This window comes from Elephas maximus, chromosome 2 (genome assembly GCF_024166365.1).
Source record: "Elephas maximus indicus isolate mEleMax1 chromosome 2, mEleMax1 primary haplotype, whole genome shotgun sequence".
Lineage (NCBI taxonomy): Eukaryota > Metazoa > Chordata > Mammalia > Proboscidea > Elephantidae > Elephas > Elephas maximus.
Window position 1 is genome coordinate 8,791,553 of NC_064820.1, and position 144,179 is coordinate 8,935,731.

Genomic DNA, 144,179 nt, shown 5'->3' on the forward strand with positions numbered 1-144,179 from the left:
AACTAAGAGATGCTAGCTTTCTTTTTACTATCAGCAATGGCTACTTTTTGTTTAAAGTTGGGTAGTCTCTGGGTGGTGTCACCTAGAGATGCCTCAGAAGAAGAGCCTGGCAATCTACTTTCAAAAATTCAGCCACTGAAAACCCTATGGGGCACAGCTCTACTCTGACACACACGGGATCTCCAGGATTCAGTGCCGACCCAATAGCGATTGGTTTTGGTTTAGAATTCTCAAAAAGGGCACAGCAGGAATCAACAGAGAATTGAGATCTAGAGGGCATCAGGTCACCAGGCACCGTTCTCCTCAAACCATAGAAAGGAAAGCTGGGAGCTCAGGCAGATCCTACACAGCAGACTCCATACTCAGCAGGCCTCAAGTTCTCAGTAGGATCCTCAGAGGGGCTTCAAATGCAGACAGTGCAAGGACTACCCAGGTGGGCACTGGACTTGGGCCTGTGGTGGGTGGAGTGGAGCTCTGATAAGCAGCCAGCCCACTGTTAGGGCCTGACCCAGGTGAGGTCCCTCCTTCAGCCTTCCTCCTTGTTTTTGCCTCCTGTCAAAAGCACTTCCACTTCTTATGAGAAGGCGTTGCACTTAGTGAGTTGACTAGCTTCTCAGGAAGTGTGAGAGGCTACCTACCCAAGAGTGAGGAAAACCCTTTTTCACCCACATATGACTCCACACACAATAAGTTCTACAAAAACTCAGACCTTCACGCTGAAACCAGCGACACTCATTAGCTCTGAAGTAAATAGTTCATTAAACGTGAAATAAACTGTATAACTGAGCAATAAATGCTCTATTTGGTGTTTGCCACTTTCCCATTTTACACAGGTGTCTAGTCAACTTTGAACAATATCATTCCCAGAAGGAAGCAATAAGTAATCAGAAGCTAATGTGTTTTCTGCAGAAATATCCGGATGTGTAACGAAGGTTAGTATCACGGGAATTATAAAGGTGCTATAATGATTTCCAAACAGGGAATGTGTTCTGCAGACTCTAGGGGACCTAGACTTATGCAAATTATCTGAATGATTATTACCATTTATTAATTGTAGCAAATGTAATAATTATATCATTAGTTATAGCAGTAATAACACTACTATCAATAAAATAGGTATAATGTGTAATAAACGTAAATATAAACACATTACCATTTATTATAAGCAAGCTGAGAGTGCAAATCACTCCAAGCCTGCTTGGTAAATACTGACAATGGTGCTAATTGATCTATTTATTTAGTAATTTTTGTTTGGGGGGGACACTTACAGTTTTTTTTTTTTTTTCAGGAACACTTCACTGCCATTTCTTCCATCAGGTAAGCTTGATTTGTGTCTTAGATCATAGGCAGCAAAAACCATTTTCCTGACCTTCACATTTGACTTTGATGCGGCATCAGCCATTTAAATAGGAAAATAGTAAGCCCAGCGCCAGTCAGATAAAGTGAATACGGGACAGATTTGTAAAATGGGAAAGAGAGGACGCTGGTGTTTGCCACGGGCATGTGGAAGAGATAAAAGTGAGATAAAGGCCGTTTTAAAACAGAAAATACTGAATATGAAGGGAAAAGGAGAAAAAAAAGAGGATTTTTTCTTTTTTTTTTAAGTACAAAGAAAAAGTTTCTTAAAGAGAAAAACATTTTCTTTTTTTTTTTTTTTTTTAATTTGTCTTCTTGCCAGAGACGCAGCTGTCTGGTCTGGTGCCTTGAGATTAATACAGTGTTTAAGTCGAGGGGCCCTTGACATTGCGAAGGGAGTTGGGGCTGAAGTGGTTTACCTCTGACATCAAGTGCTACAGTGGTGAATTTTATATTTAATGGGATGCAGGGTCATTTCCCATGAGCTATTTAGTGGACCTTTATATCTTCAAAATGCAATTCTTGCCTCAGAAGTGCCTAAAGCTGATTATTAACCATGATTCATAAATTCTTCAGAAGGTGATCAAGTTAAGTTTATACATTCAGACTGTGACAAAAAGCCACCTTCTCTCGGACTGTAAATACCCAAGACAACTACTACGGGGTGTTTTTTTTTTTTTTTTCTTGTTCACTTTCTTTTATTTGTACAATGTCCTTCTTGAAAAAATACAGAATCTATTCACACACGTTGAAGGACAGGAAGGTGAAGGGGAAACCAGAGATAAGAAGGGACACTGTGACAATTAGCAACCTACCCTTTGGCTCCGAGTTACATAGTTCAGCAATCCCAGGAATCACCCATGATGAATCGAAGCAAATTTGAAGAGTCGCAGGCACAGAAAACAATAACAAATGGGCCTCATTGATAATACACCTTAAGCACTGAATACATTTCAGCTTCCTAGTTTAATTTATAAACTTGAAGTATAGCATATGTGTTTGGAGGGAAGCAGAATGCCTCTGCCACATTCTGCCACCAACGTTTCTTCACTGTCAGCTACTCGCCACAACCACACGTTGCCTGAGGCCAGGAGCTGTTTTTACTTCACAGAAGAGCAATCTTTCGTTCCCAGACCAAAACAAATGAAAGAAGACCCAGGCCGAACATATTCACATTAGAATATTGATGTTATTTTTGTTTGTCACTTGGTAACAATTATGAAAAATGAATCTGGAGTTACATTTACTCTTCCACCGGATTTGACGGGTGGAACAAAAATGGCAGCTCTTAGAGTCAGTGACTGTGGTCCAGGCTGGGGGCTTCTAATAGGTCCTGACACATCTTGCCCTGGAAAGACATGTTCCTTTATTTTATCAAAAAATGTTACACTCTTAACACATGCAGCCTGATCATTGACCAAGATGCCAGAAAATTCACAGCTCCAAATTTAAATTTGGCCAGGTGCTCTTTTGGGGAGTAGAAGTTCCCCTTTGCTGCCTGGGTAGAAAAAAAGATTATAGCTGTGTTTCATTTTAAGAAAGCCTGAGATGAAAATCCTGAAAACCTCATGATGAAATTGTTAGTTTAGTGGAGAAGGACCATGGGAGATCTTTTAAGATGTTCATCTTCTGCAACTGCTCTTTGTATGATTCATAAAATAGATACTATTAGAAGTTATAGATTTGGGTATACAGGTTTTCAGGGGCACATTTATTGTTGTTTTGTTATTTGCCATTAAGTCAGCTCCTACTCATGGAGATTGCCTGTACGATAGAACAAAATGTTGTCCAGCCCTGCATCATTCTCATGAAAATTGGTATGCTCAAGTCTATTGTTGTAGCCACTGTGTATCTTTAGCGTCTTCCACCCTAGAGGACTCATCTTCCAGCATGATATGGGTCTATACATTTTGTTGTGATCCGTAAGGTTTTCACTGGTGAATTTTCAGAAGTAGATCACCAGGCCTTTCTTCCTGGTCTGTCTTAGCCTGGAAGCTCACCTCAAACTTGTCCACCATGTGTGAGCCTGCTGGTATTGGAAATATTAGTGTCAGAACTTGCAGCATTGCAGCAACATGAAAACCAACACAGTATGACAGATTGACAGATGAGTGATGGACCCATTTACCACCTAATTCAAGAGATATTTTAACTACAAACATTGAATTGCAAAATATTAGTAAACTTAATACTTGTAGAGTTCTTTCATTTTGAGACCACCTTACCTTCCAGTATTCAATTTGATCTGAGTTCCATGAGAGAAGCTAAGATCACAACTGAAACCCTGGAAGGAAGATTCAGAATTATTACTATTTTTTTGGGGGGGGAAGTAAAAAAGATGACATATTTTAAAATATGATTATAGCTATTGTTTTCTTCCCCTCTATATTGGATGTTCTAAATACAAAAAAAAAAAAAAGACGAACAAGTTTCTTTAGCATTTTCTGTTCTGATCCTTAGACAAACCCCTGGAGAAGGACAGCATAGTTGGTAAAGTAGAAGGTCATCAGAAAAGAGAAAGACCCTCAAGGAGATGGATTGACACAGTGGCTGCAACAATGGGCTCAAGCATAACAACGATTGTGAGGATGGCACAGGACCGGGAGGTGTTTCGTTCTCTTGTACATGGGGTCGCTATGAGTCAGAACCAACTCGACAGCACGTAACAACAACAATGTTAAATGAATTATACACAGGGAAACACCAAACTGACAGAGCAAGGATGTTTCATTCCTCCGTGCCTGGCAAGCGGTGTTTAGTAGAAATAAAACTGTCAGCATCAGGATTATCCACGAACATAATTCAGTGGTTGCCCTTGAGAGATGAGAACCTTAGTGTCTACTCCTGAAGGAAGGTGACTTTTACAGACTTAAAAAACTAAAGCCAAACCAATTGTAGTTGAGTCGAATCTGACTCATGGAGAAGCCATAGATTTCTATGTCCCTTGAGGTTTTCAAGGCTGTGAGTTTTCAGCAGCAGATTGCCTTTGGGTCGATTCAAACTGTCAAACTTTTCAGTTAGTAGCCCAGTGTTTAATTGTATAAATTCAGGTAACTACACTTTCGGTTACCTATACTTTACCTGGGAGTCCCTGTGTGGTGCAAATGGTTAACACACTCAGCTGCTTACGGAAAGACCGGAGGTTTGAGTCCACCCAGAAACACCCTGGAAGAAAGGCCTGGAGATCTAGTTACAAAAAATCAGCCACTGAAAACCCTACGGAGCACAGGTCTACTCTGACCCACATGGGGTCGCCATGAGTCCAAGTCCAACTCAACAGCAACTGGCACTGGTTGTATTTTACCTTCCCCAAATAATAATAATAACAACAACCACCTCAAATCAAGAATCCATTATATCAACACTCTTCCCTTCTCAACCTTGGGTTCCCCATTTCTATTTTCCAGGGGTTGGCAACCAATGTTACAAAACGATATGCATATTGTTTGATGAGAAACTAATTTACTCTGTAAGCCTTCACCTAAAGCACAATAAAAAAAAAAAAAAAAAGAAAAGAAAAAAATAACTAATTAACAACTGGAGAATGAAAACAAAAAATAATGAAGTCATGAGAACACTAAAAAAATAATAATAATAATAAATCCATTGCAGTAGTCGCTTGTCTTCTGAAGTACTTGTCTTTGAGATTATAAACCCTGAGGCAAATGTGGAGGATGAGCAGCCGACCTAAGAAGGCTCAAACACCACGCTTTTATGAAAGGGGTGGGCGGCGTTGCAGAAGAGTGAGAATGCAGGTACATCAGGCCAGGCCATGTGCTACACGAGGCCACTAGACTGAGTTCTACGAGTAGTTTTATAAGGCAGTTCCCAAGTCTAAAACTGAATATTGAATGCAGAGGGCAAAAACAAATATTACAAAATTAATCTACTTTTAACACAACGATGAATCATATTACATTTCCAGCCATTACATGTTCATGCTTAAGAAACAGATGTTTATATTTGTCTATGAAATTACTTCCACCAGATGTTTAGCAACCACCCCGGCTCTTCCAAAACATGGAATCAGCTTCTAGGCTGCACTCTGTGTTTCCACAAATGAGGCTTCGTACGGAATGGTTTTGTGTTCAAATGGGTCCACATTTTGAAGAGCCACTCTGATCCAAATTAAAAACACCGATGTCAAGTAGTCTATTTATTTTACACATAGTTACTGCAGCAGTGGGTCCTTGGATGGTGCAAATGTTTAAGCGTTCGAGCACCAGCCTCGAGGTGGCAGTTGGAAAGCAACTCCAGGCCCTTCAGAAACAGGCACGGTGATCTGCACTTCTGAGAGGTCACAATCTTGAAAACCCTATGGAGTAATTCTACCCTGACACACACAGGGCCACCACAAGTCGGAATCAACTTGGCAGCAGCTGACAACAATAACAACACTGTAGCTGTTATGGAGTCCCTGGGTGGTGGGATCTGTTAAGGTGCTAGGCTATTAACCTAAAGGATGGAGGTTTGAGTCCACTCAGAGGTGCCGTTGAAGAAAGGCCTGGCAATCCGCTTTCAAACAAATCAGTCATTGGAAACCCTATGGAGCACAGTTCTACTCTGACACACATGGGGCCACTGTCACTGGGGATCAATTTGATGGTAACTGGTTTGGTCGGGTTGGGTTGGGTTGGGTTTGCCGTAAGAGTTGTGCTTCCCTCTGTTGGTCCAGTGGGGATGAGGATATGCACAAGGCAACCATGCTGTCATGTACAATCTACTCAAGCCACTAGGTCCCCACTCAGCGGTAATGGACACCAAGAATGCAGGTACGCTGGTGTGAGTGGGGATCAGGCCCAGAATGCCAGTTTCAACAGCAGCAGGCTCTGCCCACTGATATAACACACCACAGGCACGTGAAGCACTGTTCTTTGACCGTCACGATGTTGAAGTGGTTGGAGCTTTGTATTCTTCCCTCCTCTCTAAGGCAAGTATTCATGATAAGGATATTTTCTTAGAATTTTAAACTAAATGTGTGGAGAGAACGTGAGGCCTGGAAAGCAATCTCAGGCATAATATCCTGAGTTTGATGCTCATTTTTCAGAGCTTAATGGAGGATATTCAGGATATATAATTAGAGCAACCTACCAATTATAAAAATTAGAGTAATCTACACATTTTTTACACATGGCCCACCAACTATCTGTCAGTTTGTTGTACTGTGGTGGTTGGCTTGCATGTTGCCGTGATGCTGGGAGCTATGCTACTGTTATTTCAAATACCAGCAGGGTCATCTGTGATGGACAGGTTTCAGCAGAGCTTCTGAGTTCTCTTAAGAGACTAGGAAGAAAGGCCTGGTGATCTACTTCTGAAAGTTAGCCCATGAAAGCATTAGGGATCACAACACAACAGTGTCCAACTCACTGGCTTTGACCACATCATCAGGAGGGATCACTCACTGGAGAAGGACATCATGTTTGGTGAAGCAGAGGGCCAGCAAGTATGAGGGAGACCCTCGATGAGATGGATTGGCAAAACAGCCACAACAATAGACTCACACATGTCGGTGGTCTTGAGGATGACACAGGACCAGGTAATGTTTTGCTCAGTTGTACATAAGGTTGTCACGATTTGAAGTCAATCCAATGGCAGCTGTCTATCCATCTACTTCCCTACCTACCTGTCTGTCTATCTAGCTGTCTCTCTATCTACCTATCTATCCATCAGTCCATTCATCCACCTAACTACCAATAGCATTCCCCTAGCAATAATAAGAAAAGGCTATGAAAAAGAACAAGGAAACCATCATGTCTATGTGACGTGGTGACACACTTGCTCATTCATACTCACATACAAACACATACATCTCATAGACGCACAGTCTCACACACTCATGCAGACCCATGCACACTCTCAAACTTAGACACATTCTTATGCACATAGTCACACAATCCCATGCACATACAGATGCACTCATACCCACTCACACCCACTTACATTCATACACTTTCAAACACATGCATTTACACACACATTAGCTCATTCACACATACTAACTCGCAGTAGGTCGCTCACACTCAGACACACACACACGCACACACTCACACACATGTTCTCACATACTCTCCATACACTCACACATTTGCCCTCACTCACATACCAACTCACAGTTTCTCACTCACACTCTGAGAGCAGAAGGCCCCTGTGGTCACCACTGGTCAGTATTGAGGGGACTTTTCTGACTTAGAGCAGGCCTATAGGACAGAGTAGAACTGCCTTATAGGGCTTCCAAGGTTGTAATCTTTACAGCAGACTGCCACATCTTTCTCCCAAGGAGTGGCCGGTGAGTTTGGACTGCCAACTTTTCTATTAGTAGCCGAGCACTTAACCACTGTGCCACCAGGGCCTCCTTAGTTACTCAAAAGTTGTGTACAAAGCTCAAGTGCTGATCTCAGTGTTGCCTAACTTGCTGCCCGTTCAGTGCTGGTGCTGGTGGCTCTGTGGGTCTTCTCCATCCACATGGCTGCATCTGAGGGACATTTACCTTTTCCTTGTAGGGTCCACACTCAAGCTCTGGCTCTGTGTTGGACCCTTCTCACCATGACACCGTACTGCCAGCTCTCTGTCTGACTCCTGCTCTCCACTGTGCATTCCTCTGCCTTCTTGATCTCGTCCCTTTCTCTGTCTACCATATTCCACCTACCACCTTGCTATGGATTGCATTGCATACCAAAAAATTATGTGTTGTAAATCCTAACCCTATACCTGTGGAAGTAATCCCAACTGGGAACAGGATTTTCTTTGTTCTGTTAATAAGGCGATAGCACTGTAGGGTATGTTTTAAATTGATTACTTCTGAGATATAAGGAGCACCTTAGGCACAGAAATAAGTAAGCCCAGGTAGGGAAAGGCAGATTGCAGGCCGTATGAAGATTACCAAGGAACCAAGAACAGAAGTGGAAAAGAGACAAGGACATTCCCCCAGAGCTGACAAAGACAAGAAGACTTCCCCTAGAGCCGGCACCCAGAATTCGGATTTCTAGCCTCCTCTACTGTGAAAAAAAGGAGACCTGGTGGAGCAGTGATTCAGCACTAGGTTCCTAACCAAAAGGTCAGTCGTTCAAACTCACTAGCTGCTCAGCAGGAGAAAGATGTGGCAGCCTGCTTCTGTAAAGACTACAGTCTTGGAAACCCTAGGGGGCAGTTCTATTCTGTCTATAGGGTGGCTATGAGTCAGAGTCAGCTCGATGGTAATAGATTTTCTGGTTTAAACAGTGAGAAAATAAATTTCTGTTTGTTAAAGCCACTCACTTGTGTTATTTCTGTTATAGCAGCACTAAAAACCTAAGACACACCTCGATCTCTTTTAGCCCTGTAATCATAATCCACATTCTCTTCAGCTTCCTAAACACGGCTATAAAACAACCCCTCTCTGGAGCTCCCCCTACGTGTTACAATATCTGAGACTGCTTCACTGTCTCCAGCCCAATCCTTTCTGCCTCCTCATTCCATTACTCTTCTCTCTCATTCTCTGCCAGGCTCAAATTGGGGGCCAGGCTGCCTCCAGAAGGCCACGCCGGTAGAAACCCTAACAGGATTATTGATTACACCATTAATTGACAAAACAATGAACAAATTTGTCTTGGAACAAGTACAACCAGAATGTTCCTGAGAAGTGAGAAAGTTCTCATGCACTTCGAGTATGTTATCAGGAGGGACCATTCCCTGGAGAAGGACATCATGCTTAGTAAAGTAGAGGAAGACCCTCACAAGAAGCATTGACACAGTGACCTCAACAATGGGCTCAAACATTGCAAGAATTGTGAGGAGGCGCAGGACCAGGCGGTCATTTGTTCCATTGTACATAGGGTCAGTATGAGTTAGAATCAACTTGACAGCACGTAATAACAACAATCAACTCGTTTAATGTTCCCCAGAACCTTGTCAGGTAAGTACTGTCAGTCTCATTTTACAGGTATGCAAAGTGAAATTTCAAAATGTTAAGGCTGTTGGGGTAGGAGGGGAAAGGAAAGAATGAAGCAGTGGGGAGTGGAAGGGTAGGGAGGAGAGTAGAGAGGAGAAGAGAGATGAGAAAAGGAGGGGTAAGGAGAGAGGGAAAAGAGACAAAAGTAGGGAAAGGAAGGGTGGCAAGGTCAAGGTAGTAATAAACAAGGTGCAGAGCAGTGGCAGAAGAGCACTAACCCAGACTGCCATCTGTTCCACCCTCACACCTACCCACCAAGCAGCTGGCCCCTGAAGCTGCTGGGAGAGAGCAGCCTGCAGCTTCAAGAAAGCACCCTGCTGAAAGTCAGCTATGGGCTTTAGAGCTCATCAGGACATAAGGTGGGACTGAGAAAAAGAGATGTATAAGCTACGTATATTGAGGAAACAAGAGCAAGTATGCAGAGGAAGAGGTTGAAGCAGGAATGCAGAGAAACAAAGGAAGGAGGAGATTTGGGGATCTGAATAAGGGAAAGAGAGGGGTAGAAAAAAGCAGGAGAAAGAAGGAGACAGAGAGACAAGTGAAGAGATAGAAGAGAGTTCTAGACAAAGCCAGCATCTCAGTTCCTGCAGTCCCAGACCCAACATCCAGCTGCCCATCCATAGCCAGTCTTAGATGTCTCCCCCTGTGAACTTTCAAAAAGTCTCAGTTCTAATTTGTTGTATTTGTTAGTTGCCATTGTGTCAACTCCAACTCATGATGACCTTATATGCAACAGAAGGAAATGCTGCCCAGTCCTGTACCATTTTAATGATCATTGGCAATTTTCATGGTTTGTTTTAAGAGTATAAAGGTGTTATAAGATCAAAAGCTGTGAGAACCACTGGGCTCTCAAAATTATGTAGTGACTTTGTGTTCTTTACAACTAAGACACTTGAATAAGACATTGTTAAAGTGAAGAAAGAAGAGGAGGAAAGAAAGAAAATGGAGAGGAACAGGCAGGGAGAAAAAGGAAAAGAGGAGAAGTTGTGGGAGAAAGAAAGGGAAGGGAGAAAGAGAGGGAGATGCTGAAAGAAAAACAGAAGAAAATCTGTGTCTCCCTCACTGAGTTCTGGCATCAAATTTAGTTCCTCGATAGAGTGAATGACCAAGAAGGGGGAGCTGGGCCCTAGAGCAAGGTCTCCACGGTCAAATATTTCCATATCCATTTTTCTTTAGACTGCATGTAATTTTGCACCAGTTGTGTTTTACAAATGTTTTCCTAACAATAGTAGTTCTCTCTTAAAAACACTCCATGGGAGCCCACTATTGTTCGACAGCTTCCCCACCCCCACCCCAGTGCCATCGAGTCGATTCCGACTCACAGCTTATGCTGTATTTAATAGACAAGACTATTCATTACCCACCGTGTTCTCAACTGTCCAGATTGTGTTGTGGCTTGAAGACTCACCCATGCTTCTGCCAATGAGCCATCCTGCCATCTGCATGTGGCTGCAGCAGCTTCATGGGACTGTGAAGAATACATCCCTCACCACATTGCCAAGTATGGGGAACTGTCTTTAATGTGTGACGTGCACTGAAGTTCTTGTAGGCTGTCCAGGAGGTTTGCTGAGAGACGTGGGTATCTTAGCATTCTCTAGAGAAAAAGAACCAGTGAGACATGTATATCTATAAAGACAGAGGAAGAGAGAGAGAAAGGTAGAGAGAGAGATTTACTTCAAGGGATTGGCTCACAAAATTGTGGGGTCTGACAGTCCCAAATCCGTAGGTCAGGTAGTAGGCCAGAGACTTCTGCAGGCTTACGGCCCAAGGTCTATAGGTCAGGCTATGGGAAGAGTGCAGAGTCGAGTGAGAACGCGAGTTCTGCCAAAATATCTATTTATAGTCTGAGGACAGACCACAATCTAAGGGATTCCACCTTCACCTGCTTGACCATATCACGTTGCATTATGAAAAGTGATTACAATACATTACATCATATTAAGGGACAATAACTAGTCTAGTGTTTGGCAAATCACTGGCAACCATAGCTTAGCCAAGTTGAATATAAAACTAACCATCTCAACATGCTTTACTGGAAATTCCATGCCCAGGTGATATACATAGAGCCTTCAGTGGGAATGATTTTTAGAAGCAGATAAGGGAGACGGGACTGTCCTCTTAGGGTCTTTAGATCCAAGCACATGAGGTACAGCTGAACATATAGGAGATGCTGTGGTCTCCCGCTGTAATACCAGAAGGCTGAGAAATGACACCAGCCACACTTGCTAGGATAGAAGGCCCTTGGGATGAGGAAAGGGAAGGAGAGGAGGAGAGTAAGAGAACAGGACAGTGATGAGGAAGGAAGGGGGCAATGGAGAGGGAAGAAAACCCTGAGAAAGAAAGGCAGCCCTCCTGGCAACTTGAACTTGTAATTGATGATATCTTGAACTGACCTTCCCTGAGCTGACTGGGCAGTGACAATGCTAACTTCTCCATGGTTGAACAGAAATGTGGGCCAGGAAAGGCAAGCTCAGCTTGACAGTCAAACTCATTGGTCCCCTGATTGAAGGGGCAGCCCCCCATCCCTTGAAACCCATCCTGCTGAGAAATTGGGTAGGTTTCTCCAGCCCAGCTGCAGAAGCAGCGGCCCTATTGGTCTGGTTCAAAGCCCCAAAGTTGCCTGGAGTCTCCTCTTTATGTTCTGGGCCTAGAGAAGAGCCCAGTGAGGGGAAGACGTTGAAGGCCTGGGGGTGGATGTAGAAGTTCTGGAGATGCCGCTTTAATTTTCTCCTTCAAACTTGGCCCACACTCTCCTCACTTACCCTTCCTGCCCTCCCTGCTCTGAGTCTGTGGTCAGCACCAGAAGCAGGAGGTTTCATAGTGAGGGTTGGTGCTGAAAAGGGCCTACTGGCTGCCTTCTACCCTCCTCCTTTGTCCAGGGCCCCTTGGTGTCCTCAATTTTCTCTCCCCCACAGGGCCCCTGGTGGGTGGTAAGCATTTGTAGCACTTCATGGCCATGGTGAGCCATGAAATCACCCAGAGCACCTGAGTCCAGACCATTACCCGCAGCACCAAGCCCCGTCAGACTCACCTGCAGGGTCTCTCCTTAGCAATTTTTTTTTTTTTTTTGCCTGTATCAAATGAAAATTTATTCACTCACAGCTTAGGAGGCTAGATGTCTGAATTCAGGTACCAGCTCCAGGTGAAGGCTTTTTTCTCTGTAGGCTCTGGGGAAAGGTCCTTGTCATCAATCTTCCTGTGGTCTAGAAGCTCCTGGCTCTGCTTTCTTGGTGTTAGGAGGCCCCTCTCCTCTCTGTCCACTTGTGTTTTTATGTCTCAAAAGAGACTCAAGATACAACCTAATCCTGTAGATTGATGCCTGCCTTATTAACATAACTGCCTCTAATTCTGCCTCACTAACGTCGTTTAAAAAAAAAAAAAAACATTGTCATCAAGTCAATTCTGATTCATAGCAATGCTGTAGAGCAGAGTAGAAGTTCCCCACAGGGTTTCCAAGGAGCTGCTGGTGGATTTGAACTACCAACTTTTGGTTAGCAGCCAAGCTCTTAACCACTGCGCCACCAGGGCTTCCACTAACATCATAGAAGTTAGAACTTACAACACATAGGGTAATCACATCAGATGACAAAATGATAGACATTCATACAACACTGTGAATCATGGCCTAGCCAAGTTGACACACATTTTTGTGGAAGATAAAATCCAATCCATAACATTCCACACTTTGGCCCCCTAAAATTCATGTTCTTGCCACATGCCATCCTACCGGATTGGTAACTCTGCTCTCTAGCATTTAGGTGGCCCCAATCTCCTAGTCCGTCTAAATGGCAACTCTACCTCTTTGCCCCTTAGGTGTGGCAGCACCGCCTTTCAGCTTTGGGCAGCAGATCTGGCCCCATGTCAATGGCACTTGTGAATGGCAGCCACCACTCTGGAACTGAGTTGTTGAAGATCTGGTTTTCAAAGCCTAAGAGGCTGTGGCCCCACCCTTTGAGACTGAAGCAGAGCTGCCTCAGTCAGCAAGCCTAGCTCCACCAATAAGTATCTGGAGACACCTTCCTCCACCTGGAAGCCTCCTGTCAAAGGCACTCAGGTTGATGGCTCCTCGAGTCGTCAGCTCACGTGCCATCTAGCACCGGTCTCCTGGTTCTACTGCTGCCGTTTCTCTGCTGCTGCTTTCTCTGTGCTCTCTCTGGTGTTACAGTAAGGTATGTAGTATTACTTATTTCATTTGCTTCGTAACTAAAAAACAAATTTGGTTAGGTTAATAATAAAATGGTATGTATTCACTGGGCCAGTTGTCCTCATAATTTTTGATCTCAGGACCCCTTTATACTCTTAATTATTTAGGATCCCAAATAAATTCATTTATGTGGGCTTTACCTATCAAAATTTACCATATTAGACATTAAAATTGAGAAAAGTATTAAACACATGTTCATTAATTTAAAATAAAAACCCACTGCAGCTTAGTATATGACAATTTTATGACAATAACAGTTCCGCCCCCCCAGCCAAAAAAAAAAGTGAGAAGTGTGACAGAGCTTTATATTTTTGTAAATCTTTTTAACCCTTTCATGGATTTTTTTTTTTTTTTTTTGGCTATGCCATGTTTTTTCACTAATGGAACGGATGCTGAACCATGGTTTTGTTGGCAGTCTTTTTTTTTTTTAATTAATTGATTAAATGGGGTGCCAATTGCCAGCAGGACATATCACATGAAGCACTTCACATATGTGGGACATATTGGTCCCATGGCACATCACATTTCTTGGTTACACTTGAGCCATAAAATATCTTACTCAACTTTCCAAAAACACACATGAGGCACTAAATAAACATTGCACTTGCTACAAATAATTGTTTTTACTTTGATTTACAGTGGGGCAATATCCATACCATGTTCTATGAAGCTTACCACAGAATGAGACATAATCAGTCCCATGGCCCAGGAGGTGCACCACAAACTGCTTTCACCCCAAAAATAACTCATTTACTTGAATATTTCTGAATTCCAATAAATGTACCTTTCCCATAACAGAACGGAAATGGTGAATACACTTGTAAGCCTTATCTTTCTGTATAGAAGTCAGAAGTCACCAAAGTTTTACACAATTACTCCCATGGGAAACATCCCTTCATATGAATGGTTCTCAACACTTAAATGTGGTACAGACCAACTTCTTTGTTTTTTAGGTAGCTGTATCAGTATCCTCCATGACACCAGAATGTGCTAAAGTGGTTCAAATGACTGCCATTAAGCCTCTGGAGCAGAAAATGTAACACTGGTCCATGGTCCATGAAATGGTTAAATGTTTATCTTCGTAGAAGACAGCTTGAGTCTCACATGTGCTTCTGTATTCAGTCGGTCGGGATAGCTCATGTCCAGAAGCTTCTAGAAAAGTTTCCTGGGCATTTGTGAGAAAATAAATGAGAGTATACAGGCAAGTAATGTTTCAGTATTATTGTAAAAATTATTGTGAAAATGAGTGTGTACCGATGTGCAAAATGTAAAGTGTCAGAAATCAGGAAACTATTAGAAAAGCAAGCTCCTAAAGATATTGCAGAAATTGTTTTAAGAGAGTGCTCTCGGTTTTTAAACAGGAAGACTGATATCTGTGCAGGTTTATGTAATAATCAAGTTCACATAATGAGCTGGAGAACAGAGCTGGAAGACAAGTCTTTGGACAGCCAATCCACCCTTCCACATGCCTGATCATTCTGCTTTTCAAATTAGAAGAGGAGAGTGATTATGTCTGTTTTTCACAAAATATTAATTGTTGATGTTGTTGTTAGAGGCCATCGAGTTGACCCCTGATTGATAGCAACGTCATGTACAACAGGATTGGACAGTTATGACCCATAGAGTTTTAAGTGGCTGATTTTCAGAAGTAGATCACCAGGCCTTTCTTTCTAGTCCATCTAAGTCTAGAAGTTCTGCTGAAACCTGATCAGCCTCATAGCAACAGGAAAGCCATGTCAGATGCCCATGAGGTGCATTGGCTGGAAATAAAACCCGGGTTTCCCACACAGAAGGTGAGATTTCTACCACTGGACCACTAATATTAATTAGTAATTAATCCCCCATGCGTCTGTCCGATTGTTGTAATGCGCAGGCTATTATGTTGCTGTGATACTGGAGCCTGTGCCACTGGTATTCAGATACCAGCAGGGTCACCCATGATGGACAGGTTTCAGCTGAGCGGTCTGCTTCTGAAAAGAATTAGCCTGTGAAAACCTTATGCATAGCAGCAGAACATCGTCTGATATAGTGCCTGAAGATAAGCCCCTCAGTTTGGAAGGCAATCAAAATACAATTGGGGAACAGCTGCCACCTCAAAGTAGAGTCGACCATAATGATGTGAATGGAGTCATGCTTTTGGGACCTTCATTTGCTGATGTGGCAGGACTCAGAATGAAAAGAAAGAGCTGCAAACATTCATTGATAATCAGAACCTGGAATGTAGAAAGTATGAATCTAGGAAAATTGGAAATCATCAAAAATGAAATGGAACTCATAAAGACCGATATCCTAGCATTAGTGAGCTGAAATGGACTGGTATCGGTAATTTTGAATCTGACAATCATATGGTCTACTATACCAGGAAAGACAACTTGCAGAGGAACAGTGTTGCATTCCTCATCAAAAAGAACATTTCAAGATCTATCCTGAGGTACAGCACTGTCAGTGATAGGGTAATATCCATAAGCCTACAAGGAAGGCCAGTTAATACAACTATTATTCAAATTTATGCAGTCAAAAATTGACTGAACATGCAATCAGGATGCACTGATAATTACTGGTGATTGGAATGTGATTGAAAAGTTGGAAAATATGGACTTGGTGATAGAAACAATGCTGGAGATTGCATGATAGAGTTTTGCAAGACCAAGGACTTCTTCACTGCAAATACCTTTTTTCACCAACATAAATGGCAGCTATACACATGGACCTTGCCAGATGAAATACACAAGAGTCAAATCAAATACATCTGTGGAAAGACATGACGGTAAAGCTCAATATCATCAGTCAGGGGCTGCCTGTGGATCAGACCATCAATTACTCATACGCAAGTTCAAGTTGCAACAGAAGAAAATCAGAACAAGTCTACGAGAGCCAAAGAACAAACTTGGGTATATCCCAACTGAATTTAGAGATCATCTCAAGAATAGATTTGACCCATTGAACACTAATGAATGAAGACCAGACGAGTTGTGGAATGACATCAAGGGATAGTACATGAAGAAAACAAGAGGTCATTAAAAAGACAGGAGAGAAAAAAAAGACCTAACTGGTTGTTAGAAGAGACTCTGCAACTTGCTCTTGAATGTTGAGTAGCTAAAGCAAAAGGAAAAAATGATGAAGAGTTGAACAGACGATTTCAAAAGACAGCTAGGGAAGACAAAGTATCATGATGATATGTGCAAAGACCTGGAAATAGAAAACCAAAAGGGAAAAACATGCTCAAGCATTTCTCAAGCTGAAAGAACTGAAGAAAAAATTGAAGCCTCAAGTTGAAACACCAAAGGATTCTATGGGGAAAATATTAAACGATGCAGGAAGCATCAAAAGAAGATGGAAAGAATACAGAGTCACTATACCAAAAAGAATTGGTCAACATTCAACCATTTCCAGAGGTAACACATGATCGGGAACCAATGGTACTGAAGGAAGAAGTCCAAGCTGCACTGAAGGCACCGGAAAAAACAAGCCTCCAGGAATTGACACGTTACCAACTAAGGTGTTTCCACAAACAAACGCAGCACCAGAAGTGCTCACTCATCTATACCAAGAAATTTGGAAGGCCGAAGAAGAATTGATGCCTTTTAATTGTGGTGCTGGCAAAGAATATTGAATATACCCTGGACTTCCAAAAGAATGAAAAATCTGTGTTTCTCAAGCTGAAAGGCAATGGCAAAAAAAACAGGCCTCCAGGAATTGAGAGAATACCAGTTGAGATGTTTCAACAAACAGATGCAGCCCTGGAAGTACTCACTCATCTATGCCAAGAAATTTGGAAGACAGCTACCTGGCCAACGAACTTGAAGACACACATATTTATGCCTATTCTAGAGAAAAGCAATCCAACTGAATGCAAAAAATATCAAATACACACAGAAGTAAAATTCTGCTGAAGATCATTCAAAAGCAGCTGCAGCAGTATATCGACAGGGACCTGCCAGAAACTCGGGCCGGCTTCAGAAGAGGACGTGGAACCAGGGCTATCATTGCTGATGTCAGATGGATCCTGGCTGAAAGCAGAGAATACCAGAAGGATGTTTCCCTGTGTTTTATTGACTGCACAAAGGCATTGAACTGTGTGGATCATAACAAATTATGGATAACATTGCAAAGAATGGGAATTCCAGAACACTTAATTGTGCCCATGAGGAACCTGTACATAGATCAAGAGACAGTCATTTGAATAGAACAAAGAGATACTGCTTGTTTCAAAGTCAGAAGAGGTGTGTGTCAGGCTTGTATCCTTTCATCATATCTTTTAAATCTATATGCTGAGCAAATAATCCAAGAAGCTGGACTATATGAAGAAGAACAGGGCATCAGGATTGAAGGAAGACTCATTAACAACCTGTGTTATGCAGATGACAAAACTTTGTTTGCTGAAAGTGAAGAGGACCTGAAGCACTTACTGATGAAGATCAAAGACCACAGCCTTCAGTGTGGATTACACCTCAATAGAAAGAAGACAAAAATCCTCACAACTGGACCAATGAGCAACATCATGATAAATGAAGAAAAGACTGAGTTGTCAAGGATTTCATTTTACTTGCATCCACATTCAACACCGTGGAAGCAGCAGTCAAGAAATCAATCTATGCATCACATCGGGTAAACCTGTTGCAAAAGCCCTCTTTATAGTGTTGAAAAGCAAAGATGCCACCTTGAAGACTACGGTGCACCTGACCCAAGCCATGGTGTTTTCAATCACCTCATATGCATGCAAAGGCTGCACGATGAGTAAGGAAGACCGAGTTGTTGCCTCTGAATTGTGGTGCTAGTGAAGAATATTGAATATGCCATGGACTGCCAAAAGAACAAACAAATCTGTCTTGGAAGAAGTACAACCAGAGTGCTCCTTAGAAGCAAGGATGCCAAGGACATCATACTTGGTAAAGTAGGGGGTCAACAAAAAAGGGGAAGACCCTCAATGAGAAGGATTGACACAGTGGCTGCAACAATCGGTCCAAGCATCACAATCTATCGTACATAGGGTCATTATGAGTCAGAAGTGGCTCAGTGGCACCTAACAGCAACAACAGCAGTGTCCTAGGAACACAGAGTCTTGCTTAGAGGTTAATTGAATTGACACATGATCACAGGAAAAGATCATAAACTGTAAGGCTTTGCCAATATTTGATAGTGAGGTTTCCTGTTGACCTTCGTAATCCGTATAGTTGTCAATTGCCTGTCATACTTATCAATAGTTCCTATTTCAGAAATATCAAGCTATCCGATTCTTCAGCAGAGCCAAGCTGCCAGCTTGTGTGCACGCTGACTCTGGCACAGAAGGTGTATGGATGATTAAGATCTATGGAGTGGTTGGTCCCCAGTGACTGATCCCGTGTGGCGGAGACACTCCACAGCCTCCCGTGAACCGTCTGGCTTCATCTCTTACCCCATGACCCCAACATGATAAGATAAAAATCTGTGAAAAATGCTCTCCTAGGCTTAGGATTTTCTGTCCACATCTGCTGATAATCAGAAAAAAAATAAAAGACCAAGAACTTTGGCAGGCAGAAAGGCAGAATTTATACAAAGGACAATGACTAGGTTGGTACATGTACTCAGATCAAAAAGAATTCTTAAAAAAAAAAAAAGAAAGAAAGAAAGTATTATGATAAAATTTGTCCTTGAGCACTATTAAGAAATATTCATTTCTGAGACCTTGAAAGGCCTTGACGTATCCACCTGGTAAGCTTTTATTTTAGGGATGAATGTGTGGATTTCTACACATAAAAATCTTTTTTCCCTCCCTCACTGATTTCAATTGTCTTCCCGGAGTCCTCTGTTTAAGGATTTTAAGTCTCATAATTTAATAAGTGGAAATGGAATGAGCTGTCTGCACATAGGTTCTGATATTAACAAACTCTGATCCAAAGCTACAATTCTAAAGGAATGTCATGCTACCTCCTTTGTGCCCCGTTGGTACCGAATGTAAATTGACCCACAGTACGTTCCGAGATCAAGCTCAGAGCTCAATTTAGATTTGTGCACAGTCGAAGTTCTTAAAGACCCAAGCACTATTCAAATGCGAGATTTTCAATGCACACCCAGCTCTAACGAAAAGTCAAGCTGTATAGAATGGTTTCAATTTAATCCAAATCTCTGTGAGTTGCATGAATCTGCCTACTCAAGCTTCACATGAGTGGGCTCATGAATGCTCTTCCTGCTTTTATGCGTGATGGAGAATGGGCTGCCACAGCTCCTGGGCTCCACCACAAATTCCACCAAACACGGCTTCCTCTGCCTCTGTGCAATTTTTTTTTTAATTGCAAAATAAAACTGCACTGATTGATAATAGCAAATAAAGTATGACTTCTCCTTGGAGGGGTTTCATGGGCTTGGGGCATTGGCAAGAAGGGTTAAGAAAGTGATGATCCGAAAAACACAGTATTTGTACAAGGATGAAGAATTCGCCAAACATCTAGTGTGTGTGTGTGTGTGTGTGTGTGTGTGTAGGCAGGTGTCATGGGATAGTGGCAGCAGCAGAGAGGGCTTCAAGAAGGAGGAAATAAGACCTTTATCAAATTAATAACTTAGGGTACTATTTCACGGTGAAGTAGAATGGTTTGTCTCAAGCGAGTGGCAAGTATTAAAATGTACCTGGTTTTAGAATTAAAATATATATAATAGGCAACATATGGCAGCTCAAAATTTTAATATTAAGTTAAACTTACCTCTACAGTTCCTTCTAAGGAGCTTTTGTGGTGAAACAGTCAGGTGCTGCGCTGCTAAATGAAAAGTCAGCAGTTCAAATCCACCTGCAGCCCCTCAGGAGAAAGACCTGGCAAACTGTTACCATAAAGACTAAAAGCCTAAAAAACCTTATGAAGCAGCTCCACTCTGCCCACTGGGTGGCTCTGAATGGAGATCGACTTGACAGCACTTAGTAACAACAACAACAGCCCCTTCTAGTGCTTACTATCTTTTATAAAACGTCTCAACATAAGTGAAGAGACACTTGTCAAAGAGTTGAAACAGAAACTTGAACTAAAAGTCTGTTAACCCTTATGTAGGAACATAGCTTTCAGTATTTAAAATGCACGCAGAGAAAATGAATTTTCAGAAGCAGATCAGCCCATGAACAGAAGCACACACAAAGACTACAGAAGAACCGAAATGGTAAGGGATAGCTTTCGATTTGAGCAAAAAGAAGCTGTTTCCATGTTACACAGAAGTCTTCTGCAGGCCCCCAGCAGTGCTCTGATGGAGAAAAGTTGCATTTGGTTGGCAATTCAAATAGAGCGCATAGCTGGTTTGCTGGCCCAATGCACGTACAAGCAGCTCCTGCACACAAGCCCTCACTGAGATCCCTTGTTTCAAGGACAGCTTGTTGGAAGTTCACTTCTAAGGGGCAGCGATGCTTTCTCTCTAGTCCTTCCAGCTTTCCTGTTCCCCTCCTCATACTGCCTCTGTGGGCCCCCACCCATTGCGTAACAGACCAATAGCCTTGGCCTTGGCCTCGGCCTCTGGCTGGAGAACATTGCCGATCTCTTGCATGCACGTGTTTAAAACAACGTAGACCCCGTCTCGAGATGGGGGATGCTAGCAACGTTCCTAGGCACTCTTATGTATTCTCCTCTTGGTTGTGCAAGGGACATGTCACTTTGACTTGTGCCGGAGACAGGTGGTAAAAATCAAACCTAACTGAGAAAGATTTTTTTTTTTAATTCAGTGTGAGTTTTTAACGTGAATAGATCATATGTTTTCTAAATTATTTGGGGTGAGAGCTAACTGGATCAGGCTCCTAACTCACTGCGTTGCAGGCTTTGTAAACAGGAGGCATTGGGAACACACCTCTGCAGGGCAGCTGAGAACGTGCCTGCTGCTTTAACCCATTTCATGCACTGGTTTCTCGGGACATGCAGCACTTTCTCCCCCAGGACTGACAATCTACTTCACTCAGGTATGACCATGCTTGTGCTGCAAAGAGGAGAAAAAGTGGAGACTAGCCTCATCGTACTGCACCCTTACATATGCCCATTGCCATTAAGTTGATTCTGAGTCGTAGTTGACCCTGAAGGAGAGAGTAGGACTGCCCATGTCTTGGTCATCTAGTGCCGCCATAACAGAAATACCTTCAGTGGATGGCTTTAACAAAGAGAAATTTATTTTCTCATAGTCTAGTAGGTTACAAGTCCAAATTCAGGACGTTGGCTCCAGGGGAAGGCTTTCTCTCTCTGTTGGTTCTGGAGGAAGGTCCTTGTCTTCAATCTTCCCCTGGTCACAGGGGAGCTTCTCAGGTGCAGGGACCCTGTGTTCAAAGGAAGCGCTCTGCTTCTGGTGCTGCTTTCTTGGTGGTATGAGGTCCCCAACTGTCTGGTGCAGGCCACATCCCAGGGAAACTCCCTTTACCTTGGGTCAGGGAGATGACCTGAGTGAGGGTGGTGGTACTATCTCACCCTAATCCTCTTTAACATAAAATTCAAATCACAAAATGGAGGATGACCATACAATACTGGAAATCATGGCCTAACGCAGTTAATATACACATTTTTGGGGTGACATAATTCAATCCATGACAGCCCCATAAGGTTTCCAAGGCTGTGATCTATGGAGGCAGACTGCCACACCTTTCTCCCATGGAGGAGCTGTCTGGTTTGAAGTACTGACCTTTGGATTAGCAGCCCAGGAGCTTAACCACTGTACCACCAGGGCTATTTATACTAGGAGTTTAAAGTAATCCAATAATCTTGCAATCCCTTAAAAAAGAACTTTTACCAGAAATATCAAAAATATGGAAACCAACAAATTATTGTTATTTGGTCTTAAATAACCTCCCATGTGTAGTTCCAAATGAAATGAAAGACAAGACTTGGGCTAGGACCCTTTTCCCTCTTCTGTCCATTATGCCCCCATCCTTTAGCACTGGAACAATTAACAAGATGAAAAATGTTTACCTCTTATTGAAAAGAAGTCAAGCTGAGTGACCCATACCAGTATACTTCCTTTATCACCTCCTAGGTTTCCTTGCATGGTGCAAACCCTCAGAGCACTAGGCTGCTAATTGAAAGGCTGGAGGTTCAAGCCCCGCCGAGAGGTTCCTTGGAAGAAGGGTTTAGCAATCTGCTTCCAAAAAATCAGCCACTGAAAACCCTGTGGAGCACAGTTCTACTCTGGCACACGTGGGGTCACCATGAGTCAGAATTCACCTGGTAAGAACTGGTATCACCTCCTAGCCTACTCACTGTGTGTGGGGACTTGGTTTAGAGATGGGGGCTACTTTTTGATATGTGTGCACCCCCACTGCACCCCTGTTCACCAGCTTCTGGCCCTTGCTTTGAGGTTCCTTCTCATTCGTGGCTCTGTTTTTTATACCTGGCCACTGTCTACTCATGAGTGTGCCAGGGCCAATGCCTTCCCCTTCCAAAGGTTGCCTTGCCTCTCAGTGGTCCTGACACAGGGGTTTGTTTAAAGGGTTGCCTGAAATGTTCCCCTTCACCGTTTCTGTGGAGAACCTACTCCCTGGGGTCTTTTCTCTTAATTCTGACATGAGATTGCAGAGATGGCAGCCTATGATAGTGAAGAGGGGAAGGTTGTTTCCAGTGCATGGACATTGAAATCACGCCCCATCTCCAGCAGGGTGGAGACACTGGCCCAACCACCACCAGGCAAGCTCCATGGGGAAGGGCCATGGCTCCCTGTCCCCGCAGGCCATGCTGGCACAGTGTATGGAGAGTGGGGTCCCAGCATACCACACTAGAATCTCTGGGGGACAGTGCAAGTTGAGCCTTCTTCCTGCAATCGTCAACACGTGTCCAGAGCCACGTCAAAGAAGAAACACGGATGCTCCAACGGTCCGTATCTGAATTTTTGTGCCATTTAAACCATTGCTCCATTGAGAATGACTGAGGGAGAAAATTCAGAGAGAAGGACAAGGGTCCAGATTAGGACAATAACAACAGCAAAACGAAAAACCTGAGATTTTCTAGTAATTGCATTTGTGTGTGTGTGTGCATATATGTGTGTGAATTCCTTTTAATAAGTAGCAGTAAACACATGCCTGGATCTTTTACACAAGGTCTTGATGTGGCCATACAAAAATTCCCCTTTCTCAGGCCCTTGCCCTGTTCTCTGTGATCCTTCTCTGGCTTCTGTTTTCACTTTAGCCCTCTGGCCCACGTTTTTCCTCCCAGTTTTGGGGAAATAGCACATGGAGTGTGGCTCTTTGATTTAGTATCTTGAACAACCACATTTTCTTTCTGTTGAACCCAATAGCGTGAGTCTTTCTTTTCATGTTGACGAAACACCAAATACTCATTTTAAAAAGAGAGTTAAGCCTAAGTTACAAATGTGTTTATTTTCATTAAAATTTCAGTTGAGGGAGATTTATTCTCCAAGGTATAAGGCCGCATTAAAGTCTCATGTCCCTCTAAGTGAATCGCATTACAATGTGCGTGGGCTCTGATTTGTCTGCGAATATCTTCTCTCATCCCATTCAGAGTAAAGACAAAGAAGGGGAAGAAAAAAGGATGGGGCCAGACAATCCAGCAGCATTGACCATGTTGTTCTCCTAAGTGTTGTGTGGCCGTTTTTTCTCCACTCCATGTGCGAGAGCCTTCAGGCCTAACCCGTTGCCGTCAAGTTGATTCTGACTCATAGTACAGGTGCCTGTGTTTTTAGATAAGTGTCAAATGGGGCCATCGTGACCATTTGTCTTCAGGGTGTTACAGTCGCACATTTCTAGCCTGGGGAGATCTCTTAATTACTTAGTGCTGCAAAAAAAGAAAAAAAAAAATACCACGAGTGGGTGGCTCTAAGAATAGACATTTATTTCCTCACACACAGTTCAGGAGGCCAGAGGTCTGAACTCAGGATGTGGCTCTGGGCGGTCGTTCCTTCTTTATTCCAGCTCCGACAGCTGGTGTTCGTTCATCCTTGGCTTTCCTGGGAAAAGGAGCATCTGCCCTGTGTCTGCCTCATATGGTTTCTTCCCCCTCTGTGTGTCTCTGTGTCTATTCTGCTCATTTTATAAAAGGCTGCTCAGAAGTGATTAGGTTTAGGACCCACTCTATTCTGATATGACCCCATTAACATAACAAAACTCCTATCTCCAAACAGGGTTGTATTTGCAGGCACAAGGGTTAGGATTTCAACATGTATTTTTAGGGAGACACCATTCCATCCATAACAGGAGAGAAGATGGACCTGTCCAGTCCCAGCCACAGAGCAGATGCTAAAAACATGTGGTGGCTCACCGCATGAAGAAAGGAGTCAACTGAGAGACTGGAAAGTGAAAAGGAGGAAGGAACAAATGGGAATTTACTCAGGACCTGAAGTAGAGCAACGCTTTTCCACAGAAAGAGAAAACAGGAGCCCTGGAGAGACTTGGCCCACTATGCAGTTATAATAATGTGGTTGGCACTGGTCCCTCTCTGGGGGTGAGTTAGTAGTTGCTACCATTAAAATCTTTATATCTCAGATCATTGATGTTTGTTCATGTGGTTTAAGTTGTCATTTCTGTAGACACCTAAATAATTCACAGTTTTATATTTCAACATCAGTTTTCAGGAGACGGGTAAATCTGATAGACATTTTCCATCATTTTACATTATACTCTTTCTAATCTAGGTTTTTTCCTAAACTTCAGCAGTAACAGTCTTTATGTATGTGCTCATTTTCCCTACCCTTTCTCCATTTCCTGATCGGACTTTTACACCTGGTGAAGGAGATGTGGAGTTTGTAGGACAAAGCCCTGGTTCTGGAATCAGTAAACATATCAGAAAGTGTCAATTCCAGAAGTTACCTGCAGTGTGATTTAAAGGAAGCTGACATGCTACTCTTTGCTTTGATACAACAGTGGTGTTTAATAACAATTTTCCCAATAATGAGGAAATGAATACAAAGGCTCCTGCTGCCAGATCTGGGGTAATTGTAGTTGAATACGAAGATAAATTATCTTTTCCAGATATCCTATGAGTATGCTGGAGTCCCCGGGTGGTACAAACAATTAACATGCTCAGCTGCTCACCAAACGGAGGTTTGAGTCCACCCAAAGGCACCTCAGAAGTAAGGCTTCTTGATCAACTTCTAACAGATCAGTGACCGAAAACCCTGCGGTGCACAGTTCCCCTCTGATACACATGGGGGCTCCATGAGTCAGAACTGACTCAATGGCAGCTGGTTTTATGAGCAGGCAGTACTTCTGAGAGAAAAAAAAAATCTGAAGGAAAGAAATGTAATTATCTGACACAAGATATGTTAGTAGCGTTTCTATACTTTAATGTAATAATAAAGTGAAAGGGCAAGATAAGTGAATTTAATAAAATACCATACAACATTTAGTGTTTGTATATATTAATGGTGTACTTAATGGGTAAAATATTGTATATGTAGCAAATAGAGGTAATTAATGTTATTTCTTGCAAGAACTGCTTTGTTTCTCTTGGGCACAGAACGTTGGCTAAGGAGACTGCAAACTACCCTCAACAGGGGGTGAGAAAACACATAGTTTGTTTGTCTGAACAAACGAGGCCAATATGTTTGCACAGAGTTTTTTTTTCCCCTTCTCAGAAAGTAGAGACAATAAAACTTTTCAATGAAATTATGACTGTTTTCTGAAGATGATCATGTGGTTAATGTAACGTGCTTTACAAAACCAACCGCCATCAAGCCAACTCTAACTTGTGGTGACCCCATGTGTGTCAGAGCAGACCTGTGCTCCACAGCATTTTCAGTGGCTGATTTTTTTTTTTTTTTTGGAAGTACATCACCAGGGCCTTCTTCCAAGACATCTCTGCATGGGTTCAAACTTCCAACATTTTGGTAACAGGTTTTACACCTTGTGATGTAGAGAGTTTGTTAACCATCTCACCACCCAGGGGCCCCTATGATATTAAACAAAAAAAAAAACAAAACATTGCTATCGAGTGAATTCCAACTCATAGCAACCCTACAGGACAGAGTAGAACTGCCCCATAGAGTTTCCAAGGAGCACCTGGTAGATTTGAACTGCTGACCTTTTGATTAGCAGCCGTAGCACTTAGCCACTATGCCACCAGGGTTTCCCCTATGATATTACTGCTAGCATATTATTACATGTAAGATATTATATTATACATACTATCCTAGATATTTGGGCTCAATATTTCTGAAATATTTACTTGAAATAGTGACATAAAATAGGGAGAAAGAAACACAAGGGATATATGAAAATCAGCTGAAGTGATGAATAATGACTAATAGATTATTCAAGGAAAACAAAACTGCTGGTAAGCTTAAGTCATTATGGTGAGGGGTAGGTTAGGAGGTTGAATCGTTGAAACATCATGACAGATTCCAAAGTGTGTATTTAAATGGTGTATTGGCTTGATTGCTTTATTGATTGAGAGGGTAATAACCCAAAAATCATACCTATTGTCATTGAGATGATTCCAACTCATAGCAACCCTACAGGATAGAGCAGAACTGCCCCAGAGGGTTTCCAAGGAGTGGCTGGTGGATTCAAACTGCTGACCTTTTGGTTAGCAGCCAAGCTCTTAACCACTGTGCCGCCAGAGCTCTGAGGGGGTGATAAAGCTCTTAAAATACACTATCTGAAAGCTGAGAGGGAGTCCCTGGGTGGCACAAACTGTTAGCGCTCAACTATTAGCTGAAAGGTTGGCTAGAACCCACCCAGAGGTGCCTCAGAAGATAGGCCTGGTGATCTCCTTCCAAAAGGAGAAAACCCTGTGGAGCCCAGCTCTACTCTGCACACACGAAGTCACTACGAGGAGGAATCAACTGAACAGCAACTAACAACAACAACAACAAATTGACAGCTCTGTAACTGGAGTTCCCATAGCTGTATTTTGTTGTGCTTATGGGGTTGTATTTCATCATGAAACAATGTGTAAAGTATGCTTTTCCAAAAGGTCTTCCCAAAAGTGACACCCTAACCAAAAATGATCCCAGCCTGCAAGCGTGGATCAATGCATCTTCTAACTATTATATGAACACTGCCAAATTCTTAGAAAGTCCCTTCGCGTGGTGAGTGTTACTCAAGGGGAAGGACTGGTTGATTTGCTGTGACACTGTAATTACGTTATTGAAAATCCCCTCTGGTGTTCCAAGGCATCCCTTTTGCATCTACAATGTGTTGATGTGAATCCAAAGACAATAAAACTCTCAAAATGTTAAAGAAGGAAATTATTATACATATTTTCAAGCAGAGCCAACTTTATACCAGAGGCCACTGTCTGAGAAACATACTTAAAAGTGTGGGATGCTTTTCCTTCCCTTAAAAATAAGGAATTGTAATTTGAAGCAAAGTTTGGTTTAAATTGTTTCCTTTTCTTTATTTACCCTGACTGAATGTACCCCTCTCTGCTCCAGGACAATTTTCATAATACTGCATTTTATTCCATTGACTTTCTTTTACCCAGGGAGCAAGGTTTTATTTAATATTTTCCATTTCTGCAGCAGAATAAGCAGAACATTCAGTGCCGTGATTGCTTTGGGGACAAAATGTCTCTTATAGGTAATTAGACAAAAGCCCTTAAACACACACATATACACTTGCACATTTCCCACCAAAAGATCTCTTTTCATTAGTTTAAAAAAAAAAAAAACTCACCTCCAAGCAATTCTGTTTGGTTAAATTCACCACAGGTGCCATAAACACAGCACAGCAATTTGAAGAGTCATCAACATGCAGTAGCCTGTGCTGCCTTTAGTGACATTCCTGGGCAAGCATCTTCAGAAGAGACACGAGTCAGGTGGTTATGCAGCCACTGTCTGTGTTTGAATTTCCATTCCATCACTCATTGCTGTGTGACTCTGGGTAACTCACTTAACCTCTCTGAGCCTCCATTTTCTCATCTAGAAAATGAGGTCAGTGTCTCTCTCACAGGGTTGTTCAGAGGATCAAATGAGATAAAATGTACCTAGTGTGTCGGGTTTGCAATTCCTCTCTGAGTGCTAAGCATTATCCCTCTTTGATGCTTGGTATGAGTTGTTGAGGTTGTGAGTTGCCATCGAGTTGGCTCTGACTTGTGGTTACCTTATGCACAACAGAACAAAGCCTTCCCTGGTCGTGCGTCATCTTCATGATCATTGGTACATTTGAGGCCATTGTTGTGGCTATTGTGTTAATCCATCTCATGGAAGGTTTCCCTCTTTTTGGTTGACCCTATAATTACCCACCATGATGTCCTTTTCTAGCTATTGGTCTGTCCTGATAATGTGTCCAATGTAAGTGAGCCCAAGTCTCACCATTCTCCCTTCAAAGGAGCATTCTGGCTGTATTTCTTCTAAGACTGATTTGTTCATTCTTCTGGCAGGCCACTGTATAGTCAGAATTCTTCACCAGCACCACAGTTCAAAGGCTTCTTCACTCTTCCTTCTTCATTGTCCAGCTTTCACATGCATATGAAGAGATTGAAAAGACCATGGTGTGAGAAGACTAATTAAATCCGTGGACTTTTTGAGGGAGGGAACATAGATCTTGCTGGCCTTGAGCAGAGGATCTCTGAACACAAAGGCTCTGTCTACTTCCTGTCCAGGGTGGAAGGCATGGTATGGGAGAGGACTATATGTGTTGTCTTTTCCTACAGCAGGTGACAAAGTGCACCCTCCAGGGATTCAGGTGTGAGCCAACATGACAGGAACAGGAGGCTGGGGGGAGATGAGTCTTCTCTAACACTCCAATGGTGTGCCACATGGTGTCCAATTCCTCTGACAGTGTTTGAAGTCTGGCGACTTCCCTGCCCATCTTCGCCTCCATCCCTCCAATGTGGACTTATCCCAGCCTGGCTGGCCTGGCTCCTCATTGGACCCAGCACAACCCACCATTTGCTGCTTTTCTATAGTAGAAAATACGCATATTGGATAACGTTTTGGTATCCAGAATACATAAAGAACGCTTACAACCTTAGCAACAAAAAGACCAACAACCCAATCAAAAAACGTGTAAAGGACTTGAATAGATATTCTACCAAAGGAGATTTACAAATGGCCAGCAAGTACATGAAAATGTGCTGAATATCGTTACTCATCAGAGAAATGAAAATCAAAACCACAATGAGATACCATTTTATCCCCATTATGATGGCTAGTATCAGAAAAATGAAAAATAAATGGTGTTGGTTAGGATGTAGGGAAATTGGAACCAAAGTCCATTGCTGGTAGGATTGTAAAATGGTGTAGCTGCTATAGAAAACAGTGAAGAATTTCCCCCAAAAACTTAAACATAGAATTACCGTATGTTCCAGTAATTCCTCTTTTAGGTATTTACCCAAAAGAATTGAAAGCGGGAGCACAAAGAGATGCATGCATACAACGTTCATTGCAGCTTTATTCAAAATAGCCAAAAGGTGGAAACAATAGATAAACAATAATAAAAAAGTAGAACATGCATACAATGGATTAATACTCGGCCATGAAGAGAAATGAAGTCCTGACCCATGTTGTTATTAGGTGGCTTTGAGTCTGCTGGTGACCTTATGTACAGCAGAACGTACACTGCCCAGCACGGCACTATCATCACAGTCATTGCCATGTTTGAGCTATTGTTGCAGCCACTGTGTCAATCCATCTTGTTGAAAGTCTTCTTCTTTTTCACTGACCTTCCACTTTATTAACCATGATGTCCTTCACCAGAGATTGGTCCCTCCCGATAACATGTCCAAAGTACATGAGACAAAGTCTGGCCATCTGTGCTTCTAATGAGCATTCTGGCTGGACTCTTCCAAGGCAGATTTGTTCATTCTTTTGGCAGTCTGTAAGTATATTCAATATATTTTGCCACCACTATAACTCAGAGGTGTCAGTTCTTCTTCCATCTTCCTTATTCAGTGCCCAGCTTTCACAGGCATATGAGGCAACTGAAAGCATCGCGGCTTAGGTCAGGCGCACCTTAGTCCTCAGAGTGACATCTTTCCTTTCGAACACTCTAAAGAGGTCTTTTGCAGCTTTCCTAATGTAATGTGTCCTTTGATTTTTGACTGCTGCTTCCATGGGTGTTGATTGTGAATCCAAGTAAAATGAAATCCTTCACAACTTCCATCTTTTCCCCAATTATAATGATGCTGCTTATTGGTCCAGTTGTGAGGATTTTTGTCTTCTTTACGTTTAAGTGTAATCCATACCGTGGTCTTTGATCTTCATCAGTAAGTGCTTCAAGTCCTTTTCAATTTCAGCAAGCGAGGTTGTGTCATCTGCTTAATGCAGGTTGTTAATGAGTCTTCCTCTAATCTTGATTTCCCGTTCTTCTTCATACAGTCCAGCTTCTCAGATTATTTGCTCAGCATACAGACTGAATAAGTACGGTGAAAGAATTCAACCCTGACACACACCTTTTCTGACTAAACCACACAGTATCTGCTTGTTCTGTTCAAACGACTGCCTCTTGATTTATGTACAGGTTCCTTATGAGCACAGTTAAGCATCTGGAATTCCCATTCTTCACAACGTTATCCATAATTTGTTATGATCCACACAGCTGAATGCCTCTGCATAGTCAATAAAACACAGGTAAACATCTTTCTGGTATTCTCTGCTTTCAGCCAGGATCGTCTGACATCAGCAACGACATCCCTGGTTCCATGTCCTCTTCTGAGCCCAACTTGCATTTCTGTCAGATCCCTGTTGATGTACTGCTACAGAGACTTTTGAACAATATTAAGCAAAATTTTATTTGTGTGTGATTTTAGTGATATTGTTTGATAATTTCTGCATTTGCTTGGATCACCTTTCTTTAGGATAGGCATAAATATGAATCTCTTCTAGTCAGTTAGCCAGGAAGCTGTCTTCCAAATTTCTTGGCATAGACGAGTGAGCACTTCCAGCACTGCATTTGTTTGTTGAAACACCTCAGTTGGTATTCTGTCAGTTCCTGGAGCCTTGATTTTCACCAATACCTTCAGTGCGGCTTGGACTTCTTCCTTCAGTACGATCAGTTCTGGACCATATGCTACCTCCTGAAATGGTTGAATGTCAACCAATTCTTTTTGGTGCAGTGACTCTGTGTATTCCTTCCATCTTTTTTTCATGCTTCCTGTGTCATTTAATATTTTCCCGGAAGAATCCTTCAGTATTGCAACTCAAAGCTTGGATTTTTTCTTCAGTTCTTTCAGCTTGAGAAATGCTGAGTATGTTTTTCCCTTTTGGTTTTCCAACTCCAGGCATTTGCACATGCTATTACAATACTTTGTATTCTGGAGATACCCTTTCAAATCTTCTGTTCAGCTCTTTTACTTCTTCATATCTTCCATTTGCTTTAGCTACTTGGAGTTCAAGAGCAAGTTTCAGAGTCTCTTCTGACATCCTTTTTGGTCTTTTCTATCTTTTTAATGACCTCTTGCTTTCTCCGTGTATGATGTCTTTGTTGTCATTCCACAACTGATCTGGTCTTCAATCATTAGTGCTCAATGCATCAAATCTATTCTTGAGATGGTCTCTAATTTCAGATGGGATATCCTCAAGTTCATACTTTGGCTCTCATGGACTTGTTCTAATTTTCTTCAGCTTCAGCTTGAACTTGCATATGCAGTGGTAATTTTCCTGAGGTACAATTCCCTTAGTGTTTTTTGGGGGAGGGGGGCTGTCAGCACTACTTTTGCAGTAATGAAGAATGCATTATAGTGGTAATTTTCCTGAGATTAAAAAAAAATCCCTTGGCTTTACTTATTTGGGCTATAAGCACTGCTTTTGCAGTAAGGAAGAATGCATAGTACCAGGTTTTAAAAAAATTCGTGAAAACTACTAAAAAAGCTAAGAATGAAACTAGAATAAAATGTATGTGCAATCATTACCAGATGCCTTCATGTTTTACCAATTTTCAAGGAATAGTTTTTTTTTTTTTTTTTTAATTTAAAAATGATTTTCTTATCTCCTTGTATAGCAGGATTTACAATGTCCAGAGCCTCCTGGGACATACAAGATCCCAGATAACGGGTATCAAAATCCATAAATCATAACAAAAATTCTGGACTGGTACTTTAACCAGTATGCCTTCTATTAGAAAAAAATACATTGTAGCAACAAAAAATTCAAAGGAGAACATAATTGAGTCTTGAAAGGGATATTCAAAATTCGTCGTCAACACCATAACTCAAAGGCATCAGTTTTTCCTCAGTCTTCCTTATTCATCATCCAGCTTTCACTTGCCCATGGGGTGACTGAAAATACCATAGCTTGGATGCGGTGAACCTTAGTTGTCAAAGTGATATCTTTGCTTTTCAACAATTTGAAAAGTTTTTTTCAGCAGATTTTCCCAACTCGATACGTCATTTGATTTTTTGAATGCTGCTTCCATGGATGTTGATTGTGGATCCAAGCAAAATGAAAACCTTGACAACTTCAATAGTTTCTCCATTCATCATGATGTTGACAAATGTTACAGTATGAATAAACCTTGAAAGTAGTGTGCCAAGTGAAATAAGTCAGCCATAAAAGGGCAAATATTATATGATCCCACTATAATTTGGCAAATACATAAAGTCTGAAGTTTAGCAGAGGTTATCAGGGATGAAAAGGAGGGGGAAAGAGGGAGTCATTGCCTAGGGGTACGGAACTGTTAAGGGCGATGGAAAAGATTGGAAACAGTGGTGATGGTTGCAAAACATAGTGAACATTGTTATTGTCACTGGATTGTACATTGTGATAGTGTTGAGATGGAAAATATTTTGCCACATATATTTGTATCACTATAGGATCTAGCAATCCCACTCCTTGGAATACATCCTAGAGAAATAAAAACCTTTACATGAACAGATATATGCACACCCACATTCATTGCAGCACTGTTTACAATAGCGAAAAGATGGAAGCCACCAAGGTGCCCATCAATGGATGATGGGATAAATAAATTATGGTGTTTTTACATAATGGAATACTACACATCGATAAAGAACAGTGATGAATCTGTGAAACATTTCATAACATGGAGGAACCTGGAAGGCATTACACTGAATGAAATGAGTTGCGAAAGGACAAATAAACAGAGAAGAAAATATTCTTTGATGGTTATGAGAGGGGAAGGGAGGGAGGGAGAAGGGTTTTCACTAATTAGATAGTAGATAAGAATTATTTTAGGTGAAGGGAAAGACAACACAATACTGGCGAGATCAGCACAACCGTACTAAACTAAAAGCAAAGAAGTTTCCCAAACAAACTGAACGCTTCGAAGGCCAGCATAGCGGGGGTAGGGGCTTGGGGACTGTGGTTTCAGGGGTCATCTAAGTCAGCTGGCATAAGAGAAAAAGAAAAAAAAAAATTCATGAATAGAATTTAGCTTCCTACGCCTGCATATTTAACTGATAATGAATTTCATTACTTTACTATTAAAATTAAAATTCCATCCCTTGCAATGATCATTTATAACACTAACTTAATGAGAATGCATGAAGGTATAAGAAGACCTGAGCTGCCTCTCCCTGTTCCTTTTGAGCCATGAACCAGCCTCTGCTCTGTGGTCAGGGCAGAGAGAAGATGCCCAGAGCCCTTGACTCCAGCTATCTACAACTGGCTCTAGGGGATGTTAAATGCACATCAACAATACTTAAGGAACACAGGGCTATGGGGACAAGTCTGCACTTAGCACCCTCCCTCTGCTTTAATGCCAAATATACATAGTCATATAAACCTGAAATGCATGTGATTGTAGAGAGAAGGGCCCTCATCTGTGCACTAGATCCCAGCTGTTCTCCCCTCTGCTGAATTATCCCCTTAGGCTTTTGCTGTCATTTCTTCCACAGAAAAGTAAGCAAACAAACAAAACTTTCTCTTGTCCTATCCCCCTTCCACAAATGTTTAAGCACTTGACTACTAGCTGAAAGGTTGGTAGTTTGAACCCACCCAGAGGTGCCTTGGAAGACAGGCCTGGACATCTGCTTCTGAAATGTCACAGTCTTGAAAACCAGATGGATCCCAGTTCTAGTCTCCATACACAGGGTCACCATGAGTCGAAATTGACTGGATGGCAACCAACAGTAATAATACCCTCCTTCTAGCTATTATTCAATTCTTTGCTTTCCTTTGCATCAAAACTCAAGAGAAATTTTGCGTGGGCTCTCTGTCTCCAGTTCTCTGCCACATTCTGCATTTGGTCTGTGGCAGGCTTTCTGCCCAAGGACCTTCATGTCACTTGATCCGTCAGTCAGTTCTGCACTGTCTTCTTACTCAGCCAATAGAAGCATTAGACACAGGGGCTCACTCCCTTGTCACACACTTTGGGTTTTTCTTCCATCTGAGACACCTCCAGCTCAGTGTCTTCCTAGCTGCTCCTCTGCTGCCAGGTCTCAGTGTGGAACCCTGCCTGTGTACCCTTCTCTTCTTCATCATGCCTTAGACCCTTGGTGATTCCTCAGAATTGTGGCTTCCAACACCATTCAGATCCTGCCAATTTCCAAAGCTGTCCTCTTAGGCTAGCCTTATCTCCTGTTCTTCTGTGTCTTGAACTTGTTCCACCACCCATCTGTCAGCATGTCATACTGTGGTGGCTTGTATGTTGCCATAATGCTGGAAGCTATGCCACCGGTATTTCAAATGCCAGCAAGGATGCTCATAGGAGACAGGTTTCAGCAGAGTTTCCAGACTAAGACAGACTAGGAAGAAAGCCTGGCGACCTACACCTGAATCAGCCAATGCAAAATGAAATCTCTATGGATTCTCAATAGAACGTTGTCTTATACAGTGCTTGAAGATATGTCCCCTAGAAGGCACTCAAAATGCACAGTAGTATCAACAAGAGGCACAGGTATAACAAGGATTGTGAAGATAGTTCAGGATCAGGAAACATTTTCTTCTATTGTAGACAGGGTCGCCATGAACGGGAGCTGACTCATAGGCAACTAACAATAGTAACAACGTGAACATCTTGGGTAACCAGTGAGTACCACACACTAACATGTCCAAAACTATTTTCCTGATCACACCTGCTAAATCTGCTTTGCGTGTAGATTTTTCCTTCTCAGTCTATAGCTGCTCCAGCCTGCCGATTTCTCAAGTCAAAGTCTTGATTGCTGTTTACTTTCATGTCTCATATCCAGTCCGTAAGAGAAACTGTGACTCTGCCTTCTGTCCATATGCAGGAGCCAATCAGCTCTTACCATGGGTGCCGCCATCACTACGGTTGAAACCACCATCATCATCTCCTAATGAAGTTACTGTCAAACGTCCAAACGGCCGATCTGCATCTACCCTCACTTCATAGTCTGTTCTCAACCAAGCAGCACCAGGGAGTCTTTTAAAATATGAATATGATGCCCTCACTCTTTTACTGAAAACCTTCCCATGGCACCCATCACACTCAGAGTGCAAGTCAAACCCCACCCAATCCTGCCATGCCCTGCATAATATGACATGGCCCACACCTTCATCTCCAGTGCTCATCCCTGTTCACTTGGCTGTAGCCACATGGGTCTCCTTGCTGTCCCTTGAATCATCTAAGCTGCTCCCACCTCATTGCTTTTCTACCGACTAAGTGTCCACTAGAACATTTGTTTCCCGAATACCTGTACAGCTATTTCTCTCACTGCCCTCACCCACCTTCAAGCCAACCCAAACCAGGACCCTTAAAACTGCAATATTTTCTCCAAGTTTTTAGTTATTCTGATTCTGTTCTAATTATTTTAATACATGACACTTACACCTGCCAACATATTGTTTTATATTTGTTCAAGTTATATTCATAGTCGATGTTGCTTCATTGCATCCCCTGCTATGATGTAAACTCCGTGAATGTCAGGCTCTCATCCTGTTTTATTTATTGCTATACCCTGGGGCACATAGTAGACAGCCAATAAATATTTGTTGGATAAATTGATGTTGTTGTGGTTGTTGTCTTTAGTTGCCATTGAGTTGGCTCCAACTTGTGACTACTCCACATATAGCAAAACAAAGCTTTGCTCGGTTCTACATCATCTCCATGACATTGGTATGCTTGAGTCCTTTGTTGCAGCTACTGTGAAGCTTAAGTGCCTTCTAACCTAGGAGCTTATGGTGCAATGGCCTTGTAACTCTCACAAACTGATTGCAAAGAATCAGTTGATTTGCTACGCAAATAGTGGCTTGAAAATCCACCAAATAGGATTGAGCTCTTGTCCTCCAGGTAGGGGATTAGCTGGTTTTGCCATCCTTCTAGGCTTACATAAGAGCCAATCCCACAGAGATTCAGGGGGACCACACTAAAATAAGAGTCTGGAGTAGAGTGTGTCCTTTGGACCCAGGATCTCTATGCTGAGAACCTCCTAGACCCAGATGAAAGGGCTGTTAACACTGAAGATGGAGAGATGGTGGGCTGTTTGACCCAAGGAGAGAGAGCTGGGTGCTTCAGAGCAGGACGTTTGCCTACTACTAAAGAGCTGTAACACTTGCCTGTGCAGGGCAGAGGCCTAAGTGTGGCCCATGCAACATGCCTCACCCCCTGGGCAGTATAGTGGGAGCCACACTGGCCCTTAGGCAGCAAAGGCCCTGGCAGAGTGGTGGCAAGAGGGAGAACCATGTGGGCTCAGGTAGAGTGGTAGGAGCCAATGGCAGAAGCTTGGAGGGCCCAGCAGAAGAGGCTCAGGAAATCCTGCGCAGGGGTCTTCTCGCCAGTGAGGCAAGGCCCAGTAAGGTCCACTGGTGGATCAGAAGCCTCAGGAGCCATGCAGGTTCCCCGACCAGTGTGGGATAGCTGAAGGCAGCAGTGACTTGAACACAACCTCTGACCTAATCCATAGTGTACCTGCCCAGAGATATAGAATGGACATAGGTAAATTGGGGAAGGGTAGTGTTCCCCTTGTGAGAATCTGTCGTTATTGTTTACTGTTTGCTTTCTATAAATAATGGCTTTCACTTTGTCAACACTGTGTAAGTGTCTTGTGTGCCCCACTTGGCCACAGATGAATGTAGCACCCATGGAGTGTTGATGTCAGTGGGCATACGTGCCTCATTCCCAGCAGTTGAAGGCTGCTTGAAAGTTTGAGGCACAGCCTGTCTGCGTGTGCAATGCAGACAGACAGATAGGCGGGCAGGGCATATTTTCCAGCACTACATTTGACAATGTTCTGTCATAATCCATAGGGTTTTCATTGGCAAAAGTTCAGAAGTAAATGGCTGGGCCTTTCTTCTTAGCCTGGAAGCTTCACTGAAACCTTTCCACCATGGGTGACCCTTCTGGTATTTGAAATATCAGTGTCATAGCTGCCAGCACCACAGCAACACGCAGGCCACCGCCGTACAGGCAGTCCTCAGGTTACGGATCTCTGACTTTCAGACATCTAGTACTTTCCCTTTAACGTTATATAAATTTGCCCTCATTTTGAAACCACTGAACTAATCCCTACTTGCAAAAACTTCCTCATCACAATCGCCTTCGCTTCCTGCAAGTGCAGCTTTTAAATCACTGAAAGAGCTCTAACGTAAGGCTCAGTAAGAACGTGTGCACCTGTCCAAAGGACCTACAAACTCAATTTAAGGTCACTGTCATGGATTGAATTCTGTCCCCCCTAAAATGCGTGTATCATTTTGGCTGGGCCATGATTCCTGGTATGGTGTGGTTTTCCTATATGTTGTAAATCCTTCCTCTATGATGTTAATGAGGGAGGATGGGCAGCAGTTATATTGATGAGGCAGGACTCAATCTACAAGATTGGGTTGTGTCTTGAGGCAATCTCTTGAGATATAAAAGAGAAAAGCCAGCAGACAGACAAGAGGACCTCATACCACTGGGAGCAGAGAACATCCTTTAGACCCAGGGACCCTGCACAGAGAAGCTCCTTGTCCAGGGGAAGATTGACACAAAAGACCTTTCTCCAGAGCTGACAGAAAGAGAAAGCCTTCCCCTGGAGTTGATACCCTGAATTTGGACTTCTGGTCTACTAGACTGTGAGAAGATAAAGTTCTCTTTGTTAAAGCTGTCCACTTGTGGTATTTCTGTTAGAACAGCACTAGATGACTAAGACAGACACACTTAGGAACAGATCTCATTTGTAACCCAGGGCATTGCCTATACAACAAGGTAACGGGTGTTGAAAGTAAATTGATAGAGTTAAGACCTCAAATGGCATTTTCTTTTCCTATATACCCATTTAACTTTGGGAAATTAAATGAAAACTCTGATACCTGAAACTGAGCTAACCATTTGTGATGTTGCCTATCACTACCTTGGCAGCAACCTCTGATGCCATCCCCTTGCTTCTCTCTCCCATGCCCAGAGAAGCCACAGGGAGCAGCCTGTCAACAAGTCCCTGTTCTTTCCCTAGAAGTCGGAGTGAATTGTATGGGGATGAAATTGCTCCCATGATCACTACTCTTTCATGGCTCTGCTTCATGGACCTGCTCTTGGGACCAGCCTGGAGTGTAGGACACACACTCCACTCTGCACTGCACTGCCTCTCAGGAGGGCCAAACAAAGGGCAATAGTTCTCCTCCTGGCAGGTTGGTAACCCAGTGGCACCGCCAGGAGGCTCACTGCAGCTTTGGGTCTAAACATCATCTCTAAGTCAACTTCATTAGTGTCAGAGTGGGTATTGAAAGGGCTACTTGATTCCTGTGGTTTTTCCCAACTGACATAGAATCTATCAAGAGGAGGAGTGTGAGGTCAGGCTACCCCAGCACTTCCCAACATTATGCATTTAAATAAATTCAGTTGTGCGCCCTTTGATAGCAAGTCTTTGGCTTTTTCATTTCCCTCTAAAATTCAGCTCAGCACCCTGCTTGCAATTGTTTCTCAAAAAATGTCGTTGCTGGGCAGATAAAAATAGATATAGAATATGACAGATGAGAAAACCTTATACAACTATTCACTTTTTAATTAATTGCCTAAGAGTTGATCATTTACGATGCAGGACATTTTCAAGGTATCTCACAAGAGAAAGTGGAAAATTTACATGTGTCACAAGCTTATCTGCTAATGTGCTCTTTGTATTCCTGGGATAGTAAAGTATCAGAGCTTCAGATTTTGAATGGGCTAAATTGCTAGATTAAGCAGCCTTGGCTGCTAACCGAAAGGTTGGGGGTTCAATCCCACCTAGTGTCTTTGTGGGAGAAAGGCCTGGTGATCTGCTTCCATAAAGATGACAGCCTAGAAAACTCTATGGGGCAGTTCTACTCTGTCACATGGAGTTGCTAGGAGTTGAAAATCAAAGACATCTAATAACACAACAAGTTGCTAGATTAGGAATTCTGAATGGTGAGGATACTTTCTGAGCAAATTTAAAGAAGTCTGGGAAGACTGATTTTAAATATTTAAATGTATAATGTATGTAAGGCAAAAAAAAAATCAACATTTAACCAAAATTCATCTCTCAATTCCAATGTGTTAAACTCAACTAAAATAATACATCTGGGATAAAATAGTGATTCTAATAGATGTGGTCTTGACATTCTAAGGTCTCCTCATTTTCTAGTTCATGGTCAATGCTTTCTGAACATAAAAACCCATCAGTGCCCTTGTGATGTGGGGACTTAAAACTCTCACAGGGCAGGATTCCATCCCATCTGCATAGGTCTAAAATTGAGAAATGTCCTAGAAGTGAGAAGATTGACTAGGAAGTAGAATAGCACCTATATGCCTCCCGGCTCTTGAGCCCACTTTTTGTGTAGGTACACACAGCGGAATGATACAGGCAGAGCGTTCTGTCTTTATCAGTACAAAGAAAGCAACTCTCTCTCTTAGCTCATATTAAGGGACCACCGTGGGTCAGTACGTTCAGGAAACATGCCAAGATTCAGTTGACCAAGGAGCCCCCTCACCCTTCCTGCCAGCTCTTTCAGCTCTCAAAGGCCAGTGTGCCCAACTTCCAGGGGCCGGCAGGGTTAAACACTCTTTGATTACAATCGGAACACCCAGACACTTCCACCAGTGTGTGGCTCCTTCACCCATTCAGCGGGAATTTCAAGAAGATACCTTCAGCTTCAGAGAAGAACAGCAGATTTTTTTTCCTCTCCTGGCTTATATTTAAACAAAGAAGAAGGCAGACTGTGTCTGTTTTCCTGGCCGTGGGTCTGCCGGTGGTTATCAAGCCAGGGCAAATCCAATTAGCTTGTGGCCTACCTCCCAACCTTATTAACCTGCTCAGCTGTGAGAAACTCAACAGTCCCTGCCAATATCTCATTTCTCCAGTGCCCGATAAGATCAGCTGGAGATATTCAATGGGTTTCCTTTTACTTCAGCCCCATCTCATCCCAGCCACAGGCATCTTAGCCATAGTGTCTGGATCTTATTTTCCTACATGAAATAGGATGGCAACTCCGAGGCCGATATAGTGAGCTGGGACAGACGCCGACAGGGCTGCGTGGTATGACAGGGCAGCCTGATTTCCCTTATCATGGCTGGCCCACAAAGGCCCCAGCCAGGCCCAGGTTATTAGCATTCCTTGGTGAGAGGCGTCAGGCCTATTTCTGTCACACAGACAGATTGAGCCTTTCACTCAAGCTCGCGAATGAGTGACACATGGCCCGACTGGAAGGACAACATTGTTATTTGAGTTAAGAAATCAATTTGTATCAAATGTACACTGTAATTTATTTGTTGGCTTTGAAGGGGACCGAGCTGAGATAAATGGGAGCGGGCTCCCTTCGTTCCCCCCCCATGCCACACTGATAAAGTTCTTGTGAAGCTCCAGATAGCTCCAGTCACAGCCAAAGTGACAAACATGTTTAAAGTTGCACAGTGATCTTTAAATCTCAAAAAGAACACCTTGTCGGACATGATAGAACATTTTTTACCTTTTCCCTCTATCTGTCAGAAAGCTGCTGTGACACATGGCTTAGTATTTTTGCTGACTTTTCTTTATCAAGCACATCTGTTTGTGGTCGAAAGACGCTTATTCCCATTTTCTTCAGTCTACAGTGGGCTACGAAACTGCCAAAAGGAAGGGAGGAAATGAGAAGACCTGACCCAGCTTCACACTTGGAGGGCTTGGAGGTAGCTGGGCTTGGTTTTGTTTTAATACTGATGATGCTTTCACATGGTGTCCTTGTCATATTTTTCTTCTTTCTCCTTCTCTTCGGCTGCCTCCACCTCCTCCTCCTTCCTTCCCCAGCTTTTTCTCCTCTTCTGTCTCCTCTTCTTCCTCCTCCCTCCACTTCTTTTTTCCTTCTTCTTCTCCTTCTTCTCTGTCTCTGCCTCCTCCTCCACCTCCATCTCTGTTTCCCTCTTCATTTTATAAAGACCCTTCTTCTTATGTAAGTGCTTCTCCTCATTGAAAACAATGCGAGAGGGCTTTATTCTCCTGCCTGCTGCTATAAAGTAACATATGTTGGCCCTCTGTATACACACTGTTATCTTTGAAATTATGCGAATTGCAAGGAAGCCACAGCTCTAGCTTTGAGTGCATTTGTGCATTGTCCTGACTGCATAAGGAAGAAATGCCAGCGCGCCATAGCCAAGGGCAGTCTCCCTTCTTGACATTTTAGTGCAATAATCCCATTGTTGATCTCTTTCCCCTCCTTTTTTTTTTTCTTTTAAAGGAAACAGAAAGGTAATATGCCAAGCCAGCTGATTGCATAAAGCATTTATCATTTTTAAACTTGCACTTTATATAGCTTGAGAATCTGCTTTCTCTCAAGTCTAGAGGGCAAGATGGGTAATCTCCGGTGTTCACTGTCCCTGCCCTCCTAGTTGTCTGTTCTCACTCAGTGTTAGGCCCAAGCTCTCTGAGAAATCCATTTATTTTCAGCTAAGGCCAGAATCGTTCTAAGACAAAATGTCGTATAACATCACCTTACCTCTGAGCGTGGATTCGATAACAAGGGGATTTTTCTCTTTCATGAAAGTTGTCTTTACAAGTGAAATGGTATCATGGCATCACAGGGAAATTGTAGCACATACTGATAGTTACCTGGGAGTGATTCAAAATCAAGTTTGACTATTTTCTGGTGAATACAATGTGATTGTGCACTCAGCCAGTCGGTCTCCAGCCACTCCGTGATGGCCCTTGGTGTGCCTGTGTCTGCTCTGGATGCTGTGAGTCAACAGCACAGCAAGCAGGAAGCAGGGAGTGAGGCCATTCCACAGCAGAGGGCTGGTTCCCCTGATTTTAAGGTAATAGTCTGACCTGTCAGTGAAAATTACAATGTGTTATCGGAGGAAGTCATGGGAAAGCAGGAGGCTGACCTGTGCTGGAGTTGGTCAGGGGCTGCTCGGTCAGCCTGGCATCCCACACCCCCTCTCTCCCTTCCTGAAGCTGGACTCCATGGTGCTTCTTCTGCCTCCCTTCCTATCTGTTTCAACTGAGGTCCCTGCAAAGCTTCCCACTTCTTGCTCCTCTTAAACCCACTCACCCTTTATAATCTTAGCACCTCTTAATATAGCCTCAGGTTGTGCAGCAACCAAAAACACAATCAATTTTAGAACATTTTCATCACTTCTAAAGGAAATCCCACGTATTGTTGTGAGGTGCCCTTGAGTAGGTTCCAACTCATAGTGACCCTGTATACAACAGAACAAAACACTGCCTGGTCTTGCACCACCCTCACAATTGTTACTATGTCTGAGCCCATTGTTGGGGCCACTGTGTCAATCTATCTCATTGAGGGTCTTCCCCTTTTTCACTGACCCTCTACTGACAGCCTACTTCTGAAAAAATTGGCCAGTGAAACCCTTATGAATAGCAGCGGGAACCCCATTACCTTGGCTATCACTCCTCCATCTCCCCCTTCCCTCCCAAGCCTAAGCGACCACTAATTTACTTTCTGTCCCTATCCATTTTCCTATTCTGGATATTTAAAATAAATGGGATCATATAATACATGGGATTTTGTGACTGGCTTCTTTCAATTAGCGTAATGTTTTCCAGGTTCACCCATGTGGTAACGGGTATCGGTACTTCATTTTTATGGATAAGCAGTATTTCACTACATGGACATACTGCGTTCTGTTTACCCATTCACCACTCTATGGATATTTGGATTGTTTCCACCTTTTTCCTACTAGTAACAATGCTACTATGAGCATTTGCGTACCAGTTTTTGTGTGGACACATGTTTTCATTTCTCTTGGATATATACATAGATGCGGAACTTCTGGGTCATCTAGTAATTCCGTGTTTAACTTTTTGAGGAAATGCCAATCTGGTCCCTCAAGTCACTTCACCTATGCACTGTTTTTAGACACAATTCAGACTCAGTTAACAAGTTTCTACCTAACAGAAGATCAGAAACAGAAAATTAAAGGTAACACCAGAAAGGCTGTTATGGGGAGGTACAATGAGCTTGAAGAAGCCACTACTTAGGAGTGATGAAGAAGGCATAAATAATAATTATGAGAAGGCAACCTAAGAATTAAAAAAAGAAGAGCAAGTAGAGACATGCATGTGAGTTGGACTTTCTCCGTCTGCATTCAGAGTCCAGATATTTCCTTCATCACTGATATTTGAATAGCTTCCCCACTTTATTAAAAAGAAAATATCCAACTGTGTGCTGTATAGTCAGCTTAGGAAGCCATCAGAATGTATACAATCCTGTCTAAATATGACTCAAGGCTACAAACAACAAGGGTAACGTATAAGCTCTTTATGTAAAAAATTCTTTTAGGTGACATGTTTTCTTCCCAGGTGTTGCCAAGCAATTGTGCCGGTCCTTCAAGCTCCTTTGTATCCACCACAATCCCCAGAAGCTGTGCACACACCATTTGTTGATTCTGGTGAAGACGGTGATGATCTTGATTACAGTTATGAAGAACTCAGGACACCTTCAGTACTAAGGGGGAAAGAGCACTGCACAAAGTGGAAAAGGCATCCTCAAAAGGAAGCTGCCTTTCCCAAACGATGCTTTGGTTAGCTAAGTATTAAGTAAGGGTATGAGCAAATATGTTCCAATCTTAAAATGTAAGTTGCTGGCTATTTAATAAGCTACATGATTTTTTTTTAATTTTTTTTTAATTTCTTCCAGCTGAGGTAGTAAGTTGAACTTTTCTTTTTTGAAAATATTTATAGTCTTTTAAGACCTTCCATTTATTTTCTCTCTGGATGGCTGAAGGATTTTTTTTTTTTTTTTAGTCCACCTGGAACTATTAAACATATTAATAACTGAAAAGGCTATCATGACCCTTTAAGTGTTAATACTAAGGGGATTACCAAAGTAGTATTTATTTAGATCAAATGTAAACATTTATGGCTCTATGATCTAATCAGAATTAAAACCCATGGCCTTGGATATATAGACCCATGATAGGTCTAATCAATTTCACTGCTCAGGTTGGAGTGCTTTTTTATTTAATGTGGGAAAATAAGATTTTAGGATGGTTTCACAGTTTAGGGTAAAAGGCATACAGCCAGTTGACCCAGTTAATTATAAAATGCAGGAAAGAACAGGGCTTGCTGCCCCTCCACAAGCTAGCACCCTTTCCCAAGGGTAGCTTCATACTTACGCCAGGGAACAGTCTTGTTTGGAGGAGAACATCTGAATCTCCTTCATGCCCTGTATCTAGCTGTATCTGTGATTATAGGCTTGATCTCACTGCATGTCCCTATCACCACATACCTACACCCTATGTGGCTGCCATTGAGTCCACTCTGACTCACGACAACGTCATGTATGTCAGAGAAGAACTGTGTTCCACAAGCTTTTCAACGACTGATTTTTCAGAAGATTGTCAGCCCTTTCTTCCGAGGTACCTTTGGGTGTACTTGAACTGCCAACCTTTTGGTTAGCAGCTGAGCTTGTTAACCATTTGCACCAACCAGGAGCTCCTGCCACCTTCACTGGCTCCACTTAGGTGCCTATTTCTCCTCTAGGAAGCTGGAAACCAGGCAAACTTTCTCTTGACGTCAGGACATCAACCAACCAAAAACACAAAGCCTGTGTCTCCTCCTTTCTCCACTGCACTCTGCCCATGTCCTCCCCCATCCCACCCATTACACAGGTAAACCACCCCCCCCCCAAACTCTGAAGATGGCATTGGCTTTGGTGTGTTAGCCACACTGCTCAGAAGGAAGGTGTGAATGAGCCAATGAGTAAACAAACTCCTTCACCCCCTGGAGGAATAATGGCTCCACTTTTTCAAATGTAATTGAGAAATAATTGGGTCTTTTGAGGCATTCTTATTATTTCTCATTAAGGAAAAAAAAAGTTATTATTTTCAATTTGGAAAATTCTCCCAGTGTTTATTGGACTAGCATTTGGGTCCTTTGAAACCAGGCCGGGGTAGCTCTCTAGGCACAGGTACAATGCCCTCTAATTAGGAATAATGGTATGATAAGCCTGAATTATGAAATGTGTATTTAAATGCAGTTTTATTACTTTCGTGTGCATTACATACTACTAAGCAAGGTATAAATCTGTATTATTATCTAGAGGTGAGTTAATGAAAAAAATACAGTATCACATAATATATTATAATTAAAGATACTCTGTAGCATATGGAAGTTAATCACCAGGCCTAGAAGCTGAAGTCATACAGCAACAGTCTGAACTTACTGACCCCTGGTTTTGAAACTGAACTGCTTTTAACGTGAACTTTCTGTTTGTGGTTAGTATCGTGACCGTTCTCAGACTTCTTTTGAGATATACAAAGTTTAGTCAAAATCACATTTGCTGAGGAAAATGACAGCAAAATCTGTATACATAGAGCTCAAATGATTGTCCAAAAATATTCCAGAAATAGGATGTGCCACAAAGACAATTATACATGGATAAGTTGATAATGTGTAACGCTCAAGCAAGGAGGGTGGAATTAGCAGTGGACAAAACATGAGAAATGTACGCTTACTAAGAGCAGTTTCTAGTATTTGTTATAAAATAGAAAAAGTTAATTAGCAGGTTTATGTTTTATCACGCATGGTAAAGAACTCCTGACAGGCACCGTTATCATGAGACGCTTCATTCTCCGGTGAAGTTTAATTTAGAGCCACAACAAAGACGGAAGAAAAAGAAATGAAACAGTTGAGATGTTTCAAGCCGATGGGCTCAGACTCAGGGGAGGCTTTTCAGGCAAGCGTTGGAGGGAGCCGTGCAGCTGAGCGGCTGCCCTGGGAATAATATTTTTCCTGAAATTATTTCAGGCTGAAGTGTTCAAGGGCAGCCATCTGTAGGTTACAGTCACACGCGTGACAGCCCGGTGGAGACGCACAGCCCTGACCCAAGCAGGTCAGGGTGATATCTGAGGGTAACGTGGATCCCTCACTACTGGGATGACCCAGAGTGACCCCAAAGTCACAGCTGGCCTTCGAAGACACCAGCCACTGTGCCTTATGTGGTATTCTGCCGCCAAGCTAACAGAAAAGTATATTCTGTTCATGTGCTTGCCCACCTTTATTTCCTTCCATGCATCTAACCCGCCAAGGCAGAAGATCCTGTCAGAAATAAGGGTCCTTCATTCTTACTGTGGAGACTTTCACAGAGAATAACAGAGGGTGAGATGAGTAGAAGGGAAATGTATCAGAGGTAGAGAGAAAGAGTTCAAGTTCGAGGTGAATTGACTAGCCCATGGGGTCTCCAACCAGAAACCCTGGCAAGCAGAAAGGTGCCAGACTACAGCCTTGATTCTGTGATTTCTGTTAACCCAATGTTGCTCCTGTGTGGAATGGTACAAAGTTAACACTGAAGATCTCTGACAACCAGGACACCCCTATCCTCTGTTCCTGATGTTCCAGTAGAATCCTACTCTATGATTAAGTCACATTTATTAACACTCTATCAATTCATCTTATTTCTACATAGTTCCCTCCACATTGTGTTGAAGTCACCTATCCATCTGTTTTTCTCACCAACTGGAGGCAGGCCAAAAATTCTTATTCACAATCTTACATTTAATGTATGTTACACTTCCTGAAAGGAGCCCTGGTGGCACAGTGATGAAGCGCTTAGCCACTAACCAAAAGGTCAGCGGTTTGAACCCACCAGCCACTCCAGGGAGAAAAAATGTGGTAGTCTGCTTTAATAAACATTACAGCCTTGGAAACCCTATGGGGCAGTTCTGCTCTGTCCTGTAGGATGGCTAGGAGTCGAAATTAACTTGATGGCAGCGGGTTTGGTTTTTGGTTTTTGGTTTATACTTTCTGTTCTAGAATAGATATAAACACATATAGAAGGAAGAAAGGAAGGAAGTAATGATAAAAAAGCAGGCAGGAAAAGAGGGAGGAAAGGAGGGAGTATCCCGTAAAAGACAAGGAGTTGGATTTTTTTTTTTTTTTAATTGTGCTTTAGGTGAAAGTTTACAGCTCAAGGCAGTTTCTCATACAAAAACTTATACACATATTGTTATTTGGCCCTGGTTGCCATCCCTATAATGTGACAGCACACTCCCCCTTTTCACCCTGGATTTTCCCTGTCCATTCAACCAGCTCCTACCCCTTTCTGCCTTCTTATTCCGCCTCTGGACAGGAGCTGCCCATTTAGTCTCGTCTCACATATATATATCTACTTGAGCTAAGAAGCACACTCTTCGTGAGTATTATTTTATGTTTTATACTCCAGCCTCATCTTTGTCTGAAGAGATGGCTTTGGGAATGGTTTTAATTCCAGGTTAAAAGAGTGTCCAGGGGCCATGTCTTCTGGGGTTCCTCTAGTCTCAGTCAGACCATTAAATCTGGTCTTTTTATGAGCATTTGAGGTCTGTACCCCACTTTTCTCCTGCTCTGTCAGGGACTCTCTGTTGTATTCCCTGTCAGGGTGGTCATTGGTGATAGCTGGGCACCATCTAGTTCTTCTGGTTTCAGGCTGATGGAATCTCTGGTTTATGTGGCCTTTCTTTCTCTTGGGCTCATAATTACCTTGTGTCTTTGGCGTTCTTCATTCTTCTTTTCCCAGGTGGGTTGAGGCCAATTGATGCATCTTAGATGGATGCTTGCTAGATTTTAAGACCCCAGATGCCACTCACCAAAGTAGGATGCAGAACATTTTCTTAATAAATTTTGTTATGCCAATTTGACCTAGATATCCCCTGAAACCATGATCTCCAGACCCCTACCCCTGCTATTCTGTCCCTTGAAGTATTTGGTTGTGTTCAGGAAACTTCTTAGCTTTGGTTTTGTTCAATTGTGCTGACTTCCCCTGTATTGTGTGTTGTCCTGACCTTCACCTAAGATAATTCTTGTCTACTCTGTTGTTAGTGAATTCCCCCTCTGTCTCCCTCCCCACCTATGTAACCATCAAAGAATGTTTTCTTCTGTGTTTAAACCTTTTCTTAGGTTCTTATAGTAGTCTCATATAATATTTGTCCTTTTGCAACAGACTAATTTCACTCAGCATAATGCCTTCCAGATTCATCCATGTTGTGAGACTTTTTGCAGGTTCAGGTTCATCATTGTTCTTTATCATTGCGTAGTATTCCTTTGTGTGAATATAATTTGTTTATCCATTTGTCCGTTGATGGGCACCTAGGTTGTTTCCTTCTTTTTTGCTATTGTGAACAATGCTACAATTAACATGGGTGTGCATGTATCTATTCATGTGATGGCTCTTATTTCTCAAAGGAGTGGCATTGTTGGATAGTATGGTAGTTCTATTTTTAGCTTTTTAAGGAACCACCAAATCGATTTCCAAAGTGGTTGTACCATTCTACATTCCCACCAACAGTGTATAAGTGTTCCAGTCTTTCCACAACCTCTCCAAAGTTTACCATTTTGTGTTTTTTGGATTAATGCTAGCCTTATTGGGGTGAGATGGTATCTCATTGTGGTTTTGATTTGCATTTCTCTAATGGCTAATGATCATGAGCATTTCCTAAGCTGGATATTTTTGATAAGGAAAACTGTGTTTAACAGTTCCTAATTACAATTATTTCAAAATAGTGTGGAAATGTAATAGATTATATTAATAGTTATTTATCTTCTATTACCTTCTCAAAAGTTACATGGTAGAAGTTTTAAATATTATTTTCTATATCATATTGATAGTCTTTTCCAAAAACTCATAATTTTATCCATATTGAAGGCCCAGCAAGAAAAAAAAAAATTATAACATTCATAACGGCTTGCTTATCCTAAGAAGGCATATTGCAAAACTGAATCTATGTAGAAGCCCATGTAGGTTTGTAGATAAACCCTAATTGTATACTCCAAACCACCCTGTCTTATAATGATTATTTCCACCTCACCACATTCTTTCACTCTCTGGCACCTAGTAGGGAGCCTGCAAAAGAAGTTTCTATTCACTTAATTTTCATTCCACTTTCATATCGAAGCTTCCCAACGGTTCTTCATTACTGCTAAATGATTTGCTACTTTTCTCAGTTGTCCAAATGCAAAATTATTTGGCATTCTACAACTCCCACCCCAAATACCACTGATGGCCGGTGATCTTGAATGCCTTCCTCACCCTCTCCCATCCATGCCCTGCGCTCTGGAGGGCACCAACTTTAGTTAATAGGTTAAGCCACCATCTGCTTTTACCTAGAAGGCAGACAAGATATGTGCTGCTGGGACTATGGAAGTCTGGGCAGCCTGCCCGTAAGAGAATATAAGGTACCTCCTAGAAGGATAATTTTGTCTATAAACTGAACAAGATCCAAAACAATATAGGACAAAACAAGTGTGTGGAAGCATCTTACAGCCCAGGTTGAGATCTGAGGAAAATGAGAGACAAGCATGACTGTGCATGAGAGAGAGATTTGGGAGGGTTCCCTAGGACCAGTGCACAGAGGAGGGGTAGACCATCAACCATCAGTATGTAGACTGTGATGGACACCAGGAATACACACCTAAACTCTAATGAGTTGGATTCTAAAGCCTCAGCAGATCAGTAGGACCCATAAGATGCCACATACATACGAAAAGTATGTCAACATATATATAAATGGAAAGGTTCCATATGTGTAAGAATCTGGAATATGACCTTAAACCTAGAAGGAAATATCTCTTTCTTAGGAGCATGATCTGCAAGTAGGGCACTGTGCTGTGCGCATGAATGGGCATACCACATGCACATTGACGGTGATGTCTGATAACGAGAACTGTGAACAGTGTGCTACAGACACCATGCATCATGGAGCAAGACCAGGGGGAGCAAGTGAGACAAGAGACTTTAGTTCCACTCAGCCCCTTGTTAGCTATGAGATCTTACAGGGTTCTGTCCCCTCACCTGTGAATAAGAAAAGCAATGTTGGTTTTGCCTAATGTCTTTGTTGGGTTCTCTAGAGGAGCAAAACCAATGAGACAGATATGTATATCTGAGAGAGAGAGAGAGAGATTTACTTCAAGGAAGTGGCTCTTCCAATTGTGGGGGCTGGCAAGTCCCAAATCCATAGGTCTGGTGGCAGGCTGAAGACCTCTCCTCACCTTGGGATTAAGGGGTCTGGTGTATTACAAAACCTGCAGGTCAGGAGTCAAGACAAAAACTTCTGCAGGCTTATGTACCAAGGTAGAGAGGTCAGGCAATGAGAAGAGTGCAGGGTCGAGAAAGAGTGTGTGTGAGAGAGAGGAAGCTCTGCCAGAATATCAATTTATCTACTGGAGGCAGGGCATACTCCCAAGGAAACTCCCCTTTCAAGTGATTGGCTGATCACATCAGATAACTTTATACAAAGTGATTACATTTACATTTACATTACATTGCATTACACATACTACATTACTTTGCATTATGCTATATTACACTATATCACGTTACAGAACAACAACCAGTGTCAAATCTAGCCACACCACTAGAGGATCATAGCCAAGTCAATTCAATACATAAAATTAGCCATCACATCTACCATACAAGACATTGTGAGTTCAAAGGAGAGAAAATGAAGCACAGGTCGTCAAGGCTGGAAACTGTTAGTACAGCTCAATCTTTCTTTCCTGTAATGCCCTCTTCACACTTCACAAAGTGCCTCATACAGGGACACAGCCTCATGCACTGTGTTCATCCCATGGGTATACCCCATCTCGAGCTCTTTCCAGGCCAGCATTCAGTTCACTGAGATGCACCTCACATGTCTACAGAGTTATCATTACAGATGATGAAGGTAAGCTTTCTAAAGTCAAATCCAACCTTAAACATATGCCAAGAGTTGTTGTTAGATGCCTTCAAGTCAATTCCAACTCATGGTGACCTTGTGTATACCAGAATGTAATGCTGTCCAGTCCTGCGCCATCTTCATAATCGTTGGTATGTCTGAGTCCATTGTTGTGACTGTTGTGTCAATCTATTTCATTGAAGGTTTTCCTCTTTTTCACTGGCCCTCTACCTTGTTGTTGTTGTTGGATGCTGTAGAGTCAATTCTGGCTTATAAAAACCTCATGTAACAAAGTAGAACTGCCCCACAGGGTTTTCTTGGCCGTAAGCTTCACAGAAGGATATTACCAGGTCTTTCTCCCACAGAGCCACTGGGCATGTTTGAACCACCAATCTTTCTTTTATCAGACAAGTCTTTAACTGTTGCACCACCTGGGACCCTCTACTTTACCCATCATGACGCTCTTTCCTTGAAATTGGTCTCTGCTGATAATGAGTCCAAGGTAAGCAAGCCAAAGTCATCTCTTTATAGGCTAAGTCAGTGCTGCTAATTGATGTGATTTGAGTATGGCTCCAGTGGATATTTGCCATTTTGCATAGCTGTCAACCGTCTTTTGAGCAACCATCTTGTATTTGGGGATCTTCTCATATTATGAGTTTTACATCCCCAGAGTAGAGGCAGAAATTTGTTCTCCTAAACTCTCTTGTAGTTGGGTTGGGGCACTGCCCTGCAATGGAAGGTCCACAGTAGAGGTTCCCGTAAGAGGCTTTAGTTTTGAAGGGGGCCCTGTGAGGCAGCAGCCCCAGGCAGTATCCACCTCTGGGAAAAGTTGGTAGAGGCAAGCCACCACTCAGAGATCAACCCCTGTGGAGGTTCTGAGACCTGGAGGCTGGCACCATAGATGTGAGCTGCATCAAGAACCAGCAGCCATTGGCAGTTCTGCCTTCCCATGGGGTCTGCAGGATGCCTAATAGCCTTTGCTAGACTTTGTTTTCTAATTAAGCCAGCTGGAATGGGTTCTGCTGTTTATAACAATAAACACACTATAGGGCAGAAGTTGGAATGACCAAAAGGGTTTAGGTTCAGGTTAGTCTGCGTCATCCGACTCTTCTCATATATCCCCATTCCTAAACTCAGAGCCTCCTTCCTCTGTGATCTAAGCCCTTCTCACAGAAGAGACCTGGAGAGCCCTTGAATTCTATGACTCTCTCATCTGTCAAGCCATAGGATCAAACCTAGAGCTTGGGCTTGGGTCACTCGACCTTCTTGTAGCAGGAGAATGAGGGAACTGTGAGCACAGACATGAAAATTCCTTGGTTTCTGATGGTGCTGTGACCCATAGGTTTGAGACTCTGAGCTTAGGACTGTCCTTCTTTTAGCTCCAGCACAGTCAGATGAAGCCAGCCCAATCCACATACCCTTGTGCCACCACCCACTCTTCTATGGCATGGCCACTTGGTCTCCACAGTCCTTGTCTTCAGTATTCTCCCCATTCCAGGGGACCACGGATGATCATTTGTCTAGGTCTTTCACTAGTACAGACAGTAAGCATCAGAATTCTATCCCCTAGTACTATTGAGAACTGCACCACCTTCCAGCCCCTGGGACAGCTAACCAATTCCAAATTCCCCTTTCCTCAATTCCTGGCTACCTGCGGCCAGCCTAGGTGCACTCTTCTGTAGTAGAATCCTTGGGTATAAAGATAGAATGCCCTCTAGTGAGTTGAAGCAGAAAAGGAATTTTTTAAGGAACATTAGGAAGCCTACATGAATAACCCTTCTGAAACAGACCAGTCTGGTGTTGGATGTCCCAGCCATGTGCAGTTTCTCATAAAGATATTGAAGACCTCGTTCAAACATAAACACATTACCTGGTAAAGCATTACTGAAAAAGAAGAACAAAGTGGGAGGCCTCACACTACCTGATTCTAGAACATATTACACTGCCACAGTAGTCAAAAAGCCTGGTTCTGGCACAACAACAGACACATAGACCAAAGGAACAGAATTGAGAATCCAGACACAAATCCATCCACATGTGAGCAGCTGATATTTGACAACGGCCCACAGTCAGTTAAATGGAGAAAAGACAGTCTGTTTAACAAATGGTGCTGGTATAACTGGATATCCACCTGCAAAAAAAATGAAACAAGACCCATGCCTCACACAATGCACAAAAACAAACTCGAAATGCTTCAAAGACCTAAATATAAAATCTAAAATGATAAAGATCATGGAAGAAAAAATAGGGACAATACTAGGAGCCATAATACAGGGCATACACAGTAAACAAAACATTACTAACTATGTACAAACATCAGAAGAGAAACTAGATAACTGGGAGCTCCTAAAGATCAAACACCTATGCTCCTCCAAAAACTTCACCAAAAGAGAAAAAGATTACCTACAGACTGGGAAAAAGTTTTTAGCTACGACATTTCCAATCAGTGTCTGGTCTCTAAAATCTACATGATACTGCAAAAACTCAACAACAAAAAGACAAATAATCCAATCAAAAAATGGGCAAAGGATATGAACAAGCAATTCACCAAACAAGACATTCAGGCAGCTAACAGAAACATGAGGAAATGCTCACGATCATTAGCCATTAGAGAAAAGCAAATCAAAACTAAAATGAGATATAATCTCACCCCAACAAAGCTAGCATTAATCAAAAAAAACACAAAATAATAAGTGTTGGAGAGGCTGTAGAGAGACTGGAACACTTACACACTGCTGGTGGGAATGTAAAACTGTACAACCACTTTGGAAATCGATTTGGTGCTTCCTCAAAAAACCAGAAATAGAACTACCATAGGATCCAGCAACCCCACTCCTTGGAATATATCCTAGAGAATCAAGAGCCTTTACTTGAACAGATATATGCATACCCATGTTCATTGCAGCACTGTTTATAATAGCAAGAAGTTGGAAGCAACCATGGTGCCCATCAACGGATGAATGGATAAATAAATCATGGTATATTCACACAATGGAATACTACACACTGATAAAGAACAATGATGAATCCGTGAAACATTTCATAACACGGAGGAACCTGAAAGACATTATGCTTAGTGAAATTAGTCAGTTGCAAAAAGACAAATATTGCATGAGACTACTATTAAAAGAACTGGAGAAATAGTTAAAACAGAGAAGAAAATGTTCGTTGATGGTTATGAGAGTGGGGAGGGAGGGAGGAAGGGAGAGGGGTTTTCACTAATTAGATAGTAGACAAGAACTATTTTAGGTGAAGGGAAAGACAACACACAATGCAGGAGAGGTCAGCACAACAAGACTAAACCAAAAGCAACGAAGTTTCCTGAATAAACCAAATGCTTTGAAAAATAGTGTAGCAGGGGTAGGGGTCTGGGCATCATGGTTGCAGGGGACATCTAGGTCAACTGGCATAATAAAATCTGTTGAGAAAACATTATCCATGCCACTTTGGTTAGTGGTGTCCTGGGCCTTAAACGCTAGCAAGTGGCCATCTAAGATGCATTGGTTGGTCTCAATCCACCTGGAGCAAAGGATAATGAAGAACACCAAAGAAACAAGGTTAATTATGAGCCCGAGACAGAAAGGGCCACATAAATCAGGGACTATGTCAGCCTGAGACCAGAAGAACTAGGTGGTGCTCAGCTACAACCCATGGCTGTCCTGACAGGGAACACAACAGAGAATCCCTGATGGAGCAGGAGAACAGTGGGGTGCATACCTCAAATTCTCATAAAAAGACCAGACTTAGTGGTCTGACTGAGACTAGAAGGACCCCGGAGGTCATGGTCCCCAGACGTTCTGTTTGCCCAAGACTGGAGCCGTTCTCAAAGCCAACCCTGCAGACAGGGATTGGACTGGACTATAGGACAGAAAATGATACTGGTAAGGAGTAAGCTTCTTGGCTCAAGTGGACACATGGGACTATGTGGGCAGCTCCTGTCTGGAGGGGAGATGAGAAGGTAGAGGGGGACAGGAGTTGGCTGAATGAACACAGGGAATACAGGGTAGAGAAAGGGAGTGTGCTGTTTCATTAGGGGGAGAGCAACTAGGAGTATATGCCCAAGCCCAAGCCCAGTGCTGTTGAGTCGATTCCAACTCATAGCAACCCGATACGACAGAGTAGAACTGCCCCATAGAGTTTCCAAGGAGTGCCTGGTGGATTCAAACTGCTGACCCTTTGGTTAGCAGCTGTAGCACTTAACCACTATGCCACCAGGGTTTAGTGTATATAAATTTTTGTATGAGATACTGACTTGATTTGTAAACTTTCCCTTAAAGCACAATAGAAAAAATTAAAAACAAAAATACATTATCCAACAGACGGTACATTAAACCCTGGTTAGACTTTTGTCCCTGGATGGTGCAAATGGTTAACAGGCTCATTTGCTAACGAAAAGGTTGGCAGCTCCATTCCACCCAGAGATGCCTCAGAAGAAAGGCCTAGTGACCTGCTACTGAAAAATCAGCCATTGAAAATCCTGCAGATCACAGTTCCCCTCTGACACACAGGGGGCTGTCATGATTCAGATCCACTTGATGGCAACATGTTTTTGTTTTTCAATCTTTTGTTCAGATGAGTTTAACAGATTAACCCAGTGAGTACCAGCAAAGAGCGCATACTCCAGGCAAATTTTCCTTTCCCGAAGGTCTGATGTCCAGCTCCTTTCCCTGAGGAGTGTATCTGGTGAAATTCTGGGATGAGGAATCTTGAAAATCAGCATAGAGTTAGCTTTTGGTTCATGGGCGGAAAGAAGGTGCAAAAACTGCAAGAAAATTGCTAAAACCAAAATGGAGTGGTAGATGCCAAAAACAAGCTTCTACCGCCTAACTTTTCCTGGGCAGCCCCAACTCTTTCCAAGTCATGACGCTGAGTTAAAATCCCCCTAATGGATGCAAAGTTAAACTGTCTCAGTGGAAAAACTTTGAGGTCTGGAGATATGCCTGCAGTTTGTAATCATGCTACAGGCCATGTGTCCTGAGAATTTCTTCCCAGCTCCTACCCTGAAGTATAAAGCGGAGCCACTGTTTTCTTTATAAAAGTTGTCTCTCAGTTCGCCTCCATGGAGGATGCTGTGTTTCCTTCCTCTGTGAGTCTTTTCACTCTTCGAAGCTGCCTTTTTAAAAGGAATACATTATCCTTATCATCATCTCCACTAACAGACGATCTCCACACAACTGAATCTGACTTTCCTTTTTGTTTATTTTTTATGAATTGGGTTCCATCCTTCACCTTCTTCAAGACCTCTGAGGCCTTTTCTGGACCAAAGTCAATGAGAAAAGCCCGTTCTAGAAGTTTGCAAGAAGTGCTGCCCATTATCAGGGAGACTATGACTTCACCTTACTCAAATCTGCAGTATTTATCACCGACTCAAAAGCTAGGGGTTTAATGTCTTCACCAGGGCTTTGCTCACACACACACACACGTCTCGGGACTCAAGCTTCCTTCTTTCATATAGGCTTCCCTCTTCACACCTTAAAACAGAAATGCCTTTTCTCTGAGAAAATGGTGACAGCAAAACCTGTTTTCTGCAGGCAGGAGAGATGCTTGCCCCTGGCTGTGTGCTGGTGACGGCTGTGTGGGCTCAGGGCCGAGCCACCTGTGAGCCTGGCTATCATTGCCTCCATGGTTCTGTACATTTAAAGCCAGGCTCTAAGCCGCTGGAAAGGAGAGCTGGCAGCAGGCTCTGAGGGGTGGAACTTCAAAATGGTGACAGAGCTCTTGAAGCAACCAACAGGAGTCATTAAAGGAATTTGTTACACACAGATAAACCGCCGCCACAAGTTTGACTGGCGCAGACATTTTTTTTTAATATACCTGGAAAAAATATGTAAAGAAAAAAACAAAAGGATATTAATGACTGTAAGACTTTGGTTACCTTATTAATAAACATTATTGGTAACATAGGGCCCTAGTGCTATAGTGGTTAAGAGCTCGGCTGTTAATGAAAAGGTTGGCAGTTCCAATCCACCAACTGCTCCTTGGAAACCCTATGGGGCAGTTGCACTCTGTCTGATAGGGTCACTATGAGTCAGAATCGACTGGATAGCAATTTTTTTTTTTTTTGGCAATATAATCAGATAGCTAGGTACCTACCATTGGGAGTTGACTTGAACTCATGGCAACCTGGTGTACAACACAAGGAAACGTTGCCTGGTCCTGTGCCATCTTCAGGATCACAGGCATACTCAGGCCCATCATTGTGATATTGTGGCAATCCATTTCACCGAGGGCTCCATGCACTTGCTGGCCATCTGTATCACCAAACACAATGTGCTTCCTGACTAGTCCCTCTTGATGATGTGCCCTAAGTAAGTGAGCTGAAGTCTGGGACAATATTCTATGATGCATAAGGCTTTAGTCGGTAAATTTTCAGAAGTAGGTCACCAGGCCTTTCTTCCTAGCCTGTCTTAGTCTGTGAGCTCTGCTGAAACCTGTCCACCATGGATGTTACAATGAAACCTGTAAGAGCCAGAACTCACGGTACAGCCTTGTTTTTCCGGGCCTAGAAAGTTTTCCACCTTTGACAGGGTGCAGTCTTACCACTTTCCTGTTGCTTGTTTTAGTGGAACATATTTCAGTTCCTCACATCATTCTCCCTCCCATCCTTGGAGACTGCCCATAGACAACCTGTGCAGGAACAGCATCACCCATGAACCTGTCCAAATGGCCAGTCACCCTCATGCCTCCAGTCCATAACCCTGTCCCTGAAATTTTCCGGTTTATTTATTTGTTCTCTTTTTCACTATTTCCCCACTCTTCTGTTTTTCATTCATTAAAATATCAACTCTATGGGGTCAGGGATCTTTGCTTTCTGTATTCACTGATGCATCTAAGGATATGTATCAAGCGTAGTGCTTGAAGCATCCTAGTTCAGTCCATAGCTGTTGAATGAGTGAATGAATGAGCCTGTATCCCCCTTCCTCTCCCTCCCATGAAAGCAGGGACTTTTCTTCAATGCCATATGTATCTCTAGCTCCAAGGTGCCTGGGCAATGGATCTCATCATTTGAAATTTGTTTTTACTCTTAAGCATATGCTTCTGTTGCCCACAACCTACCCATCCACCATGTTTTTAAAAATAATGAACAAACGAGTCTTCGAAGAAGTACAACCGGAATGCTCCTTAGAAGCAATAATGGTGCCACTATGTCTTACATACTTTGGACGTATTATCAGGAGGAATCCATCCCTGGAAAAGGACATTGTGCTTGGTAAAGTGGAAGACCCTCCATGAGATGGATGGACACAGTGGCTGAAACAATGGACTCAGGCATAACAAGGATGGTGAAAGTGGCACAGATTCGGGCAGTGTTTTGTTCAGTAATACGTAAGGTCGTTATGAGTTGGAATGGACTCGATGGCACCTAACAACAACAACAACATGCCTGCTGTAACAAATGACCAAAAATCAGTGGCTTTACACAACTGTAGTTTATTCTTTCATAGATCTGCAGGCTTCTCCAAAATCAAGGTATCAGCAAAGCCATGTTCCCTTGGAAGACTCTCGGGGAGAATCCATTCCTTGTCTCTTCAGCTTCAGATGATTGTTGGTGTTCCTTGGCTGGTGGCCACATCACTCTAATCTCTACTTCTGTATATACATGGCCTTCTCTGTGTCTTCTCTGCCATGTGTTTCTTATAAGGACAGTTGCCATTGAATCTACAGCTCAACCAGACAACTCAAGGTGATCCCTGATCACCTTAAATTAATTGCACTTGCAGAGAGCCTTTTTCCAAATAAGGAGACATTCTCAGGGTTCAGGGTTTAGAATATGGACATATCTTTTGTGGCACCAACATTCTGCCCACCACACTGACCTAGCCTCCCTTGCTCTTCACTTCCATATGTTTTTCGCAATTATGTTTGCCCTGTGCATAATACACCTGAAGGGGGAAGAATATCTACAAAGCTGGTAGTGAAATATAGGAATTTCAGAAAACAAACAATTTTAGGTAAAATTGTGACTTCCATTAAACCAGCTGCCCCTGTGGGGCAGATCTACTCTGTCACACAGGGTTGCTTTTAGTGGAAATAGACTTGACAGTACCTAACAACAACAATAACAATTGATATAATTATAGGGAGTCCTTGAGTGACACACACAGTTTGCTCTTGACTACTGACATAAAGGTTGGCAGGTCAAACTCACCCAATAGCACCATGAAAGAAAGGCCTGGTGATCTGCGTCTGTAAAGATTACAGCCAAGGGTACCATATAGAGCAGTACTACTATGTAACATGTGGAATCAACATGAGTCAGAATCTATTGAATGGCAATGGATTTTTGGTTATGGCTCTTATCCATGTATGATCCTTCCCTCTGCCTGGGTAGCCCAATCTCAGGGGTAATTTTGAGGCCTGCATGTTGCATTGAGCTCTCTCTGTCTACAGACACCCCTTAGCGGAACTCCTCAGAACACATATGAATAGAAAAGGCTGTGAATTAAAATAATGCACTTCATTCTGCTGCCCAACTTCCCACATCTTCTACCCTCTGTCCACAATCTCCAGGATGGCATGACTTTCAATCCATGACTGTTATTGGATGAACAAATGTTTTACCATAATGGGACTCTGTCAAGACCTCCAATGAGGATTTTTTCACTCTTTTACTAAGTATTGGTTCACTCTTTTACTAAGTATTGGCTCACTCTTTTACTAAGTATTGGTAAAAGTTATTTAGTTGCTATTCAATAATTCATCACACTTAACATTCAAAGTGCTTTACTGAGACTTTTATGGGACCATGAAATTCTTCTGGAGACCTCATAAATATGGAAGTTCTCTTTATTCTGTGAAGGATTTATCGGTTCATCTGGCCAGTTCAACGGTATTGTCACTGGTGTCAAATACTTGTAGCTACCATATAGTACTAGAATTTTTCTCCTTCAGAATATATTCTTTGACCATGAAAATGGCTTTTTAGGGAAGTTTTGAATTAGACAGAAACCCCGGTAGCATAACCATTAAGAGCTACTGCTGCTAACAAAAAGGTTGGCAGTTCGAATCTACCAGGGGTCCTTGGAAACCCTGTTGGGCAGTTCTATTCTGTCCTATAGGGTTGCTATGGGTAGGCATTGACTTGATGGGAATGGGTTTTTTGGTTTTAAATTGAACTCCTTGGTAGAAATGGAAGACAAATATCTCAAGCCATGTTGTTGGGTGCCATCAAGGTGATTCTGACTCATAGAAAACCCATGTAACTAAATAGAAATAGGGTTTTCTTCACCGTAGTCTTTACAGGAGCAGATCTACAAGTCCTTCTTCTATGGGTTGAAACCCCAGCCTTTCAGTTAGCTGCCAAGAGCTTAATCACCGCACCACCGGAGCTCCTTCCCTTACCTCTACTTATATCTATAACTGGAGCCGTGATGGCCAAGTGGTTAAGTGGTGATATGGCTGCTAACTAAAAAGTTAGCAGTTCACATCCACTGGCTGCTCCTTGGAAATCCTATGGGGCAGTTCTGCTCTGTCCTGTAGGGTCACTACAGGTCTGAATCTACTAGAGGGCAACAAGTTTGTTTTTTAGTTTATATATATAACTATATGATCTCAAGCCACAAAGTCTGATAATCACCAGAAGTGAGAGAGGGGAACTGTTAAGATGTCAAGAGGGAAGTTTTCAAGGATTTCATTTTACTTGGATCCATAATCAACACCCATGGAAGCAGCAGCCAAGAAATCAAACGAACATTGCATTGGGCAAATCTGCTTCAAAGGCATCTTTAAAGTGTTAAAAAGCAAAGATGTCACTTTCAGGTCTAAGGTGCACCTGACCCAAGCCATGGTGTTTTCAACTGTCTCATATGCATGCAAAAGCTGGGCAATGAATAAGGAGGACCAAAGAAGAACTGATGCCTTTGAATTATGGTTTTGGTGAGGAATATTGAGTATACCATGGACTGCCAAAAGAACGAACAAATCTGCCTTGGAAGAAGTACAACCAGAATGTTCCTTAGAAGCAAGGATGGCAAGACTTCATCTCACGTCTTTTGTACATGTTGTCAGAAGGGATCAGTCCCTGGAGAAGGACGTCATGCTTGGTAAAGTAGAGGGTCAGTGAAAAAGGGGAAGACCCTCAATGAGATGAATTGACACAGTGGCTGCAACAATGGGCTTAAGCATAACAACAATCCTGTGGATGGCACATAACCGTGAAGTGTTTCATTCTATTGTACATAGGAACGCTATGAGTGGGAACCAACTCAATGGCACTTAACCACAAGAACAACAACACTTTTACTCAGTTATAGGAAGCTTAGGGCATTTCCTGATACTTCATAATAGAATCACTTTAATAAAATATTGTATTTTAAAGATCTAGCACATGATGGTCTTTTTGAAAGACCAATGGCATTATACTTAAATTGTACAAAGATTTCTTCTGTAGTTAATTCCTGTTTAAATCACATTTCATGTATTTTTACTTTTTCTTTATTAGTCCTGTTCAGCATGGTTCCTTCCTAGCTATTACATATTACATTTCTACTTCACTCGTTTCTCTGAGATTACAGATATGGCCTACAGAAGGAATAATAAAACTAAGTAAAATTTTATTACTAGGGAAAATGCCCATGGCTGGAAAAGTCTTTTTATAGTGGTAATGTTTGGTTTTAATATTTAATAATCATAAAGCACCATAAAGAAATGCAACATTATGTTTAATCTCTTGGAGGATGGTGAGATTTGAAATTGTACAGGTGAAATTTTATCTGATGTAACTAAAAAGGATTTGGATGTACTTCAAACTTAGATTCAGAATCCAGATGTCTACTCTCCAGCTCCAGTGAAATGCAGTGTTTGATGAGAACGAGTTCATCAACTTCATATTCTAAAGAAACAATAAGTCAAGAAAGCAAGAATTTGCAAGTACGTGGCAGTGACTTATATTTCTACCAGATGAAGATGAAGTCAGAATGTGATTTGTGGAAAAAATAAATCTAAACCACAGTTAAATGGCTTAAGTTGCCATAACTTGAATCAAAATAAATTATTATTATATTTTAAAATTTGAATAACTGCTCCTGAAGTTCTTTGAAGAACTTTAAGTAAAAGATGATGCCATCATTCATAAACACTAAATGCCTTCCCCATAATTATGCTTAGGGAACTACCAAGCCTAATTTCACTCACTGGATTTTTGAAGGTGGTGAAAAGGATCAGTGTTAAACTATTCAGAGAAAACAGGTCAAAGGTTGCTTATTTCCACTTTGAAAACATTTCCTTTTCTTGACTTTTACAGCTGTCAAATGACATAGATTTATAGCAATCAATTTCAGGACCTTCAGGGATAAAATGTGGGTTGATACTTTCTCTTTTAACCACGATTTGTTTGACTCTCCCTTTCCATTGTGGGCCTCCCTCTCCAGTGGAAAGCACTAACTAGACTTAATAAATGTCGGGGTGGAAGAAAACTCAAAATTAAAAAAAAATAAATATGTATCAACCTAGGTGGAGTTAATTTTTGGAAAGTTGAAGAGTACAATAAACAGTGGTTAAGAGCTCAGCTGCTAACCAAGAGTTGGCAGTTAAAATTCACCAGCCGCTCCTTCGAAACCCTGTGGGGCAACTCTGTCCTATAGGGCCATTATGAATCAGAATTGACTTGGTGGCAACAGGTTATTTTTATTTTTTTGGTTTTCTATAACCACAACACAAAACAAGAAGAAAAGTTTGTTCACAGAGTCACAAATCTGGGTCCGTTAGTGAAGAATGAATGCGATCTGCATGGTTCTTTGGAATTACGTAGGCAAAATATATAGTAAATATGTCTGGGATGCTATGTTATTAAATTTGTCATCTAATTATGTCAACAACAGCAAAAGAAACTTGTTGCCATTGAATCGATTCCAACTCAACGTGACCCTATAGGACAGAGTAATACTTCCCCATAGGGTTTCCAAGGAGGGGCTGGTGGATTTGAACTGCTGACCTTTTGGTTAGCAGCCAAGCTCTTAACAACTGTACCACCAGGGCTCCAACATGTTACATCAACAACTCCTATAAAATATGGCAATTACATGTTCTTTGAAATCTCCTAAGTATGTTTTTCACTGTCATCATAAGACATAACTGCTGATCAGTTTACTAAAAATTCTCTTGGAATAATCGCCAGGACATGTCAGCCTAGGCTGAGGAGGGGATCAGGTTGCACTGCACCTTTGGCATTGATATAAGGCTAGTAAAGTTTTAGGGTCACAAGTGGTTTGATTGATTGCAATGGAGTGGAAACTAAATTTTGGGAACTAAATACACACAGACCTCATAAGATAATCATATAAGTTAATCATTCTAAACAATAACTTCTGACAAATTTGTTGTCATTAGTAGCAATAGAGTCAACCCCAACTCATGGTGACCCCATGCACAGCAGAATGAAATATTGCCCAGCCCTGCACCATCTTTGTGATCACTGATAAGCTCAAATCCATTATTGTGCCCGTTATGCATTTTGAGTGACTTCCAACCTAGAGGGCTCATCTTCCAGCACTATACTGAACAATATTGTGTTGTGATGCACAGGTTTTCACTGGCTAGTTTTTGGAAGTAAATTGTCAGGCCTTTTTTCCTACTCTGTCTTAGTCTGAGAACGCCACTGAACCCTATGCACCACAGATGGTGGTGATGGTACTTATAATGCTGGTGGCATGGCTTCCAGCATCACGGCAAGATACAAGCCTCCACAGCGTGACAACATGACAGATGGGTGGTCACTTTGAACCCCTGGGAAATGATCTGTAAATTTATGTCTTTTTCGGTTGCAAAAAAAGGCTTCTTCTCAATTTTCTTTTTAAGGGGTCTCCTTACCATTATTTTTAAGCCTTGTCATGGGTTGAATTGAGTCCCCCAAAAATATCTGTCAGCTTTGCTGGACCATGATTCTCAGTATTGTGTGATTTCCGCCATTTTATATGATTTTCCTATATGTTGTAAATCCTATCACTATGATGTAATAAGATGGATGATCAGCAGTTATATTGATGAGGTCTACAAGATTAGGTAGTGCCTTAAGCCACTCTCTTTTGAGACATACAAGAGAGAAGCAAACAGATACGGGGACCTCATACCACCAAGAAAGCAGTGCTGGGAGCAGAGTGTATCCTTTGAACCTGAGGTTCCTGAGCTGAGATGCTCCCAGACCAAGGGAAGACTGATGACAAAGACCTTCCTCCAGAGCCGACAGAGAGAGAGAAAGCCTTCCCCTGGTGCCAGCACCCTGAATGTGGACTTGTAGCCTGCTAGGCTGTGAAAGAATAAATTTCTCTTTGTTAAAGCCATCCCCTTGTGATATTTGTGTTTTGGCAGCACTAGATAACCAAGACAAGCCTCACTAAAAACCAAAAAACAAACAAACTCATTGTTCTCGAGTTGATTTCAATTACAGCTACCCTAGAGGTCAGAGTAGAACTGCCCCATAGGGTTTCCAAGGAGTGGCCAGTACATCCAAACTGCAAACCTTTTGGTTAGCAGCCAAGCTCTTAATCACTTTCTAAGCACTTCCCAAATTCCTTGGAAACCCTATGAAGTAGACGCTCTAGGGGTCTCAGTGAGTCGGAATTGACAGCTATGGGTTTGGTGTTTTATATATCTGTGTGTATATGTATTTATGTACATATATATATTCGCATATATGTGTGTGTGATATATATATATATATATGTATATGTATACCAAGGCCAAACCAAACTCGTTGCTGTTGAGTCGATTCCAACTCAATACGACCCTATAGGACAGAGTAGAACTACCGCACAGGGTTTCCAACGAGCAGCCGGTGGATTTGAGCTGCTGACCTTTTGGTTAGTAGTTGTAGCACTTAACCACTAAGCCACCAGGGTTTCCAACATATACAATAGCTAATATAATTTCATTATATAGTTCTGACATGATAAATAAAAAGACAGGCAAAGAAAAGAGTCACAAGAAGAATGGATTCATACAATAGTTAAATGCTTGGCCTGAAAATCATGTCATATATCATCATATCATATCATATCATATCATATCATATCATATCATATCATATCATATCATCATATCATATCATATCATATCATACTATATTGTTATGGATCGGGTTGTGTCCCCCAGAAATGTGTGTCAACTTGGCTGGGCCATGATTCCCAGTATTGTGTGATTGCCCACAATTCTGATGTGATTTTCCTATGTGTTGTAAGTCCTTCCTATATGAAGTTAATGAGGCAGGATTAGAGGCAAATGTTAATGAGTTAGGACTCAACCTGCAAGATTAGGTTGTACCTTGAGTCAATCTCTTTTGAGATATAAAGAGAGAAAAGCAAGCAGAGAGACAGGGGAAACCTTATATTACTAAGATTGAAGAACAAGGAGGGGAGCGAGTCCTTTGAACCAGGCATCCCTGCGCTGAGAAGCTCCTTCACCAGGGGAAGATTGAAGACGAGGACTTTTCCCTAGAACTGCCAGAGACAGGAAGAGTTCCCCTGGAACTGGTGCCCTGATTTCAAACTTCTAGCCTCCTAAACTGTGAGAGAATAAACTTCTGTTTGTTAAAGCCACCCATGTTATAACAGCACTAGATGACTAAGACATGTATCGTATCTTATCATATCAGCAATGGGTTTAAGCATAACAATAATTGTGAAGATGGGTCAGGACCAGGCAATGTTTCATTCTACTGTACATAGGGTTGCTATGAGTCTGTGTCAAGAAGTTCAGCCACACTATGAGAGACACAACTCCACAAACCCTCTACTGTTTCAACCTCACCAGCTGAGGCACCATTCAGGTGGATAAGGAGCTATCTGGGATGGCCCGGTCCCAGAAGACACAATGTGGAGCAGAACCACCTAACTGTGCCCTGCTCAGATCACAGAATAATAAGGAATAATAAATTGGTATTAAATTCACCAGGGTTTTCTACAGTTGGTTACTCCGCAATAGTTAACAGACAGGATCATATTGTTTAATTCGTATCTTAGTACTAGTGCTATAAAAGAATACAAGATTAATACAGATCTTAAAATCCAATAATTTAATTAGAAAAATAAAATTATAATAATTTTGTCAGTTTCTCTCAATATATTTTCTAGTTCCTTAAAAAAAAAAAATTTTTTTTTTAAGTTTCATTCAATTGACCAAATTTTTATATATAACATTAAAAAAAAAAAAAACTCCTTGTCATTGAGTCGATTCTAACTCATAGCAACCCTGTATAGGACAGAATAGAACTGCCCCATAGGATTTTCAAGACTGTAATCTTTACAGAAGACTGCAACACCTTTCTCCCTTGGAGCAGCTAGTGGGTTCAAAACACTGACCTTTCAGTTAGCAGCTGAGCGCCTAACCACTGTGCCACCAAGGCTCCTTATATAATGTTAGATTTGCTTTAATGCTTCAAAATGAATGCTAGAAAATTATATGATTATTGTATCCAATTTGCTTTTCTAATTTAATTGCACAGAATCATACTTATACCTGTCCATAAATATATGACTGATTAAAAAGAGCAAACTGAATTTTTTTGAATATAATAACTACAAACAGTATGAAGGTTATAAAAAAAAAAAAAACCAATTTGTTAAACCAAGTATAAAATACAGTTTCTTCAAATAGCAGAATATCGTTGTCCTACACATTTTTGATATCATAACTTGTATTTGAAATTCAATCTCTTAATATAATTTGATATAAAATCAAGGGAGACGTCACTTTTTAAAGAACTTGTTGAAGACAGCATATATATAATTAAACAACATGTGTACCTGTTAAATGGGAAAAAGCGAAAATGTGTCTTTAAATCTGAACCATTATTACTGACTATATGCAAATAAAAATTAGAATACAATTATAATAATATTGTGAAATAATTTTTTTAATAAAATCACTTCTTTATTATGTAATGGACTAAATGCTTAAAAAAAAAAAACCTTTCTTAAGAGAATTCACTAGATATGTATTGCAGAAGGAGTTCATGGATCCAAAATGTTTGGGAGGCCCCAGACTAAAATGATGTGGTTAAAAACTCAGCTTTTGCTCATATTCATTTATCAGGCAAATCTCCAGTACAGTCAGTCCTCCATATCCACGAGTTCTGCATCCACAGATTTAGCCAATGGCAGACCAAAATATTCCAGGAAAAATGAAAAGAATTCCAAAAAGCAAAACTTGAATTTGCCATGCGCCTAGCACTAAACTGAATCCAGGCGAATGAAGTGATGTGTAGACATACCCGGCTGTAGCCTCCCATCATTTCGCAGGTCCTCAGCATCTCTCCAGCACTGGTTGTTTGAGCATCTCTTCATTATTTCCTAAATGATACACTATAACAACTATTTGCATAGCATTTACATTGTATTAGGTATTATAAGTAATCTAGAGATAATTTAAAGTAAGTGGGGGGAAGTGCATAGGTTATATGCAAACAGTAGTCCATTTTAAATACAGGAGTTGAGCATCCTCGGATTTTGGTACATGTAGGCATCCTAGGACCAATCCCCCACGGATACTGAGGTATGACAGTACTGTTTTTGGAAACTGGAATCAGGCAACAGGAATGTTGCTAGAGAAGGTGTTGTTTTATTACCTGCTGTCGAGTTGGCCCCTGACTCATGGTAACTCCATGCAGAACAGAATGAAATGTTGCCTGGCCCTGCACCATCCTCATGATCAGTTACAGGTCAGGTTGTTTCAGTCCATAGATTTTCTAAAGTCGACAGGCAGACCGTTTTTCTCTGTCTCAGAGCTCCACCCAAACCTATTCAGAGTCGGAGCAACACGCAATCTCCACTGACAAATGGGTGATGACTGTGTATGAGGTGCGTTGGCTGAGAATCAAACCCAGGTGCATAGGAGGTGAGAATTTTACCACTGAACTACCGATGCCCCCAGAGAAGATACTGTTGTTGTTAGGTGCAGTAGGGTCAGATCTGACTCACAGCTATCCTATGTATAAAAGAATGAAACATTGTCTGGGCCTAAGCCAGCCTCACAATTGTTGCTGTTTGAGCTCGTTTTTGCAACCACTGTGTTAATCCATCGGAGTCCTGGTGGCACAGTGGTTGAGTTCGGTTGCTAACCAATAGGTCAGAAATTCAAATCCACCAGCCTCTCCTTAGAAACCTATGGGGCAGCTCTACTCTATCCTATAGAGTTGCTATGAGTCGCAAACAACTTGACAGCAAACGGTTTGTTTCGGATGTTAAGGGTCTTTCTCTTTTTTGTTGAACCTTTACTCTATTGAGAATGATGTCCTTCTCCAGGAACTGGTCCCTCCTAATAACATGTCCAAAGTAGATGAGGACAAATTCTCTCCATCCTTGCTTCTAAGGAACTTTCTGGCTGTTCTTCTTCCAAGACAGATTTGTTCTTTCTTCTGGCAGCCTGTGGTATAGTCATATTCTTCACCAACACCACAATTTTAATACATCAATTGTTTGGTCTTCCTTTTCCATCGTTCAGCTTTCCCTTACAAAAGAAGTTATTCGTGGGTCAGTAATATAGAACACTAATGTAAGATCACTAAGAGTTGGAATTGACTAGACAACTTTTTATTTTTTTAATATAGAACATATATCAGGCTGGGAATATTTTCGAGAAGATCCAGTTGAGGGCCAGTTGATCTTCCACCATCCCTGACAACTTGACCCTCTGCAGTGCCTTCTGTTCCAGTGTGGGCCTCCCTCCCTGACAATGCAAGACTATCCAGCAGACCCCATCTGACAAGCAAAGTAGCAATCTCTAAGGTAAGATGTGAGCTACCGTGAAAATCCTTCTAATTCCAAAGGGAATTCTGCCCCGGGATCTTTGTTGTTGTGTGACATTTTCCAGATTTATTTCTGCGAATTGAATCAAAATAAAATTCGTAAAGCATTGAAATCATTATCACCATTGTCAAGTGCTGTGGCCATCGTTTTCATGTGCTGTGCTGGCCTCATCCAGCTGAGCATAAGATCGCTTGAGCAAGTGTGGCAGAAGGGTCTGGACATGGGAATCTGAGGGTTAGAAAGTCTTGGGGAGTAGCCAGCCTGGCAAGGTGGTGTGATCCCTGAAAACAGAAATGGAAGTATCAGAGGAAGAATGGTCAACGTTGCAACATTTTCTGGTCCCCTGAGCTTGAAATGTTTCCTAAAACTTGTACTTTCGGGACAGTAGTGTATTTTTAATGTTATAGTCAATTAAAGATTAAATGTTAACTTTCTGAATTGGAGTCTTCAGGGATGAAAGCTCAGAGTTACTCTTCAGACAATGAGTTCTATGATGTGAAGATTGGTTATAAATTCACATTCTCAACCATTTTTAGGTATTTTCATTGATTTTGACTCAATGTTAGTTACCCAGTTGGAATATTTTGGGGAGTCTCTCTCTCTAGTTTGTTATAAATACAGGACTGCACTTTACATGAATGAAACTCCTTTTTCTCTTGAATGTCACCCTGTATTTATTTATTTATTTAATTTTTATCTAGGACTTTCCCCATCTTGCCACCTATTGTCTTTCATTTCTAGAATTCCATCATATAATGTACAAAGGGATTTATTTGGGCTAATGTCCTCTTGTCCAACAATTTGTTAGCTATTATGTTGCAACCACATGAACACAGACTTAAAATATTTCTTGGCATACTGGGATAACTCAAGTGTGACCACTAGGGTTCCTGGCTGCATGCAAAGCCAGCTCCCAAACTGCTTTATATTTAAAACCGGGTGATTGGAAAGCTTTAACTTTGACTCATGACTGTTGTAAAAATTTTACAGACTTTCCAAAATGGCCCCACATTGCTCATATACAATTTACTCTTACACATGTGTACCTTATTAATCTATTTTTAAAACTGAGGTCATGTAGGCCTTGATATGTGGGTACAGGACTCTGGCTTGACTCAATGCTGCAGCTCCAAGCAGGGGGACGTGTATATGGCATACCCCTGCCACTTCTCCCAGATAATTGAGCAGTGATAGTGAGTGTGGTGGCTACCAGCTTACTGCCTCTCAGCATCCAGTCCACAATTCATTGTCTGCTCTGTAAAAACAGAGCTGAACCCTGTAAAAGTTTCTGATTTTCTGTTTGCACATTAAACTTTATCAGTAAAAGGTGACGGAAAGGTGCTGGAGGAGGAAGGGGCTCATCTTCCTGGTCTGGAGTGCTCTGTCTCTTAACAGTCTCCATGGAGTCATAACTTCTGCAGCACCAGGCTTATGAGGGACACCATAGCCAATAGTAACAAGTGACCAGCAGCACAAGGCCCCATGGGCACCTCCTTGGAGAACTTTTCTGTGAGTTCTGAGATTCAGAACTTCCCTGTAGATGGCTTCCTTTGCCACGAAGAGGGTGAATTCCCAGTGAGTCCTACAGGCGTGACATCTAGGAAATCTCTCCATCCACTGAACCACAGCCATGACCAGTCCAACAAGGTTTGGATCCAAGCCTTGTAGATATGGTTCTCCTAGATTTGTCCATTTCATAGGTGCTCTCTCTCCAGCTCTAAGGGTAGGCGATGTTCCCTGTATCTGCTATTCCTGTGTCTTTAAACGTCTCTTTACTCCTTTCTAGCTGAGGCTCCAGTGCCTTAATATGGCACACAATTCCTTATGTTAAACTTTCCCTGATCAAATTACTGCACGACTTCTATCTCCTAAAAGGACCCTGACTGAGACCGGGCCTCCAGCATCTATGTTGACATGTTTTCCCCAATATTAATTCTCAATCCTTTACACCATTCAATTAAATCCCAATCGTTACAAAGCACATCCTTGGCTACCAGTCATAAAGTGAATTCATACGTCAGCAATTTCTTAAAATTTCACACTTATGTTTAATAGGTGAACCTCTAAAATGTATGATACAAGTAGGAACACATTGCTAGTTTCTCCCCATTTTTACCAAATTGAAAGAAATGAAAATGTCTTATTTCTCAAAGCAGCTGTGAGTTTTAAAGGACAACAAGAAGGGAAGTCTTTAATGCTGTAATATGGAGCCTAAACAAATCTAGGAAAATATGCCTTCCCAAGGCCCATAACAAAACAAATAAATAAATAAAAACCCGTTGCCACTGAGTCAATTCTGACTCAGTGGCAACTCCACATGTTTCAGAGTAGAACTGTACTCCATAGGGTTTTCCATGGCTGTAACCTTACAGAAGTAGATTGCCAGGTCTTTCTTCCATGGTGACCCTGGATGGAGTCGAACCACCAGCCTTTAGTTAGTAACCAAATATAAGTGGTTTATACCACCCAGGAACTTCCCAAGGCCCATACTGAACATAAAACACTTTATCCCTCTTAGTAGGATGCTTGGAAAACAAATGTTGCAGATTAAAAAAAAAAAAAAAAAACAGCATGTTCAGCATGCAAGATTTGCCTTTGGGACAACAATTCATAATTTCATCCAAATATCAGCACTGTTGAAGTTTTAAAAAGCCACACTGAACAAGTTGTAAAAAATAGTTTTTTTTTTTTTCTAGGAAGCATTGACTTTCTGTCTATGGTGATGGAAACTTTGGCAATGGATATTGATAATGGCTGCACAGCATAATTAATGAAGTGGCATCACTGAATTGTACAGGTGAAAAATGTTGAATTGACAAGTGTTGTTCTGAGATATTTTTACAACAATAAAAATAATAATGTGTTACTTTAAGCCTTCACTTAATATTGCATTGGAAAAGGAATGACAAAAACAATCAAATAGAAGCCATGAAGATCTTCAGGTATATAACATTCCTTAGGGACCTGAATATTTGACAGAGAAAACAGAATTCCTGATGTGATTGAACACAGATCTTCCAATGGGAATAAAATCAGCTAATAGAGGAGATCACAATGAAGTTAGCAACTTCATCCTAATAGGACATTTGTTAGCTCCAGGAATCTGGCCAAATCCTGTTACCAAATGCCTGTTATGCTATGAATCAACTGAAGACCAAATCCCTTCTCCGTAAACTGTCCAGCTTAGTCCTCAGGGTACATCGTTTTCTTGTATTACTCAGCTCCCTTCGGCTCGGTTTGCTCTTGTTAGAGTTTGCAGTCTCTTCATTTGAAATGTCAGCTTCCCTTGCTATTTTGCTTGTGATCCAGGTTCAAAGCTGTTTGGTCCCAGGACCCAGACAGGGGTGAGACACAGAAAACTAAGAGCAGCTTTCCTTGAACTTGAGTAGAAACTAACTAACTTTTACCCCAGCTAAAATCTCAGCTAGAATATGAACTCCAGGAAAGATTTTAAACAATTAGCCCTTTTTACAAGTCCTGCTTAAGATATTTTTTCTTGTAAAACTATTCCTTATAATTTTGAAATTATAATACCCAACTACGTATGCTTTACGTCCATGTCATTAACAACATTGAATGCCATTATATTCATCTTCCATTTGGGTCAGCACGTTCAGTGTTTTGTTCCAAGGATTACAGGAAGAAAAAGAGTGTACCCTTACAGACTGTTTTGAAGTTTTACTCTCTTCTGCATGTCAAGACAAGAGTCACACACAAAACACATTGGCTCACTGTTACTTGTTCTCTTTGGAGTTTCCTAACCAGGTCGTGCTGGTTTGTGAAGGGGCGGTGATGTGTTCATCAACTTGGAATTGTTTTCTCCCAGAACAGACTCTCACGCCGCTCACAGTAGGGCTCCGTGGGACGATCTACGCCCATTCAATGCGATGCACGTTTCTCTCAAATTCACTGGGAACTCAAGCCACCAATCATTTATTATTCTGAAGTGGTCTTTTTGGATGCATTACGCGGTGCACTAACTAGGAAGGGTCCCTCCATTTCTATGAGCTAGCCATGGACTGGTCCCCTTTGTCAGAAGCTGCAGGGGATGAGAATACTTGGCATTGCCAAACACTTTGCTTGGGAAAGTGTTCAATATCCTAATGCAAAACAACAAAGTGAGAGCAGTGAGCCATCAGCCCAGCTGAAATATCCGCTCATGTCCCCAAGGAGTCGAGAGTCTTACAGTCCAGATGACGGAGTAGCCGAGGAGACGGATTCCCGGGGAGCATTCAGTTAGGGGAATTTCAATAGGGAACAAGGTGGCATGTTCAGTGCGTGTACTTTTCTGTGTCTGCTTTAACTCAAGTTTGCAGTGTATTGAAATCATCTTTTGCATACATAGCAGACTCCAAAGAAGTAATATGTAAGCAATTTTATGTAAGGATAAAGTAAAAAGCTTGAGAAAAGTATTTACTCAGTAGGAATGCTCTTTGAGACCTTCTAATACAACATGGTGGTTTAAATGCGCACAGCCTGTTACAGATTTGTGCAATAACTTGTGACTGATATAGATGATCAAAGCAATGTATAATATCAGAAAAAGGCTGAAGCATAGATAGATTTCAGAGAACCAAATTCCATTGTACCAGACTTTTATCCATTACTATCACAAAACTGTTGTTATCTATGACGGTCAGCAAAAAGGTAGGAAACCCTCAGTGAGATGGATTGGCACAAGAGCCACAACAATGGATCGAAGATACCAACGGTCATGAAGATGATGCAGGACCAGGCAACGTTTCCTTCTGTTGTACATAAGCTCACCATAAGTTCGAGTTGAATTGACAGCAAAAACAACAAGATTGTAAAACGAAATTATTTTACCATTTTCCATTTTAAAAGTAATTTCAACGAAAGCTGTTTTTCTAGCTTGCACCCTAATCTTCACACAACTTGAGTGCTTTTACTAGAGACTACCGGAGAAAGTAATCTCATCACAACTAGAGTGCTTTAGGAGGCTAGTGGGAGAAGAGGGCCATCAGGAAGCCTGCATGGAGGCGATGAGAGGGACCAAGTCTCATACTGCGGTCTGCTGGGGAGCTCTGTCTCTCCACAGCCTCCCTAAGTCTGTCAATTGAATTTGTACAAGCCCAGTCACACCTGTCTACACAATGGTATATATATGCCTACTATGCTAATTATTGTGTAGTTACTGTCTAAAGTAATAAAGTAGAGGAAAAAATAATTTGATCACTGTATAGCCACCATTTTCAGATAATTATTAAATCACCCAGGTCTCAACCTTACCTTTGACTACTTTGGAGAGTCCTGGAGAAAAGGAGATGCTACAACCCTCACCTTAGGGACCCCTGGATGGCCCAAACAGTTCAGTTCTCGACGACCAAACAAAAGGTTTGCTGTTGAACCCAGCCAGGGAGACCTCAGACCTAGTAGTCTATTTCCGAAAAGTCACACCATTGAAAACCCTGTGGAACACAGTTCTGCTCTGCCCACATGGGGTTGTCAGGAGTCAGAATCGACCCGAAGACAACTGGTACATTCCTCATCTAACTGAAGATGGAGCCAGGCCCAGGTTCTGTGTCTCCCCATCTCATTTCCCTTCATCCCCACTGCTTTAGGGCGCTGCAGACCTTGCACACACCTCCTACCTCAGCATGGCAAGGAGCTCCTTCTAGCTGGCCACGTCTGCCCCGTGTGAAGTTAGCTTTCAAAGGCTGTGTACGTGGTGTAGTGGGATATACAGGAGGAACTAACTGAGACATTGCATACAAAGCTGCGCTGGTGTTGGTGGGGTGTGGTTTCCCTAGTGCTCAGAACTAGTTCCCTTCCTCCAATACGCCATGGCCTTCCATACCTCCTAGCTCAGCCATCTTTCCTAAGATCCCACTTCCAAGAATGCCTCCCTCCCCTCCCTGTACATTTGGCCATCAGAAAGAAGGCAGGGAGGGAAAACGGTCTCTAGAGTCAGGTGTGTTGTTGTCAGTTGCAGTCAAGTTGACTCCAACTCATGGCGACCTTATGTACAAGAGAGCAAAATGTTGCCCGGTCCTGTACCACCTCCATGATCTTTGGTATGTTTGAGTCCACTGTTGTGGTTATTGTGTCAATCCATCTCATTGTGTGTGTTCCTTTATTTTCACCGACCCTCTGTTTTACCAACCATGATATCCTTTTTTAGCAATTGGTCTTTCCCAATGACACTTCCAAAGTAATCCAGCTGAAGCCTCACCATTCTCACTTCTAAAGCATATTATCATGTGCCACGGATTCTGACTCATAGCGACCGTTTAGACAGAGTAAAACTGCTCCATAGGGTTTCCTAGGATGTAATATTTATGGAAGCAGATTGCTAGGTCTTTCTCCCACAGGGCAGCTGGAGGGTTCAAACTTTCAACCTTTCAGTTAGCAGTCAAGCACTTAATCATTGCACCATCAGAGCTCCTTCTTCTAAGGCATAGAAGACCTCAAACACCAACATGCTCGGTGCTTCTGGTAATATTCCCTCCCTCCATCCTTTTCCTCATCTGGAGGTTATGGCTAATGAAAACTCTTGCCAACCCCTTTTCCTATGCTCTGAGCCAATATTAAAGTAATAAACTTTAAGGTGGCATGACCATGAAGAGTTAACTTATTTTTTGGTGCTCTGGTAACTATTTTTGTTTTGTTTTGTTTTGTTTTTGGTCTTCATTGAAGCACTTATAGGATAATTATATGGCTTTAGGTTTCTAGGCTTACTTCCTTTAGGATATGAGTATTTGGAAATAAGGGTTCATGCATTATTTCTCTTAACATAGTCAGAGGTAGAAGGTCGTTAATGTTGTTAGGTGCCATTGAGTCAATTCTGACTCATAGCAACCCTTTGTACATCCTCACAATCATTATTATGCCTGAGCCTATTGTAGCCAGTGTATCAATCCATCTCCTTAACGGTCTTCCTGTTTTTCACTGACCCCTCTATCCTAGCAAGCATGATGTCCTTCTCCAGGGACTGGTCCCTCCTAATAACATGTCCAGAGTACATGAGACAAAGTCTCACCATCCTGGGTTCTAAGGATCATTCTGGCTGTACTTCTTTCAAGACAGATTTGTTCATTCTTCTGGCAGACCATGGCATATTCAATATTCTTCACCAACCCAGAAAAGAAAAAAAAACCCAGTGCCGTCAAGTCGATTCCGACTCACAGCGACCCAATAGGACAGAGTAGAGCTGCCCATAGAGTTTCCAAGGAGAGCCCGGCGCATTTGAACTGCCGATCCTTTGGTTAGCAGCTGTAGCACTTAACTACCATGCCACCAGGGTTTTCAGTAAAGTAATAACACCAACACCAGAATTAAAAGGCATCAATTCTTCTTCAGTCTTCCTTATTAATTACCTGACTTTCACATGCATATGAGGCAATTAAAAATACCATGGCTTGGGTCAGGCACACCTTAGTCTTCAAATTGATACCTTCGCTTTTTAACACTTTAAAGAGGTCTTTTGCAGCAGATTTGCCCAATGCAATGTGTCTTTTTGTCAACTGCTGCTTCCATGGGTGTTCATTGTGGAACCAAGTAAAATTAAAGCCTTGACAAGTTCAAACTTTTCTCCGTTTATCATGATGTTTCTTATCAGTCCAGCCAGTTGTGAAGATTTTTGTTTTCTTTTTGTTGAGGTGTAATCCATACTGAAGGCTGTAGTCTTTGATCTTCATCAGTAGGTACTTCAAGTCTTCTTCACTTTCAGCAAACAAGGTTGTTTCATTTGCATTTGGCAGATAGTTAATAAGTATTCCTTCAATCCTGATGTTCCATTATTCTTCACATAGTCCAGCTTCTCAGATCATTTCCTCAGCTTACAGATTGAATAAGTATGGTGAAAGGATACAACCCTGATGCAGACCTTTCCTCTCTTTTAACCAAGCAGTAATCTCTTGTTACGTTCAAATGACTGCCTGTTGGTCTATGTACAGGTTCTACATGGGCACAACTAAGTGTTCTGGAATCCCCATTCTCTGCAGCATTATTCATTATTTGTTATGATCCACACAGTCAAATGCCTTTGCATAGTCAATAAAAAACAGGTAACATCTTTCTGGTATTCTCTGCTTTCAGACCAGGTCCATCGGACAGCAGCAATGATATCCCTCATTCTACGTCCTCTTCTGAATCTAGTTGGAATTTCTGGCAGTTTCCTGTCTATGTACTTCTGCAAATGCTTTTGAATGATTTTTAGCTAAATTTTACTTGTATTCGGTATTAGTGACATTGTTCGATGATTTTCGCCTTCTATCAGATCACGTTTCTTTAGAGTAGGCAAGGTATGGGTCTGCAGGTTGGCCAGGTAACTGTCTTCCAAATTTCATGGTAGGAGGTACTTAATATATGTTTGCAAAATATATTAATATGCTTTCTTAAAAATAGTTTCTTTTTTTTTCTGCCTTCATAAATGTTACATATTTCTGTCTGAGAATTGAAAATTAACTCTAAGAGTTTGCTATGATGTTTCTTTCAGCAAAGAATTACCTGGATTTCAATTCTGTAATGGAAAAAAAAAATTAAATCATCTTTATTGCCACATTCATGTTTGATATTCTACAGGGTTTTTTTTTCCCCCTACTATTTCATGATGTTATACCATATAACTGTCCCTACTAATCAAAGGGTAGTATCTTTTCTTTTTTTTTAATTTTATTGAGATAAACATAAAATTTACTATTTTTACCATTTTCCAGTGCACCAATTAATGACATTAATTATGCTCACCATGTTATGGAACCATCACCATTATCTATTTTCACATTTTTTTGTCATTTCAAAAAGAAACAGCATTCCCAGTAAACAATGACTCCTTTTGTCCATCTTTCCCCAGTTCCTGGTAACCATTATCTGCTTTGGTCTCTATGTGTTTGTCTATTCTAGGTATTTCATATTGGTGGGATCGTTCAACATTTGTCCTTACATATCTGGCTTATTTCACTCAGCATAACATTTTCAAGGTTCCTCCATGTTGTAGCATGCATCAGAAATTCATTTGTCTTCAAGACTGGATAATATTACATTGTATATATACACCACATTTTCTTTATTCACTCCTCTGTTGTTGTTCATTTTGGTTGTTTCCCCCGTTATGAGTAATGCTGCAATGACCATTAGTATATAAGTACCTGTTTGAGCCCCTGCTTTCTTTTGGGTATATACCTGGGAATGGAATTTGCTGGGTCATTTGGTAATTCTGTGGTTAACTCTTTGAGGAACCGCCAAACTGTTTCCCAAAGAAGCTTCAGTGGACAAGGGCTCCAGTTTCTCCACACCCTCATCAATGTGTGTTACTTCTGTTACTAATAACCATTGTAATGGTTGTGAAATAGTATCTCATTGTGGTTTTAATTTGCATTTCCCTAATAACTAATGATGTTCAACATGCTTTTATGTGCTTATTGACCATTTGTATATCTCTTTGGAGAAATATTCAAGCCTTTGCCAATTTTTTGATTAGATTGTTTGTCTTGTTATTCAGTTGTAGGAGTTCTTTATATATTCTGCATATCAAACCCATGGCTTAATATATGGTTTCCAAATATTTTCTCCCATTCTACAGGTTATTTCACGTTCTTGATAATGCCTATTGATGCACAGAAGTTTTTAGTTTTGATGAACTATTTTTTCTTTTGTTATTTATGTGTCTCTTTTTGTTGTTGCTCATGTTTTTGGTGTCATTTTTAAAGGATTCTTTGCCAAAAATAAAGGTTCTGAAGATTTATAAACTGTGATGAATTTATGCCTACTTTGGTTTGAAAAAAAGGAGCCAAAATACAACACAAACAAAAAATTGGTGGTTTATTATACAGGGAAGAAATTTCATTGGTTTTCTTCTGGTAGAAAATAAAAAGCAAACATTTCTTTCCCATAAATGCTATGTGGAGTGAATTTAGAATTCAGGATTTCAAGGTAACAACACTGAAGTATGAATTCAGCCTGCCCCATTCTCTTAGTTATCTAGGGCTACTACAACAGAAATACAAGTGGGTGGCTTCAAAAAAGAGAAATTTATTCTCTCGCAATTTAATAGCCTACAGGTTAAATTCAGGACATCAGCTCCAGGGAAAGGACGTCCCCTGTCAGCTCTGGAGGAAGGTCCCCATCATCAATCTTCCCCTGGTCAAGGAGCCTCTCAGGCACAGGGACCCCAAGTCCAAAGGACACTCCCCTCTCCTGGCACTGCTTTCTTGGTGGTATGAGGAACTTCTGTCTCTCTGCTCGATTCTATCTTCTATATCTCAAAAGAGATTGGCTCAACACACAGTCCAATCTTGCATATCTCATCAACAAAACTGCTGCTAATCCACCTCATTATCGTTGTAAAGGTAGGATTTACAACACATAGGAAAATCACATAGGATGGCAAAATGGTGGACAATCACACAATACTGGGAACCATGGCACAGCCAAATTGATACATATATTTTTTGGGAAAAATCCATGTCAATCCATGACATTCCACCCTTTTTCTCCCACATGTAAAACACATTTGCCCCATCATATCATAGAAAATTTAATTATTAATTTTATCATAGTAAAAGTCTTAAATCAACTTCAAATCCAAAACCCAGAAATTCTTCTTTATTTGTGAAATCTAGAAAACAAGTTATTGGCTTCCAAAGTACAATGGTAGAACAGGCAGGCACAAGCTAGACATTTCCCTTACAAATGGAAGAAATTAAAGGGAAAGAAGGCATAACAGGCATCCAGTAAGTCAGCAGAACACATTACATTAGCCCTCAAGGCTTTGAAAATAATCCTCTGTTCTCTGAGACCATTTATACAATGGCCCTGCCCTCCAGACTCTAGGTACTGGCCACACTCTCCAGATTCTAAAGGGGGATCCCTCAGCCCTGGGCTGCAGCTCTGCCTTCCAGGCCCACTAAGACAGCAACTCTACTCCCTCAGCTTTAGGTGCACCATTCTTCTAGTCCATCTTAGTGGCAACTCCACTCTTAGAAACACCGGAGGCCATGGCTCTACCCTTTGAGACCCCAGAGGTCTTGGTAATACCCTTTGAGACCGAGGTATCTAAGCTTCCTATGTCCCTTGTTTCTTCAACTTCTGCTTTCTGATTCCTTGATCTCTTGGCCTCTTGGGCCTCACTACCCATGTCAGCCCTGCTGGGGCAAGTGTTCCAAAGCTCTGTAGGTCCACCAATAAGTGCCTGGAAGCATTCCACTCTGCCAGTAAACTTTGGCTAGAAGGTACTCAGCTCTCTTGCTGCATGGGTTGACAAGCCTAGCTCTACCCTAGCTTCATTTCCTTCTGAGTTCTCTATCCACTCAGTTTCAAAACTGCTTCCACATTTTAGGTATCTGTTAGAGCAGCACTCTACTCGCAGTACCAAATTTATCTTGGTCATGTAGTGCTGCTGTAACAGAAATACCATAAATGGACGGCTTCAACAAAGAGACTAATCTGTGGCTGTCTTCTATAAAGATTATAATTCCCCTCTCACTATGAATGAGATGGGCACATGCCCTGTCTGTCCTCACTGTTCTTATTTATGAAATGGAAGAAGTGGACAAGAGAATGTCTACTGTTTCTTGCAGTTCTAAAGTGCATTATGTTTCAAGGACTCTCAGGTCTTCCTTTAGGTTCTGCTTTGTCTTAGGTAGGACATGAGCAAGGCTTGTCCAGTTCATCAGATGTACTCCTCATCCCCTCCTTTCTGACCTAGATCCTAGTGTAGCTTTTGTCTACATCTTTCCAAACTCTCTAGAACATTATGGTGGTGACTTTCCAAGCATAACTGCTCAAAGAATGTATCACTTGAATCAAATTTTCAAAACAATACATCATATATTACCAATATGCTCCAGTGGTCTCTTTTGATTTCAAGTACAAGTTAGAGTACTGATCTTGCTGGTATGTGGGTTGTCCCTGGATTACCATTATAATTGTTTTGTTTCTGTCATGTAGGAAATTGTGTTCCCCCAAAATGCATGGTAAATCCTAACCCCTATACCTATGGAGGTAATTCCATTTGGGAATAGGATTTTCTTTGCTATGTTAATGAGGTCATATTAGCATAGTTTGTGTCTTACACTAATTGTTTTCAAAATGTAAAACAGCAGATTACGCACAGAAGAAAATAGACACAGGGGGAAGACCCACAGCATCTGAAGACTAGGGAGGCAGACCAGTCTATAAGCCCAGGACCTCCAAGAATGGCCCACTAGAGAAGCCAAGAAAAAACAATTTTCCTCAGAGCTGACATAGAAAGCCTTTCTCTAGAGCCAATGTCTTGAATTTGGACTTCTAGTCTCCATAACTATGATAAAATAAGTTTCTGTTTGTTAAAGCTGCCCGTTTGTGGTATTTCTGTTACAGCAGCTGTGGGAAACTAAAGCAGTTTTCTTCATCTGTGTTACCTTCACTCATCATCTCACTCCTCCTGCCCCTCCCTCCTATATTAGCTCCACATCTTGCCAAGGGTCCCAGGAATTAAGTCTGCATCTAAGAGACAGTAAGTGCTTAGCCAATAATGGGTTTACAAGTACCTTCACCAAATTAAACCAAACCAAACACTCCTGTAAGTTACTAAAAGTTATAAAAGTATACAAAATGGTGACAGGTGAGTTTTGAAATCCACTTCTCACCCTTATTCCTCCCCAAAACCTAGGGTTGATTTTTAGCTCATCAGAAAAAGCCCCTAAGCTGTTTCAGACCACTGGGATTTGTATGAGCAGGTGAGCACGTCATCTGAAGACCAGTTATTTTTTGAAAGAAAAAAGAATGTACTGAGGTGAAGGGGTTGGAGATGTGAAAACTACAGAAACACACTTCAATGACTGAGCATCTGACAATACAATCATGATTCTTTGTTACATTAAAATCATTTTTAATACATGCATGTGTAGCTAGTGATAAAAAAAAGAACTGGGAGGAAAAAAGAGAACACATTGCTGTTGTTGTTAGGTGCCATCGAGTCGGGTCCAACTCATAGCGAACCTATGTACCATAGAAGGAAACACTACCCTGTCCTGCACCATGCCCACAATCGTTGATATGCTTGAGCCCATTGTTGTAGCCTCCGTGTCAATCCATCTGGTTGAGTTTTTCCTCTTTTTGAATGGCCCTTTACTTTACCAAACAAGATGCCCTTCTCCAGGGACTGATCCCTCCTGACAACACGTCAATGTAAGACACAGTCTTGCCATCCTTACTTCTAAGGAACTTTCTGGTTGTACTTCTTCCACGACAGATTGTTCATTCTTCTGGCAGTACATGGTATATTAAATATTCTTCACCAATACCACAATTCAAAGGCATCAGTTCTTCAGTCTACCTTATTCATTGTCCAGCTTTTGCATGCATATTATGCAATTGAAAATACCATGGCTTGGTCAAGCGCACCTTAGTCTTCAAGATGACATCTTTGCTTTTCAGCACTTAAAGAGGTCCTTTGGAAATTGTAAAAAAACCCAAAGCTGTTTCATTAAACAATTTGAAAGCATTGGGTAAACCTCAAGCATATGGGGAGAGTAAATTTACAGCAAAAAACAAACAAAAACTAAACATACACAAACAAACATTTCTGAAACTCTTAAATAATTTTAACAGAATTCTACTTTGCCTTTTTTGCTCACTTCTCACTCTTGGGTGGTGAAGTCTTCAGGTGCCTGTGGCATCTCTGGGCTTGATTGCCTGATTTCCTGTTAAAAGAGTCACCTGAGAAAGACAATGAGAACATAAGGATGGGCAATTCTCCCTGAGAAAACAACTTGGTCAGTAAATCATAAATAGTAAAATGCAGGACAAGGTAATACAGTACATGTGGGATCAATGCCCCTGATCCTTCGCTCTTTGGGGAAACACAAGCATAAGACAAGCTCACCCCTCAAATTAGTCAATCTCTGAATGGGCGTTATGGCATGAATAATGCCATTATCTTTGGTTTACAGTGTGTTTTATCTGTCTGCCCTTAGCAGATCAAAATGCAGCTGTTGGAGAGAATATTTTAAGAGAGTACAAAGGTGTGAAAATGGCTCATTTCAGTTTGAAGTGCAGCTACTTCTGGGTATTGACTTGGTTATAAAGACCTGACCCAATTGGGAACAACTCTGACAGACTTTCCCAGCTCCAGAAGCCCCATGGAGTTGTCAAACCTTCCCTGGGCTATATAGCACAGCTCAGTTTCTCTCCTTGCCCAGTCCTACTCCTTCCCCTCCTTCCCACAGACATGGAAACCAAAAGCCTCATTACCACCCCAATGCTAATCTCCTAGTTTGTAGTTTGCTCTACACATTCCTTTGCATAGATCTGAACCCATCTTTAACCCCAATCCAGGAACCTGGACCACTGCACATCAATGCTGTCTCTAAAGAGTAAATCTGAGCTTCTCCTTTATTCAAATAAAGTCTTAAGCAGAAGTGCCAGTCTTTCCTTGGATTTTAGGAGAGTCAGTGGTCACAAGACCTCAGCTCTCTGACAGAAACCTTGAAGTTATGTTTTTGGAGATGAACTAGTTTTTCTCTTGTTTAAGCATGGTAGCAATAATCTTCCCAGGTTTCTGTCTCCTAGGCAGAAGCCAGAAGTCACTGATGCAATATAAAAAAGGTAAAACAAAGGTGCGGCAGTGACTTGTTCTACCAGACATCAAGGTATATCAACAAGCTCCATAAATAACAATGGTGGCATTTTGCACAATAATAGACACATGAAAGGGAGAGAAGAGAGAGAACAAGGGGACCCAGGCATGCCCAAGGCTGGGTCTAAGGTCATTGCCATTTCAAAGCAGTAAAATCGGTAGAGTCAGTAAACAATGGAGGGAGGGACAGTTAGCTGTCATTTTAAATGTACAGCACTATCTCGCTTATAAGTAAAATCTAAACTTATTTATACCCATATGAGAAAAAGAAATGTGAAATAAACTTAAAATAATAAAGTTATTGTCACAAGCATAGAATTTGCGCAGACTTCTTATACAAGGCATGAAAACAAAGAACACAAATTAGACAGAAAAACTTAATCGTATCAAAAACTTAAATCTCTCTGTGATGAGATACCTTCAACAATGTTAAAAGTTAAGTAAAAGACTACAGGAGATTAGAGATGGTACAAATATGAAAGTCAGAAGAATACTGTCTAAAATGTATGTTAATTAAAAATATATACCTCCCACAATCAGTAAAAAACCACACACAGAAAAAATGATCAAGGCACATTGCCGACCTACATGTACCTGAGGATAGAAATACATGTTTGTTATTGTAAGTCTCTACAGTTTTGTGGTTGTCTATTACCCAATAATATTGCAGCATAAGCTTATTCAGCTACTTCAGGAATATTCAGGCAGTTTCTATTACAATCGCATATTCCCTATAATCCAACAATTCCACTTTAGCACTATTACATCAATATTATCATCTGTACTCTCCAAAAAATCAGAAAATAGAAAAAGACTGAATAGTTATCAAGAGAGGAAGGGTAAATAGAGGACCATAAAAAAAAAAATTTACATCAATATTATCATCTGTACTCTCCAAAAAATCAGAAAATAGAAAAAGATTGAATAGTTATCAAGAGAAGAGGGGTAAATAGAGGACCATACGTTCAGAAAATAAAAGAATATATGAGATACATGTGTTACAAATATGGAACTACCTTTAAAAAATATACTGTTGTATGCAAAAAGCAACTGCAGAATGACAAATAGAGTGCAACTCTTTTTATGTTTTAAAAACTCAAATCAATACAGGTCATTCCCGATTTATGACAGGGTACCCTTCCACGTCAGCTGTGACATAAGTTGAATACCTTGTTTATTTATTTATTGTTTGTTTTCATTATTACTGCCTTTTATTATCAGTATCTTTATAAATCCAATCTTTGTCTTTGGAGGCTGGAACCATTACATACCAACTTATAGATATGATGACATCAGCAAATTATAAGCAGCAACATTGTATATAATGTATCTTACTAACTATGGATGTACAAAAATAAAAATAAAAAAAGGACTGTCATAAGTGCAGTTCCTCATAACTTGAATACATCTTAAGTCAGGGACTACGCATATTCTAAATGTTTAACAAATGTGTGTGTAAAAGCATTGAAAGTGGTGTGGAAAGATACACAAATTCATAGTGGTTGATATATGTGGGGGATGTTTGAAGAGACCATATTTTGGAGATAAGACCACAGGGATTTAAAAATATCTCTACTGTTCTAATTTCTCCAAAAATAGTAATATTCATATATTGTATAAGTCTTAACATAGACATGTGAAAAGGACTGAAAATAAATATGTCAAAATATTATCTGAGTTGAGGCAGGGCCAAGATGCCAGAATAGCAAGACGCTTCCTGCGATCCCTCTTACAACAAAGACCTGAGAAAACAAGTGAAACAATTATATCTATGACAAGCTAGGAGACCTGATTGTCAATGGCAAAGTTAGAAAATGGACTGAGCAGCAGGGGGAGGGAGACATGTTTCAGAAGCGGAGAGGAGTTACCAGACCTGAATCACCAGGACCACTCAGGCACCATCCCCGAATGTGGCTGGGGTGGGCTGGTGGTAGTGTTTGGCTGCAGTTTCCTCAGGGTGAAGCAGCCAGCAGCACAGCTAACTCATACTTCCGGACCCAGAGAATAATGGTGCTATCAGCAAAAGCTAAGTACTTGTGTATATTTTCCACACCCGCAGCCCCCAAGCTGGCTTTGGTGGCTGTTGATTTCCCTGGGCTGAGATAGGCCGTGTTGACCTCTCTGAGTCAGTCTCCTGGCCTAGGAGTAGCAATAAATTCACAGTTGGGGGAAAATATAATTTGCCAGCTCCACTAAGCAGAGGAGCTCAGGACAGAAGCCACTTCTGTCCAGGCATAAACAGTCCATGGACTTTGAATACCTTTCCCCCTGCATGGACTTGTGTGGGCCTATTCCAGGAGAAAAGGCCCTTGTTGGCACACTGAAACCATTTCAGCTGTGCGGTGATGTGCTGGGTGTTTGATATCTGACACCACTTTGCCTATTAAATAGGGTCCTCACCTACCCACATCAGGGGCCTAAGGACTGGTGGCTCCACTGAAGTCAACCAGCCACCCATAACAGGGGTCCAAGGATAATTGCTACCTCCCAGTCCTTACAAACAAAAGCACTGGGTGCCCATGGTTCATCTCCAGAACCCACCCTCCTGTACACTTTAGGGAATAGGGACATGCTTTCCTCACAGATATTTGGGAGATGGTTCTCAGTCCCCTACCTTGTTCAGAGCATGACCCACTGCTACAACCAGATATCGATACCTACACCAATCACCCATGCCCCCTAAGACTATAGGACAGAGCCTGTACCACACACTTGATGATCAGCTACCTGGACACCTGAGCTGAATTCATACAAGAAAAAGTGAAAGGACTCCTAGACTGGTATACCTGATAACAGCTATAACCAACTGGTGACAGGATGTCAGAGCATCAAAGGCAAAAATAATCAAGCTAGCTCACTTAAACAACCATTTGGGCATATCAAAACAATACAAAGCAAGAAATTAGAATACAGTAAGCAAACATACAATAAACTAATACAATAACTTATAGATGGCTAGGAGACAGCAATTTTAAATCACATAAAGAAACAGACCATGATCTCCTCAACAAGCTCTCAAAACAAAGAAACAAGGGATCTTCTAGATGCAAGCACATTCCTGGAATTTCTGGATGCAGAATTCAAAAGATTAATATACAGAACTCTTCAAGGCAGCAGGAACGAAATTAGGAAGATCACACGATAAGCAGAACAAGAAAAGGAACACACAGATAGAATAGTTGAAGAAATTAAAAAGGTTATTCAACAACATAATGAAAATTTTAATAAGCTGTAAGAATCTATAGACAGCAGTCAGAAATTCAGAAGACTAATAATAAAATTACAGAACTAGAAAACTCAATAGAAAGTCAGAGGACCAGAGCTGAGCAAGTGGAAGACGGAATTTGTGAACTTGAGGATACAGCACTTGGCACCAATATATTTGAAGAAAAATCACATAAAATAATTAAAAAAAAAAAAATGAAGAAACCTTAAGAATCATGTGGGACTCTATCAAGAGAAATAACTTACGGGTGATTGGAGTTCCAGAACAGGGAGAGACAACAGAAAATACAGAGAGAATTGTTGAAGATTTCTTGGCAGAAAACTTCCCTGATATTGTGAAAGATGAGAATATATCTATCCACGATTCTTGTCAAACTCTACATAAGGTAGATTTTAAAAGAAAGTCACCAAGGCATATTATAATCAAACTTGCCAAAACCAAAGATAAAGAGGGAATTTTAAGAGCAGCTAGGGATAAAGAAAAAGTCAACTACAAAGAAGAGTCAAAAAGAATAAGCTCAGACTACTGGGGAGAAACCATACAGGCAGGAAGGCAATGGGATGACTTATATAAAGCATCGAATGAAAAAAATTGCCAGCCAAGAATCATATATCCAGCAAAACTGTCTCTCAAATATGAAGGAGAAATTAGGACACTTCTAGATAAATGTAAGTTTAGGGAATTCATAAAAACCAATCCAAAACTACAAGAGGTACTAAAGGGAGTTCTTTGGTTAGAAGATCAATATTACCAGGTATCAGCCCGAGACTAGAAAACTGGACAGAGCGATCAGAGGTCAACCAAGATGGGGAAATCACAAAAATAAATCAAGATTAAAAAAAAAAAAAAAAAAAAAACACTCACAACAGGGAAATAGCGATGTTGTTATGTAAAAGAAGACAACATTAAAACAATAAAGAAGGACTGAGAAATGTAGTCATAGACATTTCATATGGAGAGGGAGACAAGGCGATAGAAAGAAATGAAAGTTAGGTTTAAACTTAGAAAAAAAGGGATAAATATTAAGGTAGCCACAAAGGAGACTAACCTACTCATCAAAATAAAACACAAGAAAAAAGTAGAAACTCAGCAGATACAAAGTCAATAACAACAAATAAGAGGAAAAGACTATATAAAAAACTATATAAACTACTCGACACAAAAAATTAAGTGGAAAAAAGAAACTGTCAAGAACTCAAAGAAAAAGACATCAAAATGACAACACTGAACTCATACCTATCTATAATTATGCTGAATATTAACAGACTAAATGCACCAATAAAGACACAGAGAGTGGCAGAATGAATAAAAAAACACATGATCTGTCTATATGCTGCCTACAAGAGACACACCTTAGACTTAGAGACACAAACTAAAACTCAAAGGATGGAAGAAAAAAACATATCAAGCAAAGAAACAAAAAAGAGCAGCAGTGGCAATATTAATTTCTGACAAGATAGTCTTTAAAGTTAAATCCACCACAAAGGACAAGGAAGGACACTATACAATGATTAAAGGGACAACACACGAAGAAGACATAACCATACTAAATATTTATGCATCCAGTGACAGGGCTGCAAGATACATAAAGCAAACTCTATCAGCATGGAAAAGTGAGATAGACAGCTCCACAATTATAGTAGGAGGCTTCAAGGCACAACTTTCGGTAAAGGGCAGGACATCCAGAAAAACGGCTCAGTAAAGACACGGAAGATCTAAATGACACGATCAACCAACTTGACCTCGTAGACATATACAGAACACTCCACCCAACAGCAACTAACTATACTTTCTTTTCTAGTGCACATGGAACATTCTCTAGAATAGACCACATATTAGGTCATAAAGCAAGCCTTAGCAGAATCCAAAACATTGAAATATTACAAAGCAACTTCTCTGACCATAAGACCGTAAAAGTAGAAATCAATAAGAGAAAGAGCAGAGAAAAGAAATCAAATACTTGGAAACTGAACAATACCCTGCCCAAAATCAAGTGGGTTATAGAAGACATTAAGGATGGAATAAAGAAATTAATAGAATCCAATGAGAATGAAAACACTTCCTATCAGAACTTTGGGAAACAGCAAAAGCAGTGCTCAGAGGTCAATTTATATCAATAAATGCACACATACAAAAAGAAAAAAGGGTCAAAATCAAAAATTATCCCCACAACTTGAACAAATAGAGAGAGAGCAACAAAAGAAACCCTCAAGCACCAGAAGAAAACAAATAATAAAAATTAGAGCAGAATTAAAAGAAATGTAAAACAGAAAAACAGTTGAAAGAATTAAGACCAAAAGCTGGTTCTTTGAAAAAATCAGCAAAATTGATAAACCATTGGACAAACTGACAAAAGAAAAGCAGGAGGAAGCAAATAACCCAAATAAGAAATGAGATAGGCAATATTACAACAGACCCAAGTGAAATTAAAATAATCATAACAGATTACCATGAAAAATTGTTCTCTAACAAATTTGAAAACCTAGAAGAAATGGACGAATTCCTAGAAACACACTACCCACCTAAACTAACATAAACAGAGGTAGAACAACTAAATAAACCCACAACAAAAGAAAAGATTGAAAAGGTAATCAAAAAACTCCCAACAACAAAAAAAGACCTGGCCTGGACGGCTTCACTTCGGAGTTCTACCAAACTTTCAGAGAAGAGTTAACACTGCTACAACCAAAGGTACTTCAAAGCATAGAAAAGGACAAAATACTCCTAAACTCATTCTATGAAGCCAGCAAATCTCTGATAACAAAGCCTGGTAAAGACTCCACAAAAAAAGAAAATTACACACCTATAGCCTTCATGAACTTAAATGCAAACATCCTCCACAAAATTCTAGCCAACAGAATCCCAACAACATATCAAAAAAATAATTCAGCATCACCAAGTGGGATTCATACCAGGTAAGCAGGGATAGTTCAACATTAGCAAATTAATTCACGTAATCCATCACATAAAAAAAAACAAAAGACAAGAACCACATGATTTTATCAATTGATGCAGAAAAGGCATTTGACAAAGTTCAACACCCATTCATGATAAAAACTCTCTGCAAAATAGGAATAGAAGGAAAATTCATCAACATAATAAAGGGTATTTATACAAAGCTAATAGGTAAAAAAAAAAAATAGGTAACACCATCCTAAATGGAGAGAGTCTGAAATCATTCCCCTTGAGAACAGGAACCAGACAGGGATGCCCTTTATCACCATTTTTATTCAACATTGTGCTGGAGGTCTGAGCCAGAGCACTTAGGCTAGATAAAGAACTAAAGGGCATACAGACTGACAAGGAAGAAGTAAAAGTGTCTCTATTTGCAGATGACATGATTTTATATACAGAAAACCCTAAGGAATCTTCCAGAAAACTACTGAAAATAATAGAAGAGTTCAGCAGAGTATCAGGATACAAGATAAACATACAAAAATCAGTTGGATTCCTCTACACTAACAAAAAGGACATTGAGGAGGAAATCAGCAAATCAATACCATTTACAGTAGCCCCCAAGAAGATAAAATACTAGTAATAAATCTTACCAGAGATGTAAAAGACTGATACAAAGAAAACTACAAGACACTTCTACAAGAAACCAAAAGAGACCTACATAAGTGGAAAAACATAACCTGCTCATGGATAGGAAGACTTAATATAGTAAAAATGTCTATTCTACCAAAAGCCATCTATAGATACAATGCAATTCTGATTCAAATTCCAATGACATTTTTTAATGAGATGGAGAAACAAATCACCAACTTCATATGGAAGGAAAAGTGGCCCTGGATAAGTAAAGCATTACTGAAAAAGAAGACCAAAGTCGGAGGCCTCACTTTATCCTATCAGCTTTTAGAACCTATTATACCACGACCCTAGTCAAAAAAGCCTGGAACTTGTACAACAACAGACACATAGAGCAATGGAACAGAATTGAGAATCCAGACATAAAACCATCCACATATGTACAGCTGATATTTGACAAAGGCCCAAAGTCAGTTAAATAGGGAAAAGATTGTTTAACAAATGAAACTGACATAACTAGATATCCATTTGCAAAAAAATGAAACAAGACCCATACCTCACACCATGCACAAAAACAAATTCAAAATGGATCAAAGACCTAAACATAAAATCTAAAACGAAAAAGATCATGGAAGAAAAAATAGGGGCAATGCTAGAAGCCCTAATACATGGCATAAACAGTATACAAAACATTACTAACAATGAAGAAGAGAAACTAGATAACTGGGTTGCTGTTGTTTGTTGTTGTTAGGTGCCATCGAGTTGGTTCTGACTCATAGAGACCATATGCACAACAGAAGGAAGCACTGCCCAATCAGACATGTCCAAAGTATATAAGACACAGTCTGGCCACCCTTGCTTCTAAGGAGCATTCTGGTTGTACTTCCAAGACAGATTTGTTCGTTCTTTTGGCAGTCCATGGTATATTCAATATTCGTCGCCAACAGCACAATTCGAAGGCATCAATTCTTCCTCACTCTTCCTTATTCGTTGTCCAGCCTTCACCTGCATATGATGCGATTGGAAATACCATGGCTTGGGTCTGGCACACCTTAGTCTTTAAGGTGACATCTTTGCTCTTCAACACTTTAAGAGGTGCTTTGCAACAGATTTACCCAATGCAGTGCATCTTTTCATTTCTTGACCACTGCTTCCATGGCTGTTGATTGTGGATCCAATTAAAATAAAATCCTTGGCAACTTCAATCTTTTCTCCATTTATCATGGTGTTGTTCATTGGTCCAGTTGTGAAGATTTTTGTTTTCTTTATGTTGAGGTGCAATCCATACTGAAGGCTGTGGCCTTTGATCTTCATTAGTAAGTGCTTCAAGTCCTCTTCACTTTCAGCAAGTGAGGTTGTGTCATCTGCATAACACAGGTTGTTAATGAGTCTTCCTCCAATCCTGATGCCCTATTCTTCTTTATATAGTCCAGCTTCTCAGATTATTTGCTCAGCATACAGACTGAATAGGTATGGTGAAAGAATACAACCCTGATGCACACCTTTCCTGACTTTAAACCAATCAGTATCCCCTTCTTCTGTCCAAACAAAAGTCTCCTGATCTATGTAAAGTTTTCTCATGAGCACAATTAAGTGTTCTGGAATTCTCATTCTTCATAATGTTATCCATATCTATATCTGTATAGATAACTGGGAACTCCTAAAAATCAAATTCCTATGCTCATCAAAAGACTTCACCAAAGAGTAAAAAGATTACCTACAGACTGGAAAAAAGTTTTTAGCTATGCCATTTCTGATCAGCATCTGATCTCAAAAATCTACATGATACTGCAAAAACTCAACTACAAAAAGATAAATAACCCAATTTAAAAATGGGCAAAGATATGAACAGGCACTTCACTAAAGAAGACATTCAGGTAGCTAACAGATACATGAGGAAATGCTCATATTAGCCATTAGAGAAGTGCAAATCAAAACTACAATGAGATGCCATCTCACTCCAACAAGGCTGGCATTAATCAAAAAAACTCCAAATAATAAATGTTGGAGAGGTTGCGGAGAGACTGGAATGCTTATAAACTGCTGGTGGGAATGTAAAACGGTATAATCACTTTGGAAATCGATTAGGCCCTTCCTTAAAAAACTAGAAATAGAATTATCATACAATCGGGCAATTCCACTCCTTGGAATATATCCTAGAGAATTAAGAGTCTTTGTATGAACAGATATATGCACACCCATGTTCTTTGCAACACTGTTTACAGTAGCAAAAAGTTGGAAGCAACCAAGGTGCCCATCAATGGATGAATGGGTAAATTAATTATGGTATATTCACAGACTGGAATACTACTCATTGATAAAGAACAGTGATGAATCCAAGAAACATTTTATAACATGGAGAAATCTGGAAGGAATTATGCTTAGCAAAATTAGTTGCAAAAGGACAAATATTGTATAAGACCATTATTATAAGAACTGGAGAAATAGTTTAAATAGCGGTGAAAGTATTCTTTGATGGTTACAAGAGAGGGCAAGGAGGGAGGAAGGGAGAAGGGTTTTCACTTATTAGATAGTAGATAAGAATTATTTTAGGTGAAGGGAAAGACAACACAATACAGGCAAGGTCAGCACAACTGGACTAAACTAAAAGGAAAGAAGTTTCCTGAATAAACTGAATGCTTTGAAGGCCAGTGTAGCAGGTACAGGGGTCTGGGGACCATGGATTCAGGGGACATCTAAGTCAATTGGCATAATGAAATCTATTAAGAAGGCACTCTGCATTCCATTTGGAGAGTGGCTTTTGGGGTCTTAAATGCTAGCAAGTGGCCATCTAAGATGCATCGATGGGTCTCAACCACCTGGAGCAAAGGAGAATAAACACCAAAGCCACAAGGCAATTTTGAGCCCAAGAGGCAGAAAGGACCACATAAGCCAGACTACATTAGCCTTAAATCAGAAGAACTAGATGGTGCCTGCCTACAACCAATGACTTCCGTGACAGGGAACACAACAGAGAACCCCTGAGGGAGCAGGAGAACAGTGGGACGCAGACTCCAAATTCTAGTAAAAAGACCACACTTAATGGTCTGACTGAGACTAGAAGAACCCCAGAGGTCATTGCTCCCAGACCTTTGGTTAGCCCAAGGCAGGAACCATTCCCAAAGCCAACTCTTCAGACAGGGATTGGACTGGACTATGGGATAGAAAATGATACTGGTAAAGAGTGAGCTTCTCGGACCAAGTAGACACGTGAGACTATGTTGGCATCTCCTGTCTGGAGGGGAGATGAAGGAGCAGAGGGGGTCAGAAGTTAAATGAACGGTCACAAAAATAAAGAGTGAAGGGAAGGAGTGTGCTGTCTCATTAGGGGGAGAGCAATTAGGAGTATATAACAAGGTGTATATAAATTTTTGTACGAGAGACTGACTCAATTTGAAAACTTTCCCTTAAAGCACAATAAAAATTAAAAAAAAAAATACTACCTGAGGTAGGAAAAAAGTACATGTATATTTGTATAAAGAGAGAGAGCCCTGGTGGCTAAATGGTTAAGTATTCAGCTTCTAACCAAGAGGTCGAAGGTTCAAACTCACAGGATTAAAGACCTGAAGATCTCTTCCCATAAAAACTACAGCTTAGGAAACTCTATGGGATAGTTCTACTCTGTCCTACAGGGGCACTATGAGTTGAAAACGATCCAATGGCAACAGATTTGGTTGGGTTTATATGAGCAGGAATCACTGCAACGGAATATATATATATATATATAGAAAACATCATGGCTTGGGTGAGGCACACCTTAATCCTCAAGGTGACATCTTTGCTTTTCAACACTTTAAAGAAGTCTTGTGCAGCAGATTTGCCCAATGCAATGCGTCTTTTGATTTCTTCTCTGCTGCTTCTATGGGTGTTGATTGTGGATCCAAGGAAAATGAAATCCTTGACAACTTCAATCTTTTCTCTACCATGAAGTTACTTATTTGTCCAGTTGTGAGCATTTTTGTTTCGTTTATGTTGAGATGTAATCCAGAGTGAAGGCTGTGGTGTTTGATCTTCATCAGTAAGTGCTTCAAGTCCTCTTCACTTTCAGCAAGCAAGATCATGTCATCTGCTTAATGCAAGTTTTTTTTATATAATTTTTATTCTGCTTTAAGTGAAAGTTTACAAATCAAGTCAGCCTCTCACACAAAAACCCATATACACCTTGCTACACACTCCCAATTACTCTCCCCCTAATGAGACAGCCCACTCTCTCCCTCCACTCTCTTCGTGTCCATTTCGCCAGCTTCTAACCCCCTCCACCCTCCCATCTCCCCTCCAGGCAGGAGGTGCCAACATAGTCTCAAGTGTCCACCTGATCCAAGAAGCTCACTCCTCACCAGCACCCCTCTCCAACCCATTGTCCAGTCCAATCCGTGTCTGAAAAGTTGGCTTCGGGAATGGTTCCTGTCCTGGGGCAACAGAAGGTCTGGGGGCCATGACCACCGGGGTCCTTCCAGTCTCAGTCAGACCATTAAGTCTGGTCTTATGAGAATTTGGGGTCTGCATCCCACTGCTCTCCTGCTCCCTCAGGGGTTCTCTGTTGTGTTCCCTGTCAGGGCAGCCATTGGTTGTAGCCGGGCACCATCTAGCTCTTCTGGTCTCAGGATGATGTAGTCTCTGGTTCATGTGGCCCATTCTGTCTCTTGGGCTCTTAATCACCTTGTGTCCTTGGTGTTCTTCATTTTCCTTTGATCCAGGTGGGTTGAGATCAATTAATGCATCTTAGATGGCTGCTTGCTAGCGTTTAAGACCCCAGACACCACTCTTCAAAGTGGGATGCAGAATGTTTTCTTAATAGATTTTATTATGCCAATTGACTTAGATGTCCCCTGAAACCATGGTCCCCAGACCCCTGCCCCTACTTCACTGGCCTTCGAAGCATTCAGCTTATTCAGGAAACTTCTTTGCTTTTGGTTTAGTCCAGATGTGCTGACCTCCCCTGTATTCTGTGCTGTCTTTCTCTTCACCTAAAGTAGTTCTTATCTACTAATTATTGAATGCCCCTCTCCCCCTCCCCCTCCCCTCCCCCCTCTTGTAACAACAAAAGAATATTTTCTTCTCAGTTTAAACTATTTCTCAAGTTCTTATAATAGTGGTCTTATGCAATATTTGTCCTTTTGCAAATGACTCATTTCACTCAGCATAACGCCTTCCAGGTTCCTGCATATTATAAAATGTTTCACAGATTCCTCACTGTTCTTTATCGATGCGTAGTATTCCATTGTGTGAATATACCATAATTTATTTGTCCATTCATCCATTGATGGGCACCTTGGTTGCTTCCATCTTTTTGCTATTGTAAACAGTGCTGCAATAAACATGGGTGTGCATATATCTGTTCGTGTAAAGGCTCTTATGTCTCTAGGGTATATTCCAAGGAGTGGGATTGCTGGATCGTATGGTAGTTCTATTTCTAGCTTTTTAAGAAAGCACCAAATCAATTTCCAAAGTGGTTGTACCATTTGACACTCCCACCAGCAGTGTAGAAGTGTTCCAATCTCTCCACAGCCTCTCCAACATTTATTATTTTGTGTTTTTTGGATTAATGCCAGTCTTGTTGGAGTGAAATGAAATCTCATTGTAGTTTTGATCTGCATTTCTCTAATGGCTAATGATCTTGAACATTCCCTCATATAGCTGTTAGCTACGTGAATGTCTTCTTTAGTGAAGTGTCTATTCATATCTTTTGCCCATTTTTTAATTGCGTTATTTGTCATTTTGTAGTTGAGTTTTTGCAGTGTCATGTAGATTTTAGAGATCAGGTGCTGATCAGAAATGTCATAGCTAAAAACTTTTTCCCAGTCTGTAGGTAGCCTTTTTACTCTTTTGGTGAAGTCTTTGGATGAGCATAGTTGTTTGATTTTTAGGAGCTCCCAGTTATCTAGTTTTTCTTCTATATTCTTTATAATGTTTTGCATACTGTTTATGCCATGTATTAGGGCTCCTAACATTGTCCCCATTTTTTCTTCTATGACCTTTATCGTTTTAGATTTTATATTTAGGTCTTTGATCCATTTTGAGCTCGTTTTTGTGCATGGAGTGACGTATGGGTCTTGTTTCATCTTTTTGCAGATGGATATCCAGTTATGCCAGCACCATTTGTTAAAAAGATTGTGTTTTCACCATTTAACTGTCTTGGGGCCTTTGTCAAATATCAGCTGTTCATATGTGGATGGATTTATGTCTAGATTCTCAATTCTGTTCCATTGGTCCATGTATCTGTTGTTGTACCAGTACCAGGCTGTTTTGACTACTGTGGCGGTATAATAGGTTCTAAAATTCCACTTTGTTCTTCTTTTTCAGTAATGCCTTATTTATCTGGAGCATCTTTCCCTTCCATATGAAGTTGGTGATTTGTTTCTCCATCTCATTAAAGAATGTTGTTGGGATTTGGATTGGAATTGCATTAAATGCATAGATAGCTTTTGGTAGAATAAATATTTTTATACTGTTAAGTCTTCCTATCCACGGTCAAGGTATGTTATTCCACTTATGTAAGTCTATTGGTTTCTTGCAGAAGTGTAGTGCAGTTTTCTTTGTATAAGTCTTTTACATCTCTGGTGAGATTTATTTATAAATATTTTATCTTTTGGGGGGCTACTTTAAATGGCATCGATTTGGTGATTTCCTCTTCGATGTTCTTTTTGTTGGTGTAGAGGAATCCAACTGATTTTTGTGTGTATCTTGTATCCCGATACTCTGCTGAACTCTTCTATTAGTTTCAGGAGTTTTCTGGAGGATTCTTTAGGGTTTTCTGTGTATAAGATCGTGTCATTTGCAAATAGAGATACTTTGACTTCTTTCTTGCCAACCTGGATGCCCTTTATTTCTTTATCTAGCCTAATTGCTCTGGCTAGGACTTCCAGCACAATGTTGAATAAGAGCGGTGATAAAGTGCATGCCTCGTCTGGTTCCCAGTCTCAGTGGGAATGTTTTCAGGCTCTCTCCATTTAGGGTGATGTTTGCTATTGGCCTTGTATAAATGCCCTTTATTATGTTGAGGAATTTTCCTTCTATTCCTATTTTGCTGAGAGTTTTTATCATGAATGAGTGTTGAACTTTGTCAAATGCCTTTTCTGTATCAGTTGATAAAATCATGTGATCCTTGTCTTTTGTTTTATTTATGTGCTGGATTACATTAATTGTTTTTCTAATGTTGAACCATCCCTGCATACCTGGTATGAATCCCACTTGGGCATGGTGAATTATTTTTTTTGATATTTTGTTCAATTTTATTGGCTAGAAATTTGTTGAGGATTTTTGCATTTACATTCATGAGGGATATAGGTCTATAATATTCTTTTCTTGTGATGTCTTTACCTGGTTTTGATATCAGGGATATGGTGGCTTCATAAAATGAGTTTGGTAGTATTCCGTCCTTTTCTATGCTCTGAAATACCTTTAGTAGTGGTGGTGTTAACTCTTCTCTGAAAGTTTGGTAGAACTCTGCGGTGAAGACATTTGGACCTGGGCTTTTTTTCTGTTGGGAATTTTTTGATTACCTTTTCAATCTTTTCTTTTGTTATGGGTCTATTTAGTTGTTCTACCTCTGTTTGTGTTAGTTTAGGTAGGTAGTGTGTTTCTAGGAATTAATCCATTTCTTCTACGTTTTCAAATTTGTTTGAGTATAGTTTTTCATAGTAATCTGATATAATTCTTTTAATTTCATTTGGGTCTGTTGTAATATCGCCCCTCTCATTTCTTATTCAGGCTATTTGCTTCCTCTCCTGGTTTTCTTTTGTCAGTTTGGCCAGTGGTTTATCGGTTTTGTTGATTTTTTTAAAAAAACAGCTTTTGATCTTGGCAATTCTTTCAGCTGTTTTTCTATTTCATTTAGTTCAGCTCTAATTTTTATTATTTGTTTTCTTCTGGTGCCTGAGGGTTTCTTTTTTTGCTCTCTTCCTATTTGTTCAAGTTGTAGGGATAATTCTTTGATTTTGGCCCTTTCTTCTTTTTGGATGTGTGCATTTATTGATATAAATTGGCCTCTGAGCACCGCTTTTGCTGTGTCCCAAAGGTTCTGATATGAAGTGTTTTCATTCTCATTGGATTCTCTGAATTCCTTTATTCCATCCTTAATGTCTTCTATAATCAAGTCTTTTTTGAGCAGGGCATTGTTCAGTTTCCAAGTGTTTGATTTCTTTTCCCTGCTTTTCCTGTTATTGATTTCCACTTTTATGGCCTTATGGTCAGAGAAGATGCTTTGTAATATTTCAATGTTTTAGATTCTGCTAAGGCTTGCTTTATGACCTAATATGTGTCCTATTCTAGAGAATGTTCCATGTGCATTAGAAAAGAAAGTGTAGTTGGTTGCTGTTGGGTGGAGTGTTCTGTGTATGTCTACGAGGTCAAGTTGGTTGATTGTGTCATTTAGATCTTCCGTGTCTTTATTGAGCTTCTTTCTGGATGTCCCATCCTTCACCGAAAGTGGTGTGTTGAAGTCTCCTACTATTATTGTGGAGCTGTCTATCTCACTTTTCAATGCTAACGGAGTTTGTTTTATTTATCTTGCAGCCCTGTCATTGGGTGTATAACTATTTAATATGGTTATATCTTCTTGTTGTATTGTCCCTTTAATCATTATATAGTGTCCTTCCTTATCCTTTCTGATGGATTTAACTTTAAAGTCTATTTTCTCAGAAATTCATATTGCGACTCCTGCTCTTTTTTGATTGTTGTTTGCTTGATATATTTTTTTCTACCCTTTGAGTTTTAGTTTGTTTGTGTCTCTAAGTCTAACGCGTGTCTCTTGTAGGCAGCATATAGATGGATCTTGTTTTTTAATCCATTCTGCCACTTTCTGTCTCTTTATTGGTGCATTTAGTCCATTTACATTCAGGGTAATTATGGATAGGTATGAATTTAGTGCTATCATTTTGATGTCTTTTTTTCTGTGTTGACAGTTCCTTTTTCCCACTTGATTTATGTGCTGAGCAGATTATCTTTATATGTTGTCCTTTCCTCATATTTGTTGTTGTTGATTTTGTTTCTGCTGAGTCTCTATTTTTCCCTTTTATTTTATTTTGATGAGTAGGATAGTTTGTGTCCTTTGTGGTTACCTTATTATTTACCCCTATTTTTCTAAATTTAAAACTAACTTTTATTTCTTTGTATCGTCATATCTTCCTCTCCATATGGAAGGCGTATGATTACATTTCTTAGTCCCTCTTTGTTATTTTAATGTTGGCTTCTTTTATATAATAGCATTGCTGTTACCCTGTTTTGGGCTTTTTTTTTTTTAATATAATCTTGCTTTGTTTTTTTGGATTTCCCTTTCTGGGTTGACTTCTGGTTGCTCTGCCCAGTGTTCTAGTCTTGGGTTGATACCTGATATTATTGATTTTCTAACCAAAGAACTCCCTTTAGTATTTCTTGTAGTTTTGGTTTGGTTTTTACAAATTCCCTCAACTTGTGTTTATCTGGAAATGTCTTAATTTCACCTTCATATGTAAGAGACAGTTTTGCTGGGTATATGATCTTGGCAGGCAATTTTTTTCCTTCAATTTTTTAAATATGTCATCCCATTTCCTTCTTGCCTGCATGGTTTCTGCCGAGTAGTCCGAGCTTATTCTTATTGGTGCTCCTTTGTAGATGACTTTTCATTTATCCCTCGCTGCTCTTATAATTCTCTCTTTATCTTTGGTTTTGGCAAGCTTGATTATAATGTGCCTTGGTGACTTTCTTTTAAGATCTACCTTATGTGGAGTTTGATGAGTTTCTTGGATAGATATCTTCTCATTTATCACAATATCAGGGAAGTTTTCTGCCAACAAATCTTCAACAATTTTCTCTGTATTTCCTGTTATCTCTCCCTGTTCTTGTACTTCAATCACTCATAGGTTATTTCTCTTGATAGAGTCCCACATGATTCTTAAGATTTCTTCAATTTTTTTAATTCTTTTATCTGATTTTTCTTCAAATATATTACTGCCAAGTGATTTATCTTCGAGTTCAGAAATTCTAGGTTCTACTTGCTCAGTTCTGCTCCTCTGACTTTCTATTGAGTTATCGAATTCTGGTAATTTTATTGTTAATCTTCTGAATTTCTGATTGCTGTCTGTCTATGGATTCTTCCAGCTTATTAAACTGTTCATTATGTTCCTGAATAATCTTTCTAATTTCTTCAGTTGCTTTATGTGTGTGTTCCTTGGCTTGTTATGCATACTGCCTCATTTCCTTCCTGATGTCCTGAAGGGTTCTGTATATTAAACTTTCATTTTCTGCATCTGGTAATTCTAGGAATGCACTTTTATCTAGAAGATCCCTGGATTCTGTGTTTTGAGAGCCTGTTGAGGTGATCATTGTCTGTTTCTTTATGTGACTTGATATTGACTGTTGTCTTTGAGCCATCTACAAGTTATTGTATTAGTTTATGCTTGCTTACTGTGTCGTAGCTGCTTGCTTTGTTTTGTTTTGGTATACCCCTATGGGTTGCTTGAGTGAGCTAGCTTGATTATTTTCACTTTTGGAGCTCTGACATCCTGTCCCTAGCTGGCTAGAGCTGTTATCAGGTATATCAGTGTAGGAGTCCATTCAGTTTTCTTGTATGAATTCAGCTCATGTTTCCAGGTATCTGATCATCAGTTGTGTGGTACAGGCTCTGTCCTACAGTCTTAGAGGGGCAGGGGTGACGTATATACCGGTATCTGATTGTAGCATTCATGCTCTGAATAAGGCAGGAGGCTGAGAACCAACCCCCAAATGTTTCTGAGGAAAACGCATCTCTATTCCCAAGGGCGTGCTGATAGGTGAGTTCTGCAGAGGGACCACAGGCACCCAAAGTGTTTGGTTGTAAGGACTGGGAGGTACCAGTTATCTTTGGATCCCTTTCACAGGTGGCTGGGTGACCTGAGTGGAGCTACCAGTCTTTAGGTCCCTGATGTGGGTAGGTGAGGACCTTGTTTAATATGCAAAGCAATGTAAAACATCAAACACCCACCTCTCCACCGATCATCTGAAATGGCTGGAGTTTGCCAACAAGGGCCTATTCTCCCAAAATAGGCCCGCATAGGTCCATCAGAAGGGAAAGGTGCTCAAGGTCCTTGGACGGTTTATGCCTGGATAGGAGCCACTTCTGTCCTGAGCTCCCCCAGTTAATGGAGCTAGCAAATTATCTTTTCCCCCCAATTGCAAGTTTTTTCCTTCCCCAAGGCTGGGAGGATGGCTCTAGATGCTCACCAGGGTCTATCTCAGGCCTAGGGATTCGCCACTGAAGCTGGCTTGGGGGTGGGGGGGGGCGGCAAAATATACGCAAGTGCTTAGCTTTTGCCAAGAGCTCCCTTCTGCTCAGGTTCCAGAGGTGTGAGCGGGCTGTGTTGCTGCTGCTTCTACCTGAGGAAACTGTGGCCGAACGCTAGGACCAGCCCACCGCCGCTCCGGGAATGGTGCCTGAGGGCTCCCCGTGATTCAGGTCTGGCAACTCCTCTCCGCTTCTGAACTGTCTCTTCCTTCCCCTGCCCCTCAGTTCTTGTCTAAGCTTGCCTTTGATGCTCAGGGCTCCCAGCTTGTCACAAATATACTCGCTTCACATGTTTTGGGGGGTTTTTGTTGTACAGAGGGCTGGACAGAAGCAGCTGTCTATTCCACCATCTTGGCTCCGCCTCCTTAACGGAAGTTTTTAATGAGACTTTCTCTAATCCTGATGTTTCCTTCTTCTTCATAAAGTCCAGCTTCTGGGATTATTTGCTCAGCATACAGATTGAATAGGTTTGGTGAAAGGATACAACCCTGACTCACAGAGTAAAACTGCCCTATAGGGTTTCCAAGAAGTGACTGGTCAATTCTAACTGCCAACCTTTTTTTTCAGTAGTTGAACGCTTAATCACTGAACCACCAGGGATCCATTAATATTAGCATTAACTATTAAATTATAATACATATTCTCATTTACTGTACTGTAAATTATTATAAATATTAAAAACTATTAATACTATTTAAAACTGTTTCTAATCTAGAAAAATATATTGACAGTCCTTTTCAGGCCTAAAATGTGAAAGCCTCCTCCTCCCCAATGGTTATATTGTAGATTAAAGTCATATGGCATTTACTTCAGTCCCAAATCATGGAAATTTAGCTTTGTTGTTTTTGTATTTATTGCCATTACATACTATTATGGACTGAATTTTGTCCCCCCAAAAACATAGGTTGAAATCTTAACTGCTGTACCTGTGAATGTGACCCTGCTTGTATATAGGGTTTTGAAGGTTAGCATGAGATCAGGCTGGAGTAGGATGGATCCTAATCCTATAGGTCTCCTGTCCATATAAAAGAAGAGAACAGACATGAAGAGATAGACACAGGGAAAGATGTACCTCCAAGTCAAGAAACACAAGAGTCACTGGGCATTGCCAGAAGCTGGGAAAGAGGGTTGGAATAGTTCCTCTCTCAGATCACTCAGAAGGAATCAACATGGCTGATACCATGATTTAGGAATTCCAGCCTCTAGAGCAGCCAGACAATACATCTCTGTTCTTTACAGCCATCTACTTTGTGTACTGTTAGGGAAGTTCTAGGAAATGAAAACAGATACCTATTATTTCCCCCCTCTGGTTTATTAGAATAAAAGATTCTTGCTGATGAAAATAATATCCAGTATCCTTTACCCCACTGTTGAAATCATGAGTGGGAACTTTCTGAACACTTAATATTTCTTTTTTTTTTTTTTTTTTGTTATACTATTGTTGAGTAGAAACAGACAGATTCAATGAAGTCAGTTAAGTATTTTGTTTTACTATTTAATTCTAGATTACTTAGTTATTTCTGGTACATAATTTTGTTTTCAAGTCCTCCTAAGAACTAAGCTGTTCATCAATGTTTGGAAGAGATAGTCTAGGAAATACTACATAGATGCTGTATGACTACCTTACCTATACTGTTTGCATCCTGTAGAACCAATCCTTACTTATCAGCTTGGCTAGGTTCCAAAGACCAGGTCCTTAGGTGAAAATTGGTGTTATGCAAAAATGGAGATTTTTGTTTGTTTTTTTTCAGACCATCCATTTGTCCGATTTTTTTTTTAATTTAGAAGATATGATCATAGAAATAATAACAGCTAAGATTTACTGATATGCTCATCACTGTGGAGCCTCTGCAGAGAAGGAGGCTTGGAGGAGAAAAAGTTGGATCAAGCTGGGCTATGTGACTAGAGGGCCCAGGGCTTAACCACTTCACCTTCTTTCTGTGCTGGGTCAGAGCTTCCCTCACAGATCCTCCTCCAGGGCTCCACTTCCACCCCTGCAAGCCTGTGTTCATGATCCTGGAGCCTGCTCTGCCTTCCAGGTCTGATAAGCCCCTGAGGCTCAGGAATTCCTGTGAGGGCACTGGGACCTGGCCACACACCTGGCCCCACCAAGGCGGAGGCTTCAGGTCCAGTTTTGCTCACTTTGGGATACCATTAAACTCACACTCATTTCTTCCAAACACCTACTCCAATGCCTCTTTCTTTTCTCCCTTCCCACCCCACAGTAATTTTGAGCTGTAGGGCCTCAGGCCGCATAGGAGCTGGGAACCCAGGACAGGGGCCCACTTTGCTGAGTGCTGTTTGTGTGTCCACCGGGAGGTTGTGGCCAAGGAGGAGGCTAACCCCTGCACGGCAGCTGGACATGGCACCCTCATCAGCAAGAGGGAGTGGAGGATGTGGGGTAGCATGGCTCACTTTCCCGGGGGCTGTTCAGACCTTCCTCAAGGGAGGGGATGCTCCCCAGCCATTGCCACGAAGCTAGTCTCTTAGTTAATGCACAAAATAGTTGGGTAGTAGAATTCTGCTATTGTCATAAATGCAAAACTTTGGATAACAAGATATTTGGCAAGTGAGGAGTAGGTGTAATTAGAACCTGTGTTTGTTTGTCTCAGATTCAGATCAAAAATAAAAAATGCTCACAAGTCACCTTCGGTATGCCTGGCTCTATGCTGTGTTTTTAAGTAAATGAAGCACTCTGAAAGATCCATTGGTACAACTGAGACCTCTTACAGACCCCGTGGGAGACAAGTAAAGAATGTGTGCCCAGAGAGAATGTACAGGGTCTGTTCACATGATGACAAACTCCCCCTACATACAGCCAGTGGTATGGAGTTCACCACATCTGGGCAAGTTGCCTTTCTGAGACATCCGACAATGATGGCAGGTGGCGTTTGCTTGAGCAAAGGCATTCTTTGGAAGGATCATAGCAATGTTGTAACTTGAGGTACATGGATAGCTTCTGTCAAGTGGACTCCGACTCACGGACGCCTTATGTGCAACAGAAGGAAATGCTGCCTGGTCCTGCATCTTCACAACTGCCAGCAGTTGTTAGAGTTGTGCCAGTCGGTTTCAGCAGGGGTCTCCCTCACCAAACATGATGTAGCAATTGATCCCTCCTGATGGCATGAACAAAGCAAGTGAGTCAGACAATGTTCTGTTGTGCTTCAAAAGGTTTTTATTGGCTAATTTTCAAAGTAGATCACCAGGCTTTTCTTTCTATCTGTCTTACTCAGGAACTTTCACTGGAACCTGTGCGCCTCGAGTGACCCTGCGGGTATTTGAAATACCAGTGGCAAAGCTCCCAGCATCACAACACCCAAGGCACCGCATTATAGCAAACTGACAGACAGGTGGTGTACTTTAACTTTAGATGATATTTAAATCCAACGTTTCATCTACCTAAACATTCTGTAAGCTTATTTTGAATGAAGTCAGTTTTCCAATGATGACTGTTTTCCACAATAGTTATTCACCTCTGTTCAATCTAGAATTAGAGGTGAATTTTTTAAAAAAATATTTTGTACTAATGTAAGGATAACTTTTCAGCTAAATAAGACATTATGGCAGCTTGAATCTTAAACATTTCCATTTTAATTTTTAAAAGTCTCCAAAAAAAAAAAAAGTCAGCGTGCTTTAATTAAATAAAAGGTGGCAGAGATCTCACTCCCATGTTCTTATAGAAAAACAATGATGAAACCGTAGGTAGTGATTCTTTTCCATTCAGACACCGGGGTGAGCAAAAGATCTGTCCTTGATCGTGAGGTTTGAGACATGAAAAACCTCAAATCTCTCCATGCTCAAGACGAGCATAGAATACTGATTTGGAGTTACTTGAGAAGCTAGAGAAGTAAAGCCTTTATTTGAAACTGTTGGGATCCATTTTTCTAGGGCTCCAATATTACTAATAAATCTCATTTGAGAAAATAATGTTACTTAGCTCTACAGTTCACAGCTTCCTTGGGTGGCTATTATTCAAATAAGCTTAAGGCGTGTGTATGATAGCTTCTTACTCACTGGGAGAACCTGCTCTCTCTAACGACAACACATTTAATGAAAATGTTCATTTCAAAGTATTTGCTGTGGTGGCATTTAGAGAGACTTATCTGGCCTCACTGCTGTGTCCCTGCCCCCTTTATTATCAACTAGTCCTACACAGGCATACAACAGGAAGAGAAAACAAGAAAATTCTTTTGGCTTGAGCAACATGGCATTGGACGATGCGTACACAATGGAATGGTTCTTAATCTCCCAGGGTTCCATTGGCATAGGATTTAGTCTGTCCTCTCTGGAGAGATGTAACTGAGGTCTCCAAGGGGCCGGTCATTCTCCAAGGAACTATGCTGAGAGATGGTGGCTACAATCCAGAGTTCAAGGACTGCATTGGGAAAATCCTTCGTCACCACAGCAGAGTTTGATAGAGCCCAGCATTAAACTCATTCTCTCCTTTGCAAATGTTCTCCTAGACTCCCATGTGGGTTATAATCACACTGACCTACCTGAGACTTAAGCTGAAAGGCATCAACTCTTTTCATTCATCTCTCTCCCTCATTCTCCAATTCTGCTGTGAGCAGAGCTCCCTCCCACCTGCCCCTCCACCACTGGTATCCTGACTCCACACCACCATGCTATCCCTACATGTCACCAGGTGCCTCCTACTACCAGGTGAATCCTCCTCAGGTCACTCCATGTCATATTTAACCTGCTCCCAAGCATCCCACTCTTCCTGAAGTAGTTAAAATAAGATTAGCATATCTTCTGCACTACAGCCAAACTGGGCTTACAGTAATAACAATTAATGTTTACAGAAGGAGTCCTGGTGGTGCAGTGGTTAAGTGCTCAGATGCTAGCTGAAAGGTTGGGGGTTCAAACCCACCAGCCACTCCTCAGGAGAAAAGACCTGGAGATCTTCCCCTGTAAAGATTAACCCATTGCTGTGGAGTCGATTATGACTCCTAGCGACCCTATAGGACAGAGTGGAACTGCCCCATAGGTTTCCAAACAGTGGCTGGTGGATTCAAACTTTAGCAGCTGAGCTCTTAACCACAATATGGGATGATTTACTCCATCACATGGGGCCCCTATGAGTCAGAATGGACTTGATGGCAAACAACGACAGCAACACAATGTTTACAGAAGCCTACTCAGGCAGGGCACTTTCAAAACACTATATAAGCACTGTCTCATTGAACCTTCAAAGCTGCCCTGTGTTGTAGGTACTTTGCAACAGGTGAGGAAACAGTGGTAGAGAAAATGAAATGCTCCACAGGTTGACTCAAAGGTCTCACCCCAACTTGCATCTTCTTCACTTTCCTTGGTGAAATCTGTATACCCTGTTTTATTCCTGTGGATCAGGAGAGGCTGTATGGAGTAGTGGTTGTGAGATGACTCTTGGCTGGCCACAGATAGGATCCTGGACACTGTCCAATTCTGCCTCCCCCTTTCCCCCATCACTCCATAGCAAACATTCTCCATGCCTTTCTGCTTTTACGTTTTAGTTTTGTTTTGTTTCTTTTCCCTTCTTCAAGAACTGTGATCTCCAAAGTGGAATGCCCAGACGATAGTGAGCACATGGAACGATCCGGTGTCCAAAGCAGTAGAGCAGAAAGAAAGCATGAACACTTTTATTCCTATTTATTTTAAATGACCTTTTTATAGAGACAGAGCTATCTCACACCTCATATGTAAAACATCAGTGTAGTAGCACACACACACATACACATAACTGGGGTTTCTTTCTTTCTTTCTTTTTTTTACTGGTAGCAGTGTAGGATCAAATGTATTTGGAGAGCACAAGTCTTATTCTCACAACTGGATCAATAAGCAACATGATGATAAAAGAAGAAAAGGTTGAAGTTGTCAAGGATTTCATTTTACTTGGATCCACAATCAACACCCATGGAAGCAACAGTCAAGAAATCAAAAGAGTCATTGCACTGGGCAAATCTGCCTCAAAAGACTTCTTTAAAGTGTTGAAAAGCAACGATGTCACCTTGAAGACTAAGGTGCACCTGACCCAAACCATGGCATTTTCAATTGCATTATATGCACGCAAAAGCTAGACAGTGAATAAGGAAGACCAAAGAAGAATTGACGACTTTCAATTGTGGTGTTGGTGAAGAATATTGAATATACCATGGGCTGCCAAAAGGATGAACAAATCTGTCTTGGAAGTACAACCAGGACACTCCTTAGAAGCAAGGATGGTGAGACTGCATCTTACAAAATTTGGACATGTTGACAGGAAGAATCAGTCCCTGGAGAAGGAAGGACATCATGCTTGGTAAAGCAGAGGGTCAGAGAAGGAGAGGAAGACCCTCAATGAGAAGAATTGACACAGTGGCTGCAACAATGGGCTTAAGCCTAACAATGATTGTGAGCATGGTACAGGACCAGGCAGTGTTTTGTTCTGTTGTGCATAGGGTCTCTGTGAGTTGGAACTGACTCACTGGCACCTAAAAAAAACAATAACAGTCTAATCTAAAGCCCCTGGGTTCAAACAATTGCTAGGCTGCTAACTAAAAGGTTGGAGATCTGAGTACCGTCTTAGACATCTGGTGCTGCTGTAACAGAAATATCACAAGTGGATGACCTTAACAAAGAGAAGCTTATTCTTTCACAGTCCAGTAGGCTAGAAGTCCAAATTCAGGGCGCCAGCTTCAGGGCGAGGCTTTCTCTTTCTGTTGGCTCTGGAAGAAGGTCCTTGTCACCACCCTTCCATTGGTCTGGGAGCATCTTAGCACAGGAACCTCAGGTCCAAAGGAGGGGCTCTACTCTGAAAGCTGCTATTTTGGTGGTATGAGGTCCCCATGTCTCTCTGATCACTTCTCTCTTTTATATGTCAAAAGGGATCGGCCCAAGATGCTATCCAATCTTACAGATCTCATCAATATAACTGCCAGTAATCCATCTTATTACAGGGTCGCTATGAGTCGGAATCGACTTGACAGCAATGGGTTTAATCCATCTTATTTCATCATAGTGATAGGATTTACAACACATAAGGAGATCACATCAGATGACAAAATGGTAGATGATAATGCAATACTGGGAATCATGACTTAGCCAAGCTGACAGATATTTTGGGGGAACACAATTCAATCCATGACAAGTACCTCAGAGATGCCTTTGGTGATGTACTTATGAAAAACCAGCCATTGAAAACCCTTTGGAGCATAGTTCTACCCTGATACAGACAGGGTGACCATGAATCAGAATCGGCTACCAGGTGACAAAAACTCATTGCCATAGAGTTGATTCTGACTCATAGCAAGCCTACAGGACAGAGTAAACTACCTCATAGTGTTTCCAAGGAGCAGCTGGTGGATTCAAAGTGCCGGATTTTGGTTAGTAGCTGAAGCTCTTAACCACTGTGTTACCAGGTAGTCTAAACCACATTTTGTTACAATTTTCCTTGATGAAGTTCTTATTGTCTACCAAGATTCTTCTTATTGGATGGAGTAAAGCTTTCGGGACCTTCATTTGCTGATGCAACACTACTCAAAATGAGAAGAAACAGCTGCAAACAACCATTAACAATCTGAACCTGGAATGTATAAAGTATGAATCTAGGAAAATTGGAAATCGTCAAAAATGAACTGGAACACATAAACATTGATATCTTAGGCATTAGTGAGCTGAAAAGGACTGGTGTTGGCAATTTTGAATCACATTGTCTACTATGCTGGGAATATCAACTCGAACAGTAATGGTGTTGCATTCATCATCAAAAAGAACATTTTGAGATATATCCTGAAGTTCAACGCTGCCAGTGATAGGATAATATCAATATGCCTAAAAGGAAGACCAGTTAATACGACTATTATCCAAATTTATGCATCAACCACTAAGGCCAAAGATGAAGAAATAGATTTTTATCAGCTTCTGCAGTCTGAAATTGCTCAAACATGCAATCAGGGTGCACTGATAATTACTGGTGACTGGAATGTGAAAGTTGGAAACAAAGGAGAAAGATTGGTAGTTAGAAAATATGGCCTTGATGATAGAAACAATGTTGGAGATTGAATGATAGAATTTTGCAAGACCAATGACTTCTTCATTGCAAATATCTTCTTTTGCCAACATAAACGGTGATAATACACATGGACCTCACCAGAAGGAACACACAAGAATCAAGCTGACTACATCTGTGGAAAGAGATGATGGAAAAGCTCAATATCATCAGTCAGAACAAGGCCAGGTGCCAACTGTGGAACACACCAACAATTGCTCATATGCAAGTATAAGCTGAAACTGAAGAAAATCAGAACAAGTCCACAACAGCGAAAATATGACCTTGAGTATATCCCACCTGAATTTAGAGACCATGTCAAGAACAGATTTGACTCACCGAACACTGGTGATCGAATACCAGACAAGTTGTGGAATGACATCAAAGGGATCATGCATGAAGAAAGCAAAAGGTCATTGAAAAGACAGGAAAGAAAGAAAAGACCAAGATGGATGTCAGAGAAGACTTTGAAACTCACTCAAAGAGCAGCTAAAGCAAAAGAGGAATGATGAAGTAAAAGAACTGAACAGAAGATTTCAAAGGGTGGCTTGAGAAGACAAAGTGAAGTATTATAACGACATGTGCAAAGAGTTGGAAATAGAAAACCAAAAGGGAAGAACATGCTTGGAGTTTCTCAAGCTGAAAGAACTGAAGAAAAAATTAAAGACTTGAGTTGCAATAGTGAAGGATTCCGTGGGAAAAATATTAAATGATGCAGGAAGCATCAAAAGAAGATGGAAGGAATACACAGAGTCATTATACCAAAAATAATTAGTCGCTGTTCAACATCTTCAAGAGGGAGCATACGATCAGGAGCCGATGGTACTGAAGGAAGAAGTCCAAGCTGCTCTGAAGGCATTGGTGAAAAACAAGGCTCCAGGAATTGACAGAATATCAATTGAGATGTTTCAACAAACAGATGCAATGCTGGAGGTGCTCACTTATCTATGCCAAGAAATATGGAAGATAGCTTCCCGGCCAACAGACTGGAAGAGATCCATAGTTATGCCTATTACCAAGAAAGGTGATCTAACTGAAGGTGGAAATTATAGAACAATATCATTAATATCACATACAAGCAAAATTTTGCTGAAGATCTTTAAAAAATGGCTGCAGCAGTATATTGACAGGGAACTGCCAGAAATTCAGGCTGATTTCAGAGAAGTACGTGGAACTGGGGATATGATTGTTGATGTCAGATGGATCCTGGCTGAAAGCAGAGAATACCAGAAATATATTTACCTGTTTTATTGACTATGCAAAGGCATTCGAATGTGTGGATTATAACAAATTATGGATAACATTGTGAACGATGGGAATTCTAGAACAGTTAATTGTGCTCATGAGAAACCTGTACATAGATCAAGAGGCAGTTGTTAGGACAGAACAAGGGGATACCAATTGGTTTAAAGTCAGGAATCGTGTGCGTGAGGGTTGTATCCTTTCACTATACCATTCAATCTGTATGCTGAGCAAATAATCTGAGAAGCTGGACTATATGAAGAAGAACTGGACATCGGGATTGGGGGAAGATTCATTAACAATCTGAGTTATGCAGATGACACAACCTTGCTTGCTGAAATTGAAAAGGACTTGAAGCACTAATGACAATCAAAGACCATAGCCTTCAGTATGGATTGCACCTCAACATAAAGAAAACAAAAATCCTCACAACTGGACCAATGAGCAACATGATAAACGGGGAAAGGATTGAAGTTGTCAAGGATTTCATTTTACTTGGATCCGCAATCAACAGCCACAAAAGCAGCGGTCAAGAAATCAAAAGACGTATTGCATTGGGTAAATCTGCTACAAAGGACCTCTTTAAAGTGTTGAAAAGCAAAGATGTCACCATGAAGACTAAGGTGCACCTGACCCAAGCCATAGTGTTTTCAATCACATCATATGCACGAGAAAGCTGGACAATGATTAAGGAAGACCGAAGAAAAAACGACAGCTTTGAATTGTGGTGTTGGTGTTAGAATATTGAATATACCATGGACTGCCAATAGAATGTACAAATCTGTCTTGGAAGAAGTACAGCCAGAAGTAAGGATGGCGAGACTTGCTTCTTAGAAGTAAGGATGGCGAGACTGAGTCTTACATACTTTGAACATGTTGTCAGAAGGGATGAGTCGCTGGAGAAGGACATCATGCTTGACAAAGCACAGGGTCAGCGGAAAAGAGGAAGACCCTCAACGAGGTAGATTGAGAGAGTGGCTGCAACAATGAGCTCAAGCATAACAATTGTAAAGATGGCACAGGGCTGGGCAGTGTTTTGTTCTGTTGTGCATAGGGTTGCTATGAGTTGGAACCAACTCAATGGCACCTAACAACAACATCGGGTCTGACTGTCTGAAAGCTTAGCCAATATGTTCTCCCTGCTTTCTGGGCTCACATGGTATCCCCATTTCCTAGACACCCCATGGTCAGGTGTGGCCCTGAGGACTGACCAGTGTCATGTGGGTGATGTGCACTTCCACCCAGCTCGTTGTTGCTGTTAGGTGCCCTCAGGTTGGCTCGGACTCATGGTGCCCCCATGAACAATGGAACAAGACATTGCCCCATCCTGCACTATCTTCATAATCATTGTTATGTTTGAGTCCATTGTCGTCAATCCATCTCACTGAGCATTTCGCTCTTTTTTGCTGCCCCTCTATTTTACCAGGAAGCACTGCTGGTGTAGTGGTTATGCTCTTGGGTGCTAACAGAAAGGTTAGCGTTTCAAACCCACCAGCCACTCTATGGAAGAAAGATGTAGCAGTCTGCTTCCATAAAGATTAGCTTTTGAAATCCTATGGGGCAGTTGTATTCTGTCCTATAGGGTCACTATGAGTTAGAGTCAACTCAACAGAAGGAATTTGGTTTTTTTTCTCTGCTTTACCAAACATGATATCCTTCTGCAGTGATTATTTCCTCCTGATGATGTTTCCGAATAAATCAGTCTCAGAAAAAATTTTGTGATTCATAGGGTTTTCACTGGCTAATTTTCAGAAGTAGATCTCCAGGCCTTTCTTCCTAGTCTGTTAGTCTAGAAGCTCTGCTGAATCCTGTCCACTAAGTGTGACCCTGCTATTATTTGAAACACCATTGACAGAGCTTTCAGCATCATAGCAACATACAAGCCACCACAGTATGTCAAACTGACAGACAGGCTTTGGAGCATAATAATAAAGCAGTTGCCTAGGAGGCAATTCTGACCCCTGGTAATCCCATGTGAATAAGAATAGACCTGTGTTCCAAGTAGCTGATTTTTTGGAAGTAGAATATCAGGCCTTTCTTCCGAGGTGCCTCTGTGTGAAATTGAATTGCCATCCTTTGGGTTAGCAGCCAAGTGCTTAACTATTTGGGCCACTCAGGAGGTCTTAGTAAAAGCATACTAGGTTTATTTAGACTCAGGATGGATTAATTCTGACTTATTTAAACCTGTGATTATCCTGTCAAATATATTTACATCTCCCTCCATTTTATAATAGTCCTAAAGAAAAAATAAGTTTACAAGGATGCTATAGTAGGAAACATGGAAGTCCAGAAAACTCTCAGATGAATTTTCATTAGCAATGGGCAAATGAAAATCAAGCTAATACACAGGATTTGCTCTTAGAACAATTATTTTTCTTTCTGACTATAAATACTCATAGTTGAAAATTTAGGAAAAAATGTATATAAACAAGTTGATATTTAAAGTATATTACATATAGTTATGTTTAATTATATTTTTACAATTTAAACTCCAGAATATTCATTTATTTATAATACGAATCATTTACACATCCCCAAAAAATAACTAAAATATTAACCGCAAAACATACGTACACAATGAGTTAAGACAAAGATTGAAAAGAGATCAGAAGTCAGATAATTTTATCAGAGTCATGGATATGGTCGATGGTTGTTATGGTTGAACTCATATTCACTAACCACTAAGGGTACTGTATTACAAGCATTTTAGATTATATTATGGATTGAATGGTGCCCCCTCCAAAAAAATTCATGTTGTAGTCCTAACACTGGTACCTGCGAATGTGAATTCATTTGGAAATAGGGTCTTTGAAGCTGTTATCAGTTGGTACACATGAGGTCATACCAGGGTAGGGTGGGTCCTAACCCAATCTGAGTGACTGTCCTTAAAAAAGAGAAGAGAAACAGAGAGAGGAAATATGGCCATGGGATAGTGAAGTTAAGCTACAGCTGCAAGCCAAGGAATACCTGAAGCCACCAGAAACTAGACAAGAATCATGTTACAGATTCTCTCTTGGAGCCTGTAAGGAATCGTTGTGGCCGACACCCTGATCTCAGACTATCAGTCTCCAAAACTGAAAGACAATAAACATTTCTTCTTATCAGCCACCCAGTTTGTGGCGTTTTGCTTTGGCAGACCTAGGAAACTAATACAGATGATAAACATGAATAACATAAATGAACGATATTTTCAACCTAGTCTTGCAGACGATGCAGAAGCCCACAACGAAGGCAAAGCAAAGCCAACCCTTAGAACCAACAGACGGCTGTCGTGACCCAGGTCAGGTTACTGTCAGTCAGGTTTTAAATCTACCACACGATGACATGCTAGTTTGGCAGTGCTCAGCTCCTTCCCTAGATCTTTAAATCCATGGAAGACGCTGTGAATCTAAGAAATACAGGTAAATTTAGTAGTGCTTGAGTGTCAACTGCTGTAAATTATATCCAATCTTTGTGAAAGTTCATAGAGTCTCTAAGGCAGAAACATAAGCGATGTCCAATCACAAGTATGATGTCTCCTTAACTCGATGGTGAACCTGCCAAACCAAAAAACCGCTCCCGTTCAGCCAATTCCGACTCATAGCTACCCTGTACGACGGAATAGATCTACCCCCACGGGGTGTCTAAGGCTTTAATCTTTATGGAAGAGACTGCCACATGATGGATTCGAACCACTGAACTTTCATTTAGAGGTCAAGCATTGCGCCACCAGAGCTCCTTTGGTAAACTTCCATGAATCTGCAAAAGGTGTCCTATGAGGATCCAGCATCTGCTTATGTGTCCACCTACTGCTGTTCATGCACTGTTGAGTTGATCCCAATTAATAGTAACTCAATAGACAAAGTAGAACTGCTTCCTAGGGTTCCCTAGGCTGTGTTTTTTATAGGAGCAGATTACCAGATCTTTTTTCCTGAGGAACCACTGGTGGGTTTGAACCTCGGACCTTTGGAGTAGAGCCAAGCACTTAACCATTGTGCTGCCAGGGCTCCTTATCACCTACTACCAAATGCATAATGGATAAGATAATGAGAAATATTTGCCAAGGAACCAAGCCACAGGGAAAACCACTGATGTAGCAACATCACTGCTATTTTCCTAAGCCATGATTCTGGCTTATTAAGGTGCCCTTAGCAAAGGCACTTAACCTCCCTGTGTGTCACCTCCATCAGTGAATGGAGGTGACGACGATAAGAGCCGGGCTCTTGTTGAACAAAGGCGTTATTTGGATTTCAGCGTAGCATGTGAGAACCTTTGATACAAAGCAATGTGAAAACACAATGTTGAATGATGTCTGAGAAATGGCATTAAGGTAATCCTGAGTGCTTGTAATTGGGGGATTGAGGGGTAACTAAATGCCGCCTTTCTGGAGCTTATTTTTTCCCAAGGACTTATTTCTATTTTACGTGGTTAAAAGATCTGGTACTGATGACATGTTCTGCTGTAAGTGTTATTTTAAAGCAAACTCCTCTGAATATCCTCAAAATTAAAAGCTATCATTAAAATCTTATTTAGAAATAATAGATTTTCCTTACAAAATAGTGGGAATATCAGTTCTAACGTGCATGCAATGTAATTTATAATGAATTCGGTCAACACACCACTATACTACTGTTATACATCATATTCTACATTTAATCTCACTTAACCAAACTTTAGAGATGGCAGTTTTAAAGCTGATAAAAAGAACGGTACCACCCCGTCAGTTGCAAAGATCAAGGGGAGATCTTGATTTTCTAAATAAAGAGATTGTAAAATAAGTTAATAAAAAAATAATTATCTGGGAGTTGAAAAAAACACAAAATCGTGGCAAGGATTAATAAATCTTGCTGAAAACACTGGTTAATATTTCAGATAAAGACATGGAACATTATGAGAAGAAATATAGTACTTTCTTAAACTGGCTTCTCTCTTAAGATATCCGTGGAAACATTTTTTGTGAAGAAACTTATGGAGGCTTCCTCAGTATATGGAGAGTGAAGATGGCATTACTAATTACGATTCAGGAAGGTCAAAGAAAATTTGTCAGAACAAAGACTTGAAAATTAGAGAAGACTCTAAACAGGTGTGGGCAGTTATTACATGAGTATGCCCATGCCCATAAATAGGTATGTTGTTGTTGTTAGGTGCCGTCGAGTAGTTCTCTCTCACAGAGACCCTATGTACAACAGAACAAAACACTGCCCAGTCTTGCACCATCCTCACAATCTAGGCTATGTTCGAGCCCATTTTTTCAGCCTCTGTGCCAATCCATCTTGTTGAGGGTCTTCCTCTATTTTGCTGACCCTTTACTTTACCAAGCATGATGTCCTTCTCCAGAGGCTGGTCCTCCTGATAGCGTGCTCAAAGTATGTGAGACAAAGTCTTGCCATCCTTTCTTCTAAGGAGCATTCTGGCTGTACTTCTTCTAAGACAGCTTTGTTTGTTCTTCTGGCAGTACATGATATACTGAATATTCTTCCCAGACACCATAATTCAAAGACATTGATTCTTCTTTGATTTTCTTAAATACTATGGCTTTGGTCAGGCACACCTTAGTTTTCAAAATGACTTCTTTGTTTTTTAAGATATTAAAGAGATCTTTTGCAGTAGGTTTGCCCAGTGCAACACTTCATTTGATTTCTCAACTGCTGCTTCCGTGGGCATTGATTGTGGATCCAGGTAAAATGAAATCCTTGACAGCTTCAATATTTTCTCCATTTACACGATGTTGCTTTCTGGTCCAGTTGTGAAAATTTTTGTTTTTCTTTATGTTGAGGTGACTCCATACTGAAGGCTGTAGTCTTTGATCTTCATCAATAACTGCTTCAAGCCCTCTTCCCTTTGAACAAGGAAGGTTGTGTCATCTACATGTTACAGGTTGTTAATGAGTCTTTCTCCAATCCCAATGCCCAGTTCTTCTTCATATAGTCCACCTGCTCACATTATTTGCTCAGTATACAGATTGAGTAAGTATGGTGAAAGGATACAGCCCTGATGCACACCTTTCCTGATGTTAAACCACTTAGTATTCTCTAGTTCTTTTTCGAACAACTCCCCCTTGGTCTACTTGCAGGTTCCTTATAAGCACAATTAAGTGTTCTGGAACTCACATTCTTTGTAATGTTATTCATAATTTGTTATGATCTGCGAAGCTGAATGCCATTGCATAGTCAATAAAACACAGGTAAATATCTTTCTGGTATTCTCTGCTTTCAGCCAAGATCTATCTGATATTAGCAATGGTATCTCTTGTTTTATGTCATCTTCAGAATCCAGCTTGAATATCTGGAAGTTCCCTATTGAAGTGCTGCTGCAGCTACTTTTGAATTATCTTCAGCAAAATTTTACTTGCATGTTATATTAATGATATTGTTTGATAATTTCCACATTATGTTGGATCATTTTTCTTTGAAAGGACACAAATATGGATCTCTTCCAGTACACTTATATGTGTTGTTGTTGTTATTTTTTGGTACCGTCAGGTAGGTTCTGACTCATAGCAACCCCAGGCACAACAGAACAAAACACTGCCCGGTCCTACGCCATCCTCACAATTGTTGCTATGCTTGAGCTCATTGTTGCAGCCACTGTATCAATAGATCTCTTTGAGGGTCTTCCTCTTTTTCACTGACCCTGTACTTTACCAAACAGGATGTCCTTCTCCAGGGAGAATTCCTTCCTGACATGTCCAAATTATGTGAGATGCAGTCTCACCATCCTTGCTTCCAAGAAGCATTCTGGTTGTATTTCTTCCAAGACAGATTTGTTCATTCATTTATATGTACTACATGTATATTCATACCTATAGTAGAACACATGGGGGCACAGCAATGGAAACTTCTTAGATATAATCCAACACCTCCTAGGACTGAGATTTTGGGTTTGAAGGGTTAGTATCATAGTCTCAGGGGACATCTAAGTTAATTGGCATAACAGACTTCATAAAGATAATGTTCTATGTCCTAATGTGGTGAGTACCATCTGAGGTCTTCAAAGCTTGCAAGCCACCATCTAAGACACAACTATTAGTCTCTTCCCCACTGGAGAAAAAAAAAAAAAAGACTCAAGGAAAAAAATTAGTCCAAAGGACAATGGCCCACATGAGTCACAGACTCCATTAGCCTGAGACCAAAAAACCTAGATGGTACTTGGCTACCACTACTGACTGCTCTGACCAAGAACACAATAGAAGATCCTGGTTAGAGTGGGAGAAGAACGCAGAACAAAACTCAAATTCTGATACAGACCAGGGGAACCACCAAGACTATAGCCCTGAGATACCCTTCTGAGGTGAAACCGAAGCAACTTCTTTCAGCCAAATAATAGGCAACCCCGTAAAATAAACAATAACATCCATGAGGAATGTGCTCCTTAGATTATCAACTATACAAGGCCAAAAGGGCAACATTTCCCCAAAAGCAAAGATGAGAAGGCAGGAAGAGACAGGGAAACCAGACAAATAGAAACAGAGACCCAAGGTTGGAAATTGGAAGAGTGCTGACACATTGCAGGAATTGAAACCAATGTCATTGGACAATTTGTGTACGAAGTACTGAACGGAAAACTAATTTACTGTGTAAACTTTCACCTAAAGCACAATAAAATACTCAAATAAAATTAAAGAAAATATTCTTTTACTCTCTTTTTGTAACTTTTTGACACTCTAAACAGCACACACACAAACATAAGCCCACACTTCTATACATCTGAAATGAAATCTTGTGATTCTGGGCTGAATTTTCAAAATCAAGATACAGAGGTAAATTCTGTAATAATGTCAGCCAGAAGAATTTATTACAGATGTCAGTTTGTTGTATATTAGATAGAAGACAAATAACCAAATCATAAAATAGGCAAAGAACTCAAAGAGATATGTCATTAAAGAGGACAATTTAATGGCCACCAAACACATGAAAAGATGCTAAACATCATTAGCCATCAGAGAGATGCAAATCAAAACCACACCGAATACCATTTCACTCCTACTGGGATAGCCAATATTGAAAAAATAATAATGAAATAACAAATGTTGGGGAGGATGTGGGGAAATTGGAAGCCTTATCCATTGCTGGTGGGAACGCAAAATGATACAGCTGTTGTGGAAAACAGTGTGAAATTCCTCAAAAAACTAAAAATAGAACTACCAGATGACCCAGCAATTCCACTCCTAGATATGTACCCTGTTTTTTTTTTCACCCACAAAACTTGAAAGCAGAGACTCAGACATGTACACCAATGTTCATTGCAGCACTCTTCTTGATAGTCAAAAGGTGGAAAAAAAACACAAATGCCCGTCAACAGAGGAATGAATAAGGAAAAGTGGTGCATACATACAATGTAATACTACTCAGGCAGTAGGAGAAACCAAGTCTTGATACATGCTACAATATGGATGTTGCTTGAAGACATTACGCTGAGTGAAATAAGCTAACTGTATGACCTCACATACATAAAAGGCAAGAAAAAGCAAATGTATAGAGATCAAATTTTATTAGTGGTTACCAATGGCGGAAGGGAGAGGAAGAGGGGGTTAATGGTGATGGAAAAATCGCATTGTCTAAGGGCAAGTTTGCACAGCTGATTATTGTAATTTCTGTCAATAAGTTGTACACCTGGAAAAAGTTGAATTGGTAAAAGTTTTGAGTTGGATATATTTACAAAAACAACAGGAAAAAAAAATAGCAGCTGCTGAGTATGCCTGTGTACAACCAAACATCTCATGGGATTTGGTTCCTTAGTTTGGAAGTTTAGGGTCATAGTTTCATGGGACATCCAAGTTAATTGGCCTAATAATGTGTTTTGTGCTTCTGTTCTACCTCCTAGTTCATTGCATAGTGCCTAGGGTCTTAAAAGATTACAGGCAGCCATCTAAGGCACAACAATTGGTCTCTATTCACCTGGAGCAACAGAGGAAGAAGAGGAGTTAGGAATAGGAGGAGAATATGAAATATGTGGCTAATCGCCTCCATAAACAACTGACTCCTTTGCCATGAGACCAGAAAAGCTGCACAGTGCCTCGCTACTCTTACTGAACATTTTGATTAAAGATTCTATGGAAGAATCCTGATCAAAATGGGGAAAATAGAGAACAGACTTGCAAATTCTCACTGACTCCAGACTTTCTGGAGCCATAGAGGCTAAGTGAACGCTGGAAACTATTGTGCCAAAATAATTTTTAAATATTAAACCAAAAATATCCCCTGAAGCCTTCTTAAAACCAAAAACAATAGCTGAATTAGTAAAAGATGCTTGCCTTGAGCACTATGCTCTTTTAAGAACTATCTTTTATGGAATCAAATTGATAACAACGACTTGAAAGATTAGATAGAAACATTAAGGGGCGGTGGGTTTATGTTACTGGGGGAGGAACAACTCAGAGAAGGAGGGTGAGGATGGTTGCACAACTCTAAGAATGTAATCAATGTCACTGAATTATACATGTAGAAACTGTTGAACTGGTGTATGTTTTCCTGTGTATATTAACAACAAAAATAAAAATAAAAAGGCCTAAAATAAATCAATAATCACTTCGTAGCATGTGTGAGGCCTCTCTATGTAAGAGAATTCTTGATTAACAAGAACACATTTAAAAAAAAAAAAAAACTATGATGGATATAAAAGGCTCCACTATGTTTAAAAGCATATCTGGAATTCAGGCTATATAAACATACCAACTGGGACAGTGGGTCTAGTAGATATTATATGTAATTAATTATTAAGGAAATCAAGAATTGCTTATTGTTGCTACATTAAATATGTAGTATGGCATTAAATACTATCAGTTTTATTTTGCTTTTTCATCTCGAATTGGAAATTACATGGACCTATTTCCCAGGATTTATGTGAAGAGGCAAGAAGGTGCTAAAATGGCTCTAAGTGTAAAACAGGAGATGTATTGTCAAAACAAGCCATGTGATTTTATAAATTTCACAAGTCTACTCGACCAGATGCAATTTTAAATGAAATACTATACTGAATATTATGATGACATATTTTCCTTCCTTTTTCCTAGGAAGTCCCATTCTATTCTGTAAACTCAGTATCTCTGTTCAATGGGAAATCCACTTTTTGCCCCAAGATTTGTACAAATAATGGGTTGTTGCTGATCCTGAGGAATCCTCATTTTCACTTGTGGTTGTTCTCATCACTCTGCCCCACACCACCCCAGCCAGCCCACTTACCTGTGCTTCCTCCATAACGCTGTTCTCGTAAGGCTTTGAGTGTGCAGGAGAGCTTTGTTAAAGACTTTGCTCAGATGGGGAGAGAGGAGAGTATCCTTGCCATAGTAACCCTCCCTACCACAACCACCATCCAAAATGTTTCATTTGGGGTGTTCTCTGTTTTCCTACTTAGTCTACCAGATATAAATGAAAAGGAGGGTTCCCTGTGATTATCTCCCTGAACTGGAAGCTCTCCTACAGGATATATGGGACTGTCTCTGACATGGCGTGATGGTTAGCCCCAGTGAGCTCTGAATCAGCTCAGAATGGATTCTCCAAAAGTGAAATGTAAGCTCTTACCCACTGCACACCATCTCCAGCTTAACTTCTTCCTTTGGTTTGTGACATGGGCTGAAAACCACTTCTACCCACCAAACCCAAGGGTGAAGATGTTACTTATTGCTTAGTTATCATAGGACCCAGGTTAAGTGTTCATTAAAGCAATGTTTATCAAAATGAAAATTAAAAAAAAAATTGATAATGTCTCAAAAGTAGGAGATGCTGGCAAGAATCACATAAGTTAGAGGGCTCCAAAGGCAAAATTGCTTCTCTGAAATACAGGTTACATATTCTCCCTGTTTTGGAAGAAATGCAGCCAGAATGCTCCTTATAAGCAAGGATGGCAAGACTTCATCTCATTTACTTTGGACAAGTTATCAGGGTGGACCAGTCGCTGGCGAAGAATATCATGCTTGGTAAAGGAGAAGGCTAGAAAAAAAGAGGAAGACCCTCAAAGGGATGGATTGGTATAGGGGCAGTAACAATGGGCTCAAACATATCTACTATTATGGAGATGGCACAGGACCTTCCAGTGTTTTATTCAGTTATACATGAGGTTACTTTGAGTCAGAACTGACTCAACGGTGCCTAACAACAATGAGAAAACTTTCTCTTTGTAGCATCAGAGGCTCTTCAATTCAACAGATTTAATTTATGTTTGCTAAGGATAACTCAGTTGGTATTCCCTCAATTCCTGGGGCTTTGTTTTTCGCTGCTGCCTTCAGTGCAGCTTGGACTTCTTCCTTCAGTACCATTGGTTGTTGATTATCTGCTACCTCCTGAAATGATTGAATGTTAACCAGTTATTTTTGGTACAGTGACTCTGTGTATTCCTTCCATCTTCTTTTCATGCTTTCTGCATCCTTCAGCAATTTAGCCATGGAAACTTTTACTATTGTAACTCCAAGCTTGAATTTTTTCTTCAGTTCTTTCACCTTGAGGAATGCCCAGCATGTTCTTCCCTTTTGGTTATCTATCTATTGCTTTGCACATTTAATTATAATACTTTGTCTTCTCAAGCTGTCCTTTGAAATCTTCTGTTCAGCTCTTTTACTTCATCTTTTCTTCCATTGGCTTTAGCTACTCGACATTCAAGAGTAAGTTTCAGAGTCTCTTCTGACATCCATTTTGGTCTCTTCTTTCTCTCCTGTCTTTTTAATGACTTCTTACTTTCTTCATGTATGATGTCCTTGATGTCATTCCACAGTCACCTGGTCTTAGGTCATTAGTGCTCAATAAGTCAAATCTATGCTTGAGATGGTCTCTAAATTCAGGTGGGATATACTCAAGGTCATATTTTGGCTATCGTGGACTTGCTCTGATTATGCTTGTGCTTGAACTTGCATATGAACGATTGATGGTCTGTTCCACAGTCAGCCCCTTGTCTTGTTCTGGCTGATGATGTTAAGCTTTTCCATCCTCTCTTTCCACAGATGTAGTCGATTTGATTTCTGCGTATTCCATCCAGTGAGGTCCACACGTATAGCTGCCGTTTATGTTGTTGAAAAAGGGGGAATTTGCAACGAAGGGGCTGTTGGCCTTGTAAAATTCTATCATGTGATCTCCAGTATCATTTCTATCACCAAGGCCATATTTTCCAACTACTGGTCCTTCCTCTTTGTTTCCAACCTTCACATTCCATTCACCAGTAATTATCAATGCATCCTGATTGCAGGTTTGATCAATTTTAGACTGCATAAATTGGTAAAAGTCTTCAATTTTTTCATCTTTGGCATTAGTGGTTGGTTTGTAAATTTAAATAATAGTCATATTAACTGGTCTTCCTTGTAGGCATATAGATATTATCCTGTTATATTTCAGGACAGATCTCGAAATGTTCTTTTTAACAATGAATGCAACAACATTCTTCTTCAAATTTTCATTCCAGGCATGGTAGACCATATGATAGTCCAATTCAAAATGCCCAGTACCAGTCCATTTCAGTTCACTAATACCTAGGACATTGATGGTTATGCCTTCCATTTCATTTTTAAAGATTTCCTACATGCATATTTCATACATTCCATGTTCCAATCATTATGGATGTTTGCAGCTGTTTCTTCTCATTTTGAGTTGTGATACATCCACAAATGAGGTCCTAAGAGCTTGACTCCATCCACATTATTAAGGCCGACTCTACTTTGAGGAGATAGCTCTTCCCCAGTTGTATTTTGAGTGCCTTCCAACCTGAAGGGCTCATTTTCTGGCACTATATCAGACAATGTTCCAAGGCTACCCACAAGGTTTTTGTTGACTAATCTTTTTCAGAAGTAGACTGCTGGGGTCTTTCTTCCTGGTCTGTCTTAGTATGGAAGCTTAGCTGAAACCAGTCTCTCTTTGGTGACTCTGCTGGTATTTGAATGCCAGTGGCATAACTTCCAGCATCACAGCAACACTCAAGCCCCTACAGTATGACAAGCTGACAAACAATTTTGTTGAAAACTGAGATGTTTCAAATGCAGTGCTAGAAGCACTCACTTGTCTGTGCCAAGAAATTTGGAAGACAGCTACCTGGCCAACTGACTGAATGAGATTCATATTTATGCCTATTGCAAAAAAGGTTATCTGATTGAATGCAGAAATTATTGAACAATATCATTAATAGCACAAACAACTAAAATTTTGCTGAAGATCATTCAAAAGCTAATGCAACAGTACCTCGACAGAGAATTGCCAGAAATTCAAGCTGGATTCAGAAAAGACGTGGGACCAGGAATACCGTTGTTGATGTCAGATAGACCCTGGCTGAAAGCAGAGACTACCAGAAAGATGTTTACCTGCGTTTTTTGATTATGCAAAGGCATTCAACTATGTAGATCATAACAGATTATGGATAGCATTGCAAAAAATGGGAATTTCACAATGCTTAATTGTGCTCAGGAGTAGCTGTACATAGATCAAGAGGCAGTTGTTTGAACAAAACAAGGGGACACTGCATGGTTTAAAGTCAGGAAAGGTGTGTGTCAAGGTTGTATTCTTTCACCATACCTCTTCAGTCTATATGCTAAGCAAGTATTCCAAGAAACAGGACTATATAAAGAAGAACTGGGCATCAGGTTTGGATGAAGACTCACTAACAACCTGTGTTATGTAGATGACATAACCATGCTTGCTGAACGTGAAGAAGACTTGAAGCACTTACTGATGAAGATCAAAGACCACAGCCTTCAGTATGGATTACACCTCAACATAAAGAAAACAAAAATCCTCACAACAGGACCAATGAGCAACATCATGATAAATGGCAAAAAGATTGAAGTTGTCAAGGATTTCACTTGGATCCACAATCAACACCCATGGAAGCAGCAGTCAAGAAATCAACAGTTACGTTGCATTACGCAAATCTGCTACAAAAGAGTTCTATAAAGTGTTTTAAAAAAAAAAGTCATTTTAAGGACTAAGGGTATTTTCTATCACCTCATATGCACGTGAAAGCTGGGTAATGAATAAGTAGACCTAAGAAGAAATGATACCTTTGAGTTAGAGGGTTTCCTAAGAATGTTGAATATATCATAGGACTTCCAAAAGAAAGCACAAATTTGTCTTGGAAAAAGCACAGTCAAAATGCTCCTCAGAAACAACGGTGGAGAGACTTCTTTTCACATACTTTGGACATGAATCAGGAGGCACTAGTCCTTGGAGAAGAACATCACACTTGGTAAAGTGGAGGGTCACAAGAAAAAGAAGATCCTCAAGGAGAAGGATTGACACAGTGGCTGCAATAATGGGCTGAAGCAGAGCAATGATCATGAGGATGGCACAGGACCAAGCACTGTTTCATTCTGTTGGGCATATGGTCACTATGAGTTGGAACCAACTTGATGGCACCTAACAACACCAACAAAGGATCACTTACTGATTTGGTCATTATGTTGTCTTTTTCCTTTTTTTTTATTTTTAGATATTTAAGACATCAGCTGCTCCCAAGCTCCCTGAGGAAACTGTAATGGAGATTTAGTTGGATCGGGAGTGTTCCAAGCGTCAAGAAAATATAACTATATTTTAATAACCATTGTTACAACTCAATGGCACTGGGTTGTTTTTCTGGGATTGTTACAACAGATAAGATAATTTTTTTTTCTGGCAATTCTTCTACAGTTTAACTGATCTACAACATATGTCAGGGCCTCATAAAATCTTAAATGGATGGAAATTTCTTTAAATTTCTTCGGGAAGTGTGCTAGTTGCTTCATTCAGGGACAGAAAGGGATTATTCAACTGATTGTTCATGAAAAGCATATAAACAATGGAATTCTAAATATGAAGTAAAGTTCCAGTCTTATTTTATCCATTCTCTGAAAGGAAGGCTTTTTGTGAAACTTAAATACTTTTAGGCTCGTTATGAACATTCATTCAATTATTGCTTTGTATCACTAAAAACGTATTAATAGATTGAAATACTGTGGCTTTCCAAATATAATCTTTGTTAAATATGGCCTAAAATTACCTTTAGTACTTAACAAATTAATAATAGCACCTATATTCACACTTCTAAAGAAAAATAATTCTGGCACTAAAGATTGCTAAACCATGAAATTCAGAACAGGAAAACTGCTTTTGATGAAATTCAATTTAGTGGAAAAGTAAAATAAAATTACACTAATTTCCAGATGTGCTTTCATTCTAACTTTTGGAAGAGTAAGAGTTGGCATGGTCATCAGGTAATACAGTCTAATGTTATTCTTTTTCTCGTTATCTGAGAAATATGAACAATTTTTTAAATTCAAATTTTATTCCCTTAGCATAAACGACAAACCTAAGGGCAATTTTTAATATGGAACATACCACTATGTCCTCAGCAATGACTTGTTGTTTTAAAACATTTTCTTGGGTCTAAGGGTAGTTAAAGGCTAAAGGGTTAGATTCACTGATCGGAAAATACTGAAGTTAAAAAAGGGGACTCTAAAAGCCACAATTATATTTAGAAGAACAAAGAAATGATAAGAAGGGCCGCTGCCTGGTAAGAGAATGGTGCCGAATACTTCTACACACCATGCTTCTAGTCCACTCTTCCTAGTGCAAGTTTTAGTGTTGAAATTAGAAGTGGCATTTCAAAGAAAAATTTTTTAAAAATTAAATATGTAAGCGAGTCTGAGATGATTTCCAGAAAAACTAGTTGAATGTAGTTTCCAACATGTTTGTTTCAAAGGTGCAATTATAATCATAGATTTTCTGAAATATTTGAGAAACCATGGAGAAAGAAAAATAACCCAGTCAACAGAAAAGCCAAGTTATTGGCCCAGTTTCAAAAGGGGGACATCATAGATACTAAGATTTACACAGTGATAAATGTAATATAAATGCGGTAAAATTATAGATTATGAGATACTGGTTTCTGTTCACTTCTTAAGTTATATGTTGTTCACATCACATGGATTAACTAGTACCAAATTAGTTAAAAACAAACCTAGTTTTAAGTTTTATTTCTAATGTGACAGATTACAGAGAAGCCATGTAAAACATCTCTTTGTCCTTAAATGATCGTCATTATCAGTAAGTGGAATCTAAAGTGGTGTTTCTTAGTTTTCTGACTGCCTCAAATCGAAGGGACCCCTTGGGGGGGTGGGAGGCAACACTTAAGATTTCTTTGTTGGAAGCAACAAAGACAGATTGTTATTGTCTGAAATTAAAAAAAAAAAAAAAAAGGATTTTGTAATACAGATTTTGGGGAGCTGACTTAGAGATTTCACAGCTCTCCCACATGACTGGAATGTGGGAACCACAGCCACAGCTTTGTAGCAGGAACTCTTGGGCTGCATGTGTCCACTGTGATGAATAAGCTCCAACTCTTCCCTCAATCCTTGCTCACTGTTTCCTGGTTCAAAGCCCAGGAGAGGATCTCTTCAGCTGAGCTTAGGTCATGTGGCTATTTCCAGATTGTCTCAGGGTGGGGAAAGGATTCATCTGGGCTCTTTTGCATTCATCTTCCTCCCATAAAGACTACTCATAGTGGAAGACAGGTAATTATCCCCCACAACATACTATCTTGACTCCAAGAAGAGGGCTGGCTGCTTGCATCAAAAGTGACAAGTGTTCACTAAAGTGGCCTACCTCAGAACACTATTTAAAGAAGTCTTGGTGGCATAGCGGTTAAGAGCTATAGTGGCTAACCAAAGGTCAGCAGTTCAAATCCAACAGATGCTCTTGGAAACCATATGGGGGCGTTCCACTCTGTTCTATAGGGTCACTATGAGTTGGAATCAATTCGATGGCAATGGATTTAGTGTGTGTGTGAGTTTTGGTACATCCACAATGAATGTGGAATTTTCTGGAGTATTTTCTTGACTACATCACAGTACTTGTTAGACAATGAGTATTCAAAATGATTAGTTGAATAAAGTGATATATTACATATGACCCACTTGCTGGGCCCTAGGGAATGGAACTATATGGTAGCTGACAAGGAGGTGGATTTTGTTCACAGGAAGAAAGGATACAAAGACTGTGTGGGATGCAAGACCTGAAGGGAGAAGTTATTGATGGAGCAAATGGAAGAAAAATAGGATATAAGTGCTGAGTCAAAAAAACTGACAGTCTGAAAATCAAATCTGGTCTCAAGGTTATAGAGACATCTTCACTAATTGGAATTACATCTAATATTACATGTAGAGAAATTTTGGAAATTGTGATCATTTTGCTAGTGAGTGATACCTGTGAGGAGCACTTTCTTGTAAACATATGAAAAAAGTTCTACGCGTGGGCAAAAAAAGTGGTACAGAGGCCCATACAAGCTTAGTTTTCACTATAGAAGAAAATAGGTAGGAGAGAAAAGAAAACAATTATTCTACACTATATTAGAAAAAAAAAAATTTTTTTTTATGTATTAGCTCAGAAATATTCTAGAAGCCGCATCTAAGAAGATGTTTCAAAAGAGATACTCCTAGAGATAGATGACTGACAGAAACTATGACAAAACTGCAATTATTGAGAGACAAAGGGAGGACAATGAGTTATAAATTTTTCAAATGCTTAAAGTGTCATTGATTAAAAGATTACTATTTCTCTATTGTTATGCAATGCCACCTTTGTTATAAATCAACTGCTCATCAATGTGTGGATTTGTGTCTGAATTCTCTATTCTGCCCCAGATTTACTTGCCCATACTTATACCAATATTGCACCATCTGAACTGCTGTATCAGAATATTTCCTGATGCCCAGTGGAGCAAGTTATCCTATCTCTTTTTTAAGAGCTTCTTGACTACTTTTAGTCCTTTGCATTTCTATATATTACAGTCACGCATTCAGTCTGATTACATGTATATTATATAATTTTTATCGTGTCTCATATCACTCATACTATGCTCTCTTTTTGTTTCTTTTAACTCTCAGTGTTTCAATTTGGATATTTAACTTTGACTGTCTTTGATTTCATTAATTCAGTTTTCCTGTGTTCAGTCTGATGCTAAACTCATTCACTAAATTCTTCATTTTAGATATTGTATTCAACTGTTCTGTCATCCGATTCATTTTATATATTATACATTTTAAATACTTTTGAAACTTCCCATCTTTTTATATATTTTCCACCAATCTCTCTACCTTCTGTAATGCATTAACTATTGTTAGTTTGAAGTCCTTGTTTGCCTTGCCCAACATCTGGATATCCTTGGGTTTGCTTCTATTGGTGATTTTGTCTCTTGATGAGCAACAACTTTTACCTGATTCTATGTCTAAAGAATTGTGATTGTGTACAAGAATTGGTGGATGATACATTGCATATGCTCAAGATTATGCTTTTTTTTACCTCTGAAATGACCATTCAGTTTTATTTTCATAGTCATAACCAATAAGATAACTGTATATCACCTTGATCCTTCTAAATTCTTATTTTAGGCATTATTCATCTGTACAGCTAGGGCATACCACATAGGATTTCTTAGAGTGTAGTTGCAACTTTCGAATATTAGCCATTTTTGAGTCTCAACTCAATGATCTTTCCACTCTGCCCAGGCAAATTTTAATGTCTCTCCAGTATAATCGCTAAGATCGCTGCCCAGCTCTCAGCCTCCCATGTTGTTCTCTTCTTGGTCTTCTGGATTGTTGCCTGCCCACACATAGGTTTGAGTTAGCCAAAAATCCAAGAAGAATTTTTACATAGATTTTTCAGGATGCCTCTCTGTGCCTCCTTCTTTGCTGGTAATCTGCCCCTACAAATAGGAGTCAATTTAACATTCACCACCTCACATCTCTGTTTATTTCACCCTGTGAGACTTTCTCTGCTTTGGCTCTGTTTTCTTGCAGTAAGAGTTTGGAAAATGTCCTCTGGGAGAAAGTTGAACTAAATATAAGTTCACTCTTATAATTTCACTTCTCTCAAATACCACAGCCATGCATTGGTTACCATCCGTGACTGGTGACAGTTGTCTTTTAAAGTTTCTGTATTTTTATAGCTAGCTGTTCACTGCCAGAAAATAAGTCCAATGTCAGACTCTCTACTATAGCTGAAAGTCCTTGTACTTATTTAGATGTTAGGGACACAGTAGAAATATGCATAGCAAAAATATGTTACAGTCACTGAAGGGTTAGTGACTGTAATATAAAAACAATTACTGCATTTAATCAACACTCACAATATATTTTTTAAAAGTAACTGACATAAACAGGTGACTAATGAAAGAAGAAATCCAAGTTGCCAATAATATCATGAAACAAAAAGTACAAGTTTTTTTTTATTATGCTTTAGGTAAAGATTTACAGAACAAATTAGTTTCTCATTCAAAAATCAATACAATATTGTTTTGTAACATTGGTTGCCAATCCTGTGACATGTCAACACTCTCACCTTCTCAACCTTGTGTTCCACATTTCCATTATTCCAGCTTTCCTGTTCCATCCTGCCTTCTCCTTGTCCCTGGGCTGGTGTACCCATTTAGTCTCCTACACATGTTTGAGCTACTTTTATTATTGTTTATTTTATGGGCCTGTGTAATCTTTGGATGAAGGGTGAACCTCAGGAGTGACTTCAGTACTAAGTCAAAAGGATGTCTAGGTGTCAAAAAGTCCAAAAATTTCAAAAGCTATATATGTATACATATATATGGTGCTTTAAGTGAAAGTTTACAATTCAAGTCAGTTTCTCAGACAAAAACTTATACACACATTGTTAGGAGACCCTGGTTTCTCTCCCTACAATGTGACAGAACACTCCTCTCTCCAAGTTATATTTCCCATGTCCATTCAACCAGCTCCTGCCCCCCTCTACCTTCTCATCTCACCTCCAGACAGGAGCTGCCCACATAGTCTCATTTCTACTTGAGCTAAGAAGCACACTCCTTGCCAGTATCATTTTGTGTGTTATAGTCCAGTCTGATCATTGTCTGAAGCGTTTGCTTCAGGAATGGTTTTAGTTTTGGGCTAACAGAGAGTCCAGGTGCCATGACTTCTGGGGTCCCACCAGTCTCAGTCAGACCATTAAGTCTGGTCTTTTTACTAGAATTTGAGGTCTGCATGCTGTATTTCTCCTGCTCCATTAGGGATTCTCTGTTGTGTTCCCTGTCAGGGCAGTCATTGGGGGTAGCTGGGCACCACCTAGTTCTTCGAGTCTCAGGCTGATTGAACCTCTGGCTTTATGTGGCTCTTTCTGTCTCTTGGGCTCATATTTTCCTTGTGTCTTTGGTGTTCTTCATTCTCCTTTGCTCCAGGTGGGTTGAGACCAATTGATGCATCTTAGATTGCCACTTGCTAGCTTTTAAGACCCCAGACACCCCTCAACAAAGTAGGATGCAAAACATTTTGTTAATACACTTTGTTATGCCAATCGACCTAGATGCCCCCTGAAACCATGAACCCCAAACTCCAGCCCCTGCTCCTCTTCTTGGGGGCAATTGTAAATGGTATGATTTGGTGATTTCCTCTTCGATGTTTTCTTTGTTGGTGTAGAGGAATCCAACTGATTTTTGTATGTTTATCTTGTGTCCTGATACTCTGCTGAACTCTTCTATTAGTTCCAGTAGTCTTCTTGTGGATTCTTTAAGGTTTTCTGTGTATAAGATCATAACGTCTGTAAATGGAGATACTTTTACTTCTTCCTTACCAGTTTGGATGTCCTTTATTTCTTTTTCTAGCCTAATTGCTCTGGCTAGGACCTTCAGCACAATGTTGATTAAGAGCAGTGATAAATAGCATCCTTGTCTGGTTTCCATTTTCAAGAGGAATGCTTTCAGATTCTCTTCATTTAGGATGATGTTGGCTGTTGGCTTTGTATAAACACCCTTTATTATGTTGAGAAATTTCCCTTCTATTCCTACTTTGCTGAGAGTTTTTATCATGAATGGGTTTTGGACTTTGTCAAATGTCTTTTTTGCATCAGTTGATAAGATCATGTGGTTCTTGTCTTCAAAAGACATTTCATTTTAATTTTTTTCCTATTGAATTTTCAGAGAATACAAAGTTAATATACTACTTAATGGTTAGAATAAATATTGGCTAGGGTAACCTTTTTAAATGACAACTTGGCCATATGTATCGAACTACTTAAAATATGAATACTCCCATCCAAACAATTCTATTTCCCAGAATTTTCCTAAGGAGTTAAGCATGTCTTCAAAACTATAGCTGCACAAATGTTTATCTGATTATCGCAGCTATAAAAACAAATGGAAACAACCTAATTATTTAAAATTAGAGTCTAGAGTGTAAATCTTAAGGTCACTAGGAAAGAACATAAGCCTTTGGAAATGTTAATTTGTTAAGTGAAAATATATATATATATTCTATTGGCCTTCTTTTGTGGGAATAAATATGCATGAAAAGATTGTGTTTTTACATTTCTTATTTTTATAAGAGCTTACGGTATTTCTACAATAAGTATTTACTGGTTTGGAAATAGGAAAACTATTACTTTACCTTAAAAAAGATGTCTTATTTATCTTGGGCTGCTATAATAGGAATACCACAAGCGAATAGCTTCAGAAAATAGAAGTATATTTTCTCACAGTCTAGTAGGCTAGAAGTCCGAATTCAGGGTTTCAGCTCTAAGGGTAAGCTTTCTCTCTCTGTTAGTTCTGGAGCAAGGTCCTTGCCATTAATTTTCCCCTGGTTTAGGAGCTTCTCAGGCACAGGAATCCTGGGTCCAAAGGACGTACCCTGCTCCCAGTGCTACTTTCTTGTTGATATGAAGTCCCACGTCTCTCTGCTCACTTCTCTCTTTTATACCTCAAAAGAGACTGGTTAAGACACAACCCAATCTTGTAGATTGAGTCCTGCCTCATTAACATAACTGCCAATAATTCCATCTCATTAACATCATAGAGATAGGATTTAAAACACATAGGAAAGTCACATCAGATGACAAAATGGTGGACAATCCCACAGTGCTGAGAATCATGGCCTAGCCACGTTGGTACACATATTTCTGGGGGTTACAATTCAATCCATAACAAAAGAAGACAATTTCAAATGCTAAAATAGGATATAAATATAACGATGCAGGAGTTTTGACAGGAAAATAAGAAACACCTTTTTCAGTCATTAGGGTATATCTTTAAAGTTGTTTTCACATATTATTCTACTAATTAATTTATTTATCATTATTATTGTTATTTGTTAAACAATATAGCAAGGATCAGAGGGATGATGAAAGGTACGCGAACTATCCATTCATTTTGACATATTTTTGGTAAATTCTTTTGATAATAGTGTTTTACGTGTGTAATGCCACACTTTATTCAGATAAGCTTTTATTAAACTTCCCAAATGTATCCCTTTAAAAGGTCTGAAAGAAGTGATCCCAGAAGAAAAAAAAAAAAGGTTTGAAAGAAGCGATAGTGCTCTGAATGTTTTGCTCTACTGAAAACAAGTAGCTTAGACTGAGCCTGCTTCCACTTAGATGATATTTTCCTAAGCCTTGCCTTTATTGCTTAGGTAGAGATATAAACAGTAGCTTAAATACAAGCCACCAACAGTTGGGATAAACACTCGGCCACACGAGAAATATAAAAGCAATATATGAGAATGGACCCCAGAAAGTAGTGTCTGTATAAAAAAAAAAAAAAAAAAAAAAACTGGCAGAAATTATTTAAGTTTGAGATACACACAGAGTTTTTCTTCCAAGGCCATTTTGATTAATCTAATCCACCAAGACAAATTCACAACTGAGAGGGAAGGGTGCCTGAAGATGCCCTTTACTATCATCCAAGGGGAAAAAAATATATCTATGTAAGAGATGAAAACATGGCAAACCTAAGTGGGTGATAAGGATCTGAACTGTGGCTGGGGATGGTAATGCACATATGACAGCTCCTCAGAGAGGGTAAGGACACCCCATGTTCTCACTGCTCACAAGGATGGGGACAGACAGACACCAGGTGCATACATTGAATGCACTCCTTCCAGTGTCAGGAAGGGAAAGGATGCTTTTATTATATGTCCAAGTCAGCACCTGTGGAGATTCATTTATTAAAGAGAAATAGTGTTTTCTAGTAATTTTGTGATTCTCTTTCCTTTTGCTTTTCCTGGAAGAATACTGTTAAGTTTCTTTTACGGATTGTGATGCCCCAAAAAATTCACATTGAATGTGTAATCTCTGGTATCCGGGAATGTGACTTGTTTGGAAATAGGATCTTTGAAGATGTTACCAGTCAACTTCCCATAAGGTCATTACGAAATTGGGTGGGTCCTACTCTCCTGTGAGTGCTATCCTTATAAAAGAGCAGAGACACAGAGAGACAGAGGGAAGACAGCCATGTGACAATGGAGTTATGCTGCAGCTGCAAGCCAGGGAACACCTGGGGCCCCCAGAAGCTGAAAGACAAGAAAATATCTTCCTCTAGAGGCTTCAGAGAGAACAGAATCCTACACATACCTTAAATTCAGACTACTAGCCTCCAGAATTTTAAGACAAATTTCTGTTGTTTAACCTCACCCAGTTTGTGGTATTTGTTATGGTAGCCCTAGGAAGCTACAGCAGTTTCCAAAAAAGCATCTGTTTCAATTTGCCCTATATATGTATGATCAGTGTTTTTATTTTTTTTTTTAATGTATGATCAGAAATTGATGGTACTGAAGAAGTCCAAGCTGCACTGAAGGCACTGGAGAAAAACGAGGCTCCAGGAATTGACAGAATACCAGCTGAGATGTTTCAACAAACGAATGAAGCACTGGAAGTGGTCACTCATCTATGCCAAGAAATTTGGAAGACAGCTACCTGGCCAACTGACTGGAAGAGATCCCTATTTATGCCTATTCCCAAGAAAGGTGAACCAACCAAATGGGGAAATTATTGAACAATATCATTAATGTCACACGCAAGTAAAATGTTCCTGAAGATCATTCAAAAGTGGCTGCAGCAGTGTATTGACAGGGAACTGACAAAAATTCAAGTGGATTCAGAAGAGGACATGGAACTAGGGATATCATTGCTGATGTCAGGTGGACCCTGATTAAAAGCAGAGAATACCAGAAAGATGTTTGCCTGTGTTTTATTGACTATGCAAAGGTATTCAGCTGTGTGCATCATAATAAATTATGGATAACATTGCAAAGAACAGGAATTCCAGAACACTTAATTGTGCTTATGAGGAACCTGTACATAGATCAAGAGGCAGCTGTTTGAGCAGAACAAGGGGATATTGAGTGGTTAAAAGTGAGGAAAGGTGTGTGTCAGAATTGTATCCATTCACCATACCTCTTCAATCTGTATGCTAAGCAAATAATCTGAGAAGCTGGACTATATGAAGAAGAATGGGGTATCAGGATTGAAGGGAGGCTCATTAACAACCTGAAATAGGCAGATGACACGACCTTGCTTGCTGAAAGTGAAGAGGATTTGAATCACTTACTGATGAAGATCAAAGACCTCAGCCTTCAGTAGTATGGATTACACCTCAATATAAAAAAAAAAAAAAAAATTCTCACAGCTGAACCAATAAGCAACATCATGATAAATGGAGAAAAGATTGAAATTGTCAAAGATTTCATCCAACTTGGGTCCACAATCCACACTCGTGGAAGCAGCAGTCAAGAAATCAAAATACGCATTGCATCGGGCAAATCTGCTTCAAAAGACCTCTTTAAAGTGCTGAAAAGAAAAGATGTCACCTTGAAGACTAAGGTGTGCCTAACCCAAGCCATGGTGTTTTCAATCATCTCATATGCATATGAAAGCTAGGCAGTGAATAAGCAGCCCTAAGAAGAAATGATGCCTTTGAATTTTGGTGTTGGTGAAGAATACTGAATATACCATGGACTGCCAAATGAATGAGCAAATCTGTCTTGGAAGAAGTCCAACCAAAATGCTCCTTGGAAACAAGAATGGTGAGACTACATCTCACACACTTTGGACACATTATCAGGATGGATCAGTTCCTAGAAGAGTACCTCATGCTTGGTAAAGTAAAGGGTCAGTGATAAAGAGGGAGACCTTTGATGAGATGGATTGACACAGTGGCTACAACAATGGGATCAAGTATAGCAAGGACTGAGGATGGCACAGGATTGGGCGGTGTTTTGTTCTGTTGTATATAGGGTCCTTATGAGTAGGAATCAACTCAATGGCATCTACCAACAACAACATACACAAAGAACTTAGAGCAAATCTAGATTCACTGAACCAGAAAATACTAAATTTGTTGCTGTCAGTTGATTCTAACTCGGAGTGACCTGACAGGACAGAGTAAAACTGCCCCACAGAGTTTCCATGGAGCACCTGGTGGATTCGATCTATTGACTTTTTGGTTAGCAGTCGCACCTCTTAACTACTGTGCCACCATGGCTCCAGATTCACTGAATAAAGGTGTATTATCTTTCTCTTCTTTTCCACTTGGTTAAGCTTAGATTTCTTTGGATGGTCTAAAAGTATTTATTTTCTATGGTTGTTCTAAAATACCCTCAGGTCTCATCCATCCATCTATCAATCTATCCACCCATTGTTCTTCCATATATCCGTCCATCCACTAATTGGGTGGCCTCTATTTTCAGGCATTGGGTTGGGCATACAGTGGTTAACACACTTCAAATACCTGAAGTACAGATGCTGCACCCTAAAGTTTACACACAGTAAGAGGATTGCAAAAGTGATTGGCACCATATAGAAAACAATGAACCATTAAAAAACATCATGCAAAGGATGTGCAATATTTGCCCTGGGCTAGGAACAGGGTTCAGGGAAGGTCAATGAGAGGGAGGGAAGGAATGATCTTAAAGTTGAGACCTGGAAGTGTGGAAGAACATTCTAGACAGAAGAAACTGCATGGGAGAATGCCCTGAAGCAGAAGGGAGTTTTCCATTTTTAAGATACTGAAAGAAGACAGCTCTGTTGAAGCTCAGGGAACAACGGGAACAATAACAAAACTAAGACACAGACAGGAAAGCAGTCAGACCAGAGTCCTTGGGTCTGGCCAACATGGAAAATATTTGATTTTAGGACAAGTGAAGTGAGACACACTTGAAGGGTGCAATGTACTTGAGCAACATTTTCCAATTTTAATTTTTCTAAGATGTAAGGTTTGTTCCTGCTCCATGAAGAAGATATCCTGGAGGAGGACAAGGTCAGTTCAGGAAGATGAGGTAGCAAAGAAAAGGGATGACTCAAACAGGACAGATGGTGAGACTGAGAAGATGAAGAGTTTGCTGGCAGGGCCAAATGTCCCACCAAAGAAGTGAATGTCAGAGCAGAGATAAAGGAACATTTCAAGGATGGATGACTGGGTTTTTGCCTATACAATTGGGTGCAGAGATAGGGCATCCAGAAATGGTGTAAACCAGGGGTAAGGGGAAAGCTTTGTAAGAAAAGACCCAAAGTTCAGTTCTGAACATGTTATGTCTGAAATGCCTGCAAAAACTCCAATCCAAACAGATATGCAAAATAGACAACAAATGAATAAATAATTCAGAGCTGAGATAAAATGTCTTGGCTGGAAGACATAGATACTGTGAGTTACATCATTGTCATTTATTAAATGTACTACCATGGCTTAGGTCAGGCACACCTTAGTCTTCAAGGTGACATCTTTGCTCTTCAACACTTTAAAGAGGTCCTGTGCAGCAGATTTACCCAATGCAATGCGTCTTTTGATTTCTTGACTGCTGTTTCCATGGCTGTTGATTGTGGACCCAGGTAAAATGAAATCCTTGACAACTTCAAACTTTTCTCCATTTATCATGATGTTGTGAGGATTTTTGTTTTCTTTATGTTGAGGTGAGATCCATACTGAAGGCTGCAGCCCTTGATCTTCATCAGTAACTGCTTCAAGTCCTTCACTTTCAGCAAGCAAGGTTGTGTCATCTGCTTGACACAGGTTGTTAATGAGTCTTCCTCCAATCCTGATACCCCGTTCTTCATATAGTCCAGCTTCTCGGATTATTTGCTCAGTGTACAGATTGAATAGGTATGGGGAAAGAATACAACCCTGACACACACCTTTCCTGACTTTAAAACACTCAGCATCTCCTTGTTCTGTCCGAACAACTGCCTCTTGATCTATGTAAAAGCTCCTTATGAGCACAATTAAGTGTTCTGGAATTCTCATTCCTCGCAATGTTATCCATAATTTGTTATGATCCACTAGTCAAATGCCTTTGCATAGTCAATAAAACACAGGTAAACATCCTTCTGGTATTCTCTGCTTTCAGCCAGGATCCATCTGATAGTGTCTGTCAGTTTGTCGTACTGTGGGGGCTTGTGTGTTGTGATTCTGGAAGCTATGCCACCTGTATTCAGATACCAGCAGGGTCACCCATGGAGGACAGGTTTCAGCTGAGCTTCCAGACTAAGACAGACTAGGAAGAAGGACCCGGCAGTCTACTTCTAAAAAGCATTAGCCAGTGAAAACCTTATGAATAGCATCAGAACATTGATATAGTGCTGGAAGATGAACCCCCCAGGTTGGAACACACTCAGAAGATGACTGGGGAAGAGCTTCCTCCTCAAAGTAGAGTCGACCTTAATGTCACAGATGGAGTAAAGCTTTCGGGACCTTCATTTGCTGCTGTGGCACCACTCAAAATGAGAAGAAACAGCTGCAAACATCAATTAATAATCGGAACCTGGTATGTACAAAGTATGAATCTACTAAAATTGGAAATCATCAAAAATGAAATGGAACACATAAACATCAATATCCTAGGCATTAGTAAGCTGAAATGGACTGGTATTGGCCATTTTGAATTGGACAATCATATAGTCTACTATGCTGGGAATGACAACTCGAAGAGGAATGGTGTTGCATTCATTGTCAAAAAGAACATTTCAAGATCTATCCTGAAGTACAACGCTGTCAGTGATAGGATAATATTTACAAGAAAGACCAGCTAATACGACTATTATTCAAATTTACGCACCTACCACTAGGGCCAAAGATGAAGAAATAGATTTTTATCAGCTGCTACAGTCTGAAATTGATAGAACGTGCAATCAAGATGCATTGATAATTACTGGTGATTGGAGTGCAAAAGTTGGAAACAAAGAAGTAGTTGAAGAATTTGGACCTGGTGATAGAAACAATGCCGGAGATTGAATGACAGAATTTTGCAAGACCAATAACTTCTTCATTGCAAATACCTTCTTTCACCAACATAAATTGTGACTATACATATGGACCTCGCCAAATGGAACACACAGAAATCAAATTGACTACATCTCTGGAAAGAGATGATGGAAAAGCTCAATATTATTAGCCAGAACAAGGTCAGGAGCTGACTGTGGAAAAGACCATCAATTGCTCATATGCAAATTCAAGCTGAAACTGAAGAAAATCAGAGCAAGTCCACCAGTGCCAAAACATTACCTTGAGTATACCCCACCTGAATTTAGACACCATCTGAAGAATAGATTTGACGCCTTAAACACTAGTGACTGAAGACCAGATGAGTTGTGGAATGACATCAAGGACATCATACATGAAGAAAGAAAGAGGTCATTGAAAAGACAGGAAAGAAAGAAAAGACCAAGATGGATGTCAGAGGAGACTCTGAGACTTGCTCTTGAACATCGAGCAGCTAGAGCAAAAGAAAGAAATGACGAAGTAAAACAACTGAACAGAAGAGTTCAAAGGGTGGCTCAAGAAGACAAAGTAAAGTATTATAATGGCATGTGCAAAGAGCTGGAGATGGAAAACCAAAACGGAAGAACACGCTCAGCATTTCTAGAGCTGAAAGATCTAAAGAAAAAATTCAAGCCTTTAGTTGCAATAGTGAAGGATTCTATGGGGAAAATATTAAACGACACAGGAAGCGTCAAAAGAAGATGGAAGGAATACACAGAGTCATTATACCAAAAATAATTAGTCGATGTTCAACCATTTCAAGAGATGGCATATGATCAGGAACCAATGGTACTGAAGGAAGAAGTCCAAGCTGCTCTGAAGGCATTGGTGAAAAACAAGGCTCCAGGAATTGATGGAATATCAATTGAGATGTTTCAACAAGCAGATGCAGCGCTGGAGGTGCTCACTCATCCACGCCAAGAAGTATGGAAGACAGCTTCCTGGCCAACTGACTGGAAGAGATCCATATTTAAGCCTATTCCCAAGAAAGGTGATCCAACTGAATGTGGAAGTTATAGAACAGTATCATTAATATCACACGCAAGCAAGATTTTGCTGAAGATCATTCAAAAATGGCTGCAGCAGTATATCGACAGGGAACTGCCAGAAATTCAGGCTGGTTTCAGAAGAGGACGTGGAGCCAGGGATATCATTGCTGATGTCAGATGGATCCTGGCTGAAAGCTAAAAGGAAAGGGGAAAAAATGGATGAGGAATTGTATAGACACCTAGAAAAGTATATTAGAATAAATTCATTCTAAACCTTAATCTAAGCTCTTTCTTCGACATGTGAGAAAATCTTTTGAAACCACACATCTCCATCTCTGGACAGCCCATAGTTTTCTCTGGTCTTTGTGAGAGGTTTCAACGAAGTGTAGCAAATGCAAGCCAGATGAATTGGGTTCAAGGGAGAATTTGAAAGGAAGCAGTGGACATAGAGAGCAAAGACAATGCTTTCAAGGAGTTTTGCCTCCAAAGGGAAGCAAAACAATGAGTCGGTAGCTGTACATGGACAAGGTCAAAGGAGATTTGTGGTTTTGTTTGTTTTTAATGAGAGAACTTACAGTAGGATGATAAACAAACAGAGATCATGGGGCAGAAAGGAAGATATTAATGATGTAGAAGAGAATGGAATATCCAAGCAAGTTCCTGAGTGCACGGAAGGAAACGGAACCGTGCAAAGTGGAAGAGAGGCGCAGGTGAAGGCAAAACCAAGGATTTGCACACAGGTGGATCGACTGACCCGGGGGAGCAGAGTGGCTAGATAAAATACAGAATCAGTTAAATCTGAATTTCTGATAAACAAACAATAACTTTTAAGTATGTCCTAAATATGGCATAAAACCCAGTTAAATAAAAAATTGTCATTTATCTGAAATTTAATGTTGTTTATTTGCTTTTGTTATTTTTCTCAATCTAAAAACTGTGAGAGCAAGTGCCAGTTTCTCCTGACTACATCAGTTTTCCCTGTGAAATACAAAGCAAGCACATCAACTGAGAGTGAGGATCAGGGAGTATGTGTTTGAAGTTTGAGTGAAGAAGAAAAGATGTGGAACAGCCCACATGGAAAGTAGAAGGGTGCATCCACAGGAGAGGTAACAGACCCCTAGACATCATGGAGATCCCAAATGAAGACCTGTAGCCAGGCATTAAAGAGAGACCAGGAAGCCTTGTGGATTTCCCAAAAAGTAGTTCAACTGCTTGCATGCAAATGCAGAGTTAAATTTGAGCTGGATTTGGTTTACCTAGATGAATACAGGGCAGGGATCTGAGAGTATCCCAGGCAGTGATTATACTAGTGAATGATGGAGACTAAGCTGGAAAATGAAAATAGATGTTTAATCATGGACAATGAGAAATAGCCAGGACAGTGGAGTGAAGGATTTTACGGGATCGCTGATGTTTTGGAGCATGGCTACCAGGGGTGAGGAGGGCCTTCTAGAGAAGGAGGTAATGATGCTGGATGGTAAAGTCTTTTTCAGGAATACTGAGGTTAAGGGAGATTCAGATTATTGGAGGCAGGACAATAATGGAAAATAAGATGTTATGGATTGAAGCATGCCCCCCCAAAATGTGTGTCAACTTGGCTCGGCCATGATTCCCAGTATTGTGTGATTGTTCACCATTTTGTCATCTGATGTGATTTTCATATTGTTGTAAATCCTACCTCTATGATGTTAATGAGGCAGAATTAGAGGTAGTTATGTTAATGAGGCAGGAGTCAATCTACAATCTATCTCTTTTGAGATATAAAAGAGAGAAACTAGCAGAGAGACAGGGAGACCTCCTACCAACAAGAAAGCAGAGCCTGGAGTGGAGTGGGCCCTTAGGACCCTGAGCTGAGAAGCCTATAGACCAGGAGAAGACTGTTGACAAGGACTTTCTCCCAAAGCCTTCCCCTGGAGCCAGCGTCCTGAATTCAGATTTCTAGCCTCTCAGACTGTGAAAGGATAAATTTTTGTTTGTTAAAGCAAACCACTTGTGGCATTTCTGTTACAGGAGCACTGAATGACTAAGACAGAAGTCAGTGGATCATCTGTGTGGACATTGAAGTCAACAAGAATGAGCTCATTGTTGATTTAAGTGTACTTCAAGGAGAGTGTGAAGGGTCTTAGCATTCTCAAAGAGAAAATACATATAAAACAAAGCTATTAAGAGAACCTGAGTGGGAGAAAGAGCAGACCGTGACATGACCATCTCCATGAAAGAGCAACAATTTCTTTTAATTTTTGCATATTTGTTTAGTCTGTTTGAATCAATATCTTTTATTGAGAAGCCAATTGTGGCCTGGGTATAAACTCCAGCTGAGATACCTCAGAAGATATCAGCTCACTTTTTGGGAGCCTGAAATCTCAGGAATGTACTGTTTTTCCCTCATATTCTCAATAGTTTGAACAGTTTTTTTTTTGTGTGTGTGTGTGTGTGTGTGTGTGTATTGAGTGTTTCTCTTAATCATAATCTTTATTTTGTAATAATCAACCCAAATCTTCTTATTCAAAAAATATAACAAGGATTCCTTCCCACCCACTTGGATATGACATCAAGAAAAAAACAAAAAAATAATACAAATAGAAAAGTCTGTTTATGAGGAAGTATCATTTCTTATCACACCTCAACATAAAGAAAACAAAAATCCTCACAACTGGATGAATAAGCAACATCATGATAAACGGAGAAAAGATCGAAGTTGTCAAGGGTTTCAGTTTATTTGGATCCACAATCAATGATCATGGGAGCAGTGGTCAGGAAATCAAATGGTGTGTTTCATTGGGAAAATCTGCTGCAAAAGACCTCTTTAAAATGTTGAAAAGCAAGGAAGGTCACTTTGAACACTAAGGTGCGCTTGACTCAAGCCATGGTGTTTTCAACCATTTCATATGCATGCAAAAGCTGGACAATGAATAAAGAAGACCCAAGACTTGATACCTTTGAATTATGGCATTGGAGAAGGATATTGAATGTACCGTGGCCTGCCAAAAGAAGAAACAAATCTCTTTTGTAAGAAGTACAACCCAAATGCTCTTTAGAAACAAGGGCGGTGAAACTTTGCCTCACATACTTTGGACATGTTATCAGGAGGAACCATTCCCTAGGGAAAGACATCAAGCTTGGTAAAGCAGAGGGTCGGTGAAAAATAGAAAGTCCCTCAACAAAATGGATTGACACAGTTGCTGCACACAATGAGCTCAAGCGTAACAATGATCATGAGGGTGGCTTAGGACAAGGCAGCATTTAGTTCTGTTGTACACGGGGTCGCTATGAGTTAGGTGCCTTCGAGAACCAGTTCGAAAGCACCTAACAACAACAACACCCTTTCTGAAATACAATAAAAAAATTATATCATAATATAGATTTAAAAAATATGTACTTCATATTATTTGCTACATATACATTTTTTTCTATTGGAAATTTGCTTATAATGCTACTGTCTCCAAAAATTTGATTGTAGGTATTCTTTTTCGACCACCCTTTCTGTATTGTAAGAATATACCTTGAAAAAAACAGCCCAAGAAAGGCTTCCTAAGCTCAGTGTAATCAGATATTTTCATAAACACATAAATTAAAATGCCTAATTGCAAATTGGATTTTTCCCTTTAAGAGAAATGTCTTTTAACCTTTTCTAAACCACTTGTGCTCACCCAGTACATTCAGGGCTATTTAGAAAGCAAATAAAACAATCACTGATTTACTTTTTTTCTCAAACTACGTGTAATTTCAATACAGATCACATCTATTTTCTACTTAAAGCAGAAGGAGGAACTTCACTTCTCCTTTAAATATAATTCTGGATGTACAATGAACTTCCAAAACCAAGAAATGAAAAAAGAATGGTGCATCTCAGGGCTACTGATTAGGGAGAAATTGCTTCACTTTTGTCATTTACTTTTAGCTAGAAGATGCCCTTATAGTTTATTGAAAAACAAAAAAAAATCTGCAAACTCTCAAGAAATATAAAGGTGAATTGTGTTATTAAAGATCACGATTGACAGAAAGAATCTTTAACAATGTGTAGTAGTTAGCTCCGCTGCTAACCCAAAAATTGGCGTTTCGAATCCACCAGCCAAATCCACCAGCTGGGCAATTACTGAACACCTCCACTGGTTTATAAGTGTTAATTTTCAAAGGTATAAACTAATGCAAATGAGGCTATACTACACAGAAAACTTGCATAGGAAGGAAGTCATGGAGACCACAATATTGACAAATTACAAAAAATAAAACTAGATATGTTAATAAAGATCATAACTAACAGAAAGAATGTTCAATGATATATGTATATTCTTTGATCTGTTTCGTCTACTCGCAGTTCATATTTTCCCTCTTAGGAATATGAATATATACTTAACAATACAGGTCAAGTGTTCACTGACCCATCAAAGG